Source organism: Melanaphis sacchari, unplaced genomic scaffold (genome assembly GCF_002803265.2).
Source record: "Melanaphis sacchari strain LSU unplaced genomic scaffold, SCAv2.0 Contig0_pilon_pilon, whole genome shotgun sequence".
In the NCBI taxonomy this organism is placed as follows: Eukaryota; Metazoa; Arthropoda; class Insecta; order Hemiptera; family Aphididae; genus Melanaphis; species Melanaphis sacchari.
Genome location: NW_020270366.1, coordinates 613,758 through 755,257, shown reverse-complemented (window position 1 = coordinate 755,257; position 141,500 = coordinate 613,758). Strand labels below are relative to the sequence as shown.

The window sequence follows — 141,500 nt, the reverse complement described above, 5'->3', positions numbered from 1 at the left end:
ATCTATAATTGATAATTTCAAACATTCCAAAACTGACAAAAACTAACAGAAAAAAGTATTTGTATAGTATTCGAATATATTTTTTTTTATTTTTATTTAATTCTCATTTATTCAAATATGTATTCCGAATACAAAATGTAAATATTCTTTACAAAACTGTATACTAAGTACTAAATAATGTTATAATAATATAATGTAATACTATACTACTCATAATTCATAAATCATAATAAATACTCAATATTCATTATTATTTATAATTAAATACTAATTTTAGGAAAGCCAGGTATAAATTATTTTAAAATATTAAGTATAGTTAACTATAAGCTAATCGCATTTGAAAAATTTAATTTATAGCAAAATTATTTTAATAACAATCGTTGATAGAATAATGCAAATAATTGTGTTTGTAATTTCACAATTAAATAATTACCACAGAACTAAAGAAACTAAATAAATGTACCTTCTAAATAATGAACATTTACTATTTATAGATTAATTTTTTTTTTAGATTATCATTTTAATTTATTTATTGTATCTTAAACTCGGATGGAGTGCTATTGTTGGATCTGCTTGTTGTATAGTGATTATGATACCTTTACAATTTTTTATCGGTAAAAAGATGTCAAGTAACTCAAAAGAAATATCGGTAAATAAATGTTATGATGCTTATAATTAATTATTTTTTAAATATTTTATAATTTTATTATAGAACTTGTCAGATAAACGTCTGCAATTAACAAATGAAGTATTACAAGGTATTCGGCTGGTAAAATTGTGTGGATGGGAAAATGAATTTGTTGATCGTATTACGGATGCTCGTAATAATGAGTTGGATCTCTTAGATAAGGACTCGATTTATTGGGGATCAATGAGTACATAAAACTATTAATTTTTTTTTCTTATTGAAGCGTAATTATTTAAATAACTGTTATGATTTTTTCAGCTTTTTTAACGCACGCATCATCGGTTTTAGTATCGTTGTTTTGTTTAGGTCTATATTGCTTACAAAACGGAACGCAATTAGACTCTGGTGCGATATTTTCAAGTCTTGCATTGTCAAATCAGTTAACAGTTCCTTTGTTTATTTTCCCTATAACAGTACCGATTATTATTGCAGCTATTGTAAGTTAAATATACTTGAAGAATAATTATTGAATTATTTTGAAATGATCAAACTTTTATTCTGATATAGGTGAGCACAAAAAGAATCGAAGAATTTATGTCACTTCCGGAAATAACACCCAATATAAAACATTTAAAAACAAGCCCAAATAAAAACAATAAGCGCAAACAATCGGTATATATACTTATAAATTCTAATTAAAATGTAATTTAATTTAAAATAAATTTTTATCTCAGACGAATGTGTCATGGACTAAATCTGATATGAGTATTTCAAAATCTTTAATAGAAAATAATATTTCCGAAGAGAACGAAAATACTAAACAAAATATGGAAACAGAAGTGTGTGTTTCTATAAAAGATGCAACATTTGCTTGGCCCAATTCAAAAATTCCAGTACTGACAGTTGATAATTTAAAAATTGAAGAAGGTAAATTTTTCTATATAAATAGAATACATAAACTATACCATACTATAAAGTTTTATAGATGTATTGTCATTTATCCAATATATATAATATTGTACTAATGTGTGTAGGTAAACTAACAATAATCACTGGAAAAGTCGGAAGTGGAAAGACATCGATGTTACTCGCTTTACTCGGAGAAATGAATTGTTTATTTGGAGAAATAGATTTTAAACGAGGAACTACAGTAGCATACGTATCACAACAAACGTGGTTGTTAAATGCATCGGTTTTAGAAAATATTGTCTTTGGAGATAAATATAACAAATCGAGATTTAAAAGAGTAATAGATGCTTGTGCTTTGGGTCCAGATATTGAAATATTGCCGGATAAAGAGAGAACAATAATTGGTGATCGAGGAATAGCTTTGAGTGGTGGTCAACAACAACGAGTTGCAATTGCTAGGGCTCTGTATTCAAAGGCCAATATTATTTTGATGGTAAGAAAAACATATAATAATTGTTTTCAACATTAATATTGCATTTTTGTTATTAATTTAAATAGGATAATCCTTTGTCTGCATTAGATAGCGATGTTAGCCAGCATGTACTCTTTAACGGAATAAAAAAATCAACTTTAAATCAAATTAAAACAGTTATTATGACTACGAGTTTCGCAAGTGATCTTTCATTTGCTGATACGGTAATAATTCAAGTAATTTAATTAATAAAAAAGACTAATTTTTAAAAATATCATGCGTAAAATTATTTTTCAAATATAATAAAAATGTTGGGCAGTGGGTTAAAAAATTATTTTAATTTATAGAAATACATGTAGAATGCAAACATCTAAGTTAGACGAGTTGGTATTTGTATTTTATAATCTTTATAAAATTATTCTCAGAATTTTAAACAATTTAGCCTTAATATACTTAAAATATATATAATATAAAAATTATTTGACTTAAGATTAAATAACAGTTATTTTATTTTAGATAGTACTTGTGGAAGCAGGTAAAATTGAGTTTTTTGGTAGTTTAGCTGATCTTGAAACAAGAGGTGTTCAAAATATGATTGTAAAAATGGAGAATCAAGATCATGGTCGACGAACAGCTTCTGAACGCTGGAAGTTATTCAAATTAGTTAGTAAAATAGGTCATCAACTTCATCGAAATTGGCCAACAATTGAAAGCCAAAAAAAGGTAAATTTAAAGTTATAACTATTATAACAATAATATTAAAAAGTATATATATTTTCAATACTTTTTTTTCTGACCGATTTAGTGTTACAGTTGTTAAATATTTATTAATAAATAATGTTTACTATTTAATATGGATCAATTTTTTTTCCCCACTGTTATGTAGTTGTTAATGTAAAGACAATAACACAGATTAAATCAATGTTTTAACGTCATAATTTTTATAGTTATCAACTAAAAGCTATTTAATAATAATAATAATAATAAAAAGTTATAATTTATAGTATTTAATACTGGTAATACTTATTTAAGCTGCCCCAGGTCCCTAGCAACTAATGGCGCATAATCCAATTTCACATTATACCTAGGTTATCCATGATAGTAACCATAATATATAGCACATGTTATGTCCAATTTCATAATTCTGATTTTCCAAAAAGCTCATTCCTATCTGGAATGCAATAACCTCTTTCCTCTAAGCAATATGTATCCTGACTAATTACTCCTTCATTCCATTAACTGTGATTAATATAAGCGTTACTTAAAGTTTTGATAAATTTTATTTTTTTCTATAATTTCCTATCAACTGTTATTACTATATTTATTATTTAGTATTAATTTTTTTATAATTTTAATTTATCTACTATGCATATTTTTATTTTAAATTTATTTTGTTTATTAACCTCTTGTAATTTAAGTATATCATATATTGTTACAAATCAAGGTTTTGTCGGTTTAATTCAAATTAATAAAATATATTTTTTATTATAATTACATTACCATATTAACCAAAAATTTACCCACAAAATCTAGCAGATTTTCATAGCAATTCATTCAAAATCTAAAAATATATAAGTAAAAAAAAAAAAACGCTGCGCTATTAGTATTGTAGTGCCACTTAGATACAAATCTATTTTATGAATTTAAGTTATAATTGAAACTTAAAATTAATATAAAATATAACCTTAACTTAAGATTTTAAAAATATTTATATATTTTTGGTTTTTTACAGTTAAAAAAGAATTTTGGAGCATTATATGGTTCTAGATACCTTACTCATGATCTTTTACTTCCAACTGATGAATGTGGAGATGGAGATTCTATAATTGAAAGAAATCATTGGCAAACTTCAAATAAAAAAAGAGAAAGATCAGCTACTATTGCAGATATACAATTGCCAAGACGTAAACCATTTGTCGACGAAATTTTAGTGAATCAACCAGCCATAAGTTTTCATTCGAGTATTAAATATCGAAACTATCCACAAGAAAAACAAGTACAAAAAAGTTTGAGACGTCAAGTCTTATCATCAGTAAGGTAAGACAAACAATTATTAAACTATATATTTAAATCCATGTGACTATGTATAAGTATCTAGCAACATCTAGGTATTGGTAAATAATATTATCTTATTTTGTTCCTATATATATATCGAACTATATTGAAGAATACCTTATTCTCCCAATCGATCAAACAAAATTACACAGCATAGTATCAAACGAAAATTAAAGTATGTTCAAAATTGAGTATTTATTTATTTAATTTAAAATACTAAAAAAAATCTTTACAGACAAGATGATGATTTAACTGAGGAAGCAATTATGCTGAAAAAAGTTCCTTCTAATGTATCTGATATAAGCGACGATAATACATCAGGTATGGAGTAAAATATTTATACTAATGAATTGTAAATTCCTATATATTATAATTTATATATTTTATTTTAAGATTTAAAAAATGAACGAAGTCGATTTGAAGATGAATTTATTTATAAATCAGTTTCATTGAAAACGTATTTTAAATATATATCATGGAGCGGATGGTCTACTTATATTAGTTATATAATACTCACAATTTCTTGGCAAACATCAAGAGTTATCATTGATTTTTGGCTAAGTTATTGGTCTAATATAGATTTTCGTTCAGAAACACAAGTGGGTACATTTTATCAATATATAAGCTATTGTAATATTTACCTATTTAACTAAATTATTTACAATGAAATATATTTCAGGCATTTTGGGACTTGATTGTCTACAGTCTTTTATGCATGATTTCTATAGTTTTATCCGCCCTCTCAAATACATTAGGTCAATATGGTGCATTAAAAGCCAGAAAACTTGTTCATCACCGCATGCTTAATAATATAATTTTATGTCCGCTGTCGTTTTTTGATTCGACGCCGATTGGAAGAATAGATAACTGTTTTTCTAATGACTTGGTTATTATTGACAAGGTTTGTATTATATAAAATAAACATGCATTATAAATTATAATGAATAAGCATCAAGTGATTCAAACGTTGAAATCTTTAAAATATTTTGTTTAGAAAATTGGTACATCTATGCAACGTTTAGTACATTTTGTATTTTTGTGTTTGTGTGGAATCATCGTGAATGCTATCATAACACCATGGTTTCTAATAATCGTTGTACCCATATGCCTCGTTTATTATACAGTTCAAAAATTTTATCGATGTTCTTCAAGGTACCTACTTAAATATGTTACATACTATATATTATAATACAATACATAATTAAAATTAAATATTAAAAATATTTAAAAAAATATTAATTTTTTTAGAGACTTACAAAAGTTGGAAGGTAACTTAAGATCACCAATGATAACTCACTGCAACGAAACAATTTCTGGGCTAGATACAATTAGAGCTTTTGGAAAACAAACTTGGTTTATGTCCGAGATGATTAATAGAATAGATAATCACACGAAAGTATTTTTAATAATTAGTTCTTCGAATCGCTGGTTGGGTATAGCATTAGTAAGTACTAAGTAGCTATATCAATTCAGAGCTTGAAACTGTATGTACTTATTTACTCGTACATAGGTACTTAAAATCTAATATACGATCTAAACCATGATATCCGAATTAAAAGAAAATATTTTCTTTATCATATATTTATAAAATATGTATTTATGTCTTTAAATTAATTTAATTTACACAACGTACATTACCACACGACAAAGACAAATTATAATTAGTAAATTTGCTATTATTAAAATTAGATAACCACTTAGAAATTGCATTTCATGGCCATGTCCGCTTAGATGAGTAATAAGTAAATTATTGAATTACAGCAACATTTGTTTTCTTTTTATACCAAAAATTAAATGTTTATGACTTTTTGAATGTCTTTTAATTTAAAATTTTTAAAATATTTAATTTAGTTTTTTAAATTAAGTATAAATTTAACCTTTAAGTTTAACTTTTACTAAACATATATTTTGATTTTTATTTAAACTTTTTAATATTATTCATATTATTGCATATTTCAGTACTATTTATTTTATTAATTCTTAGCACATTATAAAGTCCGAGTTCTATTTATTATATATATATATATATATGTATAGATTATTATAGGTATATTATACCTACATATAATGTACAATTATTGTAAAATTAAATAAAACATATGCTTTTATAGTATTCATTATTCAAACATATATATAGATAGGTAATATATAATAAACTGACTTTGTAATATTATTATATTTAGGATTACTTAGGTGGAGCAATAGTTTTTGTAGCAACTATGGTGGCTTTAATAACAACTACGTTTTTTTCTTCTGCTATTTCATCAGCAATGGTTGGATTAGCTATTAATTATACGCTGCTGGTTCCTGTGTATTTAAATTGGGTTGTCAAGTTTTTTGCGGACTTAGAAACTTATATGAGCGCTGTAGAGAGAACCGAGGAATTTTCAACTATTCCAATCGAAAATTATAGAAGCGAAAGTAAACTTATAAGCTATATTTGATACCTACCTGTTTATCAACTATTTTATATACGAATAGGTACCTTTATTTAATGATTAATTTTTACAGCTATAATTACAAGAGCTTGGCCGTCTAAAGGGTACATAGTTTTAGATAAGGTTTCGGTAAAATATAATGAAAATCTAGATCCAGTTATTAGTAACGTGAGCTTAAATATTCCACCTGGACAAAAAGTAAAACCTTATTGAAAACACTATTTTAGTATTTTAATTATTTTAAAATTCAAGGTTGGAATTTGTGGTCGAACTGGCAGTGGTAAATCATCTTTAGTGATGAGCATTTTGAATATGGTTCCAATTAGAGATGGAGCAATAATGATTGATGGGGTTGATATCAATAACGTTCCTTTGCAGAGCTTGAGATCCCGGATATCTGTAATACCGCAGGATGTTAAAATGTTTGGTGGAACGATAAGGCAAAATTTAGATTTAAAAAACGAATACTCAGATAATGAGATTTGGAGCAGTTTAAGAATGGCTCAAATGGAAGATACAGTCAAATTACAATTAGGAGGACTTGGTAAACTATACAAATGAATACTTAACCAATCAATATACTGAATAGCTAGATACTTATAATAATTTTAATTCTGGACATGTGGTATATCGGTGTAAATAAATACAAAAAAAAATATAATTTAAATAATCTATTAAAACTATCATGTTATTATTAAAACAGGCTTTAAAAATACAATTAAAAATTAAAATACACATTCAGGTTTTATCAAGTTACCCATAATTTGTATCCATAAAATGCTATGGATACCGCCGTATATCCCATAGACCAATCAATGACAAGCTAATACCTACCATTAATTATAAAAAATATGAATACCTACTATAATATTTATAAATTAGATCAATCATAATACAACTGCCGCGCTATTATGTAATTTTGTAGCTTTTTTATAGTTGCGATATTAAACATAAGAAATAAAAAATGTCCCAATTTAATGAAATAATTATCGACTGAATGACACCCGTGAAAAAACTACTTGATATTTTCTCCGCTTTATTCTTTTGATATAATTTTTTTTAACGTTCGTCTATAATATATTTATGTTTTTGATAGGTATTCTAGCGTTCAGAATTTAAAGTCTTGATTACAAATATAATATAATATACTTAAAAATTATATGATTAAAAGAAAAATGATTAACGAGGTTGCTATAGTAACATAATAATTATATAATATTATAATTATTATGTATATGAAGGATAAATCTAGGAATTGTAACACAAAATCAGTCAGAAAAAATTAGTACCCAGTCCAATAACATATCTGTATTTAAAATTATGAAAAAAAAATAGTTTGTAAATTCAAATTTTTAATAAGTAATTTAAAATTTAGTAAAATTCTTAAACAAAAAAAATTATAAATGTGAATCGTACTTACTTACATATGCACCTATATATTAATTATTTACGTATTATTTTTTTTTTTTTAATAGAAGGTGTAGTGAATAATTCAGGTGATAATTTAAGCAATGGACAAAAACAATTATTATGTTTGGCAAGAGCTATTTTACAAGACAATGTTTGTCTAATAATGGACGAACCAACCAGTTCTGTGGACGATGAAACCGAAAACAAATTATTAGAAGCGATAAAAATATCATTCAATGGCCGAACAGTCATTACAATTGCTGTAATTACAATATTTATATTTTACTCATTTATTAAGCTATAGTAACGATATATTAACGTATCATTATGTTTTCTTATAATTTAGCATAGATTATCTACAATTGTAGACTATGATCGAGTACTTATTTTAGAGGGAGGCAAGATTATCGAAGATACTACACCATCGTGTATCAAATCTTTTCCAGAATGTCTTTGAATTAGAAATATTGTTTTGTGAAGATGCACACTTGAAAATATGATCAAATTAATTTCGCATGTACCTTAAAATAAAATGATAATTCAACAAAATAATACTTTTAATCCAATTTATCCAATTTGATAAGTTAATTATCTACTTTTTTTATTATAATATATAGGTACAGAATAAATAAATAATAAAACTGGACTAAGAATTAAACTTTTTCTGATAAATTAAAAAATATACGAACATAAACAACGTATCTAGTTATCTCATCTCCATATTATAGGTATGTATTTTTAAATAGAATCTGAGTCTCTCTAATCTTTATGTTATATCATTTAATTGGATGTTCTTTTCGCTCAAAAATGAATAATCTTAATTTTCCTGTTTTTAAATCTACAATAAGATAAATAGAAATTTCTATAGTTCACTATAATTTATATGCATTAATAATGAAAAAAAAACATAGAAATGTATAAGTACATATATTATATACTTAATCTCTGTTTAGTAGAACATCTGGTAGGATATTCCAATGATCTTTTTAAAACATGTGTATTTATAAGTATAGTGTGTATGTTGTAATATGTGTAGTGCTTAGTGTACTGACAGATTTTTTCATTTTGTAAAATGTTAAGTATTAAAATATGTAAAATTACTGTAAATATAAACGATATGTGGTATATATATACACATAATATACAACTTATACTAACGATTTTTTTTAAAGTCAGCAAAGATTATTGTCAAAGAATAATATTATACATGGACACATCAGACATGATAATGATGTGTATGTTAAGCATAAATAAAAAATGCAATTAACCCAGTAACGTACAAAGGAAATTTCAAAAACAAGCATTGTACACAAGGTACTATACAAATTATAACCAATAATAAAACATACAGATTTTAGATTATGTTCACGGTAGAAACTTCGAGATAGAAAATATAATGATAAGTAAAAGAAAATGTAAAAATCGGACCATTCGGACCATTACATTCATAATAATTAATAACTATGTGAGTACGTGATACTCTCAAAAGTTTTCTCGTGCAGCTCTACAGAGTTCGTAGTTTCTTACATATAGCACTATGTTGATGTATATAATACATATAAACCATGTTGCGAACAATTAATTGGCGTAATGGAATGAAAGTACAAAGGAGTTGTTATTTTTATTAATTCCGAAATGTTGTAAAAAAAAAATAAACCAAGGTAGAAATGTTCAAAATACAAAGAAAAAATAGTACACGTTTTTAAAATTAATAATAATAATTGGATCTCAAAAACAATGATTAATGACCAATGTATTCACCTGGAAGTTTGAAATATTATCAATAAATATTTTTAACATAATATTGTGTAAGTACTGATGTCGTTTTAGGACGTAAAATAATAACGACTATCTCTACGGGCTGTGGCGCGGTCGGAAGTATCGAGAACCGGAGATAACCACATAAAAAATTAAAAACGCGTGCCACGGCGGTGGTTATGGCGATAGGGCGTGCGCTGTGCTGGACGCGAGTACGTCCGATTTAGCGATAAACAATGTTATTTTTATTTTTTGTCAACTCTTTAACTACATCGAAATCGTCTCCGACCACATGTCCGCTGGTCCGTTCAATCCGTCGTAAAGTCTTTTCGTCGTTCGGACGTTTCGCGATTGCCGGGTATAGACCCTCGAAATCGCGTTATTACGACACACACACACACACGAGTGTCTGTGACCGTAAAATCGTGCGCCCACGTACGACGTACCGCGTCGCGGTACCCGCTAAATGCTGTTAGTTAATATCAATAAATAACAATGATTTAACGATAGGTAATGCGGCAATTGGCGTTGACCGTGTCGCGTATTCGGTGCATAACGCGTGTAGGCGTATGGCGCGTTAAAGCGCCACGCAAACGACTGTTACGTACAAGTCTGAAATCATAACGAAATAGGTAACGAATTATTCGTATTTCGTGTTCACGCCGTCGCAGTCCCTAAAATTGTGCGTAGTACGACACACTTTGTGTAGTACGAAATTTAAAAGTGTGTTATTCTAATTAAACATTTATAATAATATTATGTCATTTAAAAAAAATATTTTAATGGTTTTTTTCCAAACCACATTTTAATTATTATCTACATTCTACACAGATACACCGTAAGCAATATGTTGTGTTGTTACGTCTTATACTCTTATTATAGTTATTATTATTTATTGTTATTGGGAATAAGTTATATTTATTATTATTTATTAGTTGTAGTAAATGTGCAGTATATACACGGAATATATTCTGTGGTATATATAAAAACAAAAATAGTTACTAGCTCTTTCTAGTTTCTTACGGAGTTTAGTTGTTATTTTATAGTAATAGTTTTATTGCTACGTATTTCCACAATGGATAAATTTTTAATAAAATTGAACGCTAAGTTAGGTTACTACTTACTACCTTATTTTATTCAAATATAGTTATTTTATTAAATTTTTTTTTTTTTTTTGAAGTTCCTTCCTTAATTATAAAGCCATTGCTTTATTACTAAAAGGGTAAAATATAATATTTAATAATAATATATTAATGATATATTAGAGTAAATTAATATATCAATTAATTAATAATAATTTAATTTTCACAGTCATTAAATAATATATTTATACATATTGTTATTTAATTTATATTAAAGAATACCATAAGCATTGGTACTAGTTTATAGAGCATTAATTTAGATTTTACCTATTTGGCACTATCTGTGACACGTGTGTAGTACGAAAATTTGAATATTTTAGGGACTGCGTCGTCGTTCGGTTCACAATTTTGAGAGTTCAACAAGTTACGTTGCGCCCGGTATTATCGCCGCCGTCAGTCGGGACGCTTTGTCCGTTTCGACAGTGCGGCCACCGCCACGACGATCGTCACCGCCCGATCGTTGGGGCACGGTCTCGCAGAAGAATAACGTTACGAATGTTACGATAATAATATCTTGGTATTCGTGTGGAACACCGTGCGTCAGCTGCGTCTCGTCTGGTCAGGTTGGATCAAAGAGTAATAATAACGTAATATTACTCCCGTGGATCAGATGGTCTGATAGTATCCGCCCCCCGCCCAATCGACGACGCTCGATTCCCGTGATTAGATAATCGTGAGTGTTGCATATGTGCGCACCGTGTGATCGTGGCTGTGTGTGTGTGTGTATTCGTGTACGTGTGTGTATGTGGGTGTGATTGTGTGTCTGTAGTGTGCGCGTGCGTTTGTGTCCCTCATACTAAATTACTACAACAATAATAATAATATTATGTGCAAACGTGCAATTGTCATTAAATACTGAATAACAACATTGATCATAATGCAGTTTTGCAGCCAGCACTGAACGTTGAAGACTCTTACCGGTCGAGTTACGAGTTAGTACTGTTAGTAGTTAGTGCTGTTTTAGTCGTCGGTGTTCCTGTATTGCTCGGCGGTGTCGTCTGTGGTGTTTCGTAAATGTCTGTAATAATAATATTATATTAGAGTACGACAACAGTAGTAGTGCCGAAAAACGATAGAACTATTCGGAAGTCGCAAAATGACTACGGTTCCATTACGCGATTGATCTTGTGCGGTTCACACGTTTTATTTGCCGTGGTTTCGGTTCTAAGGCTCCTCCTCTCAAAAATACCGAAGCACAAACAATATTATGTCGTCGTTAACACACGGATTGCTGGTCGTGTTGTGCTTAGGCCGCACCATGGCGTACATCGAAAGTAAGTTAAAACTGTCTAAGAAAACATTTTTAAAAGTCGCTATACTCACGGTATTTAAATGTCGTTGGTCTAAGAATAATTGATTCTTGTCTTAGTCCACTCGAATTTTTATCGTCTGATGACCAAATTGATCTATCGTTGCTCATCTTTTTTTATATAATGTTAATGTAATTATGTAAATATATATTGTTGAAATTTCTACAATACTTGTAAGATTGTTGGGACATACCATGTTTAATTATAGAGATATATAAGTATCATACAATAACAAGTTATTAAATATTTATTCTTTTATTATTCATTGTATACTTATTATTTTACGTGTTGCTGATGACTCACCGAGGAATTATAGTTTTATTACTGATAGGCATTAGAGTTGAGTATTATTTTTACATTTACAGTTATAGCTCTATTAAAGAATGAATTTTGAAAAACAATTACTAATAGTCAATAATATTAAAGTCATAACAAATCATGATTTATTAAAGACCTATTAAGTCTATTCTGAATGCTGTTTATATTTTATTTAGATATTTAACTAAAATATTTTTATTTTAATAAATAAAAAATTACAAATCAATGTAATTTTTACCCTTCAAAAACTAGTTTTTAATGTAAAAAAATTATTTACATGAATTTATAAATAACCAACCTACATATTGAACACATTTTTCAATTTTTTTTTTTGTCATTTCTCTTCTCATGAAAATAATTTACTGATCTGATCAAATTATTTTTATCTTATTACATTTTAAATAAACTTATTAAAACTTAATATGATGAACAAAATTATTTCAATTCAAAACATAACATAATCACTAATTTTTTATTTTTTAATGAACCTATATGAAAAATGTGTTTGTGTTATTGTTATGTATAATGAATAGGTACCTACTATATTGTATATTTTATACTTCATATTATTTTCATCAATCATGTGATAGACCTCCTATCGACCTGGACCTAATTATTTCTAGTGATTCCCTCAGAATTTTTATTCGAGGAGTAGAGAAGCTTACTCATTTCCTTACTATCATTCACATAAGTATCTAAATAATAACCACTATTTTTTTTATCAATCATCATTTATTATTGTAATTTAGTTATGACAAAATAATAATATAATATAATTTAACATAAAAAATATTCTTTGAGAGAGAACTCAAGCCCCAAATCCCTCCCCTGAATAAACCACTAATTATTATCCTTGAATAATTTTTTAATATAAAATTCAATGTACTATTTTTTCTCCAATGTTAGGTTAAGAACAATAGTATTTAGTAAATAAAAACTACCTATAAAGTAAAATAATCGGATATTGAATTTTTAAGTGTGATTATTAAATCAAAATCAATTAGAGTGAGACTGGTAAATTAATGTAATGTACAGAAAAAACTTATCATATAAAGATACCTTGAAAGATACATAATTTTAAATTTGAATGTTGGAATGGAACACATAAACATTAAGATTGAAATAGTCACAATAACAGAAGTAGTCTCATATATTAGGAAAGTACATTTTGTTAGTTTGTTCTTTTTATCAATTAGATATCAATGCTTAAAATCTGCTTATGAAAAAACTTTAATACAATTATGGTTTTTATATATTTGAATTCACTAAGTACTTAATTTAAAGTGCCTATTATTAATTTAAAAAATAGAATTGTTTCATTATAAACTTTATGTATTGTACATTTTAAAACTAATCAGTTATCAGTGAGGTTTCAATAATTGTTAATAAAATGTCAATAATTAAATTTAAAATAGGTATATGTCATAAGTTAATTAATGTTCATACAAATCATAAATAGAAACTACTCTTAGTTAGAAATTCTTGTCAGACTTAAAATAATTAAGTATAAATTCTGGAGACATGATTATTCACAATTTAAAAAAATGCTTTCATCCAGATTTTTTTTAAGACCTTAATTTATGTATTTGTTTAACAAAAAAAAATAATTAAACTACTTTTGTCTTGTTTGTAGAAATCTTGGAAAACGATAGTGTTTGTTCGATGAGTTTCCTTTCAAATAATTTAAACTTGTCTGGTCGAGAAGATCAATCAGCTATGGTGATCAAAGATAACCAATATTTTCAAAAGTGGACTGGCAAGCATGAATTCAACTGTAAATTTACAGTCACTTCCTCTCTTGGATTAGGTGTTTTTGCTGTTATACAGCATTTGTCTTTTAGACGTAATGCTCAAGGACAATGTATTGACTATGTTCAAGTATGTATTTTCTTTTGTTGTTTATACTTATATTAAATCCTTTTTTAATAACTTTGATTTTTATAGTTTCGTCATGCTGAAAAAACTGTAAGTGTTCTAGACTTAAACTTTAAAATTAAGTCGTCAGATCCCTGGAGTGAGAAAATTTGTGGAAAATTGAATGCATTTGAAGCCAATGTTGATAATGAATCTTATCAAGGTAGTGACGGTAATGATGATAGAGAAATCAAAAATTCATTCATTGATCATAAGGGTATGATTGAAGTTAAAATATTTCTTGGCAATAGATCTATAGATTCCAATGAAGAATTAAAGTTTGAGATTGTATTTACAGCATTTCAAGGTATGATATTTTTAATTTAATGCTTTGCTAAGTAGGTATAGAAATTTTAAAAATTCCTGTATTTTTATTTTTGAAAACATTATATTAAATTGCCTTATTTTATTGTAGAATGCAAATATGACAATGGTCACTGGAGAAGTTGTGGAAGAAAAACTTGTATTTTCAAAGACTTTTTTAATGATGGAAAACTTAACTGTCCATACAAAAGCTGTAAAGATGAAAGTGGTTGTCGTCCAATAGTCTCAGTACTAAACAATAACTATATGAGCACATCAACTTTAGCGACCAAAGTTGTGTCTGCAACGGTTGCCTGCCTGGTTACCATGATTTTAGTTTTTATTGCGTTCCTATGGATATTCAGACACTGCGGAACTGCATTATGTTGTATGGGAAATCCTAATAGCCATCCACATTCTTCTGAAATGCAGCCAGTTCCACGCTTAGAGACAATGGCAATTATAGCTACAGCTCCACCTGATTTTATGGCAGCTAGTGGTACTGAAGTAAGAACAGCCGACAAAGATCTACCACCTTCATACGAGTCATTGTTCCCAAGCAAATAGTAACCGATCAATATTTTATGAAGTTAAATAATTTCTTCATCTATCTCATGTAGTTTATAAGGTGGATTTTATACTTTTATTTAACACTTCTATCTGAACAAATTTATCATTATTATTATTATTATTATTATTATTTTTTTTTTTATTAATTTTATTTGGAGAGAAATAAGTAAGACATTTTAAGTTAAGTACGCCAACCATGTTCGATTGTACCAGTGATTTTATAATTTTCAAAACAAAATTGTTTTATTCTTAATTCAACTATTCGACTACTTTAAAGAAAAAAAACATTTAGAAAATGCTAACATTTTGATTTATTTATATTATTGTTTATGGTTTAGTGTAACACAATGTTTTATTATTTTCTCAAGATGTTAATAAAAAAAAAAAACATTGTGACCTACACTTGGTTTGATCTATTAATAGTAAAAACTATCATCAATATTATACTAGTATTTTTTTTGTTACACAATTTTGTTATAATATATATAGTATTTTTTTTTATTTTTTTTATGATTTTGTATTAAAAATAAATAACCATTTATCATTTGAAGTATCTCCTACAACAAGTATACATATTTTAACCTAAAAAAAAAACTAAATATTGTAGACATACAAGACTGAATATTTCATATATTTCAAATTGATTATTGGAAACTATAGTTTCTATGTATGTATTTTGAATATTACATCATAACTTCACAGATTTAACCAAATTAGAAAAAAATAATAATGCCTTATTATCATCAATGCCTTACTATAAAACTCAAAATTTTTAATATAAGTCAATTTATATAATATTCAGATTTGTGTATTGTACTACTAATGTATACTATATATGTGTATTTATTGTTATCAGCTAAAACAGTATTTAAAATCATTTTAGTTTCTAAACTTACGCACAGCATGGTATATTTTTGAAAATCTTTTATACCTTGTACAATTGACTGAGCATCTGACAGACAACTTTATTTTGATTCTAAATTATTTCTGTTAAATCAAAGTGTAACATTTATAAACATTAATATTCATTTTTCAGTGAACAAAAATACTTCATACTACATTTTTCTAGTGATATTCAGTGTTTTAGTATTTGGTCCATCAATATAGACTGCCACTTAGCTTTCTAAATAATTTTTTTGTTAAACAACTATTATATTTTTTCCTTTAAAAAAAAAAAAAAATATTTCAATTGAATATTGTGAGATCTTATGTGATGATCTTTATATTGTAATATAAAGTATATTATAAGTGTACTATGTGATTTACATTTTACTTAACACTAATAGTAAGTGCAATACCACATCACTTTACTATAAATGTGTACCAATACTTTGAATGGTTGAACGATAAGTCAAATATGCATAATGTCTAATATTGTAAGACATATTATTGTTACATTATTTATTATACATTATTTTTACTCAATAAGACATTAAGTATAACTCAACTAATTTGACAAAGTATTCTTAAAGAACAACTTTTTTGTATTAGCACAACTATTTTATTATTGGCTAAACTTAAGTAAAACCAACTTAGATGTTCTTATTTTCCTTATGTTTATTTTTGTATTTAAGTACCAAAGACAAAATATATTGCTTGTACCTTAATAATGTTAGATACTTTGGTATTTATAAGAAATAATTACATTTTTATGTATATGTAATACATTATATATCTATAAACTATATGTCAATATACATTAAAATATATTCATGATTGTAAGACATTGTATATAAAATTAATATTATACATTTATATTTGAAGTATTATTTACTACACTTCAATACTGTAAATTGATACTGTGATAAAAAAGTATATTTATATCTAATATATACAATTTGTTATTGAGAACATTAATGTGTTTTTATTTTTTTCCTATATTAATTTATATTAATCAAAAATGTACTATACACTGTTAAAACACTAAATAACTAAATAATAGAAAATTTATCAAAATCTATTAAATAACAACACATAAAATAATACAAAAAAATTATCTGAACTGTATGAAAATTCAAAAATGATGTAGGTAGTCAATATGTATAGGTACCTACAACTCATTAGCTATTCAATAGTTAATATAGACCAAAATGAATTTATTATAAATTGACATTGTCTTTTTTTCAATTTGATAGATTGAAAATAAAGAGCTACTGTATGATTTCTGAGACAGATAATTAATGCATACACAATAGTCAGTTATAATTTTGCCTATTTGACTACCATGGCTGGAGCCCTTTAATATTTTTCAATATTGGGTGCCCGTAGCCAAATCACGGAATAGATGAAATTTCGTCTATTCTGTGGCCAAATAAGAAAATATTATATACTTGTGAGTCGTATAAACTATAAATGGTACATTTCAAAATATTTTTTAATTAATAACAATATTGATTTATTCAACACATTTTACATAACACATTATATACCATCATATGTTTAAGCAGTAAAAAATCTATTTTCACGAAATGAGTTTACATTTAACGAGATATTTTTATTAGTTAGGTAGATATTAATTGTTATCAAATTAAAATAAAATACTCATCGTAACTTCTATAGTTCCATATTTTATGACTGTATGAACAGCAAAACCATTACTCTTGTAGAAAAATAATTTAATAGATATAATAGCATATTATTATGATAGTACAAATTTAAAGCAGCCACAATTCATAACGTACCTATAAAATATATCTTTGATAGTCTGTACTCAGTAGCCAATAATTGTTGGCTGTTGTGTTAATTCCATTTATTAATATGTACATAGTACCTGCAGGTCATTTCTTATTAGTTATATTTTCTGTTCGATAATGGAAAACACAACATTTTATATGATATAAATAAAATACTAATTACTTATAATAATAATAGCGTATTTCTTTCAATACCTTTTAATTATAGTTATGCATTTATTACTGCATATAATATTATGTTCCAATATCCCTTGGAATTATCCATGAGAACATACGACGGGTCTGTCTCCTACACAGAGCCGTAGAGAGAAAAGTTCAGGTCCGGGAGGAAAATGCTTACGGGCCCTTATTAGTGGTGGTTTCAGGAGCCACGGTCACCCTCCTTCCCGCAACCTCTCACAAGACCAAATAAATTTCAAATATTTATACTTTTTCTATTTCAAGTAACAAAGTAAAAGCACAAATTTGTAAACAATATTAGTTTTTTTAATTAAATTGCTTTTTAAATAGTTTTACATCTTTTATATGTATTCATACATTACATAATATTATTAGTTATCTTTTTTCAGGCCCTTTAAAACGTTCGGGCCCGGGAGGAATCCTACCTTTCCTCCCCCCCCCTAACGACAGGCCTGCAGTCCTACACGATACACGGCCCGTAAACATTGATTGTACAACTGCAGCTATATTACTGTGGAACCTCGATAACTCGAACTTCTATAAGTCAAATTTTCAATAACTCGAATTTTTTTTTCGCCTCCAACCGATTCGAGTTATCGAGGTTCCACTGTATATTATTATTGTTATTTGTCATTCTCTAGTGCTCTTATTGTTGTTATCTAGATTCCTACCTATCTTTATTTCGGGTGTTGACTAGTGATATTTAAAATATTTAAGTATGAAGCGGTTTTTGACTGGAACATCTGTAATAAGTGGGAGAGATATAAAGATTTTAATGGACATATTTAGTAAGCAGAAATATTTATATTATTATTACAATACGTTATACCAAGGGTTATACCTATTGCTTACAAAATTTAGTCTCCGTGAGTTGGGTGAGTATGACCCCATATTCCCTCCCCTCGTAGATACGCTACTGATAATTGGTATTTAATCTAGTGGTTCCCCTTATCTTGGGAAGTTTCTGGTTAATCCTCTGCATGCCTGCATAGTTTTTGCATGATATAAAAAATACAAAAATATAATTATCTATTTTTTTTATCTAGATAAATTCCATTTATCTATTATCTATTATCTAGATACCTACTTTAGTAATTTTTATCTACTATCTTTATCTAGATAATATTTAAGTTATCTAATCCCAACACTGGTTATTTTACTTTTAGTATTGTACCTACTAATTTTTCTGAAAATGTTGCATTTATAATATTATTGAATTATTATAATAATGTATTATAATTTATAATTGTATATTAAACTACTTTATATTATATCAAGTTGTATAGGTAACACAACATTTTATAACATATTTCTCTAAATACCGTAAAACGGTAAAAATAAATTTATAGAACCTATAAATAAATAATATTTTAAAATAAATCAAAAATATTATTGCGAACCCAAAGTAAAATTCATGATAATGTGATGAGATAGGTACATCAAAGTTTAAGTTTCTGCGAATGTTTTTTAATTGTAACAAAATAATGAATATCGTTATTTATCGTTTAAATAAGTAATTTTGTCCAAATTAGAATTTAAATTGTTCATACAGAAGAAACGCCTTTATACTTTATTTTTTAGATTTTATGGTTTCAGTATGAACTATTTTTGTGTAATTTATTGTGTAAATCAGGGGCGGCCAAACGTTCGATCGTGTTAGAATTTATTTTTAGGCTACGCACATAAAAATAAATCATAGTGGTATAGTTAACAACATAATTGTCCATAAATTTTATCTGAATATTTTTATCTTTTATTTTGGTTTCGTATATTAAATGTTTATCGTTCACGTAGACTAAGATCGAGGCTGAAAAAAATTTGGCTGCTCCTAGCGTAAATAAAAGTTTGTTTCACCGTAAATGTAATCTTATTATTTGACAAATTATTCTATAAAATGGATTTTGGAATGTAATAAATAGGTAATAATGCGATATGCATATGTGTATTACATTTTAAGTAAACCTATTTGTGTTATCTTTATGTATAATGAATACCTACTATATTGCTATATAAATATAATATAATTTATAGGTAGGTACACACAATGTGCATGTTAAGACATATATGGTACCTACCTATCTATTTATCTAACTGTTATGATTAATATTCAAAAATGATTCATATAGAGAGTGTATAAAATAAATCATAATGAACTGTTTTTGGTATCTAATATCTATATTTGCAAATCTGTTTATGTAGAACATCGCGTGAGTTACTATTCACACAGATACCAGTGGTAGGTATGTGGTAATATTTGAAGTTTGGTAAGCACCAATAAAAATTCTATTTATCGATTGTTCAATATCAAAAAATCCGTTTCTAAAAGTATTTTTATAATCTCTTAAAGTGTATACGAAGGAATTGATAATAATTTTGAAAATGATTAGCTAAGGTTTGGAGAGAAGCGGAGGCAACTTCCTACAAGTGTTCGAACTATTATAATAATTGCTTACAGGTATTATACATACATAAGTACTTAAAGTACTTAAATTTTTCGATAGTGGATTAACAATTGAGATTTTTTTTTTACGTAGTTATGAATAATAAGATATAAGAAGTATCCCAATTTGGCCGTTTGTATTATTACAATTCCAAACAAACTCATTATAGGTTAGTAAACTTGTAAAATGACATACCTACTCTTTAAAGTATAGGCAGCAGTACATATTGCAATAATTATTATTATCTTATAAATCATATAAATTATATAGTCATTAAAGACTTAGGGCTAAGTACTCATTAAGAAATGGATTGAAAACGTAACCAAATGCCGTTTTTTGCTACCATCATAGGTGTTCCATTTTGTAGCTTAAGCGGAACTTCTGTTTTTTCACACGGCAAAACTCGAAACGTTGTCAATATTTGTGATAGAGCCATTTTCATTTCCAGTTCAGCAAATCGTTTTCCTATTAAACGATTTTTATATAAATATTTGTAAATAATATGGTATACATAGCAAATTTAAAATCATTATTAAACACTACTCTTGAGTCTTAATAATAAAATATATACCTATGCAAAATCGCGGTCCATCGCCAAACGGTAGGTAAGTACCGGATTGTCGTTTTGCTTTTTCTTCCGGTGAAAACCTTTGCGGGTCAAAGGTTAACGGATCGGGGTAATACTTTGGATCACGGTGAATACTGTTAAAAGGAATCATGATCTTGGTTCCTTTTTCGATTACCAACGAGTCGCCAGGTACATGATATGTCTTCACAGCTTCTCTAAACAGTGCGTTTGTTGCTGAGTACATACGTTCCGTTTCTAAAACGCACAATAAACGGTAACAGTTTTTGTATATTGATATTTATTATAATGTATTATATATTATTTTTATATATTATACCCATTAGAACCTACATTACCTTTACATTTTTATATAATGGTAAAACGAGAACTAAAATTGGAGAAAATCAAATTTGGGTGTCCGTTGATAAAACGTATGATGTATAAGGACGATGTGTGGCAAATGTTGTTATTGGAATTCTTAAGTCGGAGTAAGTTGATCATTCATTAATCATTTCTACTATTGAAAAAAAAAACAAATCATAATACTATTTGTAAGGTTCTCATTAAAGCAATGAGAATTTTATAGTCTGAAGATATTGAGTACAATTACGTCTTACAAATTTTATTTGCACAGCTCTTTAGAAACCTATAATGAAGGCCGGTTCAGTTCGTAAAAATCTATAAACCAAAATGATACACACCACTTGTAGTCCACACTCGCCTTAAAAACCATTTAAGAAGATTTAATTTTGAACATTATCTCAGCAGGGCGCAAACCAATTAGTACTATTTTAAAAGTAAAGGGTGCAGCCGAACACTCTGATCCTCTTCTCAAATGACGCCCTCGGAGTAAACCGGACTTAAGCTTAAGTTTATTGATTAGGTATGTTATTTTTACGCAGAGGTTTATGAGCCTAGGTATCTATGATGGTATTATTTTAAGTATTGGAATAGACACTTAATAATGTGTAACAATTTATATGTATTGGTGGATTAATTAATTTTCCCATCAATATTTCTAATTATAAATGTATATACCGAGTGGTTATTAATAATTTCGTTGGCTATCTAGCATATACTTTTTTTTTATCTATTGTTAGATATAGGTACGTAACGCACAGGTTATGTAGCGTCGGTAATTTTATTGAGTATAATGATGGTATTATATTTTTTTTAATTCCGTTAACTGAATTATTCGAATTAATTACTGAGACTTAATTTTTTTTTTGGCTGTACAGACTTTGCTGTTATTTCTGCAAAGTTTTTTACATGGAAGTTGCAACTTATCGAAGAATTTGAGATGATTTGAGAAATGTTTTTTTTTAATTGATAGCATTATAACAAAATTTTTCTTGAAAAAAGAAAGCATTTGGGAGTGCTAGTTAGTGTTGGTTGCTTATTGAAAGCTAATTATTTTTCATTAAACAATAATTGATAGAGTTTTGCAAATTTCATCACGATGTTTTTGGCGGAATGTTATTCATTACGAATAAAGACTGTTAATATTCATGTTTTGTTTTAATTAGATAAACAATTTATCATTCTTATTACATGAAAGCTTATTAATATCAATTTTTTTTATAAAATTATTATTTTAATAGGTACCTAGTAATCCTAGAATACTTATGTCAGGTCACATTATAAAATAAATTTACGACATGTAGGTTTGCAATATTGTAATTTTTTTTTTTAAATACCTATACTTGAAACAAAAAATAAATACGAAAATTGCCTACAACTTATAATATTTATTAAGTTCGTAATATAAAAATAAATTAAATCCAATCATTTGAGAAATAAACATATATAGTAAGATATCTACATGAATAATCTACATGAATAATTTGCTTGAGCATAAAATGATTTATCAAGTAATATTCTGATATTATTTACCTGCTAAAACCATATCGGTGTAATGGAGATCCACCAAAAAATCATTATTTATTTGTCCATGTTGTTTCGATATTGAAATAATTTCGTCACGCAATTTGTCCTGGACGTATTGGTTCAGCGCTAATTCATACAAACAGAAACTCAACACTGAAGACACGGGTTCAAAACCACCAAAAAACATCTGGATCGCATTCGCAATAATGTGCTGTTCAGTAAATCCATCTAAAATAATATTGATCAAAACTCTATTCTAATATATTAAAATTAGAGACACACGTAATTTCATCTAGTAGATAATATTTAATCACAGTGATTCGATAAATCACAAAAATAATATTATTCATTAGATATTTTAGATCTGGGTAATATTAATATAGATACAAAATATAATTAACCGGATTTCAGTATTTAATGAAATTCTAGGTACTAAAATATATTGATAATCTATTATGATTTTCGTGTAATACAGAAAATCTATCAGATCAACAGAACTCAGAAGTGATTAACTTTACCTTTATCGGTTGAGCCAAGAACCAACTCTTTTCTCGCTTCTATTAAGGTCTGTGCGACGTCATTTCTGATTATACCGTTTTCCTCCCTGTACTTGATGACCTCGTTAAATGCTGAATTAAAAAATGCAGTAGCTTCGGGTGAAAACTCGGCGATCCTCAACATTTTTAATATTTTCGGTGACACCGTTTCGGCCAACAAAGTCCGGAAATTCATTTTCAGTATTTTCTGGGCGTACAACCGGAAATCGGAATCTTCGTTCTTGATAGAGTCCAATTTCAACCCAAAAGCGCACGTACCAGTGACATCTGTTGCGTACTTGCCCATGGTCTCCTTGACTTCGATCTGATCGTTTTCTTTCATTTTAGCTTTAATAAATTGTATCAGCTCATCACTGCACGCTGCTATCTGGTTGTGGGTGAGCTTCAGCTTGCCTGACGTGAAACCCGGGCTCAGTTTCTGTCTCATCACTTTCCACTTAGGCCCCTCCATGAAGAATAACCCATTGGCAATTAAATTAAATTCCGTGTCCTTGTGGAAACCTCGGTCTGGGAAGTACGAGAAATCCTTAATCAATATATTATTGATCAATTCTGGATCTCTGATCATCAAAAACGGCGTCTTCATTTGATAGAAACCGCAGTATTTTTCGCCGGAAAACCGTTTATAAATTCTGTCAAAAGTAGTGAAGTGGTGTTCGATCAAAGTGATCATCTTCACTGTGTTGCCCACTAGCGGCCACGGTCGGTCGTGGGGTACGTTCAACTCTATCCACTTGCGGTACGTGTTGGTCGAATAATAGTAAGCAAACGCCGCGAGGACGGCGATTGCAGTAATAACGGGTATGTCGAACAAAATTCTGATTAAACACGAAATCATAGCGACTAATACTAAACTTAAATTTCAATACTCTTTTAATATTTACGTGTGATAATATCGCTATGATTCAATTTATTTTACTCGGAATCGACTCCGCGCGAGAACTGCTTGTGTAATATAATACTCGTCAAATATAATTCCGAGTTTACCGTCCACGAGTAGACTTTATAAAGCATCTATCCGTAATTGTGTGTGCTTTTTATCTACGCTACACTTTCGAGTAGAAATTTGGTCGTGGAGGGAGTACAGAAAACTACAATATGCGCAGTTAAATCTCGTTCAAATTGTCAAGGCCATCAAGATATTTGGTGTATAACATCATACGCCTACACTTGACTTGGTACGTGGGTATATAATATATATACAATGGATTCCGCTTAATGTGGACACGTTGGAACCAGCCCTGTTTGCCCACATTAAGCGGTTGCCCATAAAAACTGAAATTAGTAATAAAAAAAAAAATTATAATAAAAAAATATATTTGCATTATCATATAATTGAAAACAATTTTAAATAATTACTAGGTATATAAATAAAACTAAATACATATAATATGTTAAATAAAATTAATCTTTGGATGTAGAAGGTATACAAAACGTTGTCATTTTTCGTTGTCTAAGCTGTTGAGTATGGATCTGGTTGACAAAATGGGCACACGCTTCAAGTTTATCAGACGGACTATTTTCGTTTCCCTCTTGCACGAAGAACTTCTGCAAGAAATCAATGCACTTTTTCGTCTCTCTTTGGCGAAATTTGTTTGTTTGAATGGTAATGATTTTTTATTACTTTCGATAAACACAATCTCATAGATACGACGAAACCCGATTAAATTAGTCGTTTTTAAATACTTATGTAGTTATGTGTATATTCTAACGCTATGATAAAAAAAAATTGCCCACATAAACCGAATCGAACGTCCATATTACGCGGTTTTATTTAACATTGTTAATATACATTTGTATTGGGACCAGACATGTTTGCCCACAATAAGCGGATGCCCATGTTAACCGGTGGTCACATTAAGTGGAATCCACTGTAGGTATATATATATATGTACACAGAGCTGGATTAAGAGGGGCTAAACGGGCTATAACCCAACGTCCTCCCAAAAAAATGTTACGGGCTTGCAGCTTTACTATAATCATAGATATACAATTAAAAATTTTTTAATTTAACATAATTTAACTTTAGAAAATTACCGTAGACAGTCATTTGATAACGCCGAAAATATGTCCATAAAATATGAAGGGTTACAAGTTCATATTAAAAAAAAATACATTTGCACATTTGTTCCTAGTACAGATCATTCGGTTAATTTAATTTGTGTTAGTGCTATTGAATCACATCAAAAAGCAATAAGTTGTTTTTCATACTTGCAAAAACTATATGATATTTTTCGTTTTCACCTCGAAGATGGATCGTTTTAACTAAGAATTTGAGTCCAAATGTTAATCAAAAACTATTTAGTCTTAAAAGTTTGAGTTAAACTAGGTGGTGTTGTCATTTTGAATCTGTGAGAGCATTTAAAACATATAAATAATAATATTGAAGAAAAATTTGATATAAATAGTGAAGCAAAATCAATAATGAAAATTGTTTTAAATTTGATATGGATTTTATGTGTGTCTTGTAGCAAACTATTTTAGAATAATTTAATAAAGTTAGTGAAAAGATACAGAAACCTGGGTTGTCTGGTTGTGACCTAATTTGTTCTTTTCGACAATTTATATTGCACGAGAGAAATAACTATGAAAAGTATTTTAACACTAGATAATTTTACTCAAACTGTAAGTACAAATATTATAGGAAACTATAAAAACGTTGGTAAAAGCAAACAATGCATGTGATGTGAAAATCAAACTATTTTGTGTAGGAAAAAAAAGTTTGAAGTCAATACTTTCCTTGTTATTATAGATAAATTGATTTTTGAACTTGACAGAAGATTAAATTCTTATAATCTTCATCTTTCTCATTTCAAATTTTTAGTTAACTTTAAAATTGACAATGAATCGGACATTGATTCATTTAATAACTGTATTCAGTTTTACCATAACGATTTCGATGATAACTTGAAAACAGAAATATATAATTTTTATTATTACCTATAGGCTATATTAAAATAGTTTCTTCAAATATTTACGATTGTGGTGCTATAACAAAACTTCTTTATGAACGAAAGCTTATTGATGTTTTTCCAAATGTTTATATTGCATTGAGGTTATAGTGGTTATACCTGACAATACCTACCGTTGACAAATTGTGAAGCAGAACGTTCATTTTTAAAGTCGGCTCTAATTAAAAATCGACTAAGATCAACACAGATTGAAGATAAATTGAACACATTAACAACAATTATGTCAATTGAAAATGACATATTTAAAAGTCTCTCATTTTGTGACATTTTAGATACCTTTGCATCTAGTAAATTTACAAAAAAATATTTTAAATAATCATTTGTTTGTATTTTTATGTTATTACCATATATTTTATATTTTAACACTTACCTAATTACATTTTATTTTTTAATAAATTATTATAACAACTATGTAATGTAAATTTTTTGTCTGAGAAAAATTATTTTTCTTATTTAACTAATTAATAAAAATTGATATATTATTATAAAAATACTTTTTTTGTAAAATCAGGGCCCCCAAAAATAAATTAGCCCAAGACCACTAATTTCATTAATCCATTTCATTTGTATATATATCTATATAAATATATATAAAGATATTACACTAGTTTGGTATAAAATCTATTAAGGAATACTGGCAAAAAATAGTTTTAGAATTAGAATTTTCTCCTAAAAAAACCTCCAAAAAAATATATACATGATATAATATGCTCACATATTACGTATAGACAAAAGGCATACAATAAATTGAACTTCAATCTAAAAGTGACAATTAACAAAGTGGTCAGTGACACATCTCAAGTAGTTTAGTTTCAACTTTTAAATCTGAGTCCACCACCTATGAATCCTTTAGAACCATGGTGATGATCGTAATAGCAGAAGATATATTAATATTATGAGAAGTATAACATAATCTCATAAAATACAGCTTCCAAATCTGGCAGGCTACATGTATTATGCATTTTCTTTAAATTTAAACATTATATTAAAATTTATTATAAGATTTTTAGTAACTTTAATTTTTTCACTTTTTTAACTGTAATAACTGATTTCAAATATCAATATCTGTTAAAAGACTTACATTGATAAAAATTAAAATAATTGAGTGTACACAATTTTAAAAAAAATAAAAATTGAAAAAAAATTTTTAATAAAAAAAAAAAAAAAAAAAAAAAAAAAAAAATATTTATAAAAATGATAAAATACAATGGAAATAATATTAAAATACAATAAATATTCACAATTTTATACGACAATATTCATAATTATGTTTAAGCCGATGAAAAGAAACGATTACTTCCTTTTATCACCTGTCCTGTGCGTATAATGATAATGTTAAGAAAAAATTTGAAATTAAAATAAATTAAAAACTATAATACCATAATAATAAACTTCAATTATTGAACAAGTAGATAACAAATGATTTTTTTTTGTTTGCTCTTAGTATTTACATAAAGAACATAATCTCAAGTGGCCAACAATCATAATAATAATAAAATATTATGAATATTAACACATTCTCATACTTACACTTTTATAAACTGATAAAGTAATAACTGCCTATTCAGACAAAGGTTTTTACTTTAACTAATTATTTTTGTATCCACCAACAATGTCCATTTAACTGTCATGTTACTTAAAGATTATTTTATAAATAGATTATAAAAAATTAAAAAGGATATCTTTTATGGCGTGATTCAGTTCGTTCAGACCATTCTTTCGGATGAGGAGATTTTTCCTGTAAATAGATTAAAAAATCATGTTAATAATATATATTTTTTTTTAATTATAATTGATTTAGTAAAGATTTAAAATACTAACTCTACTAGATCGATGTTTATCACCCACCACATCATCATGACGAATATCAGCTGATGATTTCACATCTATTAGTAAAACAAATTTATAATTAATAATATGTCAGAAACATATTTTTTTATTTTTTTTTTTGAACACATACTCAACATAGGAAATGCACATTCAGTAGAACCAAATTTGTGTTATTACCTTTAAAGTGAATGAGTCTTATGATAAAAGTTAAAACTAAAAATATTATCTTAAAAACCTCAAAGTCTATTAGTAGTTATAAGTGCAGTAAAGCGTCAATTATCCGGTCAACCAATTATTATTCACACTACAAAATTTTTGAGAAAAAAAATGTACTTACATTTTTTATTTTAAGTTTTAAATTTAAATTATTTATCATTTTAATAAAACATACATATTTATTTTATCATATTATACTTATATTACATACATACAGTACATTAGTTTTATTTCTAATTGCATAAAAAAATTTTAATTCAAAATTATTTTATATTTTTAATCATTAATTACCTGTACCCCTCAGTCAAAACTATTGCGGATAATTGACGCACCACTTTAAGTTATAACCTTAAAAAATATTACAATTTTAATATTAAAATATCACTGAAAACTTAAAATGTGCCCTACATAATATTATTTTTTTTAAGTTTGATAATAGCACTCTAATATTAAAGCTAACAACATAAAATTGGTTCTGTTGAACATAAATTGACTCTGTCACATATTAGTTAGAAAGAGAAAACATAATACTAAAATAAAATAATAAATTCAAAATTTTAATATTAACATACGTTTCTCGTCTTCTTTGCGTCTCTTTAATTCAGGTGTAGTTTCATCACGTCGTTCATGCTAAAATAAAAAAATTATTTCACTTTATATCACAATACTTATGGTCTTTTTAATTAAATTAAACATACTCGTTTACGGCTTAGTTTACGATCTTTACGAGTTTCTTTCAGTGAAGTTGAATCAGTAGATTGTGATTTTTTAATCTTCTTATCTTTTTTCTCAATCAAAGACGATCCATTTGTCTCAGATTTAATGTCGGGATTATGCTTCATGAGTTGCTGTGAGTTAAAAGGATAACAAAAATGCAAACCAAAAATAACAAAATATAAAAAATATACCAAATTACCAAAGTATATAAGCTATAGATAACAATTTCTTTTCTTTTATTCTCCAAAAACAAGAAAACAACCAAAATGTTATTTATTTAAAGGGATTGAATAACAATATTTAATTTACTAATGTGGATGATAAATAAGAGTAAATCAAAGACAAGGTCGTTCTTCAATCTTCATCGAAAGTAGGCATTCAGCTACAACAGCTATACATTGTTCCATTGTGTTTGAATGAACCAATTTCAATACATATTCGAAAATTTCAGTAACAATTGTAGAAACGACAAATTATTGAGGAAACATCATTCAGGTGGCATTCAAAACACCATAAATTAAAGCTGCTTGAGCAATTTGTTTGAGAGATGAGACTACTTATTATTTGTTTTGTGAATATCAAGAGGAATGGAATTGTGATTATGTTGGCTCCATACTTCAGTTCTTACCTTCGTAATTGGACTGGTGTCCATTTTTTTTCTTTTTATATCTGAAATAAAATAAAAAAATTTAAATTTAGTATAATATAACTTAATTTATATAGTAAAAGTCAATTTTAATGATCTAAGTAAATACATTATACACAAATTACAAATAAAACTTATATCCATAATTTTAAGTTTATAAGAATATAGAAACTTTATTTTAAAACTATACCTACAGTATAATAATGATTAATTAACTCGGAGACCCTTATGAATTTGTCTAAATTACAATAAAAAATTTGCATTTTAAAAGGATAATTTAAAATCTTCTAAGTAAAAGAATATGTCAACATAATGAACATTCAATTTTAAAATGTATACAAATTTTCATTAAATTTTTTCTCTTAGTAATGAAATTTACATAATCATTAGAATAAATATTAATAAATACTACAAAAAATATTTAAGTATCATAAGTAAGCAAATAAAAATTCAAAATTAAAACATTAATAAAATGTTTCCAATATTCATTTTATTTATTGGATATAAGCATTAATCCAAATTAAATAACGATTTATAAAATTTAACATATTAAAATTAAATGGACCAACTATCAGTTAAAATGTTTAAGATACCGTTTGATATATTATACTATTTAACAATAAATTTAGTTTAAATGTATAATTTTAAGGTAGCTAGTGCAACCAAAAAAAAAATATAATTAATTCAAATTTTTTAAATTATTTTTATTATTAAAATCTCTTACCTTTTTCTTCAGCAGCGTGAGAACCATTACTTGCCGCATCTACAACACAAACAGACATTTGTGCTAAATTAATCCTCGGGATCTGAACTTTATTATGACTATTGGCAGACTGACCACCTGTACCAGCAGTAAGTACTTGTGTCTTAGTTCCATCATTCTAATTAATAAAATAAACAACAAAAAATCATAAACTATACTATAAATATATTGAGTTCTAAAATAGTAAAAATTATAAACTTGCATAAGAATCTTTAACTCTGTCAATATTATCATCTCTTTGTCGTTTATCTCTTTTCTTCTCATTTGATTCATCAGATTTTTCTTCCTTTAATATGTCGGTGATATTCTCTTGTACTATAGCTTTTTCACTAAAGAAATATTAAAATATTAAGATAACAATTTTAAATGAGTTTAGGATTTTAAGACTCACTTGACTTTTTCAGCATTTAAGATTTTGATAGGCCGTTTGTCTGTTTTTACTTTGTTATCAATAACCTTCTTCTCAGCTTCAACCCATTCTATAATATGAATATATAACTAAGAATAAAATACAAAAAATTAAAAATTAATAAATTTTGTATTTACCTGTTGATGATGTTCCATTAATAACTTTAATAACAGGCAGTGGTGGAGTTTTGGCTTCAGGAACTGTATCTTCATCTTTTTTCTTAATAGATTGATTATTTTTTGTAACATCAGACTTATTATCAACAATGTTTTTTATTTGACTTACCTATTAAAATGTATTACATTTTAATAAACAATTCATATAAGTTGAAAAAATAATTATACCTTTTCGTGAACTAGATGGAAATCACTATCCTTGAGAAACTGACTAGCTCTACCTTTGAGTAGTCCACAATAAGACGTTGCTAAAGTATAGAGATCTTGTCGTTTATCTTTTTCATCCTCTCTAACCTTTTCTACCTTTTTTTCAATTAATGTGGCTAATTTTGCCAGAACAGGAAAATGATTTACAATTTTAATGAGAATAATCAATGAGTTACGAATTTGTACATAATCCTTAGACTCTAAACAAACCATCATGGCCTAATAAACAAAATAAATATTTTATATATTTACATTTTAAAAAAAATTCTTCATTTGATTCAACTTACTTTAGTAATCTTGTAATGCCATTTATGACAAACATGCCTGAAGTTTTCATATCCTACATGATCATTACTAGATTGAACCAATTGATCGCTATTCTTACACTTAGTCACAAAGCCAGGATAAGTAGCACATTCTTTTTCAAATATATCTTTGGTTGAATGCCAACGAGTAACATTCTTTAACATTTCATTAAGAAATATACCATAACGATGTGCTTCATTTTCTGTGCATAGTGTAACTGAATATGTTATATCACAAAATAACTAAAATAAATATGAAAATATTACTTGAATAGTTTATATTATTTTAAGTTTTAAATACTCAATATTTACTTACTCTATCATAGCATAAAAGAGTAGAAAAATTAGCAGTTTTCAATGAGTGTAATGTTTGAACAAATTTAGCACAATACATAGCATCTGAATGAGTAAAAATACATCGGGGAAATAAACACAACTGTAAAAACTGTGTAATAGTCTCATTTTTAGCTGCTTTAGCTGAACGAGATAAAAACCAGGAATCTTTTTCCTGAAAATGCATTAACATATGTTTTAGAAAAAAATAAATAAATAATAGTAAACAAATTTTTTACTTGATTCAACATAAAGAATATTTTTTCAACATGCTCTTGTTGTTTTTTTTTTTCATCATTCAATTTAGCAATGGTAATTCCTAATCGTTCTTGTTCCTTTTTTACTTTAGTACTCTATAACAATGTATTATAATTTAATAGGTTATATTTAAATTTACACTTACTAATGACCCTTAACAACAAACTATTCATTAAAAAATAAATATATTTTTTTATACTTTTAAATATAAAATTATTGTTTCAGGTTCTCTTCATAATATGATAGCTGATGCAATAATCCTATAAACATTCCTAACTTTAGTAATACTCATAAGTATTTAATAGGACAAGTGGTAATGGACTTTAATATAAACAAAAATAGTTAATTATTAATACATAATATTATAATGTTTCTTATAACAGCATACTAGACAATAAAACTAGTTTCCAAACCTCTAATTAAACAAAATACTTTTTAATTAACGTTAAAATATATAATATATACAATTTGAATAAGACTCACTGCTTGTTTTGAATCTCCCATAGCTGAAGACTGAGCTTTAAGTTTATTTATTTCTCGTTTGTAGGCTTCATTTGGAACACATAAATCATATAAAGTCAATGACCAAAATGTAACTAAAAATCCAGGTGATACATCTTCCCATACTTTTTCAGGATGGAGTGGAACAACAGATTTAACAATAGATGACATCACTTCTTTATGAGCTTCTGCATATTTTGTTTGCCTAATAGCTAATGATTTTTTGGCATTGGGATCAGCTTTGCGTAAAGTATCAAAACGAGTCTATAATACATAATAAATAAATAACTAAATTTTTAAATTAAAGAAAAAATAAATAATACTTACATTAATGGAATGATTAAACATAGGCCTAGCTAAAAAAAATGCTACATCCATATGAACATGATGTTGATCAAGCAAATCGTGTACAGATGGCAAATGATTAATATATTCCTCCATTGAAAATGTAGATCCCAAAAATGTACCATATTGAACCAATGTGTCTTGACACTATAAAGGTAATTTTATTATTTTTATTACATATTTAGAAACTTATACACATAAAAGATAGCACACTAGACTTAATATTACAATTAAGTATGTAATATATTACTAAAAAATAATATGTCAGTAATAGTTTTATAGTGGGGGAGGGAATTAAATATATTAATTAATCATATTTCCACTCTTACAACACCACTATTTAATAATTATAAACACATTTTAGTTAACATCTTATATTAATAAGACTCCCACTTTATAGACAAATGTATAAATAATTTATAAGCTTAGTTAATAATTATCATACTTGATCATAGAGCTGTCCAGCAAGTTTGATATGAATAGATTCATGTTCTTTATAAATAACACTATGCCTTTGTTGAGCAATTAACAAACATAAAGCAACAGCCAAATTATTATCTAATAATGATTCTTTCAGTCTAATAGAAGATTTCTTTGTATTTCTAATCTGATTGTAGTAACCAGCCTAAAATAGTAAAATATGAATTAAGTTTTAGTTAAAAACATAAAAAACAATTTATGTTTTCTTACCTCAGTTTTCAAATAATCACCACCTGACATAGCTTCAATTTGATCAGGAGTTATTTGTTCCATAACTTCAACACCAGCCATTCTCAACACAATTTCTTTAAGTATGAGAAGATCCAAACTGCAGAAATTTAGATTTATAAGTGAATAATTTTAATAATCACCAGATCTGTATTTATACCTATTTTCTGTTTTTAACTGATTTGCTACATATTGAAGAATTCCTGTAAGTTCTACAGGATGCTTTTTAAAAATGGCACCACAAAATGATGCTGTACTTTGAAGCCATACTGAAATGGAAGTACCATCATGTTTCACTCGATCTTGGCCACTTTTACCTAATGTTTCCACAATGCAATAGCCAAGAACATCAAATGATAAACTTGTCATGTATTTTAAGCATTCAACCACAATGCTGGCCAAATTATCGAATACTTGAATTTGTCCTAATATCTAAAAACAATGATAACATTTAACATCAACTTTAGTTCAACAACAATAAATATTATCTAAAAAGTATTAAATTTAGTATTTACATAATCAAATAAGTAGCCAGGTGCATAATGTGATATTTTCCCAATAACACGACTAGATGGTTTGGTATTATCTTTGCAGAGACGTTTCATTACAGATCTAGCTTTTTTCTGTACATCAACTTTTTTTGTTAATAATTTTGGATGATATTTATGTGTATCATTTTTCCAACTATTATAAAGCGCATACCTATTTTAAATAAATAAATAAATAAAAATACATACATATACCAAATACTATAACTAATAATTATTAATTTAAAAAAAGTACAATTTCAAATTAATTTTACAAATTGCTAGTACCTGCAGTGGTAAGGATAAAGTTGCAATAAAGTCCACAAATGCTCTGAAATGCTACTACCTTCTGCTAAAGAAAGAGTAGGCAATAAGACACGATCCAATAAAGACAAAGTGTCAAAATAAAAACCGGTTTCAGATGGAATATAATCTTTATTTTTTATTCCTTCCTAAATTATAGTTAAATAAAATTTAATATATTTACCTGTTTTAAATCTTTATTAATATTTTAATAATAATTATAAAATTTATAAACACTTACATTAGTTAATGCTTCTCTAACAATTCTAACAATTTTAAACATAAGAACAGGATCACGGTGTAGTCCAGGACCTAATGTTATTAGCATAGGTAAAACTACATCATGAAATTCTTCTAGTGTATTAACTTGGTTAAGAGAACGTGAATTTAGTTGAATATCAGTTGAATATTTTACAGCTTTTGAATGAAGATTAAAAACCCTAAAATATATTAAACGACAGTTAACAACAAGTAAATTGTATATAAAATAATAACACTTACTGATTATAAACAGGTTTAATGACTTGATTTATAAGAGAGCAAAGTGCATCACCAATAGGAGGATACTCTACAGCATAATATTCTGGAAATCTTTTAATTAATACTTGAGCAGTATTCCAATCCCCAATTTCTAACATAGCTTCACACAAACAAAATTTTTGATTTTCTTCAGGCTAAAATTGTAAAACTAAAATATATAACACACAGATAATAATTTAAAAAAATTGAAACATACTTTAGGCTGAATATTATCATCAACAGTTTCAGATTCTGGTGCTTTTGTTACAATCATACTAGAAGCTTTCCTCAAATAATCTTGTCCATTTTTTATATCATTTTCCCAATTGGTTTTAATATCTTTATCATCTGGAGTTAACTAAAAAAAAAAAAAAAATTAGTGACATACAACTAAAACATATTATAATATAACCATAGTTCAATTTACCCAAGGATAAATGTTATCCAGTCCAATTAAATTGAATTGTATCAAAAAAGCAATCAATCTGTAAGATGAGCGAGTTAAATTATTCACTTGTCGTAATTTAAATGCCAATACTTCAGTAAGTCTTTGTGAATCAGGCATATAATCACGTAGTAATGGAATAAAAAAATGTTCGGCTTTATTATCTGTATGGTGTTCAAATGAATCTAAAATGATATCTAACACACGATTCGGATCCAAGTTGAAACAACCAATTAATGATTTAATAATTTCAATCATGACTTTAGGATCCATATTATCAGAATTTAATTCTGTAATTAGTTTAGAGTAGCCTTCAGATTCTTCACGAAATAAATTATATTTTCGCTGTTTATAGCTAAAAATTAAAAGTAGTAAATGAGTTTATAGATACTAGACAGATTTAATTAGAAAAAATAACAACTTACAAAAGTTTAGTTTTGATTTTAATAAATTTTGTAGAAAAAATATTATTTAATAACTTAATGTCTTTTAATGAGTCAATTTCTAACCGTTCCTTAAGTAATTTGTCAGTCAATAACTAAAAAAAAGAAAAATGTTTTATTGAATTAGTTATTAAAAATTAATTAAAAATTGGTATTAACCTTTTGTGATTCCTTGACAAAACTTCCAAAATGTTCTCTTTCTGGTCCTCCATTATCTGAAAGGGCTGTTTCAGTATCTAAGTAATTAAAGACATCCATTACTACAGAAGCTATTTCTGCATTGGAACACTGAAAAATGTAATGCAAATTATCAATAACAAATTCAATTCATACAAAATATTCTTAAATATAATATTACCAAGCTAAAATTTATAAATAAAATATATAAATGCATTGACAAAATTGAATTATGACAGACAAATACATATAATTAATGATTAATTTTGGAGGGAGAATAAAAGAAAATTTTATATAAGTTAAACAAATGTTATACTTACTAAATCACTTAAAATAGATAAACCTAAATTTGTTTTAATTTTTCCTTTAATACATGCTATTAATAATGAAAGAATAGCTTTGGCCAAATCTGAAAATAATAGATTACAACATTAATAATAAAAAAATGAATGAGTTTAAAATTATATTAACATGTAATCTGCACCTAAACAGATTATTAAACAGAAAACCCGGATGTTAATATTTATTTTGAATAATATAATACAAAAGTAAATTTGAATATAAAACTAAATTTAAAATACTTTGTTTATAAACATACCAGTAGGATTGCCATTAGAGGTAAATGTTAATGAAAATTCTGATTTAGAATTTTTAATAAATTCATGACATTTTGACAAACTAAAACAGAGTAAAAATTAAAATAAAATCAATTTCGAAACTACTAATTTTTATAAACATAAAAAAAATTACATACAATTCAGTTTTTTCGGTTATACCCCAACCTTCAAACTTGTCCATCTTTATGTGTTTAAATTTAAATTTTGAACAAAACGAAGTATCTAGAACGGAAACATTTCAATATTCACCATTTAAATTAAAATATTAAGTATAAATTATCGAAATGAATTAAAATTCAAAACGTATAAGAAATAATAAAAAATTACAATTTTATCATTTATAGTAAAATAAAGATAAAACAATGAAGTGCAAAGAAAACAAACCTTGTGCTAATAATCGTGGCGGAAAAAAACAAAACAGTGGTTTTTACTTTAAAACACACGCGGTTGATAATCAATTCAAAGAGGTTGTAATTTAAAGTGATTTTTAAGTACGATGTATAAAAAAGATAATAGTATCTTATAACTTTAATAGTTTGTATTTTTAAATTAATTTTACGGTCAAAAGCGTCAAGACACAGTACTATAGTCAAAGTGGATAAAATTATTAAAATTTATCTTAAATCTATCAACAGCCGAAGTTACTGTTTTTTTTTTATTTTTATGTAGTAAGCCACGCACCTATATAGCATAAATATATTTATTTTTTTTTATCAATGTTGACGCTATATCAATATCAAAATTGTTGATTTATTCGTTGTGAGCTTAAAGTTGTCTCAATTAATTAATTTTAATTTTATCAAAACTCTGATAAATTTTATATTGAAAATAAATGTGCACAAGTGTTATTCCTTGTGGTATGTTTTATCGCCCTATCTCAATTTTATTTGTTAATGGTTTACCTTTTTTTGTGAATTTCGTGATACCAATGTGATTAAATGTATAAAAAATGTTATATTATTATGCATTAATTATTGTTAATTTTTCTATATAAAATGTATTACAAAATACAAAGAGAATGTACTAATTTATATTGTCTTAAATATTATATTATGATATCGTTACCAAGTAATCAAAGTACAATTATTTAAAAAAAAAAAAATATTTCCCCATAGCTAGGGTTGCCAGATTTTAAAATCACCAAACCGGGACATCAATCGTACTCGCATGTATTGTCTCCGTCTTACACACGTACTACATAATACATTTTCATTCGCCATTTTCAATAGTGTACTTTTAGTTTTGATATTAAAATGAATTGACCTATTATCAAATGTTTATAGAAGAACATTATCTGTGTTTTCTCGTTGGTTTTTTACGGTAGGTATTTTATTTTTTAAGTGAGTTATAAGTATGAAACATATAAATACATAAAAAATGATCATAATTCATTTAAAAATTAAAATATCGTGAAAAAACTAACGAGGGAACACAGATAATATTCTTGCCTAAAAGTTTGATTCACTCTAATATCAAAACTAAAAGTACACTATTGAAACTGATGAACAAAAATTGACCATGTCGTACGTGCGTAAGACGGAAACAACACAAGGGGTTGCGACGTCCTCTTAAAACCGGGACAAAATTAATGACCTGCCGGGACACCGGGACGAACGGCAAGCCTACCCATAACTGATCATTTGGAACCGCCCAAGAAAGATTATCATCATTCTATATTACTTACATCTGCAATACGCTCTTCTCATTGACAAAAAGTTTACTTTTTTTGTATTCCAACTAGTAGTTTATATAAAAGTAGTATTTGAATTCCAGTTGAGTAGTAATAACTACTCAATGCGACAATGCCCCAATGTAACAATAGTGTAATCCAACGAATAATAATTATTGTAAAATATTCTTCAAGAAATTCGCTATTTGCGCATTGTCTGTAGAAGTGGTGATTGAAATAAAGGTACTTAGAACCTCTTGAAAGAATTATACTACATAAAATGAGTATTATGACTATATTATAGTGATATTACTGATATTGGACTAAATTTAATCCGTCGGAAATTCAGTATTTTATATTTTGAATAATCATATTAAATATTAAAAAACCCATTTATTTTTACATAATATACACTATGTTTAAATGTACCTATTTTCAAATATATTGTATTAATTATTTGTACATCAATGGAAATGTTTTTTCCCTTCTCATTATTTAGATTGTAAGTTATAAATTATAATTTTTAAACAAATCGTACATTACATAATTCTAACGTTCATCAATAACGAGAGGAAAAAGAATTTCCAAATTATTGTTTATAATACAGCTGTATACATCATTACATCAGTGTAATAATAACCTACATTTTAGTGAAAAAAACGATGTCGTTTTTTTTATACTTTAATTCAACATTAGACACATTTTTATTACCTATTATATATGAATACAACTTAAATAACCCTCATCAATTTTGTATAATTTTTTTTTTCATACAAGTTACAGTTAATGGTTGTCATTTGTTTTTAAACATTATTCATAATCTTCTATTATGCAATGCATAAATCATTAAATCAATACTAAGAACCTGTAGTATATATATATATATTTTACGAAAAAGTTTAAAAAAACCATAATCAAACAAAAATAATTTTTCATAATATAATGTTAAACATATACTCCCATCTGTCCGAAATTATGGTTAATTAAATCAAGCAATCTCTAAGTCTGTATAACTTATACAATTTTCGTTGGAAAATGTGTGCGTAGATATTTATTATTATTATGTTCTTTGCGATTTTGTTTATATTGTTTATAGGTACTAATTATTAATCAATAACATTTTAAAGTAACTATTTTTAGTAGTTTAACATACCTAATCAAAAATAAAATTATAGTTTTAATTTTAAATTGCAATCCTCCAAACACAGTTTCATACAGTTTCATTTTTAATGTTCAATCAATTGCATTGCCCTACTAGAAAATTATTCAAACAAAATATAATTTTTTGAAAAATTTTTAAAAAGTGCTAACTACAATAGGTTATTATTTATAAATAAAGACATTGTATCTATTTATTTCCAATATTTGACAAAAAAAATAAATAATTTCTCCCTTTGTAGACACGATATATTGTTTTAGCCCGTTTAACAACTTACGTTTTATCAAAACAAACTTTGATCCTTCTTGATCCACTTCTAATTTATCAATTTGAAATAAACAAATTTTAGATTTTGGAACAAGGATCCTTAATTTAAGAAAGTATTGGAAGAATTGGCTAGTAAAATTAGTGTTATTAATAGACAGTGGAACAAATACGTCATATTTTCGGTTTTAATCCAATTTGATAATATACAACACACTTATCAGACTAAGATAAGGTTAGGTTAATTATCAATGGTTAAATACTTGATCTTGAGTAATAATACTGAAAATTTTTCTTTTTCTCTGCAATTTTATGTCACAGTATATTATATTTTAGTTAAGTAGTATTACTCATCAAATAAAATCATAGTATATAGTATTTTGTATTATAAATGTGTTTAAAGTCTAAGGTATCTGCTAATATTATTTTATATTTAATTTTTGTACTCTTAATAGCCTACATTTTTTTTGTATTGTTTACTTAGGACAATGAACAATGTCGATTCAGTTGGTCCTCCAGATCCAGTATCGAATCTGAGACCAATTAAATATCATATACCAAAACACGAGGCTCTAGTCGAACGCAAATTGCGGCTTAAGCGAATTGAAGTAGCAAAATGGAATCATGAATTTTGGACTAACCATAATCTGAGATTTATAAAAGAAAGGGAAGCATATAAAAAATGTTTATCCGACAAGGGCATTTCAACAGCCACGGCCGATCAAATGTCTGAATTTTATAAAGATTTTTTAGACAGAAATTGGAAAACACATATGACTTATAACTTTGAATGGTATAAAAAAAATATTTCAATTGTACGTTTAATGATGAATAGAAATATATTCAAAGCAATTCAGTGGATTAAGATGTTTAAATTTTAATTATATATTAGAATGCGTTTTATAAAATCATTTGTAAGTCAAGTACCTACTTAAGTTTGTCTAATAAATTATTTTACTTATTCAATAACTGTATTTATACATTTGTTATTATAGGGCATAAACCGCTATTCTACTTTCATTCTTCATATTCTTTTTGTGTTATTATTGTATAACATTTACCTTTCACTTACAATACTTAAAGCAAGTTCCTTATCAAAAGATTGTGGTGATGAGAAATCAAACACTTCTTATTTTCATCTTACACTGTCTAATGGCCGATGGGATAGTAGACGTATGGTTAAGACATTTGACAATGTGATAATAGCAGAACAAAAACCAAGCGGAATGGTTTGTTTAGCTACGCAATGTTCAGTAGATAGATTGTATTCTATTGTAGAACTAGCAAAAAATTGGAATGGATCAATATCGATTGCAATTTATGTAGCTGGTGAAGAATTATATTATGTACAAGATTATGTAAGATTTTTACGACGATGTTATCGATCAATTCGTCAAACAGTTACTTTTCATCTTGCCCTACCTGCAAATCAATTTCCTCAATCTGTTCAGTCAGGTTTTACAACAGATCAGTTACCATGTCACCAGGATCCAATGACTGTATTATCAAATTTAATGAAGCTATTACCAGAAACTCTTAAACGATGGAGAATTCGCATGCCTTACCCTCAAAATCATATGAGAAATCTAGCTCGCTTAAATTGTCAAACTCATTATGCGTTTGTTACAGATATTGATATTATTCCTAGTATTGATTCAGCAATTTTACTTAACACATTTTTGTCAGAAAGACCAAAATGTTTAAAATGTGTATATGTTTTACCTACATATGAGGTTCATAAAACAGCAATCCCGCCAAAAAATATTACAGAGTTAATAAAATTAAAATCTACTGGGCTTGCAAGATATTTCCACATGGAAGTCTTTAAATTAAACCAAATGCCAACCAACTTTTTGATGTATGTATTTAATATATATTTAGCTTACCTAACCATAGTAAATAATTTATTCATTATAATGTTCAGTTCTCAATCCCGTAGTAACCTATAATATATTTGTATACTTGATATTTTATTTATATACTTAAATTTAGTATTTATTAACAAAATAAATAAAGTTTACTAATTCTTTATACTCATCTTTAACTACTGTAGAACTTCTTTGTGGTTTATGAAATCATGGTTCAATTTGCCTTACCTAATTATTTTATTTTTAGGTTTGAAAAAAGTTCAAAAAAATATAATGGTATACACATAAGTCATAAAGTACCCAAGTATCAATTATATTATGAACCATTTTATGTATCATTAAACAACGTTCCAAGTTATGACGAACGGTTCATTGGATACGGTTACACACGGAACTCACAGGTTAACTTTTAAAAACATACATTTTTATATTTACTAATGCTGTGCTTATTTATTTTCAGGTGTACGAGATGTTTGCAGCTAAATATCAATTTGAAGTACTTGCTAATATTTTTACCTTTCAGCATAATTTTGCAACACAGAAAAAGAAATCAAACTATCGAGAAATTCAGTATGCAGAAAATTTAGCATTATTCACAAAATTTAAAAAAGAAATAGCTGCACGATATTTACTAAGCCATTATTTATGAATCAAAAAATTATTTTGTTATATTTTTCTAATTTTACTCGCAATATGTTTGGCATTTGTATGAATTTGTTATTTGAAATTTAATAAGTACGTAATGTGCTGATCAAAGATAATTTAAATTCAGATAAAAATATGTTATATTTCAACATTTTTAATTAATGTTTTTCTAAATAGTATTAAAAAATATTTATTATTTATTGCACATTTAGAATTTTAAACAAATAAATAATACAATGTTTATGTAAATAATATAAGATTTATATATTATAATATCAATTTTTGGAGACCGATAACAATACTAAATCCATTAGTATCATTTTTATCTGGTATTGCACAAACACTTTTAATATATGTAACAAAAAATGAAAATAAATAAATCCTTAAATAAAAAAAATATGCAATTATTAAGTGTGCATTGTTGTGTATAAAACAGTAAATTTTAAAATAAAAACTATTAAAATGTATACAGCATTTTTATTATTTGAAAAAATCGTATAAAACTCAGGTAACGTCTAAGTATTTATGTACAACATTCACGCAACTGGTTTGCAACTATTGTTTATAATTTTATAAATAATATAATAAAAATAATAATAATTAAAAAATCTAGGAAAACAATAATTGTTCGCTTAAAAGTTACACTATTAAATGCATACTGATATACTTATTTAATATAAATATTGTTTTTGTATTTTTTTTTTGTTTTTTTCAAACTTAATACTAAATTCACTCTAAAACAAATCTTTTATTTACACAATATTTACAAAAGATCATTTTTTAATGAGTAAAGAAAACTTTTTTAAAATAATTTTTATGTAACATAAGTTTAAGTAGAACATAATTAGTCCGAATAAACTTGTCACTTTAAGTACTGTTTATTTTTGTTATATTGGAAGACAGTATGTCGATAGTCAATTGATGGAAAATTAAAAAAAACTATTTTGTATGTACAAACAGTTAATACACTATTGGTATTAAACTAAAGTTTTAGATACACCACAATTATGATTAATATGTACAAAAATTACAATGTCAACAAAATTAATCTTCTGTGTGTAGTCAGCTAGAATGACACAAATCAAATAGAAGCTGGGAGATCGTTCTTGACGATTCAACATTACTCAGTGCTATATTTGACAAATGCGCTTCATATCGTTTTAAATGCCTAGAAATAACAAAGCATAAATTAGATGTCATAAAAATGTATTAAGTAAATTGAATTTCATTTTTATACAAACCATCTTCCAGTTGAAGAATAAATGACTAGGTTCCTTAAAATAAGTGCTGATGTTAGACGTATGCTCTTGGTTACAGGACCTTCATTATCATCCTACATAAAACATACATTTCATAAATGATATTATTATCATCATAGACTATAATATACAACTAAATAAAGAAGCTGAATAAAATTTATAACTACATTTAGCTGTGATAAAAAATAAATTAAACAAAAATTATTTATGGTTTAATATTTAGTTACTGTTAAAATATTTTCTTAAATTTAAGATTAAATATCTTAGTTAATACTTTCTAAATATTTTTAAATATAATTTGAAAAATTATATATGATCAGTTATTTATTTATTTTTTTTTTTGTAAAAATATAAATCATAAACATTACAATTTAAAGAGTTTATTTTTAAAATTTAACTAGTTATTACATTTTGAAATGTTTGAAATATTGAACTAAAAATACTTTATTTTTAGTTTAGACTTTTAGAGTAACGCGCCAATAATTAGCCTAAATTTAAATATATAAATTAATGATTCTAAAATGATTCATAATAAATGTATAACCAATTGACATTTATAAGCTACTTAGTTTTAATAACATAAAAATAATAATAATTTTTAAAGCTAAACTGTAGTAATGTATAAATAGAAAGAAAATTGATCTATATATTAGGTATATTTATTAATATAATATTTTGTTTTTACCCTTACATTTTAATATTAATTTTTATTAACATATATTATTCATTATTGTAAATTATGAGTATTGAATAACATGATAATAAATATATTATATATGTTACAAGCAATCATTTGGGCAAAACCGCCAAAACCATATACTGACTTTTATCGTAAGGACAAAACCGTAGAGTTTTAAATACGTTCGCTAATATTATAAACAAATTTAATAATTATAAAATAAGTATTATTGTACAAATATAATTAAATAAACTTAATTAATATATTTAAACCTCACTTGAGTCAAACTGTAGCGTTTTAAATTGTGTGTAGTTCTAATATGTGTAGCAACAAATAAACAAAAATATTATTTTTTTATTATTATATTCAATTATATCTGTACAATATTTTTTATTAATTATTTATTTTAACATTATAGAGAACCTAATATTATTATATGTTTATTTTTATACGAGTACTTAATATCATTATATTTTTATTATTATTTAAGTGTATTTAATTATATCTGTACAATATTTTATGATTATTATTTTTTTGTATTTAATATTAGTGGTTATTTAAAACGCTACAGTTTGACTCAAGTGAGGTTTAAATATATTAATTTTATATATTTGTACAATAATACTTATTTTATAATTATTAAATTTGTTTATAATATTAGTGAACGTATTTAAAACTCTACGGTTTTGTCCTTACGATGAAAGTCAGTATATGGTTTTGGCGGTTTTGCCCAAATGATGTTGGTCATACCTAGGTTTGCCCGGTCAAAAGCCGAAATATGACATTTTGCCCAAGGATTGTGGGCAATTCGCGTTTTGCCCGTAACATATACATAATACCAATACAAATCAATGTATTAATATATTATTTTGTACACAATGATACATAAAATTAATAAGAATTTCTATTTCGCAAACATATCTAAAGTGCTAGTATAATTAAAGTGCTTAATATATAATATAGTGTAATAATATGTTTTTAAAGCTGTTTTAAACTAAATTTCATCCAACAAAAATAATCATATATAAAATAGCATTAATTAACCTATAAGTGGCTAGAATGTTATTCATATATTGCTCTGCAATAATGTTATATTAACAATTCATGAGGAAATTATTGAAGTTATCATTAATACAATTTACAAGCATTGTAAAGGTTGATTATTAAAATATATAAAATCAAAATACTATATGAAATAACTAATTTAAAGAACAATTACAAAAATTTTAACTTTTCTATGTAGTAAGCTTTAATAATAGAAAGAATTTATATAATATATATTAAATTAATGATTCCTGAGTTAGAACATTATTTGTATTTTCTCATAGTTTAATTATTATTCAAGTTATGAAAAACCAATATTTATGAACCATGATGCACGACATTTATTTTAATACCTATTCACCCATAATTCCTTAGTACAATATATTATAATAGATATATATCAACTAAGTGTTATATAACCTCTTTCACTACACAACTGTCAAGTACCTATATAAGATCTAACAATTTAAAACTTTCATAACTTGTTTAAAAAAATAATAATAATGTTAATTTATAATATTAATTCAATTCAATGATTAAGCTTACTACACAAAATTAAAACTGATGAATACATATTTGCTAAATTGTAACATTAAAAGGTAGAGATAAAACATGTAGAAATAGTGTTCTTTTAAAATAGTTCAAATATTAAATTCAGTTCCAATATTTTGTTTTTATGTAATATATAATATTATCTATAGTATTTTTTTCACATTAAATTAAATTTTAATGTTACAAAATAATATTATATCTAATAATGCTTATTATTTAACACTCAAAAATAAAACCAACACCGTTTTTAAATTCAAGACTAAATTAAATCTTATTATTAGTTATAACTGCAATTAAATACCTATTTGTATTTTAAATCTAACAAATATTTATTTATTTTTTTTAAATAAATATATATTATAAAAATACATAAGCTGAAGTAATTGAAAAATATGAAATTTGATTTAATAATCAAATTGTTTAACTTGTCAAAAAAATTAAAAGAAACTAATTATTCAAAATATTGAAAAATATAGTCGAACTAAAGATTAAATTGATCTTTAACTAATAAAATAATATTATTAAATAAATAAAATTATTTGATAAACTTCAAGAATCAACTTTACAAGCACAGACGAAATCACTAGCAATAAATATAAACTCTCTTGAAACATGCATATGAATAAATTCTATAATAATTTACTTTAAATCAGTATTATACAACCAAAATTTTAAAAAGGCACACACTCAAACAGAATTTACCTGATCGACATTTCCAGCCGATTGATTATTGCCAGCCGCACTCACTAGTCTTTGCTATGTTTCAAGAATACATAAAATAAATTAATTTTCTGATTCTAGAATAATTCTATTTTATTTTTAACATAAAATGTAAGAAATTAAATTTGATATGTTTCTTAAAAATTTAAAATGCAAAACCTTTAGCATAGTTTAAATTTTTAATATAATTTAACTAATCCTCATACAGAGATAATAGTATAAAATACTTAATAATATAGTTAAAATTTGAAAATCTTACCTGTAGTTCTTTGGGATTAACAAATTCTAATGCGTGCCTTTTAATAGCATTAAAAGCAGCATTAGGTGCATAACCAGGATGAGGTGTTGGTGGTGCTGGAGCTGGAATTTCACTACGCCCACTTTGAGACAACTGTCTTCTTCGAACTGCCATCATTCTCAATACCTTTAGAAAAATAATTAACCATATAATATTTTAAATTGTAATAAATATTTTTTAAAACTTACATCAGGATTACAGTGCCTATCAAATAAATGAGTCATCAATGAAAATCGCTTGCGTTTCATAGCATCACATCGTTCCCATAAACATTGCATTTCTTGTATACCATTAGAAGGACAATGAGACTCGCATGCATGCATGTAAACCTCATTGGCAGATTTAAAATTACGCATACACCCTCTCCACTCACATAAAAACTGTCCTTGATGATTGGTAGTGGTATGAACCTCTCCAGTTACCTTTACTGGGGTTGTAGTGCGTATCCTAGTTTGAACGGACGGTGTAGGCATAGAGGCAGATACAATATGAGGTACAGTCTTTATGACCTTAATTTGCTGTTTATTTGCGTTAGAAGTGACAGGCGTTACAGGTCTAGTCACCATAGTTGTGGTTTGCTTTATAGTTGGTGTTGTTGGAATTCGTTGTACAATTACTTTAGATTGGTTCGATGGTGAAGAAGTTTGAACAAAATTAGTTTGACTTAAAGTCATAGTATTGGATGATTGATTATTACTTCCAGTAGGCTGTTGAAGAATTATAATTGTTTTGGCTCCTGAACCTTGTGGTGTAGTTTGGGCTACAAGAACAGTTTGAGCTTGACCTTGTACTAAAGCAGATTGAGGTTGTGCCAATACATATTGTGGCCCACCGGTGCTACCTTGATGAACCATTGTTACAATACCTCTTTGATTATTTGATGGCCATTGAGTGTTTGAAGACGATACAATGATTTGCCCAGGGGTTTGGAAAATTTGCTGAGTTGTGGGTTGAGTATTAACTTGAATTTGCTGTTGAGGAGCAGTTGTTTTTGGCAGTTCATCATCTAAACCATCAATATCTTCTAGAACATCAGCTGCTAAAGCAGCATAAAGATTGGCAGCAGTTGAAGAAGCTTTCATATTACTTTCATCAACCTCCATGTTTTCTTCATCATTACTACTGCTGTTACCATTGAGATGTGGTTTCTTAGGTGCTTGATCACAAGGAATGTCCTTATCAGCTGACCGTTTTCCTCCAACAATCACTTTAACTAATTGTTGTCCACCAACCTTTTCTTCTCCTGTTTCCTGTTTAATTTTAATACAAGTAGCTGTAGATTTATCTTTTGCTTCTACGCATGCACCATTTAATTCCAATCCATTATCCCCAACTTGTATTGATCCAAATAAAAATGGTGCATCTTTTTTCTCAATTTCTTTATCTAATAGCCCAGATAACATTACACTCTTCGAGGCTATGTCATTTACTTCTGATACCTCTGGAGTTCCATTTAAAAGAGATTCCTTTTTTGGCTCCAATAAAATCGTTTCACTTTGATCTATCAGAAAAAAAAATTAAATTTATAGAATATAAGTTAAATTGCAATAAAAAAATAAAAATTAATTAAGCAATATACCTTTATCATTAAGTTTATTCAAGTTATTGGCCAACATTTTATTACTAGAAGCAATTGTTGTAATTACAGACTGTTGTTGTTCTGATTTAGACACCGTTACACTTGTATCGTTTTTACATACCTCCTGTAATAATTAAGAATTATTATTATTTATAATTCATAAGACTAATTAATAGCCAATCACTTACATCTGAAGTAGTAGTTCTGATACCATTGATCCTGGCAGTTTGCTTAGGTACTATTGATGATGCTGAAGCAAATGTAGTAGTAGTAGAACTATTTTGCTGTTGTAATATTTTCTGTTGTTGCTGACGTTGGGCCACCTATTTGCAAAATTAAATAACACTCAATTGTAATAATAAAATACTATTAAAATATGATTGAAATTCAAAAAGCCAATTGGTTAAATTTAATTTTGATTCATAATGGAAGAGATTTTTATTTAAAAATAGGAATTTTAAAAAAGGATAAATATTTTGAAATAGATAATAAAAAAAAAATATAAAAACATTAAAATGAAGTTATACTTGATACCTGTTGATTAATTTTAATCAAAAATGTCAAATAAATTTAAACATAATAAAATGGTAGATAGCCAATTATAAAATAGTTTATTATTTATGAAATTAAAGATTTGTTAGTAATAAAAAATGATAACATACAAAAACTACTAGAACTCGAAAAATTATTTTATTTAAATGTAAGAATTGTTATTGTTAAATACTAAATAATAACATCAAAGAAAAAAAAGCTTGATTGTATCTGTTAGTGAACAAATATTAAATTTAATTAATTATATATTATTATTCATCTACTTTTTAAACACATTTAGCTGTAAGAAAAAATATTAGTGGCACATCATTAATTTAACCATGCTAACAAACCTTATTTCCACCTTCAGTTCACAGAATGAAATTATTTGAATAAACAACTATATTCAACATTTATAATAACTAAAAAAAGTTAAATAATCCAAGAAATCCAAGAAAATTAAAATGTCCCCGTAATGGTTTATGGTATTAAATTTACAAGAATTAATTAAATAATAATACTTTTATTACTTAATGTTTTTATTTGTTAACTTTAAATACAACTTACCTCAGTAATTACTGATGAATTACAATTTTGAGAAGAAGCATATAACGTGCATGACTCATTATTACTAAGTTTAATGGTCGCAGAAGGCACATTCAATTTTGGTTCGCATACCTTGCTAGCTAATAATGTTTTAATTAAAGATGTATTGCTATTAGATAATAATGTTCCTTCAGATTGAGATACAGTAGCAGATGCAACTGTAGTGATGACAGATGTTTCATTTGTAGTATTTGTGGATGATACAGGATTTTGTATAGTCTAAAAATATAATAATAAAATAATATAAACTAAAGTAACCAACATTTTCTTTTCTTTAGACATTAAAATTTGGTTCACCTAAGTTAAAATTAAATAATATTTGTTTAAAATTATTTTAAATATCGTGAATCACTAATAATAATTTCAACTATTAACTAATCATTTTAAATTGTATCAAATTTTTCTCATGTATACAAAGCTAAATTTATATTTAAAAAAGAAAAATAATATGATCATTAATTATTGATAAATATTAAAGATATCTAATATATATTTTATACAATTATTTTTTATTAATAACTATAAATAAAATGTAATGATTACCTTTCCTAAGATTTCACGTTTAATTAAAGGAGAATTCTGTTGGACATTAGTAGTTGGTGCACTGAGTTGTGCTTTAAGGATAGGTGAGGTAGGAATGGACGATGGTGTTACAGATGTAGATTGTGTCACAACCATTGGTGTGTTGATTGGGAATGACAATGGTTTTGATCGAACCTGAATTCCTTCGTAAGCAATGATTTGAGTAGGCGGGTCCATGGCTATTCCACCCTGGCTTTGTGCAAGCTTTACACTTTTTGGTCCAACACCAGGTCCAAACACAGCTCTAAAATAAAATTTTAAATAATTTTTTATATTAATAAATATAAAGTAGTCATAACTTACTTGACACAACGCGGAAAATGAAGTGGAGCAATAACTCCTCTTCTTCCAGCTCTAGCACAAGCAGTCATGTACAATTTATATAATTCAGCCTGATCAATTCCTCGTCCAGGAGTAGGGCACACTTCAAGCACAGCACGGATCCAGTTTAATGCAAATTGTTCATTCTCTTGTTGGATCATATTGGCTGGTTGAGGAACAGTAGAAGTTTGGTTTGTAGACACCACAGCAGAATTGGTTGTAACAGTCATAGTAACTAAATAACAAACAATGGTTTAAATGCAATAATTAAAAATAAAATAAAATAATATTATATACCTGGAACCATAATTTTAGGGCTAGCAACTGATTGCACGGGAGATGGTGGTGGTCCAGTTGGTGTAACAGATGTAAAAGTATTTAAAGTTGTAGACATAACAGGTACTGCACTTGGAGCATTAGGTAAAATAACGGGGTTAGCAACTGCTGGTGTGGGTAATGGAAGTACATTCTGAGAGGTAAAAGTTGAAATGAGATGTTGGGATGCATTAGAAGGTGGAGGAACACTAGGGGCTGCCATCATATGAGTCTTTGGTGCTGATTCTGCAGAAAATGTTGTCGTTGAAGGGGTTGTAACAGTCTCAATAACTCTCATCAATATACATGCTTTGGGACCATATGTCTGTGCCTATAATATGTATACCAAATAATGTATAAATGTATGTTTTAATAGATGTACATTAAATTATAAAATTTACCTCAACAGTAATTAAAGACACCAGAGTATCAATAACCCCATGTACATGAACAATTGCATTACAAGCACGTTCGCCAAGTGAGCTCAATGAGTAAAGACATTCCAATGTTTGTATCAATAACATAATATCATGCAAAGATAACATGTTACAAATTTTATCGTATACCTAAAAAACACAATATGTATGTTTAATATATTTTTGTTTTGATTAACTTTGTATTTTGTTAATACCTTTTGATTAATATTTTTTAATAAAAATTCTTCATTTGATTCTTTAGAGCCCATTCTATTTAAAGCCTCAACCGCACTTAATATGATAGAACGGTCATTGGATTCAGTAATATTTTTACAGACAATATTTAAAGTAGCATGCTGTAATGAACCGACATCAAGAGGTACTACAGGACCAATATTACCCAACATCTCAAAACCAATTTGATGTAAACAATTCCATCTCGTTGCACAGCATAACAAAACAAATCTTAAAAATGTTAAATCTTGACCCATAACTTTCATATTTTCTTCAAAAAATGTCAAATTTCTGAGTATTAATGCCACTTGGTATACTCGTTGACCATATGGGTCATCTGTACCAAGGGGTCTTTTGAGTCCAAACAATTCATCATCAGATGGATCAAAATTTAATTTTACTTTATTATTTCTAAAATCATCATCATCATCACTACAAGAACTTGACTCATCATCTTTTCGTGGTATAGTTTTAGGGGTTCGAGCAGAAAATCGACTTTCGTCTGTCAAGTACATTAGTTCTTGTTCATCAAGAACTTCCTTCCAAAATGATTTTATTGACCATTTTCGTACTTTTCGATAATAATCATCCCAATACTTGCGTGAAGCAGCTATAAAACATTGAAAATATTATAAGTATTTAGTAAATTTATTTTAACTATATTTTTATACACTGATCTTACAATGAGTAAATACACCAGCATGAGCCAATAGATGATGAAGAATTTGAGGGCATTTTGATAACTTAATTGCGTGCTTGTTTTCATTAGATAACAGTATGCAAACATTAATTGCTAGGTCTTGCTCATTAGGTAAAGGTGATAGCAATGATAAAGACAGTTTTTCATAATCACTTGCTTTGTAGAGATTGGTTGATAAACCATGAAATGCTCTTACAGGTTCTAAAAAGAAATTATTAATATTAGGAATTTATCTTTATTAATTAATATATATATATACCATTAACAGCATGCTGATGATGATTATAAACTAAAGGAACAGAATGTAATGCTCTAGCAGACCATTTTTTATGTCTACTATCTTCATCATCATCACCAGCAATTGATCCAGTTTCTCCCAAAAAGTTAATTTTTTCATAACGATCTAAATACCTGTTAATACAATTTAAAATAACTATACTTTCAAGTTTGCATAAATTGTACAAACATACTTATTATTAATTTATTTAACAGAATGTTTAATAATAATTTCTATTTTTACTTAATTTCTACTTTACCTTAAGTAAATTTGTTTTAATGCAACTTCAGCATTAATACAAGATGACAGCAGATCAAAATTTTCCAAAAGATTTTTCCAGTCATTTCTTTGGTTAACCTAATAAAACAACAAATTATCAATTTTTTTTTTAATGAAATATTATAATACCAATAATAAAACTAAAAGTAAACATTTAAAAAAACAAGTGTCATTATAAAATGTAATAGATGTTGAATTTTTTTTTAGTACATTATGAACTCGATTATTTTTCTTAAAACCAGGGATGTATTTGAGAAGATGAGAGTATTCAATAAAAGATATACATAGAACAAATTAGTTTTACCACTCATGTTCTCATGTACATGGGTAAAATATGCTATTGCAATATACATATAAGAGTACAACACATTGATGTGATGCTGATAAATTACACTTAATAATCAAAAATAAATAAACAATAATACAGTTAAAAAAATGCTAAAAAATAAAATATTATCTAAACGAAAAACGTACTGTTATCGACCTTTAAACGACGTTTTATAGAGTAAATTAAATCGAAAGTCGCTACTTACAATCTTATTGACACGAAGATAATGTGCGGCAGTCTACATACATAGATACTAACATAAACAAAATTTGAATAACATAACTAACAGCTTTTGGTACGTTCTTCACTAGTCATAGTGGCATTGAAACCCCCCCTAAGGACCGCGTCGTAACACCGATCGACGGAAACTCGGAATCCTGGCCCGGGCGTGTTATAATATAAATAATAAAAAAAAAAAAACCCGGGAAATCGGGAAAAACGATAAGATAATGTGCGCGGGCGAGAGAGGCGCGCACACGCTGGTCAGAAGTGCCCCCCTCCATGTTACGGGTGCATGTACCTAGAAATGTATAGAGTAATGTCGTCGGCATGTTGTGCGATTCGCGGAGATGCTTAACGACGACGCCAACGATGACTACTACACTATGATGACGGAACCACGTGGCGTCTGCCGGGGGTATCCCTCCAGCTGATCGGGTAACGGTGACGTCACACACAAACACACACACACACACACACGCACACAGTGGAGAGGCCAACACGACTCTACAACTACAACAGCCCCACCACCAGTGTTTTTATCAATGGCCCCTTGTGCGTCAAGATCAAGTGCATGTCCATGAAACCGTCCTCACGATGCACAACGAGGTGCGTTTTAGACAAGCCCTCCCCCACCCCTACGGAGTGCAAAACATATCGACGCGATTTGGTGCTGTTGCACCACTTGCCCCGAAATCACTACAATAATATGTATAACAAAATGAAATATTATAACATACTACTTATCATGCGAGTAACCGTGTTAAATATCGAACCGGTAAATGCACAACCGATGACTCTCGTAGTCTCATAGGATGACCCGATTTCTAATCAATCCATACCACAATACTTTGTTTACAAAACATTCATCATGATTTTTGTCGACGTCTAACTATTATTAAAAACCATTCACCTTTTGACGTATTTTTGGATCACAAAATGATAAAATACTATTTAAGTACATTCGTATAGTAGGCTAGTCAGTACGCGCGAATATCCTACACGTATAGTACATATCATAATTATAATATATAGGTAGTTGATGAGTTAAACATAACAGCTAATAAGTAATGGTATAAATAATAATAGTACCTAATAAACTTAATTTTAGAATTGTATGTATTAAATTGCACATTCAGTCATTCAAATATTAAATTAACAATATTATCAGTTTGTTCAAAATATATCAGTACAATAAACTTTATACAATAATTAAATAAGTAGATACATTAACACAAGAAATTTAATTTAATTTTTATTTATATAACTAAAGATGTTTATATAATTTGTTTAAAAAATTGCAAAATGAAGTTATATACTCGTAATACCAGATACGAGCTTAGCTCAGTTGGTATACATATCAGATTTTAATATTATTATTGTAATTATTCTAAATTATGCTGAATAAAAAAAAATATAAAAATATTATACTTTGTAAATATATTCAAATAATATTAACTGTAGATTATTTTTTACACGAATCTAAGAATACATTAAACAGATATTTTAGTTTAATTTTATGGACAGTCAATATTTCAATATTAAATAGGTTATTAATAATAAATTATTATAAATTATCATATAATCATACTTAAAAGCAAAACTAAAAAAAAAAAATTAAAATAAATATTAAAAAACATGTAATTTATGCTATAATGTTCTGATTAATATTTTTCTAATAATAATTTAAGTATAATACAAGTAAGCCTAATTATTCAATAAACGAATTACGTACATCGAAACAATATTGAATCTTGAATAAAATGTTAGATATATGTACCTATCTATATATGTATATATTAAATAAATTTATAAAGTGTAATGTAATGGTAAAAGAAATTAGGAGGTAGGTGATAGGAACATTCAAAAAGTCAAACAGTCCTTAATTAGTAATCTACCTAATTATAATGATTTTATACTTTTGAAAGGTAAACCTAATATAAGTTTAAGTTACAAAAAGTTCAGTTCATTTAAAATGTTATATTTAAAAAAATTGTATTATGGAAGGATTTACCTGAAAAGTAAGAAGCACGATTTATGCAGAAAAGACACTCTTTTATTATACCAAAATAATTAATTGCACAGTAAAGACTAAAATAAATTATCCACTCTCCTTTTATAGTCTATCCAAATACATGCATAGCGTTTAAGAACTACCGTGGAAAAATGTTGAAATAACATATTATATCGTATATATACAAAATCCATCGAAAAACTGTAATACCTACCCTTGTACACAGTAAACAAACAGTATAACCTGTCTATAAAGTATACGTCAACAATAAAAAAACGTATGCAATTGACGAGACTTAAGATATTACACCCGCATGTGTTGTCTGTCTTACAAGCATACCTATTATAACATAGCTAATATAAGTTCAATAGAACAGATAAGTTTTTAGCTTTAATATTAAAGTTAATGATATATTATAAAACTTAGAGATAAAAAACATTATCTGTTATTATTATACATGAATATGAGCATTTTTATATTTTAATGTTACACACGATTGTAACCTTGCTTAAAATTTGATTAAAGGTCAATTTATTTTAATATTAATGTAAATTGGTTCTAGTGGTTCTACTGAACGCAAATTTGCCATGTACATTTGAAAGAAGACAACACACGCGGGTGGCGTTTAGAAGATTTGGTGTTTTTTGGGAACTATTCCATCTTATTCAGTTTTAATTTAAATATCGATAAATAATAACAAACAATAGAAATTTGTTCGTAAATTATATTTATCATCAACAGTAACAAAATATTATTTAATATATTACATTCATGCACAGAAACTTTAATAAAATTATACTACTTTGAAATAATTATGAATTTTATTTTTAATTGCATAAATTGACATTAATTTCTTTGTACAGTTAATTCAGTTTGTATTATAATATTGAACCGTTAATGAATCGTAGTAATTCCATCGGAGAATAGTTACAGGGATATTTTAAACAGATTCTCTTAATATTGATATACATGTTACGTGGAAGATGACATTTAAAATAAATTCTATAAAAAATAAACAGTAATAACTATAGGCAATAGAATATAACCTAAGTAAACAGTATTTCAATAATGGGTAAAAGATAATTTTAATTTACTATAACTAGCACTCTTAATTATTAATTTTTAACTTACTCAAATGATATAGAACTATGTATTCATAATTCAAACAACTACCAATACTAAAATAAAAAATGGCGAACATTAAAAATTATCTCATTTCATTAACATTCAAATACGATTATTTTTTTCATAAAAGGAAGTTATGCAGTAAAAATGAATAATCAATTTAAAATCACACCAATGCTACTAACGCGCACTATCCACAAAACTCGTGAACTTATTCAAATTATACTTCTATAAAAATACTGTATCTATATTACATATTCTCTCAATCAATATGATTCGTAATGATTCGACTTCAAAAAGTAAAATGTATCTTTAAATTTTAATAATATTTGTAAATCGCAATCGAACGAAGAAAAAAGTAATTTTGCTACATTATTTTTAACCGAAAAATAATATTACAAATAAAAAAATTAAAATGTACTATGAATTACACTGTGTCATTCCAGTATTCGTGTAGGTACAACACAAATAATTACTACAATAATTGTATAATCATTACTCAAGTAATATCTATTAATTTGTGGCTTATTTATAACTCCTGGTACGTAACCTATAATAAAAATACACGAATAATTTTAGATCCTAAAAAAATTACAATATTGCATTTAATTTGTGTACCTATCTACAAAAGATGTTAATAAATGATAACTATTATAAACACGTGTAACACATAAAAATATGAAAAATATTTTTATACTTAATGTAAATGCGATATTTACAATTTAACAATTACAGGTGCATTTTTATTAAATATTAAAACAAAAACAAAAATGTTTATTTATGTGGTTAAGAATAGATTAATATGGATACTTATGCAAATTAAAAATTCAACAATTCATAAAAGACGAAGATAAAACGTTTACATGTATTTGTTAAATGATTGATACATACATCTTCTACAAATAGGAATACACAATATAATACTAATATAGTACTCGACTGGCATATAGTATTTATGTCAATCAAAAACAATGAATAATTAATATATAATAAAAATAACTCAGGTTTAACTGAACAAAACTATAGTAATTAAATAACCAAGCTAAGAACAAATTAAGACTTGTTTAATACATATTTTCAATGACACCAAATAAATTTAATTATTTTTAAATTCATTATATTTTAATAATAGTAAATAAATACATGTGAGGTGTTTTGCTATAAACATACTGTAAAATATTCGATATGATTCTAACAGACCGTTATAATTGGTCAAAAATAAATTAAGTATATACTATATAGATAGCCTCTATATAAAGATTTTATTAAATTTAAACATAATAATTTGTTGGCATTCGCATTAAACCATAACATAAGGTTTCTTTCCAATTTTTAATATGTTCTTTGTTTTGTACAACATGTCATTTTAAGACGAACATTTATTTAGAAAAATACAAAGTAACTAGCATGAGAGACTGAGTTATTGATTTCACTTTACAGAAATCCCAAGCGGTCTACTAACACTCGTATTAACTACGTGTGTGCAAACACTTGTTTTATTATGAGATGCAAAAGTTGCTTATTGAAGTTTCTAACGAAATTTCTTATCCGTACTAATACTAAGACACCGTTTGACGTTTGATTAAAAATAAAACTAGGCCGTTCACAAATTATAAGATAGTATACATGTGGGTCCTCACAGATTTTATGAAAAAGGATTCAAGTAGTTTTTTGGGTCTGGGCGGTGAAGAGAAAAAATGTATAAGTAACACCGTCTGCACTAACACGAGTTCGAATAGTACTGGAAAGCCAGATGTTTGTGTTTGGATAGATTGCAGTAGTGCCAAAGCCATATTATATGTGTGAATGAATAAAATGTTATGCTTGAATACGAAGCATGTATATATAATACAATAATAAAATTAACCATGTATGTAATGCGATGTAGACAAGAAACGTTAATAATCATAATACATTCTACGTATACAATAATAATAATTGAACATTTTAACCGAGCTGCAGTATGGATCACATTGGGGCGCTTACTAAACGTAGGCATACATATTTTATTATTGAAACGACAAGTTGGTAATGGTCGTAAACTCGTAACGCATATTCTAATACAATGCTCTGACCATTATTTTCTGAACTTAAGAGGAATACAAAATACATAACATTTCGAAATCCATGTCAACTTAAAATAATACCTATATAGGCTTAATACTTAAAAGTAGGCAACTGATATTAATGATATACAAGGTGTATCAAGAATATATAACAATTTTATATTATTTAAGTGTTAGATCATGACGAATAACGGTGCACCTTATTTAAAGTCTCATACATAATAATAGAGTTATCAATTGTGTTCATGAGAACGATTTTTATATTAAAATTGTTTGTGAATGTGTGACGAGAACGAGGAGACGAAAATTTAAAAACGGAGAAACAGTAACAGTTCGTCTTTGGTGTTCGATTAATTAAAAAATTTATTTCAATAATCGGACAGACAGCGAGGACACGAGAAGAATACAGATTGTAATAAAACATCACGTCGATATAAATGAAAATCGTTCAGGGAAACTGCTAGTGTAGGGAGTTCGAGACGGTAATAATATAGACGATGCGCCCCGATGGCCAACAATCACGGAGTGGCGGGAGCGGGACCGAGGGGCGCAGTGTTGATGCGGTTCGCGGATAAAAATATACATAAACGGGGGGGGGGGAAGGCGAATACAAAATATCTTAATAATTTTGTATTTCAAAAAATAAACGTCTTATTAACTACCGCCGATACAGCTCGCTAGGCCATTGTAAATTTCACAAACACCACAATCGCGCGCGAAGAATGTGCGATATTCGACGCGTCGTTATTACGGGGAAAGGGAGGGAGCTTCATCGGTACTCTGCGTGTATTGTGTGTGCTGTGAATATCGTATATTGTAATGTGCGTGTGTGGGTTTATGCGAACGATGGCCGACCGGAAGCGGTTCGACGACCGGCGGAGACACGGGCGGCGGCATATAATATTTTAGTTGGATATTATTATTATTAAATAGGTGCGGAGAACACCATCGCAGTCGACGCAACCGAATAGAGCGCAGCGGCGGCGTCGGTCGTTGATGACTGGTGTGTGTGTATGTGTGCGAGCTATGTATGAGCGAGGTGGGGTTGAGCAGACGCAGCGGTCGAAAGCAGGATTTCTGTGAACGGTGGCAACGGCAACGACGACGACGGCGGCGGCGGCGGCGGCGATTAGTGGGGGGAGAACGGTTGCGGCGCACAATCGTTGACAGTCGCGCAACGTTGCCGCATCGTGCGCGCCCCCGGATCCGTTCAATAGCGCCACGATGCCACGAAACGAGCGAACGCGGGCACCGGGCCCCATTCCCTCCACCCGTCATCGTCACAAACACAACAAACGCAATAACATTATATTACACTATACATACATAATAAATAAATATATATATATAAAACAGTATGATATACACTTCGTGTGGTACGGCAAACGGATATCTACGTGCGCTCATCCGTTTGTATACAATGCCGAGCACCGCCGTGCCCACGGGCCATACACACAATATAATACACGACATAGCGATAGTACAGCGTGTACGATATAATATGATATAAAATATTATTATTGACGATTTGATCGAACGTCGTCCGTACGACTTAAATTATTAATACATTTTTGTCGACTAGTTGAATGGCAGTGACAACAGGAGGACCCACTCGAATGCACCGGTTGTGGTGAGACCATCCCGGGGATTTCGACGATCGTCCCGTAAGGTGGTCTCGGGCGCGCTCGCGGCGGAAACCGCGCCGTGGGCGACCGGGCGGCATTTGGGAACCGGAAAATCTCTCGGCACGGCGGTGGCGGTGTTGCCGCCGATAAATAATCCAGGTCTGCATCTAGGTCAGGACCGCGCCACGGTGGTCACGCGCCGCCGACACTAGTGTGGATCGCGGTGGACGGTCGGAGGGGGGGAACGTAGGCCGCGGCACCCGTGTGGCAGTAAGTCACCGGCGACAGTGATAGCGACGAGTACACACCACGGTGGGTACATGGTAGGGCGGCGGCGGCGGCTGCGTCGCGTGATAAGCGTTCCGGCGTGTCTGCTTTTAGATCCCCGAGATCGACCGCGCCGACCGATCGTGTTCGCGTGCACTCAACACGAGACCCGAGCTCTAGGACGTGCACATAACAAACACCTCGCGTAAATCGACTGCTCCGCCGCCCGGACGGATATCGGGTTTTCACAAGAGACGCTAGACCTTATGTCAGACCGGCCCAATAACACCGCACAACACCCCCCAACAGCTTTCTGATATTTTTCTTGTACCCCCCTCGCGGAGATAGACAGTATATTTATCGTATCTATATAATATTACAATCGTTACTCTATTATGTGTGAAAATATTCGTTTTGAGGAGATCAGATTTTGTCGTTTCTATTAGGGAAGACATCCATTTCTTGATCATTATCAAAACCGTTCCAAGAGTCTTGAATTGACTAAGTTGTACTCGGTCACGATTAACCGAATACAGACAGACGACTTGGTTTTCGAAAATTAAGAAAATATATTTTTTGGTTTTAAGAATCGATAACTAAAATTTAAAACAACGAATTCTAAAAGAGGACTTTTCCTTTGATCTAGCTCTTGAGAATTCCTAAACTAACGTTGTTATAGCTTACCATTTACCTACCTGGGCGAATTTTATTCAATTAAAACTTACATTCCAATTAAAAACACTATAGATTTTTAAAAAAATTAGATAAACTCACCTTAACCCATCCTCCTTGTGCGGTGACCAGAACATATAGTAGATATAAATCAATATCTTTTCCGTCTATTTTTGGCGAGACACGACTTGGTGTTCTGAAAAACAAAATATATTATTTTCTTTTATAAACTTGTTGTAATTAATAAAATTAATACAAATGATAAAATATTTAAATTGCCGTCTATTAACACAGTACTTATGCCCAAAATCAATCATATTATGTTATTTAACAAAACTTTGTGATATAAAGGATAGATAACAAAACGTGTTCTGAATTCAGCAATCAATCACAACATCTAATATGATACCGACAAAATACATTGTTGTTTACAATTTTCATTAATCTTTGAATAGTTTAATTAAAAAAACATAAAAAAACAGCTGATGAATGTGAATATTATAATAATTATATATAAATTATTAACAAAAGATAATATGGTAAGATACACGATTCTAAGAATGGAAAGTATACTATTTGCATACCTATTATTTCTAACGGTTTAAACTATAATTTTGGAATAAAACATAACTAAGATGACATAATATTATACATTTTCAATTGTAAATAAATAGATATGACGTTTACACACTTAAGGTTTTGTATAAAAATAATTATAACACTAAGATTATTTAAATTATGAACAGGAACTTTTTAATTTTCATACGATTTCTAATTACTATAAACATTAACCACCGTTCGTCTTCCTACTGCTATAAAATTACGATTTATGAATTTTAATTACAAAAAAATGTTCTTAATATAGTTTGTCGTACATTTCTTTTCAAATAAAACTTCTAGAACTTGTAGATAAAAAAATTGATTTTATTTTAACAATTAGTAAACATCGCTTATTGTGATTGCGATTTGGGATTATACCAACTACGTTGTAGGTTTTGTACTTATTGAAATTATATTTCATTAAAAATATAAAGAGAGGCAAAAAACAACTCAAATTTTATTGAATAAATATGAGTATATCTAACAAAGAGGGAAAGTAATAGATTTCTAAGAACAATATTATGACAATACAGCAATATAGTCAGCTCTTTAGAAAGTTTTTTCATTTTTCACAACCGTGAATGTATTAAATTGTGTACAAGGTGTAAGCCTTTGATGGTAAGTAGACGAAAAAGTTCGTCCAATTCTCGTTATCGCTGTACACAAAAAGTACAATATTATAATAGATAACCAATAAAATCAAACACAATCAATGATATCACTGTTGGTCGTTTCATAGAACTGTAATTATAATTTAATTTTTATTAAAAATAAGTGGTACCTATAAATATACCATATACGATAACTGTTCCGACCAAACGATTACGACTTTTGAAGAATTTTTAAAAACCATTTGATCTAAGCGAGAACATTAAAATACAATCATAACGGCGTTTAAAACTGAAACTACTTGTTTTCAAGAAATGTTTAATAAGTAATAATCGACGACCAACGAGTAACGAGTATTATTTGTAAAATTCGAAACAAGGGCAGATTGGTGGTGACGCCGCATCAATAAAGATTATAAAACCGTTCTCACGGTATGAAGTTTTTTTACTTTTTATTAATTAACTCAATATAAGCGTCTCTTCCAACAGCCACAAAAAATTATAATAATTTTAATAATTCGAGTAGTAACTAATATCATTGTTAATACGTTTAACTATTGATGATGGATAATAAAATAGCCGGGAATTCTCCCCACCACCATCACACATAAACACAATATTTCTAAATAAACTCAGAGTATATATACTACAGTAAACATCGGAACGACGTCACAAAGCTCGAAAACGCAAAAATCTCTTAGGACAACTGTTAGGCATCAACGGTCATGCTTTAGAGAAACAAGTAACGCGCTTTGGAGCACTTGAAGCAAGCGCCCTTGTATTGGGCGCAGGGAATCGTAAGCGTCCGCTTAAACATTTTGGAGGGAAACATGGACGTCACGGCGGCCCGCGCGAGGGTGGGTAACGGTGTGCCGAAGTCGACAAAAACCCGCGGACGACTCGAAGCGGACCCAGCGAAGGGTCGGTAAACCTGATGGACTCGGACATACAGGAGACGAGCGTTTCGAGTGGCCGCTGCGGCGGTGGAGGTGCACTTACCCTCTGGTGTCGTGGAAGTGTTGCAGGTCCCTGAGGAAGCTGGCCTTTTCTCTCGCGTAGTTAGCCGGATCTTTGTTCAGGATGCTGGCCATGCCTGCTGGATCTGTCCGGAGCGTGTGCGGCGGAGTTACGTCGGCGGCGGGCCACGCGTGTCGCGCACGGAGCGCAGTGCTAGGACCCGGGGAGCGCGCGCGCTGGCTGCTTGTCAGCGCTGATCGTCCGCGAACATATTTTCACGTCGTCGTCGGCGGCCCGTGCATCGTTATCACCGGCGGCGGCCGTTATCTAAGCCGCGGCGGATCTATGACGGACGCGCTTACCCCGCGCTGCTACTCGCACGTACTCAACGGAGGCGGCGGCGGCGTCGCCGTCGTCGTCGTCGTCGGCAGCAGCAGGAGTGACGGTGGCGGCAATAGCACCACAGTCCAGTCAGCGGCGCGCGTCCCGTATCTTGTCGCCCGGCGTCCGGACCACCAGCACACTACGCGGACGTCGTCGGAACGCGAAAAAAACGGCCGCGGGATTTGTACAATTTTACTGACACACGCGATAGACACTGCGGCGCGAAGACACAAGCGACACACACAAAATGGCGACAACCGATCAGCGGTCGCATACGCGTTGGGAAGAGTGGAGAGAGAGAAAAAAAATAAAACTAAAACGAAATAAAAACAAAATAAATAACGTGCAACGTCGGCGGCGGCGGCGGCGTGTTTCGCCCGTGCGTTTCGGTGAGCGGTTGTCGTTCGGGGCCGGCCCGGCGCAGGCGAGCGCGGTGGCGACGGGCAGCGACAAGAAGGAAAAGGAGAAAAAACAAAAAAAAACAAACCGATCGGCCAGCGGAAAACCGGGGAAAAAGTCGAATATTTATTCACTAGGCGATCCGGTAGAGCAGACCGTTCGTCATAGCACACAGTGTGTTCACGTCGGTCGGGTCGCTCCCACCACCCCACCAACAAAACATCGTCCAAACATCAAAACCTGGTCGCGCGCGCACGCACCTCGTGCGCGCGCCACAGCGCAGACCCATTTACAGTGGTACCAACGATTTATGGCCGCCGACGCCGTGAACCGTCGTACGACATAATATTATTATTATTATTATTATTATTATTACATGTGTGTAATGTATACATACTACATATTATTGTCTTGTCTACGTACTAAATAGTAAATACTATTACAAAAATCGAAATATAATATTGAGTAATTCGCTTTTTTTTTATAAATCATAATACTGACTTTACAGCTCTGATCGTACTTCAACGACTTCCAAATTCCAATCGTCGTTAAATTATTATAACTGAATAGTGAATTGTATAGATTAGAATTCCCTCGGTTTTTCGTCTTTATCAGTGAAACGCATTGACCGAAAATGAATTTTCGAATAATTAACGATATATTGCGCGTGGGGTGTGTGTATGTGTGTACGTAACCATGTGTTAGTGCGCGTCTCGCACTCTCGCGTCTAAACATGGTTCAGACAAAATTCAATTTCTAACGTTTATTCAGTTTATTAATGTACAGCGCGTGTTACACGCTTATGACATATATACGTTCATTGATTTATCAGATTCATGTTGAAAATTTGTTAGCTTTAAAATTTGCTCATCAACTGAATTTTAGAACTTAAATTTTTATATTCCACTACCACAGTCCTGCTCAAAATTATCTTCAACCACTGTCCGTAAATATTGTCATTTTCCCTTCCAAAATATCAGAACGTAGTAACCATAACGTCGACCAGCCGATAATTAAATTACGTTTTTACTCTCTACAAAGTTATTAATAAGTTAGCCGCTAGTCAGTTGAAAAATTTAAACGTAGATATTATGTACTAAAATAAGAGTTAATATGAGATGAGTAATCAATTTCAAGCAAATAGCTGGCGAACTTAAGAAATTTTTACAGAACTCTATCTGATTGAAAGGAAATAGTTTCGACACTAAAAGCCCATAGAACCAAACACCAAACCATAATCTGATATTAACCTGATGCTCTCATTTCTGATAAATGTATAAGACTAATTTTTTATGAAGTTTTAAGTATAAATTTAATTCTAAATTGTATATATATTTGTTATTTTTTTAATGTTATTCTTTAGAAAAAAACTGCGTGCTGCTTGACATTTTCTCCAGTGCATGATAAAACACAAATCATAATATATTTGTTTTAAATTATGACTGAAAAAATTATCCTCTAAGTTGCTATAGTAATGCAATTCATTGGTTGTTAAGGACAAAAAGAAAATTTGATTATAAAATAAAAAATTGTATCCAAATTTTGTGTTTCCGTTATTAATTTTTTTTTGTTTTGTTTTTATAATAATGAAATTATATTATTTATTGGTTGCTTAAATAAAAATATTGTATCTACTATCCAACTCAAAAACATACTCGTGTACATAAAACCTAAACCATGGGCGTAGGTAGGAAATATTTTCGGAGGTTTTGGTTTGGGTCTATATCAATATCATAAAACATTAAAATTAAACATGAATTATTTGTTCAGTTTTATCTTTAATTTCGGGGGGTGTTAGAATACCCCCCTTACCTACGCACATAACCTAAACTATGTTAAAAATCAAGCAATTTACTTTATTATTTAATACCATATAGTAGTGTGAATGAGGTATACAGAGTATACCAATTGCATACCACCTGTAGCTTAGGAGCAGATTCTTTATTTAAACTACATCATGTAAACAGTTCTAAATTAATAATTTTAAAGAGAAGAAATTGCAAAATTTCAAGTTCATATTACATTACCTTTCACATTACTTTACACGTGTAAACATGTTACTTATTTTTAAACCGAATTTGTAGCTCTAATTAAGGCGATTGAACTACATACAATGAAAAACAATACAATTTATTTACTATTAATAGGTAGAAATCTCGATTTCAAAAATACTTAATAATAATATTAAACAGTGGTGTTGTTGTGATAACACGTGTAATTCTTATATTCAATTAAACTCTGATAATGATATAATCAAAAAAGTTATTGAACATAATCATGTTGACGAAAACAAAATATTAAGACGTCAAATCATGAGTAATAAATTAAAACAAAAAGTTTTTGACGATATTTTTAAGAAACCAAATAAAATAATTAATCGTGAATTTCCTGTAATATATGATGTAGATACGTTAACTACATATGATTTACAATTAATCAGAAAAAAATATGAATTATACGTCTATATGCATGATAGTGTACAACCAATCAAAATTTTTATCTTATCCTATATTTAAAAAAGCTGTTGAACTATTGAGTGTCAATAGTATTTGTTAGTGACGCTTAGTGATATCTTAATTTATAATTGTTAAATGCAATATGCATTAAGAAATAAAAATTTTCTTTAAAACGTATCACATAGGTATAAAAAAAAATTGACTGTGAACCAATGTCCATTTACCTCTTGACCTGCATGGTTACATAAGTCATAATAGAATGCACAGTCTGCGAAATAAAATTTTAATTTGGTTTCACTACTATAAATTGTTATTTATAATCTATATTAATATATTACGAATATATGTTATTAATTATTAAATAATTTAAATATCTACATCTATGTATATACAATACACATAAATAAATATTTTTTTTTTTGTTCTCTAAAGACTCAAAAACTATATTAAACTGTTTTCAATAAAAGTCCTTATTATTTTAGTTAGCAAAAAGCTCTCAATTATTTGTATATTTTCAGCTTATATCAGTGTTTAAATATAACTATCAATTGACATTGATAAAGTTATTATATTTTAGTTTTTATATAAAAATAGGTAGGTAAGTAGGTACCACTTTGCTGTACATTAGGTGTCGAGTGAGTCACTAGGTATTATAAATGTGTTCAATTTAAATTCAACAATTTAATATTATAGTTTACGAAAAATTATTCTTAATGGAAGTCTTAATGGTCTATCAGAGTATCAGTCCATATCACCAAACGATATGTTTATTTGATATAGGTAATCATTTATTTTACTTTTAGTATTATGATAGGTTGATAAATTTTTTCCTGAAAATATTGCATTTATTATATTATTATTAAAATGATATATATTTATACCATATTATATGATACAAAATATAATAACATCTCTGCAAATACCGTAAAACAGTAAAAATAAATTTATAGTACCTACCTATATTAATCAATAATATTTTGAGATAAATCAAAAATTTTACGTATAGTAAATACCTACATAAAAGCGAATTACATTAGATTTATAATTTTATATTATTATCTTAATTACTTAATTATTTTTATTTTATAAAATAAATAATGATATGAACATCTTACTATTTTATTAATATCTATATTTAGTTTATATGTATTAATTCTTGCGAACAATACAATTTTCTTATTGTATTATTTTTAACTGTTATGCTATCATAGTTTTTATTAAAATTATTTAAAAAAAATAAAACTAAAATTTGTAAAATTTTAAGTTTCAGCAATGAAGTACCTAATGTTTTTAAATTATAACAAAATAATTAACATATTATAATTTATTATTTGAACTTAAAATTTCTATAAATAATAATTGTTTTTACATATTTTTGAGATTTTATGGTTCCAATATAAACTAGCTAATAATGAGATATCTTGTATTAAATTTTTTAAATTTAAATATAAAAAGAAAAATTTTTATGAATTTTTAACTTCTAAATAGTTTTCAATTTTTCGACAAATTTCTTGACAGTTTTAACTTTAAATGCATATCAAAAAAAAAAAAAAAAAAATCCACTATCATGTATTTTTAATATTTTTATACAGATATAAGAATAACTTTTGTGGGAATCTTGTATCAAATTTTCAAGAATTTTGACTGACACAGTGAATAATTTTTATCGACATTTATAAACTAAAACCAAAAAAATTGAAAATATTTGATAATAATAATATAAATATCTTGTGAAAATTTAAAATATCTACGTTTAATTATTGTTGAGTTACATAAAAAAAAAAAAACAAAATCAATTTTTCAAAAATTGGAATTGCATAAAAACTTCTATTTTCTAACTTAACTTTTGGTTTTTTTTTTTAAATTGAAAAATAAGTACTGGGAATTTTTAAGTTTTATCTCTTTAAAGTACAAACTAGATTCAATTTTATATCCAAAATCACCCCCATTTTTGAAAATCGAAGCATTTTTTTCGACAAATTATCGTGTACGGTGTACTCGGGTATATATATATATAAAAACACATAATTACAAAATTAATACATTAATAATATTTATAATATTATATTTATTAAATTTAATTAGAACAAGATCGTGCGTGTAATTAAATATTGTGAAATCATAATATAATTATAATAATACCTATACAGATATATAAACTCACAAGAAAAATTATTAGACACTTATTATATTATAACTATGCTTTTAAGTTAAATTAAAATCTAAAAACATGTTATGATAAATATCATTTCAATATTATAAATACAGCTGCTATCGTTAATTAATTATTTAAACTATTATGATAACCTTGTGGATGGATATTGGATATAATATTATAGTCGTAGAATATTTTTGTTTTTAATTGCCTATGAATCATTTAAACGGCAACCAACCTTGCACAGCTTCAAATAAATTGTTTCCAGACCCCAAATCTGAATCCGAATCCATACCTACATTTTAATTAAAAAAAAAAGATTTAAAAATATTAAAACACATATTAAATATAATGTTACTATACACATAGTGATCTTTAATTATTTAGTTTTCAAAATCTGATTTTTGGAACTTTTTAATATACTTAAAAGATCATATTTTCAAATTTTTAAGATATGCTGTACTAGACAATAGGTACTGAAGGAATATCCAATGTAGATACAAGCTTCTGATCGTTAAATAAAAACCACTCTTTTCTTCTGTAAATTATTTGGCAGATATTTTTTCTGAAAATTGTATCGTATCTAAATCAAAATTTGAATGGATAATTGTTGAGTTACTTAATTTAGTATTCTAAAAATAATAAGTTCACGATGTAATAGATTTGAGAGATATGCGGAGGTTATGGAGATCTAAATGTTTTAATAATTTATATTAATCTCTAAATATTTTTTATTTTTAAAAGTGATCCTAGCATAATAGATACTAGATCTAATATTACACCTATTTAAAATTTTTAAGAATTATTAGCCGTAGAATAAATATTTTTATAACTATAAAACTACTTGTTCGAATTTTTAATTAGGTACATCAACATATTCAAAAAAAATTATCTACTTAATAATATACAGTAAAAGGTTAAGGGTTCTCATTTAAAAAAACAAAACTTTAAATTTATTTAGGACACTAATTCAGACAAAATATTTAAAAATGTTATAACTTAAGTTTAATTATACTTAAAAATTCAAAATAATTAAGCTTAAATGAATTCATTATTAAAGAAAAATGAGGGTGAGCATGCTTTGTGAATCATAGTATGTATATACTATAATATGTATTATGAATATTTCAATTACAATCTATGAAAATAAATGTATCGTTTTATGGAAATGTATAAATATTTTAACTACCTACGTAGGTAATGTTAAAAGGATTAGTCAGTTACAACTTACTTCTTACAATATATCTTACTATCTGTACAATCATAGTTTTTGTAAAATATTGCAATTTTATTTTTTCTTCATAAATATAATTGAAATTGCTTGCCTACAGATATCAATTTTAATACCTATAAAAGTGAAATATAAAAATGCTAGCCCGAACACTGAAACTATTTATTATCCTTACTTTTTACCCTAAAATATTATGGCTTACACAATTTTATTTTTTATTTGTCATCTCATAGTAACAATTTTATTTAGGTAGGTACTCATATGTGTATACTGTATACATAAAAAACACTTATTTTTTATCTTATTAATACTAATACGTAAATGCAATTATTAGTCAGCTATTACCTACGTCCTTATAGATTATTCCCATTAATTATATTTTAATTGTTAACTTTCAACACAGTTTAAGCCACAGTAAAAATATTATATATTATATAATTTTATAATATACTATACACAGAAATTTAGGTTGAAACTTTTTATAACTGTAAAACCTGAGTTATACGTACATATTATTTATATTTGATGGAGGATCACTATAGGAAGTAGATACCTTTATATTTTAAATTAATAATAATTCATTTTTATTATTTTTAATTAGATTCAAAAAATGATTCTAAACCTTAAGGTAACATTGTAACAGTCCAGGTTCTGTTAGATCTGCGGTTGTTAATATTTATTCCGTAATTTTACAATCATTATTTTTAAAAGTATCTTTTAGATTATAATTTTTATTTGTTAATTTTATGTTCAATATATTTAAATGCTATTAATAAAACCGTCTAACTTAATTTTAACACCCCTTATAGTTGACTAGTTTCTGCAAAATATTAAAAATTAAGAATCTTTTTTTTACCAATTATTTTCATTTATCTTTATTACTTTATTATCACATCAATGATTATTAAAACAAAAACTACATAGTATAAAAGTCTATGACACTTATTTTATACTTATAAAATCTTATAAGAGGAGTGAGGATGTTCTACGTTTATACTCGCATGAAAAAAGTAAACTATGCATGCGTGTTGTGTACTTGTGTTAGTCATTAACATTCCAAATTCCAAATTCAGAATAATTCGTATTACGCTGTTATTTTTGTATTGAAGCAAATAAATTGATCTATTATCAAATTAAGTCTCTCTTTTAAATCATTATAACTGAAGCGTGTATTCTCCAAGGAATATTAATATGCCCCTCATACTCTTTAACCAGTTTAACTTATACGTTGTTGTTCAGTGATTCAGCCTAAAATTTTATTCTTGTAACTACCATAGAAAACCTTTCTGACGATTAGACTTCTATGCCATATACCTTGATTACCAAGATCTTGAACGAGCGCAAAATATAGTTAATGTAATTAGATCTTATTTTGCTTAGGTACATTAAATGAGTAATTTAAGTTATACCTAACTAAAAATATGCACTGGAGTCACACTTTCTATTATAGAGTTAATAATATTCGGATAATACTCTTCACCCTTTATACTATATAACTACTAACTGATAACTACTGCAACATAAGATACTCGTTACTTAAAAGTGATGCATGTCTCACATAGATACAGCTGCTCATATTATAAATACTAAAATGAAGCAACTAAATAATATCCAGAAGTAGACGATTTCGTTATCTTTCTAACATTCAATATCTAAACTCGTCAACTTAAATAATAAATTATTTATTTGTTTTTATTTTTAAACTAGTGAGGTATTTTTTAATATAGATATGCAATAATATAGTTATATAAAAGATCCTCTTCAACTATTATGTATCTATACATTATACGTCTATTCATGTTTGGGCGTCAAAAACATCGAATATTAACAAGCTCTATACATTTCAATCCTAAACCTTTAGAAAAATTTTAAAAGCTCCCTTATTCTAGATATCAAATCATACCCTCACACAAATACCTCAATATTCCTATCCAATGTAATAGTAATATACATTAGTGTATGTATATAGTATAGTTACCATAAGTTTATATTCCTATCATATATATATAGATGAATACCTACCATGAATAATAAATCATAAATAATAATAATAATCATGTACTGGAACGTGCAAGTGTAACATATAAGATCCTTTATACTTTATAGTACCATAGTACACAATACACGATTCACAGTAGCACACATGAACATTATACATTTTACATATTGTACAATATGTAGAATGTATGTTGTATCTTCTGAAATATATTTGCTTAATGACTTATAAATTATTTTATTGTAATTTAATTTTTGGTAATAACGTACGATGTCAATTAATTAAATTCAAAATTAAAATAACCTATACAACCTTAATATATTGAACACCAGCTACTAAGTAGAACTTGAACATTGTTAATGGACCTAATAATAACTAATTGATGTTATCCACAGTAACGTTTATTCAACATTTTTAATATGGTTTTAATTACACTTTTAACCTATACATAATACAATGCATAAGTCTTATAAATAAATATTCCAATAGATATTATTTATTATTTGTTAAAGGCAAATAGTAAAACATAACAATTATCTTATAATTGAAATATATTTTGTTGTGTTGAAGTCTATCATAAACTATTGATGAATTTACACTAAAAAAACTAGCAAACATTTTTTTGGCAAATAATATATATATAATTATAAATTACCTACATATTATATTAAGACTATACTCGTATAACATTGTTTTTACTTAAATAGTTTATTTATTTGTTTTTAAATAATTCAAATTTTTAACTTTATAAGTAAATCAAAAAACACTTAACAGTGAAAAATACTTCACCATTTATTTCTAATTCAGATAATGCTTGTAAAATGTACTATAATTTTAATCGATAGATGAAGAAGATTGCTGTCTCTTACTTTTGCAATTGTACATCTTTTGAATCTTTTGAATATCCTTTCTGCTTAAGCCTTCTCTCTGACCCATTGTCACTCCTCGTGTCTAAATATTGTTAAGAAAACTCGGTCAATAATTTATATTATTATTATAAAATGTACAAATAATATATTTTGTATTAAAAAGGGATAAATCATTTTATCATCAACATAAATGTATTTAAAATAAATTAAAACTTTATCATTTTTATCCTTTATAGCTGTATAACCATTTATTATATACATAAAAAATATTTAGAAAATATACCTTTGGATCGATGGTTGCTTGACCATTTTTTGAAAAAGCATTGGCCGAATAGTGCATTACACTGCGGTAGTCATAGCCTATACCTTGGTTGTCAATCATCGAACTTTGGGCTTTTTCAAAATTATTCTCCCTTCCTGAAAATACATGAAAGTTAAAAAAAAATTGGTTTAATCGCCATAACTTCAAATTATGAATTAAATTGCATTCTCACCTGATTGAATATTGTTATAGTTGACGGTAACGTATTTATCTCTATCAGGTCTGTTCTGTTCATGCATGAATCCAGCGGCGTGAAGCATTTCGTGCATTACTGTACCTTTTTTAGATAAACATCCAGGACTTTGTAGATTCACCTATACAAGTATGATATCGATAAATTAAATTAGTAAAACATAGTATTATTTTATTATGTGCAATAGTGTATATAAATAACAAATGATTAATACTTCTTGTCTTCCTCCGATTTTCCCTACTGATGACCAACATCCTGTATTGCCATTAGTGAAGTAAATGTAATCAGTGTCATAAGAAGTTCTAGGAGTGAATTTTAGGCATGTAAGTTTTTTGTATTCATCAATTGAACTCAATATCATCTGTCTATCACTAGACCCTAAGTTGAATCATATAATACACATAAATAATTTAATACAATGAAATTACTTATATTTTTGTAATGTAGGTATACACTAGTATACTACATATTAAACATGATAGTATATGGTACATGTTGAAGTATCTAAATCGTAAAAAAAGGTTTTCCAGAGTTGTTGATTTTCACTAGGTTATAAAAAAGGTTGAGTTTAAAATCAAATTATCAAAAAGTAAAAACTTTATATTTATATTTATTTATTTATTTACTTTTTTTTTTTTTGAAATACAAACTGGTTAAATCCAGTTCAAATATTTTAAACTCAATATCAAACAAACAAAAATTTAAGTAAATAATATTAAAAATAGTTTTAAAAAAACTGTATATAAAGCTTGGATGTATAGTTTTTTCGGTAAACAATAAAATAGCTAAAATACAAGGCATAAGCATTTCGTTGCATTAAAAATTGCATCAAATGTTTTTTAATATATTTTGGCCATGCATAAATTAGTATATTAAGTATAGTCGGTCAGAAATTTAACAATGTGTTGCACTTATATTTTTCTTGGACAGTTCTAGAATTATAATGAAGTATCCACTTCATATATTTGTGAAATAAAGAAATTTAAGGAACAATCGATATTGTTAACATCCTGTTGTACTTGTTTAATGTGCCTCCGAAATAATTTAAATTTATTGTATAAATACTGTTGTGTATTTGCATTCTGTCATATTATTATTTTAAAATATATTTATTTTAACTACTTCAGAAAAAATAAAATTTCTTAGTAGTTATACAATAATTAGTAACTACGTGACACGTTAATTTTGAATAATGAAATCAATGTTTATAGATAACTATATAGATACTTACTGTAATAATGTCTATTACATAAGTATATCATAATATAAATAATTATGGCATTATTACAAAAAGTCATTTGCTAATTTCATTTTAATGTAATATAATTTATAATAGTCATGTATTATATTAATTTTATTGAATACTACATAATTATTATTAATGTATTAATATAGATATTTATTAGTATTTATGTAATTTATATCGCTATTACCGAAAGACGGACTGATTTCATAGGGGATGATGCCTTTGGGCCATCTAGATGATACAGCTTTTAATCCATTCCTAGAATTTCCAATCGGGTGTAATATGTCACCCTCAGCGTACTCGCCCATTTCTTCAGGGTTTAATGGACTGGTTTCTTTCCACTTCGACACTGCTTCACCTGACTTAACATCCGGAGTTCCAAAAATTGCTGCGCCTAAATGCATTAGACCATTATACAAGTCTGATTCGCTGCTGTTGTCCACTTCATTTTCTTCCTCTTCTTCAGCTCGCAAATTAACGGGCTGCGCCAGCGCCAGTGGCAAACAAACCGCTACGAACCACAAAAACACTTTCATATCCTTTTTTTTCAAATAGACTAGAAAAAATAATGTTTATCTTGTTTCGCAACGACTTTAACACTACGATGGTCAATGCGTAGGGTTAGTGTTTTTATATAATGTAGAACAGAGTTAATTAGCTTAGATAATATTCACTGTGTCGATTAAGAAAACAAGTCACTGTGCTCAATGTCCCGTAATTTTTTTTTTTTAGTTTACTTAAAATTCGTACGGAAATTGAGGTGATAACGTGACAAGACGACAAGATATTTTTCGACGAAGCGTATGCCACTTAGCAAATCGTTTAGACCGTTTAGAGGTTTATAATAAAGATCCCTTTATTAAGATAAAAGTTCGTTTAATTAGGACGTTTTCATGTTCGGTGTTAATTCGGTGTTACAAATTTACAATACAAGTGCATAATTATAAACATATAATGTAACAGAAACGGAAATAATTCTAAGAATATAGTGTTATAGTGTTTTAAATGAGGTATCTACCTCATATCTATTTACACGGACTACGTGATACAATACAACGACACGAATCATAAAATTTGTAGGTATACCTATATCAATACCTTTTTAATTAATTCAAGAAATCGCAGTGGCCGATGCCTTTAAGTTTTAACTTTTAAGTATTAACTTATTACCTATAGTAAGATTAGAATTAAAAATAAATGTACTCAATTACTAAATGTAGAACAAATGAAATAGCTTTTTGTAACAACGTACCTACTAATATAATAAAAAATGAAGTAAACAATAATAAAAGAACTATTCTAATATAACATAAAAGTCTACATAAATAAATAAATCTTAGATATATTTATTGTTTACAGTACAGTACTAATATTTTTTTAATAAATATTTTAATATTTTGTATTATTTAACATAATTTTTGTATAAGAACAAAAATGATAACATCAATCAATTCATGAAATACAAAATAATTGTATAGTTTTTTTTTGTTTTTTTTTTTCGTATGGCGCCCATGTCCGGGAGTAGGCCCGAAGGCCTATAGTTCGGACGCCATTGTATAGTTAATGGTTGTCAGTTGGTACACAATTTAGAAATATGCATATTTTTATTTGAAACAAATCTAAAAAAATCAATTAAATATCAGTAGACAATTAAAATAACATAAGTTTATATAAAGTACCTACGTCCTACTTAATACATATTATATCATGTTTATCATGAAAACAAATATTACTCAATGAGAGTTGCATGAAACTGGAATACATAAACATATTATATCGGGGTTAAAATGATTTTGGTAAAGCACTATATAACATTAAGCCTCAATATCTAAACTTAACATAATTCTGACATTAATTTAACCTTTTATTAAAACAAAAAAACTATATATTATAATATAATAAAATTATGTATTATCTTTACTATTTGGAATTGAAAATTAAAAATAGAACAAGCCAAATGTATGTATAATGATTATAATTTGGATGACTTATAGTTTTGGAGAAGATATTACTATCATGAGTTTCGCTATTAGTTTTTATCATTACGACATAAGTAGAAATGTAGAAATTATTTTTTTATACTTAATAATAATTCATTAAATTTTAATTCTTAAAAATCAAGATTTGAAAGTTTAATACAAAGTACCTCGCTGTTAGATCCTTAGGAGTTCTTTTTGAAACTTAAAAGACCTAAAAAAAAATATATATATATTATCATATTTTTTATATATTGATATACTTTGATATTTAAATTAAGAATAACGATTTCAGTTATTTTGTTGTAATTTAAATGTATTATTCATAGAGGTTTGAAACTTTTACAGAGTTATATCGTTTCAGTAGCGTAGCCAGAGGGGAGGCTAAATGAGCTGCAGCTACCTTCCCCAAAATATTAAAAAAATTTAAAAATAATTTTAATTTTTAATGGTCTATGAAAGTTGTTACAAAAGTTTTAAATTGTATTTTACTGATTTTAAATTGTAATCTTTATTATGTTAACATTTAATATTTGTTCACTGACAAAAATTTTCTACTTCACTAGTATTTATATTTTACAGCTAACTATATCCGTGTTAGTGGTTATTTAATGCGTATAAAATTATGCATCGATCGTTATAGAATAAAATATTGACGTTCTGTGATTTTTTTTCATTGTTACTTATTTAAAGTATTTAAAGTATACAAGAACATTATTAATTCAATATACGATAAGGGTTATAGAAACCAAAATCTAAAATAAAACTTCGACATCTGCATATTACACTTATGGAAGATTCTAGGTAAACCACCGATGTTTAGAAATTGATCGACCCCTCCCCTTTCCCCCGAATAAAAATCCTGGATACCCCACTGCATCGTTTTACGGTATGTCGATATTGACTCAGTGGCGTAATTATAATTTTATTCTGGTAGGGATAGGTACATAATTTGTTGGATAGACATAAAGTGGGGGATTTTCCTCCACATTCCCCTTACTAAATTTTTTTTTTCTAAACATAATTCTATATACAGTTACATAATATTACATAATGATTTTATAAACAAAAAATTGTATAAACTTAAATCCAATTCTGAGGTTTTTTAGCCAGTTCATTTATTATTTTCTCGATAACAATTTATATGTGTTTATGGATAGCTAACTTAGTTAATCCATTAAATCCACAAATAATTTATTATTGATTAACTATCATTAAAATATGATGACAAGCATTGTATGATAATGCAAAAAATGTTGTGTTTCTTTTTAATCATAGTTACATGTCAGTACTTATATCATCACAATTACGTATTGAAAAAACAGGATACACGTCAATTTATCGTAAAAAATTGACCGCGCGACAATTGACTGCTAACAATTGATCGCAAGTCAATTAATCGCAATTACAATTTACCGCACAACAATTGATCGAAAAATAACATTTTCAGTAATAACTTTTAATTTGAATACATATTTAATTTGAATAAATTTGGTACAACTCTGGTTACATGACGTATGGTTAAAAATATATTTTTTCATCTTAGATTAAAAATGTTTAAAAAATGTTGTTAGGTATATAAAAATGAAACAAATTAAATTTACAATTTAAAATTATAATATGCAATATTTTTATATATAAATAGATAAAATTTGTACATTTAATTGAATATAAAAAATAATAATAATAAATCATAAAGGTAGGTATATAATAATTAAAAACACTAAAATATATTAAACTTAAAATTGAAAATTATATGCAATGCCACGAAGAAAATCTTTGTATTATTATTATAATTGGTACAAATTTTTTTTATTGCAGCTTCTCTATCTCGGTAAATTTTGTTTCGAGGAGGCTCCATTGCCCCCTATATATTGTTCAATTTTGAATCTGTTAATGCTCTCTTCTTTTTTTAATACTTTTATAAATCGCCAAATTGAAGGATGCATACCATTTATAAGTGATGTGAAACAATTGTGCTACCCTTCTATAGCATTATTTGTGGTAGCTAAATCTTGCATTAAATAGACATGATCGTTAACGATCGAATAATGTTACGAAAAAATACTATTCGCTTTAAAATAACTCTGAAATTACCTACAGGTATATAACTATGTTTGCGATCAATTATAATTTTAAATTGTAAGTTTAATTTGTTTCATTTTTATATAGGTACCTAACAACATTTTTTTAAACATTTTTAATCTAAGATGAAAAAATATATTTTTAATCATACATGTAACCAGAGTTTTGCCAAATTTATTCAGATGAAATATGTACCATGTACCAATTCAAATTAAAAATTATTACTGAAAATGTTATTTTTCGATCAATTGCCGTGCGGTAAATTGCTATTGCGATCAATTGTCGTGCAGTCAGCTGCTTACGATAAATTGACGGTACACCAAAAAAACACTTGTTTGCTGTGTTGCGTATGCATATTATGGTATATCGTGAAAGATACTACATTGATAATATGATAGATACAATTTGAGAACCACGCTAAGAACGGATTGGATTATGACCACGATTTAAGATAATATATAAATCGTAATTATTACATAATATGGATAATCTTATAATCAGAAAATCGTATACTATCTAAGTCGATGTAATAAACATTGAAAAAATAAAACCCTTAGGGGATCTATCCCCATCACTACACCTACAATAATTGACTCAAAAGTTAATACTAATATTATATGATATAAATATATATACAATTATAAATTATAATAAATAATAACGTAATTTAATATACCTGAATTTTTTCTGCTAAAATGTATTCAACATACTGTATTAAAAACAGTTAAATAATTAATAAATAACAATATATCTGCTCAGAATCGTAAATGGAATGATTTATCATTTATATCATATCTCTGCAGATGGAATATCCATTATACTGTACTGTACTATACTCTGCTCGACATATACAGTACAATACAGTGGTATTAGGTACCTAGACATCCGCATTTTTATTAATTGAGTTTCTAATTTCAATACTATTTTTCATTTTGCAATTTTGTTTATAGACTATAGTTCTATATAGATTACATATATTAAAACCTGTTATAATTTAACCTATACCGATATTAAATTTTAAGTAAAATGTTATTATTAATTACTTGGAATTAATAATTTTAATAATAATTTGTAAATAGATTTAAGAATATTTTAATATAACTATTGTACAAAAATATAAATCTATCAAATAATAATCATAATAATAATTACATATTATTATAATTCTGAATAACTGGTAAATTAAAGATGTTAGCACACTATTATTTTGTTTCCTTCTTTCAACGACGCATTATATAGGTATTAATTGTTTATTTGCGCTCAGATGACCTAAATTTTGTTAGCTTTAATATTAAAGTGAATTGATTTATTATCAGATTATAGTTAAGAACAATATTTATGTTTTTATGATTTTTTTAATTTTAATGGGAGTTTCGAATATGTTAAGAGATAGTTTAAAAATAATCATATCATAAGCTTTAAAATTTAAATAAGTTAAATATAGTTAATGTTTTTGACTTACATTGCATAATAGCTCTCCATAATACCAAGAATAAAAATATTATATAAATTATAATATGTTTTGCTGAATTCAAATTTGCTACATTTGTCAGGAATAGTAAATAATACACTAGCGAGTAGCGGTTCGAAATTATCATACATTAAAAAGTTAACACGAATTTATTACTGCACGGGCACCTAAGTTCGGACTCTGATTCTTGGTGTTAGGCAATCGAAATTCTAAGGAAAATTTTCGACAGGCTAGTTCTACAGTCAACTAGAGCAGCGGTTCCTAACCTGGAGTATGTGAGATGATCTCAAGGGATACGTAAAAAAAATTGACTAATGGCAGAAAATGTAAAATTTATTTTTTTTTAAACAATTAATTTTGAAAATATTTAATATAATAATATATGTTATCAAAAATAAAAATTTGTGTCACAAATTAAAACTTATCTGTCAACTTATCTAATAGGTATGAAGTATAGAATGTAACAGAATTTTTCGTTACTTTTATTTTAAAAGTATAAATATGTGAAAAAGTTAAAAAATTATAATGAGGAGTAGGTACCTACAATTTAGCAAAATATTAAATTTGGGATTACGAACAATACGAACAAAATAAAAAGGTTGGAGAGTCAGGAGCCGCCGCTGTGTTAGAACAGGAGGATTGTGGAACTGTTGAAGATCACAATATCGTTGTCATCATCAACTTGTTAAATTCAATTCAGAAATACATTCTAATACTAATGAGGGACGGCGCGTACGCAGTCCCAGCTAACAAAAATTCTGCGCCCGAGGTATCCACATTAGGGATACTCGCAGGGGTCAACCAATTCAATGTGCAATGAATTGGCCTCGCCCTGAAGGAACCGCCTAATTGATCACGGTTAACCTCCACGCCAGGTAAGTATGCTCGACTTTTGATATTAGAGCCTTTATATACTGTACAACGGCCTCTCAAAAACGGTACACGCTCGTTGAATTCTTATAATTTTATCAATTATCCGATAATGACGTTAATCCGCAATTAGTCTAGGGTGTTTAAAAACGTTTTGGTAAGCCATAGAAATGTTTGTGAAGCTTTTTAGACACTGCTATGTGCCTCAAAGGTTCGGTAAGTGCTAGTCGCAAACGTCGGTCGATAGGTGGCGCTTCCTATGAGTGAAACTCTGCGGAAGCATTTTTGTTGTTTGTCTTTTCAGCATCTTATGTAGTATGTACCTACTTCAGTAGCTCGATAAGTCAACTTTGGTTCATCAGGAGTACCGTTGATCGAGAATATACCCAAGTACCTAACTAAGAGAATGGTTTAAAGTATTTTAAAGCTCAATCACAAATTAAGATGTATTTTCATAAAAGGGTGCAAGTTAGTTTTGTAATGTTGGTGCTTGGTACCAATGATTTAGCACCCGGATACATGTCTACTGTACTTTTATGAAATTACTAGAAAAGTTGTTAATAAAAACTGAATTTCAGTGTCTAATTATTAGACATCATATGTATGTGATATATCTTATAAAATGTAAAATATTTGTAATCATCTTTCCATAGTTATTTTATCCACTATTATGTAAAGATTCTTACAAGTCTCTCATCTCGGAACAGTTTTTATATAATTATTATTCATTATTGTGCATAATACATATTATATTGTTCAATGAAAAACAGTCTTATACTTTTTTAATACTTACCTTCGCTTCACTTGGGCTGACATGAGTGACATAGATTTTTGTATAATTAAATAATATAATATTTTTGATTCACAAATTAATTATCATATTGTTTTGAAAACCAAGGTTTTAGAATTAAGATGGTTATTTTATCATAGAATAATGCATATACATTCAATATAATAGTATTTAAGTTAGGTAACAATAATTGATTTTATAATTTATAATAAAAAAAATTTACACAATGCTTATAAAGTTACTATTATCTATTATAGGATAGTTAATTAAATTGCACTTGCGCCGTGCTAAAGTTTGTAAAATGCAGAATAATAGTAAAAAACCATATGCAATGTAAGTAGTACTTTAACAAAACAATTTAATCTGTCGTGCATAAAATATTAAAGTACGTTATTACTTATTAAACGGTTATTGAAAAACAAAATTTAATACATTCAATTTATTGTGATAAAAATGATTTTTCCATGATTTCTAAGTAGTAATTAAAAAAGTAATATCAAAATAAGTTCGATGGTAATCTATTCTGTGGTTATGGGTAAAATTAGGAAGTTGTTCGACCTAATACGTAATTACTAATTATTATAACTTATATAAGGTTTATGGGTAATTTCTTATCAGTAGTTGAAAACGAAAAGTTCTTATCACTATATCTTTGAGTTTGAACTCTTCGTTTTTCAATGTCAAATCTTTTACAAAATCAATATTCAGTTAGGACTTAGAACTGATTTTAATTTCGTTTATTCATAACGTGTGTACATAGTTGAATTATTTAATTTTAAAATTTCTGTTGAATCACTGACGTTAATATTTAACCGGAATGGCAACTTCATTGTTTCGTACCGCCCTTAAAGGAGGATTACATAAAAATTATCTTAGAAAAACTTTACGTACTTCATTCAATCTAGAAAATATACTATGTATTCATACATCATCGTTTTTGAATGGTAACAATACTTTCATTCAACCTTATTATCAAATTTTTATTCAACTTAATATAATGTAAAATGTTTGGTAAAACTTATCAATTATTATATCATTTACTTAGTAAAGGGTCAAGAAATTAACATGCCATCTTTGTCCCCGACCATGACTGAAGGCAACATAGTCAAATGGTTAAAGAACGAAGGAGACAAAATATCCGCAGGTGATGTACTTTGTGAAATTCAAACTGATAAGGCTGTTATGGCTTTTGAAACCGAAGAAGAAGGAGTATTAGCTAAAATATTGGTAAGTTGTTATTGAAGTATTATTAATATAATTATGCAGCATTTATATGTAGTAGTTATTTTTCTTTATAGGTTCCTGAAGATGCAAAAGAAATTAAAGTTGGTTCTTTAATAGCACTCATGGTAGCCGAAGGAGAAGATTGGAAAAGTGTTGAAATACCTGATGCCAAAAGTGTTGCACCTGCTGCTTCTGATGCTCAGGAAGAATCCGAAGAATCAGAACAATCTACTGGAGGAAATAGTACGATCATATATATACATATATACATTTAAAATAAATGTTAATACTTTATTTTTCTTGTTTTTGTTTTTTAGCTCCAGGAATTGAATTAACCATGCCATCACTCTCACCAACTATGTCTGAAGGTACAATTATTAAATGGCATAAGCAACCAGGAGATAAAGTTTCAGCAGGAGATGTCTTATGTGATATTCAAACAGACAAAGCAGTTATGTCATTTGAAACTGAAGAAGAAGGAACATTAGCCAAAATTTTGGTATATAAAAATAATATTTATTTCATTGAAAATCTATTATTAGTTATGAATCATATTTAAGTTAGGTGACGATAGTAAAGACGTGAAAGTTGGTGATCTAATTGCACTAATGGTTGCTGAAGGAGAGGATTGGAAAGATGTTCAAGTGCCTGGAAAGAAAAAAACTAAATCATCAGTAGCAAAAGAAGACATTCAGAAACCTAAAGTTGAATCTCAGACATCATCGGAACCTATTACTAGACATTCATAGTAAATATTGAATACTGTTACTAATTTAACTTGAACTTGGTCTTAACATTATTGTTAAATTGTAGCGATGGTTATAGTCCAGCTGTGAGGTCACTTCTAGAATTATATGCTATTGATGGTTCTAAAATTAAAGGAACTGGAAAACAAGGAAAACTCTTAAAAGGAGATGTTTTAAAGCATGTGACTGAAAAACAATTGTCTATCAAACCTCCTAGAACAGGTTAATACTTTAATTTTACTAAAATGTACCATGTATATTAAGTATTAAATTTGTTTATAGTACCCTTGCCAGGTGAAACATCCTCATTTAAATCTGTCGCACCGACAACCATATCAAGACCCACTAAAGGACCTAGTTATATTGACATTCCATTAACTGGCATGAGATTAACAATTGCTAAACGATTAACTGAATCTAAAGTAAACATATCGTTTAACAATGTGTAACAAATTGTGTAACTGAACGAATGTTTGATATTTTTAGACAATGATTCCTCATGCCTATGCTACAGCCGAGAGCAATATTGATTCACTTTTGGGACTTCGTAAGCAATTAAAATTATCCGGTATTAATGTTTCTGTAAATGATTTTATCATTAAAGCAGTTGCTATTGCTCTAAAACAGTGTCCTCTTGTCAATTGCCACTTTGTCAATGATAAAGTAATTGATTGAAATTACTATTTATCAAAATGTATATTTTATTTACAATGGTACTTTACTATTATTTGTAGGTAGTTTTACAGCAAACATCTGATATTTCTGTAGCAGTTGCTACTGAATCTGGTTTGATAACTCCTATTGTAACTAATGCAGATGGTAAAGCATTAGATGAGATTTCTGCCGAAATTAAAGAATTGGCAGGACGTGCACGGATTGGTAAACTGCAGCTTCATGAATTCCAAGGAGGCAGTTTTACGTATGTTAATGATTAAAAAATGCGTAATACACTATATTAATATTTATCTAATTTGCTTCTTTTTTTTTTTTTTATAGAATATCTAACCTTGGAATGTTTGATATATCTGAATTTAGCGCTATTATAAATCCTCCACAGTGTGGTATATTAGCTATTGGAAGTGGACGACCTGTTATTGGTAATTAATTATTTAATTATATTTAAATAATGGTATATTTATCATTGCATTATGTTATAGCATTAAATGGTAAACCACAAACAATTATGACAGCCACATTATCATATGACTCACGTGCTATAAGTGAATCTGCTGCATCAGATTTCTTAGAAACTCTGCAAGGTTTATTACAAACGCCAGCATCACTTCTTTTGACGTCAACAGCCACCAAAAAGCGTGCTTCAAATTAAGTGAATCAAAATTTCCCAGTTAAATGTTTTTGTTAAGTTTTTTTTTTTTTTTTGGCTCAAGCTCTAATATTTGTTATATTATAATAAGATCTATATAATATAAATGAAACAAAATATAGCTTTAATTTTTTTTTGTAGTATAAAAATTATTTGCATTAATATTCATTAGTTGTATGATACACATTTAAGAATAATATGATGATTATATTATTCATACAATTATAATTAAACATAAATGGTTGAACTTAAACATATTAAACATATTAAGCTGGTGCAGGAGGCGGTGGTGGTGGAATACTTGGTTTCCAGTTCATCGGCATCATATTGTTAGGTTGTATTGGTGGAGGTGGTGGCATCGGTGGTCCACCTGGACCCATTGACATTGGAGGTGGCGGTGGGGGCATCATGTGGCCTTGCATATGTGATGGTAAACCAGGATGTGAAGGTGGTAATGGTGGTGGCATTTGTCCTTGTTGTGTTGGGGGTGGAGGAGGTGGTGGCACAAATCCACCATGAAATCCTGGAGGTGCAAAATTGTTGAAACTTGGTGGTGGTGGTGGTGGCGGTTGGTATGAAGGAGGTTGAGGGGGTGTCTGTTGATTTTGCCAAGGCATAATTCGAGGTGGTGGCGCCATTTGATGTTGAGCCATCATGGACATGGGTACTTGCATAGGAGGTTGCATAATAGGTGGTGGAGGTACTGGCATTTGATGCATCATTGGCATTTGAGTTGGCGGTGCATCAGCAAACAGTTGATGGGGACGGTCAGCTTGACTAAGTGGATTTTGAGCTGCCAATAGTCTTTCAGCAGCTGATCCGTGTCGTTCCCCTTTAACATCTTTTTTGAATGCATATGAAATAGACACAGCTCTGTTACATAAATGTTGACCATTCATAGCTTCTATTGCAGCGTCAGATGCTTCAAAACTAGCATAATTTATGAATGCAAATCCTTTTGAATTGCCTGTATCAGGATCTCTCATTATCTAAATCAAAAACAATTTAAATTTCAAGTGAATATCAATCAACAAATTAATTCTATACTTCATAGTTCTTATTCATTCATTTATATAAAAAGATCCATTTATTTAATGTAAAAGTATTTTTTTTTAAACGATTGAAAATATCCAAAAAATTAAGTTTTTGGTTTTTCATAATGTATAATAATTTTTATCTACCTTTGAAATGTATGTACATGTTTTGTACAGTTTGTGAATAATTTTTCATATCATGTATAAAAACTTGAGTGAAAATAAATGAGCAAAATCACACACAAAAATTTGTAAAATCATAGGATATTCATCAAAAAGTTCAACGATTTAAATTAAAACATTTACTCATAATTATTATGTCAATTCAGTTAAGGTCAAAGTGTAGTTTTAGAGCTATGGTTAAGAGGTCAAAATTACTTAAAACATTTGGTATTGGAAAATTAATTTGTTATTTAAAAAAATGCAAGTTGTATTGTGTATCCACACACTATATTAAAGTTTAAAAATCATCAAAAAATATGTATTTAGGTATATCTTATCTCCTTCTAAAAACTCCATATCAATCTGAGGTTACTGTATTAAAATACTTTGTGTTACATTTAAAAGGAAACATACTGTATATTTATATAAATAAATATATATGTATGTGTGTCACTATGAGTGTTTCTGCAATGAATTTACTCAACATCAATTGTGTAAACAAAAAAAAAAAAATTACTAATATTTATATAAGTTATATGGTTTATGAGTAGGCTAATGTTAAAATGTTATATGTAATTTCAAAATTGTGTGACTTATGTAAAGTCGCATAACCGTTCAATAAATAAAAAATTCTGTATAATGTACATGCTAATAATTAATAAAAACTAAAAGATAGATATGATAATTAATAACTGATAACATTAACACATAAGTTTATGATCCATTTAACATAGAAAGTTTATGAATTCTTGTACAAGTCAATTTCTAGGTAGATTTGTACAAAATGACTAGTTAAAAATTAAACAAACATTGATAAAATATATGAAAAATATTTCATGATAAATAATTATAAATGAATAGATTAATAATCAATTAACTAACCTTTGGTGTTTGAAGAATTACACCAAAAGCAGAGAAAGTGTCATACAACAATTTCTCATCGACTTCTGAATCCAAATTTCCAATGAATACATTGGCACCAACATCGAGGTTCTTTTGATGAGCAGAAGCCTGGTATTAAAAAATAACAAATAATTAAAATATATTTAATTTATGGCACATAAGTATATATTTACAAGTTTATTTTACCTTGTTAACACGTATCGGTTTTCCATACAATTTTATCATGTTCATTATTTTAATTGCATAATCTGCATCATCTTCAGCAAGAAATTCAACAAAACCATAACCTTGATGTGACTGTGTCACTCGATCTTTTGGCATATGAACATTAACTAAAATAAATTATCAATTAATTTCAAAAATTATTAAATAGATATTTACACATTGTTACTTACCCACTGGACCTGCTTGAACAAACAACTCCCACATGAGAGTATCTGAGACTTTTTCATCAAGACCACCAACATAAATTGTTGCATCTGTAAAATATAATAGTTATAGTTTATAATGAAACACTTCTAGAACATTTGGTTCTATGTTTATATAAACGATAACAATAAATAGGTATGTAAATATTTTTAAGTATTATAATCTGTATCGAGTATCAACCATTTTATGCATACTTAGTGATTCGAATAAATTAGATATTGGTAAAACAATATGGTCTTTTGGTGCAGATCAAATAATAATACAACAAATTATGACAGTGTCAAGTATTCAATATGTGGTCATTTTTGGAAACACCATTTAATGTTCATAATACTATTTCTACATGTTATTGTAATACATGGTTCATATTATTGTAATACGAAGAACGCGGATGTTAAAGTTACCTTGATTTCTTTCTGCTATAGGTCCCGCGGCCATCGTTTAACTTCAATATAGCATGCGACGACCGGCAAAATTATAAAAGCTCAAACGTTATCGAACATACAAAACTGAAAACAGATAAAATGAGCCTTAAATTTATAGTTTATAATGTTGCTACTATATTCAGTGCCACCGTCTGCTACATCAGTATTGTATTGTTTATTGATAATAATATGATAACAGTTCCTATAGTCCACATTATAGAGAAATGATATCGAACAGCGTAGCCAACTTAGCTCCTAGGACAAAAATCTATATTCCATATTATAATCACAAAAAACCGCATTGTAGATAAATAGATATAATTCAAATTCACAATTTAAAGTTTAAACTTACTCAATGGTTTAAACTGTTCAAAGTATGGAAAAGAATAGATAATTAAATTGATAGATTTAAATGTTTATCTCGTTGGTGGCAATTTAGTATAAAGATAAACACATATTTATATCATCATTCATCTATTCTGTGCTGAGAGCCTAAAACGAGTAAAATCGCTGTTTCATTAAACTGTAAATTAATTGCTTTTATAGCTTAGTCACTAAGCTAGAAATTTATAGAAATACATAGAAAAATAGAAAAATAACTATACATGGAATAAATAATAAATATATTTGGTGTTAAAAAAAGAAATTTACAATTTTTATTTGTAAATTATTATTTTAATAAATTTATGTTATTAATCAAATGAAAATTCGATAAATTACTTTTATGGTTAATTGGCTAAATAATTATTGTTTCATAATCTTCCAATTTGATATATAATGTATAATAGTATAATGTTAAATTGTAATCCCCTTCCATCTCATGGACATAACTAAAATTTTGTCCCCCCTTGAGAATTTTTCTATGGGCGCCTTTGGCTTAGTGGCTGAAAGTATAAAACACCTCAACCCTCTAAAAAAAAAAATAATTGTTTTAATTTCATTTTAGATGTTTTATATTTTAAATGATTATAAGTATTGAAAAAATACATTTTTAACACGCTTACCCAAAAGTTGTTTTCAATACCGGATGAAGCGTTAGAAAGTTCATCTGTTTCGAGTCATTGAAAAATTGGTATTCAAATTAAAAACAAATAACCATTAGGTAAATATGAACGTATTTACATGCTGATAAAGTTTATTTAATATACCTAAATTGTAGCTTTAAAATTGTAGACGGGACATCTTCGTGCTTTTCTATAAAATAGTTACCTAAGGCGAATCTAGTTGCCGATAACGACATGGACAATTCATTATAATTTTTTTAGTATCAATGGAGATTGAAAGTATTTTCGAAGATTACAGAAACGTGATAAAAAGTGATATGTATGGTTCGTCCAAGAAGGACAGAATACTATTGAATGAAATCACAGTTAAATTATTTTATTACATATTTTACCATACTGTTCATAATACCACTTCGATTATTGTTTCCATATACTCATTAGTGATTTACAATTAACACTAGTAATATTTTCGTAACTTTTAATTATAATTTTCATACTGTATATAATTTGTTGATAAAATATAGGTAAATTAAGTAAATTAATTACATTTCAATGTATATACATAGGTAAGTAACCTATGTTGACGTAGCCGAGATTTTAAAATGAGAGGAGGGGGCCAAAGCCAAAATATAAGGTACCAAAACAAAAATACTTTGAACTACTCTCAATAAGACATCGAAATAACTTCGAAATACAAATATTATCAACTTATCTATGTTATGTATTTAACAAACGTTTAAAATAAACTACATAAATATGTAAATACGTTGATACAGCCAAAAGAGGAGGAATGCCCCCCCCATGACTATGCTACTATATGTGGTTATGTGTAATATGTATATAATTTAAAGAAATACGTGATTTTTCAAGAGAATGATTTTAAAATTTAAAATTATATTTGTTATTCCAAAATTTTTGTAGATACCTACACGTTATGAATACTTGAAATTTATTTTAGTGTTTTACATTTTGCATAAAAATACAAATTTAATGTGCACCATTCCTGAAGCTAACTAAAAAAACCATGTTTTTAACTTTTTTCTATAATTTCTATACAATAATGAAGTGTATAACCAGTAACAATATTTAGTGAAATAATTATTTAAAATTTGTGGAACCAAAAGAATTACTTGATTTCATCTGATTAAATAATTATTTACACTATATTTTTACATGTTATTAAAGAGAACGCGATAATAATATGTTTTTATTTTAATCAATTATGGTTGATTGTATTTGTTCACAAAAAATAATATAAATGTTACTTAATAAATTACAAATAGTAGTTATTTTAGTTATTTTTTTAAGATTATTTTGGAAGGTTTCATGGAAATTAGTTTATGGTTATATACAGTGGCGTAACTACATGGTTGCATAGGTGTGTATTGCACCGGGGCCCGGGGCCCGGGGCCTAGACGCTCCAAAAGGGGGCCCTAGAATTTTAATATTTTGTTTAAAATATATTAAAATTTTATATTTTGTTAATAATTTTAAACTATTTTATAATAAATATACTACGATAAAACCATAAACTTTTATATTACGAAGAGTATAAAAATACATATTATTATATCATTTATTTCATGTATAAGTATAATTTAATTAATTATGATATATTTTATGAATTATAAATATTATAATACATAATATAATTATACATTTTATATATACGTATAATTGTCTAATTTTATTCATATAATGATTTTTAGGGGCCATAAAATAATATTGCACATGGGCTAGAATTTTATAGTTACGCCACTGGTTATATAATATATATGATCAAAAAGTTTTGTATATTTTTGATTCCGACAAAAAATTACATCAATGATACATTAAAAGTTATTTTATTAAAAAAAAAAAAAACATATAAAATAAAATAAAATAGAAAATTTGCAAATACGTATTGTAAAATTAACTAAAAATGTATAGTTGCACCTAATCCAGGAAACTAAAAATATAACATTGCAGTAGGAACAACAAATCAAAAATATTTATTAATGATCAACGTAAAAAATATACATTCAAATAGCCAATAGATTGAACTATAATTCAATATTTGTTTTGAACAATAATTTTAATTACTCTGAAAGATTAATTACTGATTGATTACATATATTGGATTAAGACTTACCTAATATAAAAATATAGGAAATTTAAAGTACAAGATAATATTTCAAATATAATGCAAAAGCTTAAAATGTTTCATTGAACAATTTACATTAATATTTTAGTCAGTACATCATTGTATCAATATAGTTCTTTTATTTTCATTTCTACATGCCATTCTTTTACATGTTTGGATTGAAGATTATTTATGATATTTCTAAAAATAAAAATCCATATTATTCCGTAAATTGTACATATGATAGTTTCTATATAAAAACCATCGATATAAACTTCACAGGTTCCACCAAACAAACTGCACATTTCCTATAGATATATAGACGAATAATTAAACTTAACAATATTTGCTTGATTTATTTATTTTACTGTTTTACCTTCTGATTATTTGACAAACAAATTTGTCTAGGACCGTTTGAACATCGTTTAAAAGATAGAAATTCAATAAGCCATAAAGATCCAGTTTTGCTCCACGCATCTCCTAAATTAGATATAGTTGCCAACAGAGTCATATTTGTACCTCCGATTTTTGGATCACTTATGCTTGCATAAAATGCCATTGATGTTAATTTCATAACATTCACACTCAACTAAAATGAAAATAAACGTGGTATCTATGACTTAATGAGTTAACAAAAACAGTAGAACAGTTAAACATTTGTTAAAAATTCAGTGAAATAAGACATCTATTCATATGTTTGACACGGGGTATAAACAGCTATAAAAGAACAAAAATATAAATTTGTAAAAAAATTAAAAACAAAAATAATTAAATCAATATTAGTAGTCGAAAATCAGAATATTAAAAATATGATTATATTCATTATAATATGAAAACCATACAGCTATAAAGTTAAGTATTATTGAAACTATGAGATACATTTTTAAATATTTTAATTGTGTACCTATTCAATTATTAGGTATTTAATTAACTATCGGAAAAGGATAAAAACTATCAAACGATTAATAGACAACCATAAACTAAAAATTTTAAAGTGAATATATTTATTACCTGTTGTAAACTATACATTAACACTAAAAATATTCTGTACGTCATAAGTAATGATCCAGTCTGAACCAAAAAATAAGGTGTTAAGCTTGCGATAAGTGTTAAAATTACACCGAATAATAATCTAAAAAATAATATAAAGTGTTAAACATACAAATTATGTAGTAAAAATAATAAAATTATGGTGATAATTTTACCGGTAGGGTATAGTATTGAAATAATTTATTAATGGTTTTTCTTTCGATGTAAATTTTGCAACAAAAAATGGTAAGCATAAATTTAAAGGTATAATTAACAAATCCATAGAATTAATTTCGTCTTTGGTGATTCCACAATTTATAAGTTTCAATTTAAACGCGGCATCGACTGAACAAAAACTCATCTAAATTAATTTAAATGTTGTAGATATAAGTATACTGTTTAATATTTTAGTAAAAAATACACTTACTTTAATAGTAAATAATATAATTGCAAACTTTTTGATACTTGGTAATTTCATTATACTGAAAAGTAACATATACGTTTTGACAATGCTAAGATTAACGGCATTAAATTCTGTTAAACAATCTTTTTCATATTTAAGTATGGCTACCAACGTGGTAACGACTATATAAATAATTCCCCAAAAATAAAAATATCCTAAACAAAATATTATTATTAAAAAAAAATACATTTATATTTTATGTAAGTGTATAATAAAATTATTTAATATAGAGTAAAATAATATATGTATATATAGGTTAAAGATAGATGTATTGAAATTCGGAGCGTATAATATAAATTATACTCACAAATTTATTTATAAGAAAATGTGTAAGAGTGAATGGCTAATAATTATATTATTTTATAATTTGTTTTAAATTCTAAGGTTACCCGTGACTCGCCACACTATTATCTTTACTCGAGAACTATATAATGTATTAATATAAAATAATTATAAACTTAGCTACACTTATAGCTATTATGTAATTATATCACTTATTACTAAAAAATAAAAATAAAATCATTGATACATTATATGGATGATACTTGAATAATTTATTATGTACCTACATTATTTTTGTTAATGATGTGTGGTTTGCGAATTAAAAACTAAAAAAGTATATTTTGTAACTAATTTTCTGGTGCAGCAAGAAGTTTTTTTGAATTTACATTTTAGGAAAGTATGACGTACACTCAAAACATTATTATTATATACCTAGGTTACCTTGTAAAGTAATAACTGCACCGTTTGGTAGAAACGATTTCGATATCAATAAAACCGACAAATTATAACCCAAAAATATTCCGAAGATTTGTCCAGCATTATTACACATTGAAGCGTAACTAATATTTTGCCTACAACATAATGAATTAATAATATTTAATACTCATTTATTAATAAACAACTTTTATTTTTTTTCCAATAATGATAAATACAAACTTTTTTAACATGGTTAATGCCCAACCATCTACAACAATATCTTGAGTGGCAGCAAGGAAATTTAAAATAAAAAATATTAATGTTAAAGCATTAATATTTAGTTTATTTTCATTATTTAACCATTCGTTTATATAATAACCCGTAATGAAGAAAAATATGCCTATAAAATAATCAAAACACATGATTAAAAATGTTTAGGTACCATTTCAATTGTACCTATTTTGTTTTGACTTTTTAAATGATATGTTATTTCAAAAATTTATTTATACCTAAGAAATACTGAACTGGAATTAACCATGATTTTCGACGGCCTAATTTTCGTAAAAACAAAGAATCAACTAATGGCGCCCACAAAAGCTTCAAACTGAATGGCCATATTGCCAAACTAAATTTAGCCTATATAAATAGTATAAAATATGTTATTATTATTTTATCTTTTAAGTTGTAAGATTTTTTTTTAGTAAATCATCTATTATTTTACTTACTTGTTCTTTAAATGATGATCGATGCATGTTTTGTATAATAATAGGTATTGCTAAGGATAAACCTAATGGTACTCCTTGTAAGGTATACAACACCAATAGTACAAAAATATTACGCTTATCTCCTTTCGAATCCGTTTTAATGGGAGTGTCATGTTTTTCGATTAAAGATTCAATATGAGTAGTCTCAATCATCTTCAATTATGTTTCACAACTGTCAGTTGTTATGTATAAGTATCTGAAATAACAGTAAAAAAATTAAAACCTAATGCATTGTTATTAAAACTATGAAATCTCAATTTATATTAATTAACACTTATATTTTATTTATATATATTATATATATATTATAGACTATAGTATAGAATATGGTATAAAATGTATAATTAATAAAAGATGCATCAGTAACACAAAACTTTAATATGTAGGTTATATTATATTGTATTATACATTAGTTTAGTTCAGTATTAGTCGGTTTAAGTATATTCTCAAACATCTTACTAATTTATTAGCACTGGTAAGTTGTAATTTCAAAATAGTGTCAAGCCGAATAGCAAAGCCATTATTATAATATAATCAGTGAATAAAAGAATGTTTTAAATCATCCGCAACACTAAAGTTTCCTTTTGAAACAAATTGTGTTAAAATATACATAAATATGTACTAAAAACATGATAAAAATATTTATAAAAATTATTACCAATAATTCCCTAACTATCATTTAATGAAATTAAAGCATCTTTTAATTTTAAAGTAAATTAAGTGAGAAAACCTGAGCCACTTTTTATGTATAGCTAAATCATTTTTCTTAGACTTACTTCAAATAATATAATATTTTTAATAAATATTAAATATACTTCTTCAAGATATCAAAGACAAAAATCACTGATTATATAAAGTTAAAATTATCAGCGCGTGATATAACGGAGGAGTATCTAATTACTTTCATTTAATACATCATAAAGCATGTATTTTTCGTGTTTATAGTTAAAACATACAATAACATTATGCTTTATATACCAACTAAAAATATACAAAATAAAAAAATATATAATAGGTATCAAAGTAGAGTTATGTTTTAATTAATAAGAAAATATGTATAACACGAGTATTTTAGATCTACCATATTAAAAGAGGATTGTTTGAATTTTCAATATATGTTTATATAACGTTAATTAAAAAAATATACAAATAACTCCTAATCTAACCTTAACATAACTTTGCAATTGAATTTTTAGTTTTTTAATAAAACAAAATTTATTTAAGAATTGAAAACAAATATAATAGATACAAATTTCAATAAACAATTTTAGACTATTTGGAAAAAAAAGAAAGATGCCAATTCGAAATTCTCAAGTGAAAAATATATAATATTTTTATTTTACTATATTAAACATATTAATCGAAAAAAATATATATAATATTATATAGCCACGAAGTTTTTTGGAGACACTTTAAAACGATATAACGTTAAAAACTACGAGCACAACACTAATTAAACACTCTAGAGCCTTGAAAAATATGTTAACCAAAATGTTGTTAACAAATTTCCTTCGATAACTCTATTAATCTTATCATAACAACGCCAAATATTTATTATTAAAATTATTATATTTTGCATAGTTGTTAAGGTATGTAAAATCATTTACCACACGTTTAATCAGTGGGTATTACTAGATTTATCAATTTTTGTCCTATTGCCGTACCATGAACATTAATAGGTATAAATAGATATGTAATTCTAGACTTATTGAGTGTATTCAGCAGATTTGCACAATTCTTATTTTCTTTCCTATAATTTCACAAACTTCCATGATTGATTTTCGCTCCCTCTATATTAATTTTATATATATTTTTACTCATAATTTTATTAAAATAAATGACCAACTTGGTAACTGTGGTTAATTTAGCAATTTATTTCACCGTTATAAAAGAGTAAGATACGTGTTGAATATCTCACCCAATAATAAATTTCAAACTAAATTATATGTATCTAGTCATATAGAATGAAATTACTCACCAAAAAAGTAAATAGATTAATTAATATGAGTTGATTTTACATCTTTCCATAAACGTCCATATACTGAAATATAATAAATGGTTAATATCGATTTGGAGTTATGACAAACAATTCATTTTCATTTCATATAAAATATATCTATTATTTACCAATATTACAATCAAAATCACATTAATTTTTCAATCAATTACGGCTTTATCTGTTATATAAAAACTGTTTAATTTATTTTATGTACGGCTGACTATCACTTCCTACAAGATCTATAAAAATATGTAGAATATATAAAATTAGTAAACAAAATTTTCAATACTAACTAGATAATAAATAAAAAACGTATTTGTACACATGAAAATATATATAATAATTAACAACTATCATATTTTAATAATTTATATTATGTATAAAGTCCGATTAAAAAAAACAATGATGGGTTTTATTTTATTAAGTGTAAATGAAAAACGATTCTAAACAAATGAAATGAATAGGTAAGATTCTATTTCTAAAGATGATTTCTCTTGTATTATATTTAAAATTCATACTATTTTAAGCAATAATAGTTATTGAAAATTTCATTCTGTGTATAGAAAATAATAAAATACATAATGCTAAAAGTTTAAATCATTTGTACGCAAAAAAAAAAATAATTAAAAAAAAATGATTATATTTTGTTAAAATATCTAATTTTATCAAAATTTTAATTTCAAAATAAATGCATTTAAAAAAAATATAACTATATTTATATGTTTTCAATATTTTTAAATTGCTGTTATAACAAAAGCGACCTTCACAAATTGATATTACATTTTAAGCATTATAAAATAATAACAATATAATTTTACATTTTACTACAACGTAGTTTACAAATGTTGTACATTTTCATGTTTTTTTTTTTATCATTTAAAACTTTACCGGGCGCAACACGATTGTGCACTTTTTACCTTTTTATATTTGAAAAAATTTAACACGATTACGCACAAAATTAATTAAATTTTATATTGTTGGCTTCAATAGTTATAGTTTAAAATCTGAACTAGCTACTAGGTGTTTGGTCAAAACAATTTTTTGCATTTGGATTTTTACCCTCAAAGATATAGAAGATGCTTTTGCTTATTTAATTGAAAATGGCCCAACTGATAATTTTAAATTCACTAATTATATACTGAACAATTGTATGTCATCTGATGCAGCATTTCTACTAATATTATGGGCAACTGAATCTTTAACAGATGCAAGAAATTAAAATTAATTAGATAAAAGATTCACAACCGTGTTGTATTTTTTTCAAATATAAAAAGGTAAGAAGTACGCATTCGTGTTGCACCAGTTAAACTAACTCATGAGGAATTTTGAATTATTTTTTTCAATCTTTTTTTTATCAAAAAACAAAACGTGAAGTACCTATCAACATAAATTAAAGAAGTAGAAAATATTAAATGCAATCTATTTATAGTTCAAAAAGAGCCACGTTTATCCTAGGACTTCATTATCCTTATTATTTAAAAAATGCATATAATTTCCTACCTAAGACTTTAACTAGTTCTTTTTGAAACCACCCTCAGTACTGAAAACTAAAATAAATGTCTCCATAAGGAAACAATAATCACGTGATAATAAACAAAAAAACTATCCACCACCGATCAGAATCTTAAGAATGTACATTTGTAAATAATTATATTTTTAGATTGAAATCAATAAAATCTAAAAAAACAATGTATGTCTTTTTTATGTCCAAGGGTACACTTTTTATATTCATAGAAGAAAAAAAATGCTTCGATTTTAAATTGGATTATGTTGTTTGTAGAAGATCGAATCTAGTTAATCTAAATAATATGTACAATATTTATATATTTTTTTAGTTTATTGTAATTCAAAAAATATTAACTTAAAATAATTGAAAATTTTTCTGAATGTTTATATTAAAATTTATTGTAAAATTTTTAAAATATTTTAACTTTTTTTGAGCTATTTATAAACATTTTATGATATTTTTATAAGCAATTAAAGTTCAATTTTTTTTTTTTTACGAAATACATTAGAAACACGAAAATGTGCGACTTATTTTAAAGATAAAAATGTTTTAAACAAAAAATTTGAAAATGCAATAGGTACAATGATTCTCATAAGTACTTCATAATGAAACTAAAAATCTAAAACTTAAAAGATATTTAAACACAATTTTTTTTTTTTTAAGACACAAAGTTAAAATTTTGATGAAATGAGATATCTAAACACAAAACAATTTAAGTTATTTAGCTGTATCTATTTCAAATATATTATTTATTGGAGCTTCAAGTTGTTATATATAATATTATTAATAATTATTATATTTTATAAATCCTATGACTTTTCAAAATATTTAGATTAATGTTATGCTATTGCGTTTTTTTATACATTTGCACTCTGTTTTATTGTAAGTTGGTATTAACTCAAAAGTTAATAAAAATATTATATAATATAAATATATATACTAATGGTTAATTATACTATTATAAAAATTAATAATTTAATAAATGCTATGTTTTAAATTAAAAGCAAAATATTAATTTCTAATAGCAATATTATAGCGATATCATATTTCATGAAATATACTCAGAAATATAAACAAATATATACTTAAGCAGGGCTCATAACTTATAGCTCTAAATATTATTATTATTAGCGCAATAATATTTTCTTAAAAAAATTCATATTAACACTGAAATATGCATGAATACTAAAATATGCTAAAAATACTAAAAATTATCTTGTTAAAAAAAAAATAGTAATAAAAATTAAGTTTTTTATGATATTTTAAAGATATATTTATCTTTAAAGTTTCATTAATTATTAAATGTTTATATATAAGTTTTCAAAATGAAATTATTTGCGGTTATTACTGGGTAAAGTCTTGTACATTGAGAAATATCGCTCGATGTCTACTGACGTGATTGGTGACGAGAAAACTTGTTGAGAAATCTGCAGAAAGTCGGAAACCAGATATAAGTTCCATGTTCATATTATTACCCGATAACACATTTGAAATATTTTTTTTTAATTTTAATAACAACATTTTTGTTCACGACGTTGTTAAATTTTTTCGAAATAGCTTTTTAATTGGCCCTTGAAGAGTTTCAAATTCTTTTTCCAAAATTTTCAAATATATTTATAGTTTTAGTTACCTAATGATTAGGGTTCGGATTTGAAGGCATTATAATCAATAAAAAAAGCATAAGAAAGGTAGAATATAACTTACACAAATTAAAAGGTAATGAAAAACCCTTCAATATCAACAAATACCGCAGAAATAAAAAAAAAAAAACAGAAGCACACAAAAACGAGATTGTTAATGAAAAGATCAGGGACAGTTTCGAAAAAATAGTAAACTTCATCCAAAAGCAATTTTCTACAAACTCTGAATAAAATTTTATCCTTAAACCAACCCTTTTCCCTTTAAAGAAAGGAATAATAAATTAATTAATAAAAAAAAAAAAGAAGATATGTTATAACGATTTTCATTTTTGTATTGCAAACAACACTTATTATGTCTATGTTTAAGTTAGTTATATACTTCCATACTATAAAATTTTTTAACCACCTCCATAAATACGTATATATTAATTTATTGTAAAACAAAACATAGGTCTATGATTAAATTATCTCTATACCTTTATGTAAAAAAAAAAACAACTCATAAATAAGTACATATTAATCTGATGTAAACAACACATATTATGAAATGTCTATGTTTAAGTTATTTCTATACCTTTAATCTTTATATTATATAAGAAAAAAAAAATATTATATTATGGAAATTTTAAAATTATCAAAAATATAAAACACTATAATATTATATACTCTTAAAAATGAGGGCATTTTTTTTAAAAAACGATGGGGACTGTCGTATATGTAAACGGTCGTCAATTGTGTTTTTTTGATATAGGTAGAAATAATTTTTGCGACAGAGGAAGACTGTCGCCGAACGGACATAGTGTTTTTTTGAATTATTGTTTTCATTGTTTAATATAAAGTGTTTCCGACCAAATTAGTATATGTTTTGATTGAGTAGCCACGCAATTCTGTCGTACTCTTTGAATCCGATCTGAAACCGGTTAATTTGTGGTCGTTGGGGGTTGAAAGTCTAAACAAATAAGATAGCAATATCGACTTTTGAGAGCCATCTGAAACCGGTTAATTTGTGGTCTTTTGGTGACTCAGTTGTTGGTAGAGGTATATCATCAAAAGGTGGGTATATGACAATCGATATTACTAAAATTGTCCTCTACTTCCTTACACGTAATATGGACCATTTAAAAATAAAATTATTTCAATAAATTAGTAGCTTTTATCATATAGCTAGCATGTCGCAGAGCTCTCCTCTCGCCCCGTACCGATTCTAAGAAGAACAGGTAAACATGATATTAATATTCAAGACTATTTAAACCGTACTTACTTCTTATAATTAAGAAAAAATGTGTTTTGAAGGCTAACGTATTGAAACAAACTCAAAAAGTTAAAATAGCATTTAAACTTCAAAACATGAAAAAATAAGCAATATAAAATTTCGTACACAGCTTCTTGATTTTCCAAAAAAAATTATAACTCACGTGGACATCTCCACGGCACCTCAAATAAAAAAAAAAAACAACATAGGTACAACATACAACTGCTAGAAATTATGAGCTCTGCTTATGAGTATTTGCTCAGAACCGTATTTCATAAAAAATGATTAATCATTGAATTTGAATTAAATACATTACAGTTTAATGAAGATATACTCGACCTGGGCAACCACCTATTGATTTGCTCACTCGACATTTTTTAAGCTGACTTAGTTACATGCAAATATACAAAGAATGTTAGTTGTCACCCAACCAATTTAAAAGTGGTAAACAATATATAAACTAATTCTGTTAAAAAATATTAAATGAAAGTGAATTTTTTTTGATAAAATACCATTACTCTGCGAAATTACAAAAAATTTGCACATTCACACATATCATAAAGCAGTCTGTAATAAGTGCGAGCGTCAGTTATCGTCAATTGTTAATTCCTAGATTTTTAAATTTTTATTAACATTCACAACTTCAATATAAAAAGCTTAGTACTAGACACTAGCAATTACACAAATTGCCTCTAAAAAAAAAAAAAACGACACCACAGCACTTAACACCTTAACTTGCTCTTCTCCTTTTTTAAAAATTTAAAAACTAATTTTTATGTTTGTTATTATTTATTAACTTATGAATTAGTAAAAATATGTCAATCCTAAACTTTGATGGTGGTTCTTCCCGTTTATAGAAACAAATTAGATTTTAATTGTACTTATGTGAAAGAGATCAAAACTCAAAAGAAAAAATGTCAAATTATTCACAAAATATTCAAGAAAAACGAATATTTTTACTGCCAATGCTACTCAATCTATTTCAAAAAATAATAATTATTCATCGTATTTCAAAAATGAATAATCGTTTGAAATATTCATCAATTATTTATATTAGTATTTACTTAATATAAAACACTACATTATTTTCATATTACCTATTTTTGCTTTTTTTGTGTTATTTAAAGTTGTTTGATTTATTCTAGTTTATTTTGAAATTATGCATTACCTATACAATTATTAAAATTGTTGTTTATTATTAAAGAAGCTTAAAAATTAAACTTAAGATCCCTTTTAAAGCTGTATTATAGAAACTTAAAAATCTCAAAAAGAAAAAGACGCATGCATAATTAAATTTTTAACCCTGGTGTAAATATATTAAAACTCTAATTTTGAATGTTGGATATTTAATACTTATTATATATTTGCGCAGTGTCTATGAATTTTGTGAAAATCAAAGGAAATAAACGATAAGACATCTATGTATCGTCAAGTATCCTAAATTATCCTATATATTTTTTATCTATTTTAATCTACTCGTTTTTCATGCTATAAATTGTAAAACTAACTCACTCAATTTGAAAAATGAATAAAGATTCAATTTTGGACAACATGCTGATGATATGTCAAACGATGTCTACCAATATCGATTAGAGAACAATATTTACAATCGGTTCGACGGAAATAAACGAATATAAATAACTGTAGCGTAAATATAAAGGTATAAAGTAGAAAAAAAGAAAATCCATTTTTACGTGGTAACAAAATGAAAATAAAATACTTAAACGTGATGAACAATAATACAACGCATGCCGGTTTATCAATCACTTAGATAATAAAATATGATAACACACAACAACAGACTGTTCAGATAAAAGCAGCTGAAGTAATTAGTCAATTTCTTCCAAGGGATATATATACTCTGTTCCAATATTCCAAATAAGATGACTTGTGCGCAAACGACCGAATTTACGTTCGGTTTGCATCGGAGTAGATCGCTTGCCATCGCCCGCGTTGCAAAATCAGTCATCGCGTCGTGCTGCTTAGGTGCTTAGTGCTTACTGCTTAATGCCTTAATCGAAGTGTTTGCGTAAATGCGCAATGAGTGCGGACCGTTAGCGGTCCACTGTGCGCGAACGCGAGTCATCTTATTTGAAACTCTAAGGATGCGAAAACCGATGTCAAAATTGATATATTGAGAATATTCCCCCAAAAGAAACGATAAATTAATATTGATATTTAATTTTTTTTTAAATTAAAATAGTTTAATTTTGATAATTTTTTCGAATAAAATTGTAATCGAGTCAAAATATTTTTTTTTATTTGATGGCTTTTTTTTGCTGTGATTAGATCCCTTCCATGGAAAATTTCTGGATCCTCCCCTGTCATCATCTAATCAAAATATCACTACCTATCAGAACAAAAATATCGAAATTTAAATATCGATGTAAAAATATGGACATTTCGATACAGTCGATATTTTTTTCGTATCCTTATTTGAAACAGAGTATATTATAGTATATAACCATAACCTACTGTACTGTGCGTGAAAAACAATTGATATTCGGATATTCCCGCTAAAAGTTTCATAACATGATCATGATGGGCCCGGTTTTAATGAAATAAAGGGGCGATATCAAATTTATTGAAATTTAATTGTACCTAATGATAAAGTTTCTCAAATTTATGCATCACTTATTAATCTATCACAAAAAATCGAAAAAATTTAAAGAGTATGAAATTAGAGTTAAATTAATATCAAAGATTACCGAGTACAATGTTGATACAACTGGCATAAATTGATATAAACTCATATACAAGTTTGAAGAATGTATCTTTAACATTAATTATCAATAAAAATAGTTTAACACTTAGGAAATTAAATTTTATTATTTAAATAACATTTTAAAAATTTTTTTGCATACTTACCTACCTAATTAATATATATTTTATAGTATAGGTAATTATAAGTGATAATTCAATTAGTGCAATATATTATTTTAGTTATCTAGAGAGGCAATTTTTCACAGACCTACACGCGGGAAACATGTAAATATGCCCTTGGGTGATACACTATAATAACTTAGGGAGCCCTTTTTAACTAAAAATATAATTATGTTAACATTTTTTTCTTTTCTGTTCTATAGTAGCCGCTTATCAAATACGATATTTTATGATCATGTAAATAAACGAAATTAACACCAGTCACCACTATGTTTGTTTGTTTACATTTTACACGAAGCTGTTATTGGGCAGTTATTTGCAGATTAGTATAGAAGTTAAGTTACTCTATAGAAATTTAAACCATGTAGAGTAGGTAATATAGGTACCAAACCGATAAGTATTATATATTTTACCAATACATTGCAATAGTGCTTTAAATATCCAATAGTCATGCTTAAATACTTGTATTACTATTTTTAAGTATATAAATAGGGATCTATGTAACTACTTTTTGAATGTAGATAATACAATTTTTTAGTATTGTACTAATATGGTTATACTATAAGCTACTTACACTACATAGTTATTCGAATTACGAAATTACAATAATTATATATAATTCTAATTCAACATATTCAAAAGTTAGGAAGTAGTGAAAGTACTGACTACTGAAGTACCTACATGAGTACCTAATAATGAATTACAAATAAAAATCTGAAGAGGTGAAAATGCAGAATCACGTAAATATTACGGAAAATTGAAAGCTACAAATAATTTAAGACAATACGGCATATACTATAATACATTAATTAAATAATTATTTGTTTCTACAAATTTTCAGAATTTATTAAATACAATCATTCAAAGAAAAATATCCCAACTAGCAACTACACTAATCTCTACCGCTTCACTGGAACATAAGTGAGTCATCTTCAGTTTACCGAGTATACCCATAGTAAAATATATATTTATTATTTATACTAAATACAGAAAATTCTGTAAGTTATGAATGTAACCTAGTGTGTCAATATGTTCAATAAATTATCATATAACAGTTTAAAGTGTTTAAACAATATCATACAGCAGTACCTAATGAATAATATTGAAAAAATATTTAATAATTAATAAGATATCTGCATAATATAAATACACTTAAACGTCTTTAAATGTTTTAATAATCAAAATATTAATAGACTTGGTAGTGATAGGGTTTACCTGATTGGTATTTAAGTATGTGTAAAATATCAGTAGTTGAAAAAGACTTATCCGAAAAAAAATTATTTAATCATAAGCAAATAGTTTTCGTTTAAATTTCGTAATCTTTTAAATTATAAGATTTTAACTAGATTCTTAATTTTTTTTTTTTTGTCTTATTATTATTATTATTATTGATGCGTAGCCATTTAGTGACATTATAAGATTTTAAATAAGTGCGTGTGCTAAAGTATTTCCAGTTCAATTTTATTAAAAATACAGTTTTTAACTTTTAAATAGTAAAAATTTTGGTGATTGAAAAGACATTTTACAATTTTATTAAAATATAAATGTAATTTTCATAACTACTATATAAATAAATATAATATTAAAAAAAAAATAAATACAATTTGGTTTTTTTTTTAATGTATTTTAAATGTTATCATATAATTACTATTTACCCTGCATAATATACGTACGTATATTTCATATATACACGATGCACTAAAACAAAATGTCTTAAAACTTTAATTACTTTTATACTTATTTATTAAATAAACATAAAATGTTTTAAAAGTACTATAAAAATAAGTGAACTTATTCTATCATTAATCACTTTAATATAAATCAATCAATATAAATGCTTAGATACCTATTAACTATTTTAAAAAATGGTTAATTATGTATATAAATTTATAATTGCTCTAATTTTAAGAAAAAAATCTACTTACAGTCTAGATGTTTGATAAATAATTTGTTGTTATTTCATAGTCTTAACTGGGTTTTTTTTAAATAAAATTCAGTGTCACTTTTATAATTAATTTAATATCAAATCGTTTCAAACAAAGCTAACGTGCCACAACAATTTTGATATTAAATTATAAATTATGAGAAATCTACGTTGTCAATGATCGTTTCACTTTAATATGATACGGAACGAATGACGACTGTAGATAGGTATGACAAATAAACTCTGAACGAAGCACCAATTAGAAAATTGATATACACATTAAATATTTATAATATATTTTCTAGTAAAAAATTATTATCTCTGTTATTCTTGTATATTATAATTTATTATTTATAAGTTATTATAACTGAGATTATGTTGCTCGGTCATAAGACTTAAATGATCGATTAATTGCCCAGTTAAAATAGAAATAATATCACGAATTAGTTTATAGCTTACTAAAATAATTTTGTTTATGTAAATAATTATTATAATGTTACGTCAATTTATTATTTATAATAATCAAACAACTAGTAATGATAGAGTTAATTTTAATTACCCTCATTTTGTATGAACACTAATTGTTTTATACAATACGATTCATGTACGATATCATATTATTATACCATAAATGTATAAAAATTAAATTGGAATATTATATCTTGTATAAATAGTAAGTTTTAATGATGAACCCATAGGTACTTACTACACGAGGTTTTCCAGAAAAACGGGAAAATTTGAAAGTAATGTTGGCAGAACTAATTATAAAATATAAATGGGCCATGTTATTTTTTAACACAAAAACTTAACTGCCGTTTAGTAATTATAGACCAATGGGCTGGTTTACAACGTGCAGTTGTTCTTAACATATTTTACAATGATGGATAAGTACACTATAACAAGGCTGTAAGGCTGTACCCAGAACAAATTTTTGGAGGGGGGATAGATTGACGTATATGTAGATTGTAGACAAATGGGCACCACTTTAAAGACATTAATTTTATAACATGCAATTTTTTATCATTGTAGCTTTTAATGACATATGTTAAGGTAATAAGGTATATAGTTTTTTTTTTCAATAAAAAATAAATAAGTAAATATGTACATTTTTTTGCTTTTTAATAAATTATTTCATATTTTCCTGAAGATCTTGTATAATATATTCCTATACTGACTATACTAACCTACACCAGTAGGTACTTACACTTTGTTAGGTTTTTAATAAACAATACTCCTAGATTTACAAGTATTTCCAGTATCTATTGGGTATTTGGTCACTAATCTACAGAGATGGATTTAGAAGTGAGAACAAGCCCCCACATCTGGAACGAACACCACGCACATTATATACATATAATTCCACATTAATATGTACAATTATTGGCGTTTGTATTAGCCTATGTAACTAATTTTCTTTTATAATCTTGCCTGGAAAATCATAATAATTTAAACTAACTACGTAGGTATTTAAAAAAGCTATTCTTAACTAAAATAATTTATATATCAATAAATATATTATATTCATTGATCTTAAATATTTCTATAGTGATTATAATTTTGTTTAAGAATAGTTTTTTTTATTCTCTGGAATTGACATATTTGTAAATTTGTTATTAATAAATTTACTATAACAATTATTTTAAGATCAACATAATATTTGAGTCAATATAATTTTTATTTACCACCAGAGTCCATGATATCGCTTTTGTACATAGGTAGCCAATTGTTGAATTGTAACACGTCTTATACAATGGCAATGCTATACGTGCATATTGTGTTTATAACGTACTCAAATCAATATTTATAATAATAATAATAAAAGTATACATTTGCTTAAAGATTAAATTCATATTATTAAATTAATAAATAATAAAATCACTTTATTGATTACACTGATTACCAGATGCAGATGTTTCCACTTTTTTTATTATTATTTAAATCTAAGATGCTTTGGCATTGTGGACTAAAATTATCAATGTAATGTCCCCACGGCTAGTTGGATAGGAATATGTAGATATTAATTGAAAAAAGATAACAATTATTTCAATACCATTTTTTTTATTTGATTAAGTTACGTTAGTATTATTGTATAGGTATTGTACTTCTATAGGTAGTTCTATACCAGTGGTCGGCAATAGGCGGCCCGCGGGCCAAACCCGGTCTGTGAAGGAAAAATAATTGGACCACAAAAAATATTTATTTTTTTAATAATTCCGGTTTTCCACACATAATATATATTTTATCTATTTTATGATGTATTTAGAGATTACGATGGTTTTTATCGTTTATTGCTATTTACAATAATAGTTGCGATAATACAACAATTATTAACTAATATCTGAGTTTTTAGTTTTTACTGGCCCTCGAAATTTTTTTTTTGATTTTCTGGACCTCCATAGAATTTAATTGCCGACCCCTGTTCTATACATTGTTTATACTTTATAGTCAGTAAGTAGGTTTTACTGGTTTTAGGTATATCGCGTAAAATTCTGCAAGTATTAGTATTAGCCATTAAGTATACGCTGCATTTGCACATGATTGTTTTATCCTCAAGTCTACAAATGTTCATCAGAATATCGAATAATTCAATTTTACATTTAAACATCTATCTAAAAAATATGTATTGAGAAAGGTTAATTTAATCGATTATAATATTACATATAAGTATATTATAATAATACTATATATACTATATTTGCTTCTAAGTAAAGGTACTTATATCAAGTTACTAATACTTATGCAGAAATGCAGAACACACGTAAATATAAAAAACAATAGCTAACAGATATTATGGGTTAAAGATCAAATTTAAATATTTAAAAAGTAAATATTTCAAGGACACTATTAACTTTATTATATTAATTTGTTTTTCATGAATTAGTGTACCTACCTAAGAAATTCACATAGATTCCTATACAATATAATATCACAAGTCACAACATGTGTTTTTGAAAGACTGGCAAGTTTAAGGTTGTGATTTACAATTTGCTGGAACAAGTGTTGTACATATACATACTTTAATAGAGCAGGTAAATATAATAGTAAATATATAGGTGTCTTTACATTGTATTATATTATGTACTAACTATGTAGACAGGTTTAATTATATTTTAATATAAATATTTTATTTATTTGTTGTTTAATAAGTGTTACATAGTTACTATGAATATATATTTTCTAATAAATTAAAAAAATTATTAAAATAAGATCAAGGAGATCTATAATATGAAAGATTCATACCTCATACTATCCTAGTAAATATTTCAATGCTATTTAGGTATACTTATAAATTCAAAAATTATATTTAAATAAAAGTATAATTATAAGATAAATACCGATATTATATTTCTACCAAAATAGCATATAGGCTGTATGTACATGTTAAATCATATTATACTTAAATGCCTATATATTGATTACATATACAAGATGTATCAGGAAAGTATTATAACTAAAGCAGAGGACTTGTGGTTCTAAAAAGGTCAATAAATATGTAGTCTAACACCCAAAATATCTATAAAGTATTAAATTAAAGACCAGTTTTGTTTTGTTTTTTTATACTGAATTTATTTGATTTAGTAACAGCTTATTACTTTACAATGATCAAGTGTAGATAATTGATCATATTTTATGTAGTAATCTACCTATAAATAAAATTATTTTAATTAGCAATTCCAAGGTGCTTCTATAAAGGGAAACTTGTGAAAAATTGTGTCTGATCAATAACCATATTACGGTAAAAATTAAAAATAAATTTAAATGCATTAATTTTTGTTGTATGGAGAAAATATTAGTAAAATTATTACTTTATTAAAATATATATCAAAAAGTATAAAATAGAAGAAATATACTATGAAAATAAAAAAAACCTCAAAATATGCATTGATATAAAATAAATTTACAAAGCAGTAAAAATGTATTGGCTTCTCACTCTGCTATTTTTATAATAGTACAAAACATATATCAAAATGCTACAAGTCCTCTCCCCTAATGATAAATTTACATATGAATGTTTCAGATCAATGTAATACAGGTGCTCCTGTAAATAATAATTATAATATTATTTCTTTAGCAGACAGTGCACCGTTTAGATTATGAAATTAATCAATAAATAAAATATATATTTTAGTTTTTTTTTTATATAACAAATAAATAATAAGTAATAATCAACAATTTCTTTTTTATTTATAACTGTGTATGCTTTTTAGCATCAACATGCCAATGCTTCAGGTCTTTAGATTGCAGATTACGTATTATTTTTGAAAAATATTGATACCATATTATTCCAAAAATTGTACATAGAACAGTTTCCAAATAAAATCCATCAATTGTAATTTCACACTTTCCATCTGATGTTTGACAAGCCTAAAACATCAACATATATTAAATATTTTTAATAAAAATGACCTATTTAATGATATAACATTAAAAATTCATATGTTATGATAAAATACCAAAAATAAATTTGAAACATAAATTAACATAATTTATAAAAATATTTTTTTTTCATTAAATGTTTTTGTGTTAAATTTTTAACTATAAAAAGTATGATATTATTAAAAATGAAGAAAAAGTTTGAATTTTTACTAACATTAATTTCTGTTTCAGTGGAACATGTGTTATTTTCATTAATTGAACATTGTTTGTACGTCAAAAAATCAGTCATCCATAATGCAGCAGTATTAGCCCAAGCACCTCCTAAGTTTGTTAATGTGTTTAACAAAGTCATATTAGTGCCACCAAATAATGGATCACTTATACGGGCAAAAAACGCCATCACAGCTACAAACATTGAGTACATAGTCAACTGTATACAAAAACAAAATTATTAATAAAAAACAATAAAAACTATAAATTAATACTACTACATACCTGATGTAGTAAAAATGAGCTCAATACTATTATATAATAGAATATTGAAACTTTACCATCTTGGTCAATAAAATATGGTGTAAAGTAAACAATAAATGCAATGACAATACCAATTAATAATCTAGATTAGATAATTTTTAATTAAATTATTTTATATATACATGTTTATTTTATGTTAAATAGTTTCACCTGTATGGTATAGATTTTAAATATACATTCATTGGTTTAGGTCCAGCTGTGTACTTTGTTATCAATACTGGTATAATAATTTGAAGTGGTATTGATAATAGCCCAATTAAAGCAATGTCGTCTTTAGGAATACCTTTATCAATGATTTTTAAACTAGAAACAACATCAATTGCACTAAACCCTATCTAAATATTTTATAGTTAATAAAAAAATAATAAATGTTTCATATGATATACAAAACTACCTATGCATCATATTTTTTAACAAAATTTTTTTAAATTAAATTTTAAACATTAAAATTAAATATAATATAAATAAATAACAAATCTATTGCATAATTTAAAATATAAATGAGCATTGGAATGGGAAACGCCCCATCCTTTTATAAATTTATTTCTTTAGTAATTTTATTATTATTATTATTTATTAACAAAATAGAAATAAGTTAAAATTTATAAAATATTTCAGAATACCAAATCATTTTAATTTAATAAATTATGTGTATAATTTTTCAATTCAAGTTGCAGGTATCATATCATACATTATGAAACAAATTTCTGTCAACCATAATATAAATTTAAATTTATGTAAAATAATTTATTTTAAGATTGCAAAAGAGTAGTTGAACATTAATTATGATTAAACATTTTTTTTTTTTTTTTTTGATATTTCTAATTTATACACTATACAGTATACACAATAGACAAGAAAAATTAATTGATAAAATGAAATATTAATTATTTTGTTTTGAAATTGTATTAAAATATTGTAAATAATTTTATTCTAAAATTATAATTTTTATTTTATTTTAATATTACTCAGAGATTACAATTTTAAGTAATGATTAAGCATGTACTGCATTTAAATAAATATTATAAAATCATATTGTAGATTAAATTATTATTTTTATGAGCAAAAATTAATAAATAGATAGTATACTACTTGTTCAATTAAAAATTAAAATTAATAATACATTATACAATAATTTTTATCTAGTTTTTTAATTTACCTTAGCAGTAAGTAATACTATTGATAAACTTTTAACGCTCGGTAATCTCATGATATCTCCAAGAAGTTTATATGTTTGATATAAATTTAAATCAAGGCTATCATGTTGAGTTGATTGTTTTTTTTCATGTTTAAATATAGCTATCAATGTTGTAGCAATCATAAATGTATAACCCCAAAAATATAAAAAACCTAAAAAAAGCAAATTGATAAATTAGTAAAAAGAAATGAAGATGTTCTGCATAAGTTATATCTAAATGTTTAATACAATAAAAAAACAGTAAAAATAGTAGATGAAATCCACTTAGCTTGTTTTTATGATAATAACTTATTATAATAATTTACAAGCTAATTATTTTAGTTTATAAAGTCATCATTTTATATTTTATAATAAATTAAGAATTGAGATGATTTGATGCATAGAAATTTTTCTATAAAAAAAAGGACAGTAGTTATTAGTAAGGCTTGGATTTTGTAGCAAATGCTTCTTTTAAGGTGAGTATGATAGAAAGATAATTTTTATAAATAAATACAATTTTAATCGTTCAGATTTAAATGAAGTAAACTTTTTTTTTGCTTTTTTCCAAAAAATCTACTTTTTATTGCTTTTTCCTCTATTTGAATCTTTTTTCTTGATTTTTTAATATTTTTCTTGAAAATTTAACTTATTCCTATATATATATTATACTTGGACTATATTTATATTACCAGAAATTATAAAACCAGTAAATAATGTATGACTGATAAAATAACTATGGTTATTGTGCCAAAATAGTTTTATCTACAATATCTATAGTTGTATTTACGATTCAAATGAATTAGTTTACAAGAAATATACACCGATTATATCAGTTGACATAGAAAGGTCTTTTTCTATGTATAAAAATATATTAACACTCAATAGAATGAGTTTTAATAAAAGTAACTTGACTAAATACATGGTTGTAAATTCCATTTTTAATATTTAATTTTATGTGTAATTGAAATTTGTTTTTTTAGAATTAAATTTAATAAAAGCTTATTTTGCTTTTTTTGGCTACTTTAAATGTTTTTTTAAGGATTTATTTTGCTACAAAATTCGAGCCCTACTTATTAGGATAAAACTTATAACGTTAAATCAAAAACAAAAAATAAATTTCATCTGATATTAAATCAACAATATTAATATGATTTTAACTTTGTAATATATTTTATAATTACCTTGTAATGTGATTAAACCTTCTGTACTTTCAGTATATCGTAGCCATTTATTGCAAAAAGTAGGTGATTCTAATGTTATAAACACTACATAGCCAAGAAAAGCACCTATTGTTTGTCCTACACTATTACATGTTGAAGCATATCCTACATTTTCTCTGTAATTATTGATTAAAATAATTTATTAAAAAAAAAAATAAATAAAAACTACGCAATCATGCAAGTACTAACTTTCTTAACATTGTTAATGCCCAGCCATCAACAGCAATATCTTGTGTAGCTGCTAAGAAGTTTAAACAAAAAAACATTAATGTCAAAAAAGTAGTGTTTGGATTTTCTGTAAGCACCAGCCAATCATTGATATTCATTGCCAAAAATAACAGAAAAAAACCTGAAACATTAAGTCAATCTAATATGTATAACGTACTAAGAGAAATTAAATCATCAGTTTCTTTTTTAGATATTTAAATTTATTGTATATATATAAAAAATATATTACAATAAAAAAAATAATCATAATATAAACTAAGTACATTATAGTTTATGTAAATATTATTTAATCATAAGATTTTAGTACTTCTAGTATGATTGTTGAAAAATTCAATAGTTTTAATCAAAACTTTAACTTGTTGTCATTTGGTCAATTTTAATTTTAATGCTATGGTAAAAAGGATCAAATTTACTTAAAAAAATTTGGTCTATCTGAATTTGGTATTCAAGACACCTGTTGCCATTTAAAAAAATGCAAGTTATATTGCGCACGCGCACACAAAAAGATCTAAAAATGTAAAAATCATCAAGAAATATGTATTTATATATTCTCTATCTCCTTCCGAAAACTGCATGTCAATCTGATGTCACTGGACAAAATTATTTAGTATTACATTTAAAAAAAAACACACTGTATATAAATTATTTAGTTATCAAGTCTAACCAATTATTAAAATTGAAAAGATAGTTATACAGTTTTTCTAGTTGAATATTGTAAAATATAAAAATTAACAAAATATTGGAAATTTTTGACTCGGGTACGATTATTGACAAGTCGAGAACAAGAGTAACAATATTTTGTGTATTCATATAAATTCACTTTTCCCCTTTATATATATATATAAGAAATAATTTTATTTATTAATACACATTATATTTATTTTTAAAATCTATTTTAATTTGTTTACATTTTGTTGATTATGATGATTATTAGAGTAATTATTTATTAACACTGTGAAATTGGATAAGCCCAAACATTTGCCACTGCAATAACCTTATAATCTTTATATAATAAACACTTCATACACAAATGTACCTCGTATTACATAACTTTACTAGAAAAATCGAGCAATGATTTGTATTTAACAAATTTATTAATATTTAAACTTACCAATTAAATATTGTACAGGAACAAGCCAGGTTTTTCTTCTACCAAACTTTGGCCAAAATATAGAATCAACAATAGGTGCCCATAATAATTTCAAACTAAATGGCCATGTAGAAAAGCTAAATTGGGCCTAAAATTTTATACAATTAATTAATAATATAAATAAAATATTGCATTATAAATGATTCCACCTGTTCTGTATAAGTTATGTGTTTTTTCTGCATTATTATTGGTATAGCTGCTGAAAGTCCGAGTGGTACTCCTTGTAGTGTGTACAAAAATAACAAAATTGTTATGTTAAGTCTATCGCCAATAGTACAAGGTACAGCTTTAGGTACATTTAAGTTATGTTTCTTTTGCTTCGGAATACAATTTTCTAGTTTATCTTCATAAGCCATAGCCTTTCTTGGTTTGACTTTACTCATTGTATGTGTTTAATGTTATTGATGAATAATACTTGAAAACTATAACAGAAATCTAAAATAAAACCACTACACAATAGAAGATTTTTGAATATTAATGAAATTACTAATAAATTACTGATTACTTGTACACCTAATGATATTTTTATACATGTAATACTGACTTAGGTAGGTAGGTTTAACTATACAGGTACATAGATGATGTCATCTAAAGAAGACCAATTACACACAATATTAATCAAAATTTTATTTTGCACATTCTTTTTATTTTACATTTACGTAATTATACTTTATAGTAATTAATTATTAGCACTTAGTGCTTAGCAGAGGTCAACTAATCATTAAATAATTAATTTATATTAATAATTGTAAAAATTTTAAATAAATAGTAATAAAAAAAAAAATTAATCCACGTACAAGAAAATGTATATTGTATATACCGGTTCGAACGCATGCGCAAATTGTAAAAACATTACTATTAAACAATATTGTAATTTGCTTATAGATATAAGGTAATTTTGAACAACATTGATAAAAATTAAAATCTGTTATCATTTTTTATTGAAGAATATTGATAATAATTGATGAATAATCTCATATTTTATATTTTTATAAGACTTTTTTTATTAATTTATACAATGTTCCGTTTTCTGTGAAACTTACTTGTTTAATGCTATTTATTTTTATTAGTGGTGTTTCATACAAATTGATCTGTCTTTTATAGTGACTATTAATATTAAAATGATTCAATTTCATTAATGTTGTGTTATATTTATTTACATGTTTTTCTTTATAGTTAAATTTTTCCAACAAAATATATAAAATGTCTTGTTATGTCCAATATTGTCAAGAATGTAGCATTGCTATTTCTAATGCTGAAACAAATACCGATGGAGTAACTTATTATCTCATCAAAGTGAATGTTGGCGATGTTACATGGACTGTTCAGAAACGATACAAAGAATTTTTGGAACTGCACAAAAAATTAGTAAACGAACATACTGTGACCAAAGACATTTTACCTGGAAAAAAAATAATTGGGAACAAAGAACCAAATTTTATTGAAAAACGTCGGGTTGGCTTGGAAATATATTTACAAACAGTTTTGTCATTTTTGCAAAAATCAATGCCTGAAGAACTATTAGAGTTTTTAGAATTCGACAAATATGATGTAATCTTAATTGTCAAAAAATTAGCTGCAGATTTTTTTCAAAACGGTGATGATTACCTTTTAAATGATAATGGTTTTAATTTTAATGTTTTATTGTTGTATGCAATTAGTGAAAGACTAAAATTACCTTGTCCGGATAGTGAAAATAACGAGTATAATTTCAGTCATGTGTTGGATTTTTGTTCAAAGTTTAAATACTTAGCAATTAAAGGAGGAGATCATTATGTTGGTACAAGTAACATAATTTATAATAAATTAAGTTTTGAGCTATCATCTTTTAAGAATGTGAATAAATTTGAATGTTATAATATTGCCTATAATATGATATATAATTTAAAGACATTACGAGATACAGTTCGTATAATCACAGTTTACAACTCAAAACTCAAAACTCCTGAAGATATTTTATTATGTGATAACGTTCATAAAGAATGGTCTTCTGACATGGATTCTAGTATGATTTGGAATAAAGTAAAAGTAGTTGATTTCAGTTGGAATGAAATATTAACATTAAAAAGTCTCACAGTTTTAACACCAAATGTTAAAACAATAAATTTAAATGGAAATTTATTGAATACTATTGAAGATATGTCATCTCTTACTTATCTCAGTCACTTATCACTATCAAGTAATAATATTACTGAAGTATCTGATCTTCATACAAAACTAGGAAATGTCATATGTTTAAATTTGTCTTCAAATAAAATATCTAATTTGGAACCATTTTCAAAATTATTTTCATTAGAAATGTTGGACTTAGGCTCAAACTTAGTTAATGACATAGATCAGTTAAAATATTTGAGTGAATTACAGAATATGAATTATTTAGTTTTGTCTGGAAATCCTGTGTCAACTGTAGTTGATTACAGAATTAAAGTACTAGGAATACTAAAAAAGAAAACTTCAGATTTTTGTTTAGATAATGAGAGACCCACTCAAAAAGAACTAGATACTGTAGCAATAATGCATGCATTAAAAGTTGCCAAAGAAGGTAAAACATTATTTGATAGATGATTTAGGTTATTCTAAAACATTATTTTTGTTCTTTGTTGTCGTTAAACTATAATTATTTTTATTTGTTATTTTATATTAATATTTATTATTTGGTTTTTGTCTTGTGATAATAATATACCTTTTGAATTGAATTATTTTTTATTTTGTTAATCATTTTTATGTTTTATATTATGTTTAAATTTAAACTGTATACATGCATAAAATATAAAATCTTTCAATTGTAAGATTTTGTGTTATATATAAAAAAAAAAAATCAAACTAATATAAATTAAATAATTACATGATTTTGTTACTATTTTTATTTTTTTTACTTATTAGTTTAAAAGAAATAATTAAGAAAATTGCACATATTGGTCATATTGTTTACTTGGTCAGCATTTACAAATATAATAATTATTAAATTATTTCAGTTATCAAGTAATAAAAGATAACTAAGAATCAATACCAAATATTAAATTATGCTCATTCTGATGAACACTACTTAAAATGTAATTATAAAATAATGAGATATTTTGTTTATTAACAATAATTTATAACATTTTTCTTTTGTTCTATGGTAGTTATTATTTATTATGATTGAAAAAAAAGTTGAATGTTTATCACGTGAAACGACGAGTTTAGTACCAGATATTTGTTCTAAAATATCACCATATTAATTTTTAATCTGATATTTTATTTATATTTTTAGTCTTAGTTTATATCTTATCAATTAGAATAATAATAATTCTCCATTATTTTTTTTAGATGATTATTTCGTATTTATTCAGCATGACATAGAATGTAATATGTGTTGTTTGCATTATCTGTAACAGGGCTAAGCTAAGTGACTAAATCTATTTTTAAATAGTAGAAGTTATTTCAATCCCCTATTAAAATCCCCCAGGGATATTCCAATATTAAATCTTTACATTACTAAAAAACCCTAGACAAAGGTTAAAATGGAAGTGGTATTATATAAACGTATAATATTAAGGGAATTAAATGTTGCTAATGAGCGACTCATAAATCAACTACTTTCTTGCTTATGTCTTAAAGTACACCTAACTGTATAAATTTATGGTGTATTATTCGTATAAAATATAAATTGCTTACTTCAAATAAAAATAAAATATTTATTATTTATTAAAATAATTAAATTATCTACGAACATAAAATGTTTTAATGCGTTTACTGTTTAATGTTTAATGTTTATGAAATATGAATTTAGAATTTAAACTGTTGTGTGATTACGTAACTATTATCAAATAGCTAAGCAGTGCCACCATTAACTAAATAAAACTGTATTTAAATACATTTTCGATAAGGTGATAAAATTATTTATTATCGGTTGGTAACAAATTTAACGTAGTTAAGTTTCAGCATTGGTTGTTATTGTTATTTGTTTTTCAGAATTTCGGATAACGGCTTTATGGCTCGTGTCTTTATACTTTATAGTTTACACTTTACAGACCATAATCGTAGTGACCATACCACCAGTTTATTGCTTACAATTGGCATTATTTATATATTAATTATTAAGTACAAATAGTAAATACTGTATAACAATAAGTTTTACGTTCATGGTTTAGTTAAGTCTTAACTCTTAAAAGTCGATTTATTTTGAAATATCCCTTGTGTGGAAGTAAGTGTACTATTAATATTAATCCTGTTAATGAATTAGATTTTGAAGAAAACAATAATTTAATATTTGACTTATTTTATAATTGTAATTTTATTTGATTGGTTGTACCTAATTATCTAACTTTTAATTTATGACAATGTCATGTTAAAATATTTAATTTTATTTATTATATATATATCTGTACAAACTCTGGTACAATTTTGGTGTAGTAGTATTATATTGTTTTTTGTGAATATTGCTTTTGTTTAGCTGATTTCTTAACTACCTAATCAGCTTTATTTATGTCAGTTTCCCATAATTGGTGTACTTGTCAAATATATGTGCATACATATACTTCAATAATTTTTTTTTTTGTACTATCCCTTTAATTTAACTATGTTTTGTTAATGGTAGTGTTTTGGTATGTACCACTATTACAGTATTGATATTTCATTAATACTTATGCATTATATTCCAGATACATTAGTTGGTCATCTTTTATTGATTCTATATCATTACCTAACCTAATCATGTATTTTTGTACCTTTTTACTATTATAATTTTATTAGGTTTATTGTAGAATTTGTGTCATTTTATTCATTAAAGGTACTATGGCCAGTTTCATAAATTAAGCATTTCCACATTTATTGAGACTTAAAATTCTATAAAATTAATAGTGTCTACAATAAATTTTAAAATTATTCATTAATTAACTGTTAAGATCTATGGATAGAATATTTTGTCTATTTAAGCTTGGCATCTTGCCCGTATATTAGAATTCCATTAACCTATTTTTAAGTATATTGGGTATGTATTTTTTGTGGTCTAAATGTTACATCTATTAGTTTTTGAATTTCTGATTAATTTGGTAAAAAGAGCCAATGTATTAAATGTATAGACCTCAAACATTCTATAGTTATGGCCATATAATAGTTTTTTCTGACAATTGTTTGTATATGTTTTGAAATGTTAAAAAACAGCGAGCATACAAATATTAAAACTTTTTAAATAATTCCATACCAAATTGACTATAATTTCAAGTAGACTTGGTTAGTTGTGTAAACCCAGCTTAACATTTTTTATGAGATTGGTGATTACTAATTTTTCAACTTCTAGGAGATGAAAATTACCATCTAGGAGAGAAATAGTGATAAAACCAAGCAAGTAATACTAAAAATGAATTTTCAAGTTTCGTGTTAAATGAAAAGAACCAAATATTTAAATTTTTTCGTGTTATTAATTAAGTTTTCAAGTAACTATGAATTTTTAAAAATAAATAAGAGGTAAACTAAGTTTTCCTGAAAAAAAAAACTGGCTTATGATATAGTTGATGGTCATTTCTTTTTAAGTACAATATAATATAGGTAATATACCAATTATTCATATAAGATAAAACATTCATTTTTTCATAAACTACCTATTTATAGTATTGAAAATATTTATTTTACGTAACTAAATTGTTATTAACAATTATTGAATTTAATTTTTACTATTTTTTCCTTTTTTGATTAACATTATATATTTTTATTTCAAATTTCAATGAAGAATATTCTTTAAAGTTTTTAAATAAAAATATATATATATTTTAGTTAATAATATGGTTATAATCTTAAATTTTTTTAAAGTTTAAATTGGTATAATAATAGACTAGCACTTGTAGGATATCTCTTTGCCATTTTATTTAGCTTATTTAAAATTGAAATATCTATAGGCTATAACTTTTAAACTGCTTGTCAAAATTTTATTTTCATGTATCAAAATACTCTATAACTACTTTAATTTGGTATAAGAAATTAAAATTGTATGTTTTCATTGAAAAAATGTATGTGATTAAAAAAACTTATTAAATAAATGTTATTTTTGATTATATTACAGAAATTAAATTTCATTAAAATTATGAGTCGAGCAGCAAAAGATACATCAATGGCTCGTAAGAAAAAGTTAGTTCGTCTAAGCAAATTATCTATTGGAGATGAAGAAAATTTTGAACCCCCGCAAAAATCATCTACTCCGTCTAAACTTTATAAAAATAATTCAAAAAGGATTTTAAAAGATAATAATAGCTTAAACATAAGTGTAATAAATAAAGAGGACAAAAATAAAACAATAAATACAGAATTTGATTGTCACCAATTCAAACCTATATTACCTGTTATAGAAGAAAATGTAAATTATGGTCGAGTTCCGGAACTATTTCATAGTGATCCAGAAGATGAACCTACTGTAACTGAAAATTTAACTGTCACTACTACAAATGATTCTGATGACAAATGGACAACTTTTTCTGATGTTTCTGAAGAAAGAAGCTGTACAAATGTTACAGATTTATTAGCTGAAATTGAAGCTGACATAGATGTCAGATTTAAAAAACCACCGAGAAGATCATATCCTGGAAAAAAAAGAAACAATAAAAGTTTGTATGAAGACAAAGAAGAAGAAGAAAAAATAGACGTAAAAATAACAAAAAAATACAGAAAACATAAACCAAAGAAAAAGGATCCTCAAGAAGAGGCATTTGTTCAATCAATGAATGAGCATTTTACAGATATTGAATCATTTAGTTTAGCTGTAGAATAGTTTAAAACTACATGTAAATATTTTCAATATTTAAGAATTACAAAAAATAATTATTGGAATTGATAAAGAAATAATCATCAAGAGGTGTTTTCTTAGAAGAAATCGAAGAATGTCATTTGTAGTATAATGGAAGCATGAACGGAATTTATAGATTTTCCAAAATTTGAAGAAATTTGTTATTATACATTATTATTATATTTATTATTAAAAGTTTTATGTTGTATAAGTGTTTTTCTAAATCTTTGTATTAAAGTCAATCGTATAATGTATCAAGTTGTCTTATTTAAGATTAACTATAATTAATTTGAAGCAAATAATTAATGTTTATTGCAATGATATGTACTATTATTAAGTCACTGTTTAATAAATTTATTTATTATAATAATGATATCATTTATTGTATTGTTAATTTAATTTAAAATCTGCAGAAAAATTTCAATTGCAAAAATTCTTACTAAACCTAACTGTACTATACTCATGTTGAAGGGAAGTAATTAATTATCTTACAAGTACTTTAAAATAAATTATACCTATTAAATTTATTGAGAACCATTTATAACTAATTTGAAGACTATATTATAGTTTTTATCCTCTATTATTATATTGATATGAATTTAAATAAAATTATTAATAAACTTTTTTATAGTAATTTAATAAAAACTTAAATCACCTAAATTTTCATATTTCTGTGTACCATCTACCTATTAAGAATTTGAGTTTCATTATAAACATGGAGGATTTTAGCAAAAAATATTAGTACCTATATTTAAAATTTTTGCCTTACTGTACAAATCTGAAATAGTTTAATTAGTCTACACAAACTAAGATAATAATATTTAATAAAGTTACTAAAAATTTTATAACTTACATTAATTTAATTCTAATAGAAGTATATTTTTAATTTATAAATAAGTATACCATTTAATCTATAAACACATGCGACACTATTCTAACGCACAGTTGTGTTTGATAACAAAATATAAATTATAAATACATTTTAGATTTCTTTAAATGAAGTAATAAATCATGAGTATATTGATTTTAGAATAGTTCATTTTCTTTAGTCTCAATTTCTACAACTTTGATTTAAGTTGCTGGTTGTAAAATGGATATTATTAGTGCTTACTTTTTTAAAAAGCCAAACATTTCAAAAAATATATAAAAAAAACAATAATTTCTCTTAGTAGGTATTCTAATTTGAAAATCAAGAACTGTAGATAATTTAATTTTTCACCAGATATTTTTTATTAACAATTTTTTTATGTGATATAGACATATTCACTAAACCACAAACTATCAATAACAATATTTGATATCTTCCCGTTCCTATAGTAATAATTATAAAATAAATATTATATACTATGATGTAAGCAATAACCAAAATGTATAAACATTTTTGTAAAGTTATAACAAGAAATTGAATACGAATTTTCACAAAATAATTAAATATAACGTAAAATTGTCCACGGATTCTCATAAGATACACACTATCTACAAATTATACGTATATCAACTCCGTGGAATTATTTATTATTAATATATTTATTATTTATACCAATTATTATAATTTATAACACATGATACATTAATACTGTCGGATAGCCTTTATGTTTAAGAAAAATTAAAGAATATTTAAAATCACAATTTAAAATGTAGTTAATTCCATTCCCTTTTTTGCCTGAAATATCTTCTACCAATCCAAAATTCAAATTCCAACAAGAAATATAATACGAATATCCTCCACTATAGAAATAAATAACAATTAACAATATAATACCATTAGGCACATTGATATTACAACCATCAAATCATCTTAAAATTCTAAATACTGAAATTCATACGGTTGTGTTTTCATACCTAACTACAAAAGTTTAGTTGAATTAATAGGTACCAATTCCGTGAGGTGAATTAAGCGATGTAAATTAATTGTCTTTTTATCGCCTTAATCACGCGTTTCATGTTTATTCACGTGCCTACATTTTATTCAGGTACCAAATACCTAATATTATAAACGTGAGTATATGATTATTTTTTAATCATTGCGTTGAAATAATTTAATAACTTAGTAGAAAAAAAAATATTTATTGTTAATATTTTACAGATTGTAATACATATCTATAAAAAAAATTTAAAACACATGATTCAATATTTCTCATAAGTTCTTGTTTAGAGTGACTAAATAATTTTTATGAATGATAATTAATAAACATTGTTTTTTTTTATATATTCTTAAATGTACATAGTAGGTATTATATCTAGTTCATATTTTAGTACTTTTTAGTATTATAAAATTCGAGTTTTGAAATTTAAGTAACTTTATATTTTTGTAAGCAATATAAGCTAACATTGGACAATACTAATAGTGTGTAATTAAATAACGGGACAACTCGTAAAGTCTTGAGCTTCTATTTGAGAATAGATTATTTTAATATTAATTATTGATATTCATTAAACATTTAGCCATTAAATTTTTTTTTTTAAAGGTCAATTTTCATCATGGTTATTGAATAATGATTGTCTTTTGTCTTATTGACTATGTCACTATTTACTATTTAGTCACTAGTTAGTAGTTACTATTCATTAAGTCAGTCCTTAAAAATCGTATGATTGGTATCAGAGTAGATCACTGTGTTTGGTTTGCATCATGAACTAAGATATACATATATATATATAGTTCATGGTTTGCATGTATGATTTGTTCAATGTTCCCGCTTTAATAAACATTCAAAAAGGCGACAGCTGATGCCTGGTTTATGGGCAAATTGGAGGTTATGTGTTAGCGACATGAATGATGTTGTAAACGTAATCGGGTAGTAAAATATATGCTGATAAACATATAATAAAACGGAAGAAAACGACTTTTGAAAAATTGAAGTTTGTTTACACTGTTGGACACACAATAGTTAATATTTTTATGGAAATTCATTAATCTAGGATCTGGTTATTAGTTTTGAACCGGTAGCAATGTAAAGACTAAACAGTTTTTAATTAATTTTACATTTTTATAATTCTATGAAGATGGAATAAGTTTGACCGATGAATATATGATTAGTACTGTGTGACTATTGACTATCTGAATGAGGTAATTACTTGTGTGCATATTATCATATTTTGTTCTTAGTCATGTGGCTATCGGCTGTCTTATTGGTTTTGATGTTCGATTTTAGTGTATTATATTCTCAGAAGTTAGTCAACTAAAAACACCATTATGTCCGAAAAAAAAGCTAAAAACAATGCCGATTGGAAAAAACGTGTTAAAGCCGAGTATTTTAGATTACTGCAGGCCAAAAAAACAAAGAAAGACGATGACAATGTATTGGCATGCATCAATAATCAGAAGAAGCTGTATGGTAAGTTAAAATGTTATATTTTTATTTTATTATTTTTATTTATGTTTTATTTGTATTACTCAGAAAAAAAAGCAGAAGAACTCAAACGATTGTTGTCGAGAAAAGCAGTTTGGGAATGTCGACCATACATAGAAACAGTATCCAGATCCAAACGGTCAGAAGTATCCAAAGTGGATGGTATTGGTGAAGAAACTATGAGTGTTCCAATTAAAATAATTAACGCTGTAGCACCTATACCTACTATGTATATCTGGGCACCGATTCAACAAAATTTCATGGTAATAATTGATAGACAATATATACCTAAACTTTCTTTCAATCTTCGAGTCATTATAATATTTTGTTAAATAACTTTATTGTTGATTTTTAATAGTTTATGCTAGAAGCTAATAATAATTTAAAAAAATTTGATATTGTTTTTTAATTATTTAATTGCAATTTAATGTCTTGTAGGTAGATGATGAAACTGTTCTACATAATATCCCCTACATGGGAGACGAGGTACTTGATCAAGATGGTTCTTTTATTGAAGAATTATTAAAAAATTATGATAATAAAGTTCATGATGATGATGCCGCAAACTTTCTAGATGACCAGGTGTTTGTTGACTTAGTCCATGCACTCATACCATTTCAGGTAAAATAAAATAAATCTATTTTGTAATTGAGATTTAATGTTAATAAACTTGTTTAGCAAGAAGAAGATAAAGAACAACAAAGTTTATTGACACCAAAAATGGTGTTAAAAAACAGTAAGGATGATAGGCCATTTCCTAGTATGGCTATATTTGAAGCTATGTCAGCTGCATTTCCTGATAAAGGTTCTCCTGAAGAATTCAAAGAAAAGTGAATATTATATTTACTAATTGATTATTTTGTGTAATATTTTAAAATTTTTAAATGACAGTTTAATTACAATTTTCAATGTGTAAAATAGATATTAATCATATACAATAGAAATAGAGATTACATAAACTTAACATATTTTCTAAACATAATTAATATGACATAAAATATCCTATATTATTACAATAGAGATAGAGACTAAATAATTAAACTTATATATCTAGTTATAGCCAATACAAACAAACAATTAGATTAATATAATAAGAAAAAATAAAATAAAAATATGAGTTAAATTAAAAGATATTTATATTTAATATTTAAAGATTTTTATGTCATTAATTTTATTTCTAACCAATAATAAAATATTGAAAAGTGAAAAAGCTATGTAAATATATCTATATCTGAATATTAATTTTTTTTAGGTATATTGAATTATCATCTTGTGTTGACCCTAATGCACAGCCATCTCAATGCACTCCAAACATTGATGGACCAAAGGCTGAATCTGTACCTAAAGAGCAAACTATACATTCATTTTTAAATTTGTTTTGTAGAAGATGTTACAAATATGATTGCTTTTTACACAGTATGTATATATTACTTCTTGTAAGTAACTATTATTTCTAATCATTAAACTCTTATTTGTTTATGTTTTAGAACTTAAAGAACACGATTCTGGTACTAATTTGCCAATTGGTCTTAAAGGACCTTTGTTAAAACCATTTTCATCTCACTGTAGTCAAGATTGTTATATGTTACTTGTAAGAAATTTATCATATTTAATACATTAAATAAGATTATAGACATACATTTTTTTGCCAGGATGGAATGAAAGAAAAATTAGCTGCTATTGCAGAAATTAAAGCTGAAAAGCAAAAACAAGCGGATAGAGATGAAGAAACAAATAGATCTGGGTCTACAACAATTTCTAGTAATACGAAAGAGTTGTCACCTCCGAATGAAAATAATGAAAAACCTGTAGGTTCTTCTGTTAAGTTGTCAAAAAAAGATAGTTCTGATTGGGGTAATGATGCTAGTTCTGAAGATAGCAGAGATAGCAGTAAAGGTAATGTATTAGTATAATAATGAATAATTTAAAATTATACATTTTATAATGGATAACGCTTAATTTCTTTTTTTCAACAGATGGGGAATTAGACATGGAAGATCCATTATCAACAAAAACATCTTTTTCTTTACTTCCACGCATGAGTACTGAAGATAAACAAGTGTGGACTGGATCAGATCAATCAATTTTCCGTGCACTTCGTCGTACATTCCTGAATAATTATTGTGTCATTGCTCAGATGATGTTAACAAAAAGTTGTCAGCAGGTTTATGAGTTTGCACAAAATGAAAATGATGAAGTTACTGTTGAAGAAGCAATTAGTGAACTAACTCCACCTAGAAAAAAAAAGAAAAAGTTACGTTTATGGCAAACACATTGTCGAAAAGTACAACTAAAGAGAGACTCTGCATCAAATCATTTATATAATTATACCCCATGTTCTCACCCACCAAATCAAGGATGTGATGCAACTTGTCCATGTGTAATGGCACAGAATTTCTGTGAAAAATTCTGCAAATGTAGTTCAGATTGTAAGTGTTCTAAGATTTCTTATATCATATTGTGTATTTAATGTAAATACTTTTTGTATTTTAGGTCAAAATCGTTTTCCGGGTTGTCGGTGTCGTGCTCAGTGTAACACAAAACAATGTCCTTGTTATTTAGCTGTTCGTGAATGTGATCCAGATTTATGTTTAACTTGTGGTGCTGATCAGTTTAATTTAGAAAATATAACATGTAAAAATGTCAGTGTTCAAAGAGGCCTCCGTAAGTTTACTTTAAAGTACAATGTATTAGAAGTATTTACATTTATAATAAATAATTGTGTTATATTTTAGGCAAACACTTATTAATGGCACCTTCAGATGTTGCTGGTTGGGGTATATTTTTGAAAGATTCAGCTCAAAAAAATGAATTTATATCTGAATATTGTGGAGAAATTATTACTCAAGATGAAGCTGATCGGCGTGGAAAAGTTTACGATAAATATATGTGTAGCTTTTTATTTAATTTAAATCATGGTATGTATTAAAATTAACTCATTGATGATGTTTTGCATAAATAACTTATATGTTATGGTTTATATAATAGATTTTGTTGTTGATGCTACACGAAAAGGCAATAAAATAAGATTTGCCAACCATTCAATTAATCCAAATTGTTATGCTAAAGTTATGATGGTTAATGGTGATCATCGAATTGGTATATTTGCCAAACGTCCTATACAACCTGGTGAAGAATTATTTTTTGACTACAGGTTATTAATTTATTTTCAAAAATTATTAAACATTTATATATTAATAATTTTGTACTAATATATATTTTGTTTTAGATATGGACCAACTGAGCAACTTAAATTTGTTGGAATTGAAAGAGAGATGGAATTCTTACCTTAAGTTTTCTAACATGATAGATTTTTATTGATTTTACTAATCAACAATTTCATGGCATGTATGTTATAAATACACAAACTATTTACAGTATTTAGTGCTATATAAGAATTACTTATAAATTGTAATACGTTAAAATTATTAAAATATGCAGATATAATTTAATTATACTGTACTTAGTTAATTTAAAAAAATAATTAAAAATTTATTCATGCTACATTAAAATAATTAATAATTTTCAACAGCTTGAATAGATCGTTATATTTTTTATAACAATTTTGTTTAATAACTACTTTATTCACGTATGTATTAGTTAATTATACAAACAATTCAAACTTTGCACCAATTAGTATTTTAATTATTTTGTTTTTAAAATTAATTTTATTATTATTCAAGTTTTCTTGCTGTTAAATGTTTTTAGATAACACTGTAAGTTATATAACTGGTTCTAATACTGTAATATTAAAAAAAATCTTATTTCATTGACTTTTTTTTAAATTGATAATTGTACCAACCAGAATTTAAATACTTAATATTACTTATTTAATTCAGTAAATTTATTGTACAATAAGTCATTTTATAACAATATAACATTGTAAACAATCACAATTAGAATTGTATAAGATTTCCATGACTTTATTTTACGTTTTCTAATTCATGGTTTTAATTTTTCTATAACTTAAGAAAATGTTGCTTAAAATAACTTAAAAATTTATATTCATTAATCATCATTATCAATTATGAAATAAAAAATTCAAAGATAATTCCCTAAAGTTGATGCAGAAGTCCTGCTAAATACACGATGTGTAATCTATGATGCATGTTTATTCACTTCTATCTTTGTTGATTAAACAATTTTAACTCTATTATCTGTATACTATAATCTGGTTTAAATTTCAAATATAGTAAGTAAACAGTGGCATATTTATTGGTGTGGGTGAGTTAGACACTTTTATATGTATAATATAAAAATATTAATTAATAATAATACAATTAATTTTTAACTTTTCTGATATCTTAATAAAATATATATAATTGCTTAATAAATCCTAAATATGTCACTGGAAGAAACTATTGACAATCTAGTCCCTAGATTTATGTTGAATATTAAAACTTAACACATATTATGTTTAAAATTTTGTTCATTAAATATATATAAAATAATTAAGTAATAGCAGTAGTATTAGTAATGTTATTGTTTTAAATATATGTTCATTGATTATTTTGTTGTATTATATAAAAAGACCTAATCTATTAGTTATATTAAGTCAATTTTTTTTTTTTAAACATTTTAATTATCTGGAATTACATGTTTTTTCATAATTTTTATTTTATCTTTTCTACTAATGCTGTGAAACTAATTTAATTTGTATATTCAATTAGATTCTTTTGATTTAAAATTTTAATGTTGATACAAATTGCAATAGAAAATGTTATTTAAAAAGTATTGAACAAATATAAGTAAAACCTTTGTTAATATTAAAATTTAAAATAACATTTATTTATTTTTTGCTTTTAAAAAAAAAGATTATAATATTATTTCATTGCCTCTCCAATTACTTTAAATTTATTTTATATTTTGTAGTTGGTTTTTATTACTTATCAACATTTTATACTTATATAAATCCATTTATTCTTATCAAAAATATATTATTAGAAAATTGTACACTGGCTTATATATTAAGGGGCTTATATTTTAATATAATGTGAAGATACTTTTTTGAAATTTAAAACTAAAGAATTTATATAGTATGATTTTGGGCTTGATAATTATGTCTAACATTCAGCTATAAACTATAATACTACATATGTAAATCAATCTATGATAATATCACAAATTAATGATGGTTAAGTTATAGTTGTAACAATACTAGAAATATATTATATTTCAATTATTAAAAAATATATTTATAAGATTAATTTTTGTAATAAATGTATTTAATTTTAATCATTTTTATTATTTTTAACAAGAATAAAATATTTTTAATACTTCAATTTAGAAAAATGTATTAAATTTAATTTTGAATTTTTGCTTAAAAAATATCAGAAATTCTATAGTAAGTTTATTTCATAAAATAGATCGCATTTTTTAAAATTAGTATTTGTTTTCTATTTTTATTTTATTTGTTCTTTAAATACATCTAAAATACTAAATGATTATAGTGGTTTGCTCAAAGTATTTTTCTATATATTAATACTTTTAAAGCATTTCTTGTACTCGAATATATTTGTCATGTCATGACTAGGTTTTGGGGTAAGTCTAATTCTGAAGGCAATGGAGATTATGATTCTCAAATGAAGGCACTTAAGCTGGATATTAATCTAGCTGAATAGTGTCTATAAATTGGTTAGCATCTATTTAATAAGACACAGAACTTTTCTGTTTATTATTTTTTACTATTTGGTAATTATAGTAGTATATGGATAATTTAAGTTTTAAAATAAATATATATTACATGGATAGTACCAAAATCACGTTAAGAAATATTTGGGCCTCACTCAACTTGTCAACACACTATCTACCACTTCATATTAAAATAATAAAATTATCATCATTACCTAATTGTTCTTTACATTGATATTATTAATACTTATATTACTTTTAAATTTGTTAAATTGGTAAATTAGTATATCCTAAATGAAATATAGCAAATACTGCCAATAAGGGAGGCATGACCCTCGTGTCCTTCCTGGGTTCGTCACTGTAATATGAAAATGTAATTAATTGTTTTCTTGGTTAAAATTTATTTTATGTATTCCTTACATTAATAATGACTGTAGAAAATGTAGAAAGGGCATTCACAGAACACAGAACTTAAATTTAAAATTATTTCAAAAACACTAAGGCCCAGATTGAACCGGCAAGCTACCGAGAAAATCTCGGTGGGCTTAATATATTCAGGTTATTGATTTCATGAATTCAAAAAAGTTGAAAATTTAAAAAAAAAGTAAATTTTACACTAAATTAATTGACTTTATACAGTTTAAAGAAATTATTTCTTTAATACATAGTAAGAAATCATATGATAGAAACAAATATTAATTGGAATAAAGTCCATACCTATTAGGTACCTACTAAAACAGTAACTTTTCCAATCACATAATTTTATTTTATTCATTCAATATATTTAATTAATGTTTAAAATCATAATATTTTATACTTACAAAGTTATGTTCATTAAAATTGCTTACTTATAAATATAAATCAAAAGTTGAAATAATATTCTTTGTATTACCTAAATTATCTATTGTATGTTATGAATAATTAGTATAGGTGACATTTTTAACTGACTTATCAAGTAAATTTAATATATTATTATATTATTTACTATATAGCTACATATATTATACATAATATTTATATTTAACAACGGTAAAAATAAATATGAGTGCCCTAATAAATAAATAATTTTTTTTTAGTACAAGATTATATGAATAATGATTTTACATACCTAATTAGATATAATAAATCATTTAAAAAAATAAATACAATTTGTACAAATTAATTAAATGAATTAAAAGTTCAAAAAAGTATATTACATAATAAAAAGAAACAAAAATGTATTATAAAATTAAAAAATAAATAATTTTTCAACCTCACAATAGTTTCATTAGAAGGTAATGTGTAAATATAAATAGAGAGGTGGGGGATACTGAATTAATTTATATTTTTTAAAACACAATTGGCATTTTTAATAGATGTGTTTATTTTATAAGAAGCAAAATGATTTTTGAAAATCAATTAATTTTAATATAACATGAGTAATATGATACATATTATAATTTCCTATGCCTTCATAAATGTCACTAATGATATCTACAGAAAAGTTTTCAACAACATGGAATAAATGAACTGTATTAAATATAGGTAAATTCTTCATAAATTCCTGTTAATTTACTATTTTTTTCTTTGCAATATCTCCATTATAGTTTCTTTTAATTCATAGAGATTCAATAATTTCATTTGGAAGAACTTGTGTTTCTTTTTTATTATTTTGACAAAATCTACACAAAATGAGTGGCCGAAAATGATTTAGAAAATTCAAGTGTAGTATTTATCCCCAAATTATCACCAATGATCAATCCTAGCATTCCTAGCTGAAAAAAAATTTTTAACTGTTTTAGATGGGAATTCGAGAAGTATTGCCATTTCTTTGCAAATGATTAATTTTTAAAAAAAAGTTCTGTCATTTCTTATTTGTTTAACACAAAATCTTTTATTGGATACGTTTGTAGACTAATTAATAATGAACCCTAAAGCCAGGATGATCGCACAAACGAACAACATTAAGTTTTCAAGTATGAAGTCTGTTTAAAATGCTGAGCCGTTATTACTTTCCATATTTAATAACGTTATTAACTCTCAACTAGGAAGTAGGAACTCTGCGTCATTTGTATAACATGCCCTAAAGTTGCATTCCGTTATAAATTACGAGTATACCGATTTACTAAAATGGGAAAAGGTTTGCGGTTAAATTATTGTCGAATCATAATAACACTACGCCGTGAACATTACGCCGCGTAGACATATTATAATATCTGTTTAAGTGTGGAAAAAAAGTGAATAAACGTCAAGTGGGCAAGTGTAAATGAAACGTTTAGCCGCTGGTCGTGATCGATTGTTTGGGGGGGGGGGAGGAGGGGCTGTCTTTTTGTCCTCCGCAAAGGAAGCGCTCGAGCGACGTCTCTTATTGTACCCACTGCAGCACGCGCTAAACGGGCGCGCGCGACGATTACGACCCGCAGCGGTGCAGGCACGACAATAACAGGTGCAAACCGACGACGAAATAGACGTTGTGCAGGACGGGACGCGACGCTCGGCCGGCGCCGGACGACCAGAACGGATAGTAAAAGTCTTCGGGCAGCCTGAACTCGTACGTGGGCGGTTCGGCGAACGTCCGGACGGGCGGCCGGGTCAGGTCCACGAACACCACGGTGACCCTGACCGGCACTTCGGCGACCGCCGGTCGATCGCCGCCAACGGCGACGGCCGACGCGCTGTAATTGGCCAGCACGCCCAGAACGGTGGCCTGCGGGCCGTCGAACGGGCCCACGTGCGAGTAAAACACCTGTATGTGCACGCCGTCCGTCACGGCCGGGCACGATTGGTGTTCGGGCAGCGGTGGCGACTGTTGTGCGGGCGGTTTGACGACGACCAACGGTATCCACCTGGACACGTCCGGGTCGCCCAGACTTGCCACTAGCGCGCCTTCGTAATTTCCGAGCACCGCCATCGTCTGCAACACACGCGACGACGTCGCGATGAGTAAAAAAAAAAAAAAAACAATAATGACGGCACGTCGTTTGTATATGAATAGTGACGATGAGACGTCGGCGGACTTAACAGTACAATAATCGTTTTTATCTCTCTCCCGTCCGGCACGGGGTTCAGCAGAAACGACCGGGTGTTGTTCGTTACCTAGGTATCGCGGGAGCGAAGAGACCTGTGATCAGGCCTCGAGTCCAGAGCGCATTATCTGTGTATCTGTGTCCTCGCGATGGCGGACCCACGATAATTCGTGATATACTTTGAGCGTTATAAATTATAATAGCTCAATTCACTCCGATATTAAAGTTAACAACACGAGGTTAGCTAGGTGTTTGTGCTGAACACAAATTTGTCTGTTTTTGTGCGGATCAGAGAGAAAACAAGTTTAGTACCTACGATTTAGGTTTATTATTATATTATTATTAAACACTGCATTGTGTATTTATATTTTACATTATATGGAAACCGATTGAACTTTTTTGATCGTAATCAGACCATACTTCTAGTTCTAAGTTTTTGAGTATATTATTTATTTTTTTGATATACTTAGTAAACCAGACTAGCTTGTTAATTATAATAATGATAATATAATTATTTTTTTAAGTAGGTATACGTATACAATAGATAAAAATGATATGCCATACTTCGTTTTGAATATCGTTACAAATGTCCACGATTGAAACGCCGCTACTGGGTGTGGTATGATCTTCAAGTTTCTTGTTTAATTGTAGACTCCGGTGTTGGACTCGAACGCGACACCGGACGTCGACGCTTTCCAAAAAGTTGACGGACTGTCGGGGTCCGGTAGAATGAACATCGCCGCACACACCGTACTCGTTTGGTTTCGGTAAGTTCATCGTCTTTGGGATTCGAAGTTTCACTACATCTTTGCTGCTGGTCATGGTTACCAACACCGGGCTCCCGGTAATGTAACCGGGTTTGCCACTCCGTTTGTACGACTCCTTCACTGATCGGACCGTAGCCCAAATGAAACGAACGCTGAATTTCTGGCCTAAGTAGATGGGACGGCCCGTATCCGGCACGTCTCGGTGATAAAAGTGTACGTCTACATGGCGGACGCCTCTAGATCCATTGTGCGTCACTAAGTACTCGACCGCATCGACTGCCCGACGACAAACACCGCTCGAGTAAACAGGATCGTAGTACGGAAGATGCAGATGGTCTTCGTCATTGGTACCTACCCCAACTTTCCCAATCTGACAGTCATACGACGATCCGTTCACCGAGACGCAGTGGTGGTGGGCTGTCGCTTGGATGGTTACCAAACCAAGTTTCTGCAAATATCAAATGTCTCACAATTATTATCGTTCTTTAATAATTAATCAATTAGATTGAAAAAAACAACTAATACACATTTTCAACGGTAGGTACTACGATATATTAATTTATACGTTTATATCATATCATACATTGAAATTTAGTTTTTAAAATAGGCTGTAAACTAAGAGGTATTTTTCATAAAACGGTTTCATTAACTTCCTTGAAATTAACCGTAATATAATAATACTCGTAAAGTCGTAAATATGATAATTAAATAAACAACAGAGACATTAATATAGAATCATTACCTCGGTCTTGTGAACGCTATTGTAAATGGGTTGTACCACTTTGAACAGCCCTTTTTCGTCATAGTAAAATTTGAAGCTTAACGATGAATAATTATTACAAATTTCCGTCAGATTAGATACGAACGTCTTGCAGTTTGTTTCCTTTGTTTTCAAATATTCAACGGGCTGTTCAACGGAGCACAGCGAATCGAGAGCGCTATTTTTCAATCCTGATAAAAGAAAAATTGTATTAACGTTATAAGTTAATTTTCTCCACTCATATACATTGGGAACTGTACTGACCGAATGGTTTTATTTCGGAATAATTTACATTAGAAACCATGTTGAACATCCATCGTAAAGACATGTAAGTAAGATCGTAGTTGTTGAATACAGAGGAATCCACTCTAAGTGTAAAAGTGTAAGGATGATGATGTCTGCTAATAGTTTTTTCATTACGCCAAGTAAACACGTCCCGTTTACGAAGAGAAGTTATGACTTGCGTTTCGGATTCAATGGTCTGTGAAATACGGTATCGAAACGTATAGCTTTACAATATATTAAATTTATAGACTAATATTATTTATATATAAATATATAATAATGTATAGACTTACGTCTCGTTCGGGATAGAAATAATCCGATGGTACGTTTTCAATCACTACGTAAAATAACAAAGAATCGAATAAGATCGATTCTTGCTTTATTAAAGTAGACTTGGGTTGATCGGTGCACAATGTGAACGTCTTTAAATCGTGATTGGTACAATCTGTGTCGCAACAACAGTTTATGTCGCAGCTGGCGTACTACAAAAATAGGTATAATATTATAACGTTCACACCTATATAATGGATTCTATAAGGAAATTACCCTAAATAGGAAGAAGATATAGTGGGTAGCTTTACAGATAGAGTTTTTAATTTAGTTTTTCACAGTAATATGTTATTAAAAAAAAAACGAAAATGTACTTACGATTAGATCACAGTGGCAATATTTATTGAGAACGAAATGTACGACGGCACCGTATTCGGATAAGTATTTCGGCGGTGAGACGCTAGTAAATTCCGTTATGGCAGTGGTGTTGGCGGTGGTGGTGGCGGCGGTGATGGTGATGGTAGCACTGGTAGTATTGGTGGTATTTATTACTAGAAAATTTGTTTCGGTTGTCTTTGCACTAGTTTTTTCAACGGGAGGTTTAACAATGACAGTCATATTTGAAGTGCTAGAAGTAGCGTTTTTAGAACCGTTAATCTTGTCGCTGCCAACTGATATGATGGTTCTGTCATCAACCAAGATCACGTCCTTGAGTGTCGATCCTTTGGAATCGCTTCCAGGGACATCATAATGAACTATTTGCGAGCTAATACCTTCGACAATGGTCGTTTTGAGTACATTTTTTGTCGTCGGCACCGTTGCAGCCGTCACCGTTGTTGGTTGCATCGAGCACGTTTTATTCGCTACACAGTCTTTGATAGCGGGCATGACGTTTTCTGCATACCCAATGCCGGCCGACAACAACGCTACGATCGTGAAAAAAGCCGATTGCCAACTTCCGGTCATCGTTTACAGCTCCACTCCGTACCGCCGAAAGTTCCGAGCAATTATGTTCAACCGGAAACGCACCGTTCCCAGTGATTCGGTGTGCAATCGGTACCGGTCTGTGCCGCAGTACACGAAATCCGGCGATTTCAATTGGGCGCCGCCACCGAGGAAGAATCGTCGGAACTCGTCCCTAAGATTACCTGCAAAGTCGTTATTGCTTATTAGTTATTATCCACGATCAATATTGATCTCAACATACGTGTACTAAAATGTATTTCGTGATGTTTATCGGGATAATCATAAACCAGATTTCAAACTATTAAAATGGTAATAGATTTGGTTTAATTTGGCCTTTGAGTATAAATAAGAACCAGCAATATAAAAGCAAAGTTTTTTTTTTAAAACTTTAAATATACTTAAATTACTACATTGCTTATAATTTCTGTTTATACAAAGTTCTAAATCATATAAACTTTATGATTTTAAACACGGATTGGATTCTATAAACTATAAAGTAAAACAATAATTTATCTCAAAACTAATAATATAACCTATTAAATTCGAAATCCGATTTTTATCGAATCTGGATCACAATCGGTTTGCAAATAATTAATCAACAGTCAGGTCTGCTCACTAGTATATAATATATAGGTACTAGGTACTCATATATTATTTCAAGTTCTTAATTTTCAATATGTTTCTAACTTTCTGTGAATGTTATAACTTATGAAATATGAATATAATCATATACTGACCGATTGGCCGCCAAGTGTGGCAATCTACTGTGTGCTTTCCGGGTGTAGTAGGCACGTAACAAAATCCGTATCCGTAGATTTCACAACGTCCGTAACTGTCGTAGTGGTAAACTTGCACGTGGAATTTAGGCCAGCCTAGGAACGGAAAACAATGTCAACGTTCACAGATAATATACGAGTATAATATTATTTTTAATTCATTATAAAATATAAATTACAAAGTATAATGTATATAATATATAATAATGAACGTAATTTTAACAAATATAAGGAGTACTCACTACTCAAATACATACTATATTAATATATTATTAAAATATGGTCGAATAAGTAAAAATATGACATACCTTGAATGCCTTTGGACGCGAAGTGAATGTCTATCGGGTGACACCACCAAGTGCGGCTATCATAAGCCGGCGAGTCCACTTGGGTTTGTCCTTCTTTGTGACCTGATATTATTTTCCAGTTAGTACCTGAAAATAATGAATAAATTATAATTACATTTATTATAGGTAATTAAAATCAACCGCTTTAATTAACAAATGACTCGAAACTTCCCAGTTACAGTATATTATATATTGTATAATAATTAATATTATATTACACATGTGTACGACGAAACACGTAATATGTATATTAAATAATTAATAAAATATAATAAATTTTAGTGATCATCATTAATGAATAGTGAATACAAACAATTATTACTGAAGAAAGACTAAATTTCGGCCCAACAAAAATGTATATTCTATGCTATAGGTATTTAATTTAAATTCTAGTTGAAAAATAATATTTTCTCTCAGTTCTCATTTGATATTTACATGTATATAGGTTGGTAAAAAAAAAAACTTGCTTAATGTTTATATAGAGTATACAATATATATATATATATATATTATGTGTGCATAATAAATCCATGCAAGTGCGCGTACGTTATTTTTGGAAAAGGTGATATAAATAATAATTATAAAACAATCTTAATGAAATAGCGTGAATACGTCATTTTAAGAAATTAACCTCACCGGCATGAACGCTCCATTTGCAAAATAAACTCTTGGAAGGAAACCGCTCGGCGCTACACAGTTGTCCGATGATGAAAAGCTCAGCCATAACGGTGCGTACGCGATCCGCTACTCGATGTCAGCTCCACTGAAGTCATCACGGTGTGTGCATGATTTTTCTTGTAGGTACAGTTGTTAATCAAAGATTGGAATTGAACAGAAATTGGGCGTTTATTAAATTGTATTAAGAAAACCCTAAAAAATATGACCATTTAAAATAGAAAATTATTATACGTTTATAGGTACTGTTAAACTTAGTAAAATTGCAATACTGTACTACCGCGATTATATCACTTAAATATAGGTACTGTACTACTGTATTATATGTTCATTAACATACGAGCAAAAATCAGCTATCATGTTGATCATTTAAAAAAAATATAAAATGTACTTCATATTGTTGTTGTTGTTGTTGTTATTTATTGTTGCCAGGCGACCGATTTAACCGCGACCCTTATCCATACTTCAAAATAAACGAACTGCAATATTGCATTAATGCAACAATAGAGATGAAATGTACTTAGGTAGTGCTGAAAATGATGTAAATATGTAATAGAGAAAGATATTTTTTTTCAGATAGGTACCGTAGAGGTAGACAAATCAGTAAACTTGATACATTGTTGTGTCATCACATAACCCTCAGGACTAACACGTAATCTGCCACCAAATTTATTCTTATTAGTCACCCAAAACCCAAACATAAAATGTATACACACCTATACAATTATGTATAATATAATTTTCATGTCAATTATTGATGATTTTTTACATAACATGAAAGCTACCTTTTTGCGAGTAATTAATATAAAAATAATTTTTTTTTAAATACATTTTTTGTTTCCTTTTTAATTATTAATATTGTATGTAACATGCTTTTCATAAATTGATATTTATAATAAAATTTACTTTAATAATTTTATTCGTATACACTATTTTTTATGAATATTTTTTGGGACATGCTTACGACACTGTTATTGATATAATATATATCACATAGTACCTCTACAGTCTACAGGTAAAATTTGATTATTATTTTTACCTCTAGTTATACTTTCGAGTTTATTATATTTTAATCACAATTATAGTACAAAAAATTAAACCTTAATTTGAATTCTTGATAATTAAACACTTAATTTAATCATTAATATCTAAGCTCTTTTTATAGATTAGACAACATTAGCAACAAGTCTCTTACGAACTAACTTCTATTGTACAAGTGCAGTTGTACTCATCGCATATTTGTTGTGAATCCACTCAATACCTGCAACACGTCTTCCCGAATTTGTATTTAGTTATTCTGATTCGTTTTCAGCTATTAATCATGGTAAGTTTAAATCTTAAAAATTGTGGTATTATCACTAACTTACTTGCATACGTAATCGTTAAAATATAGAAATAATTAATAAACAATCACCTGATAAGTTAATAAATAAATCAATAAACATTATTATAATAGAATAATTCAAAATTCTCAATTTTTATTTGATTTACCACAATAAATTTAAACATTGAAATGTTGGTCAACTTTATGTTACCTATGTTAATAATTACTTATCGATTTTAAATAAAATTAATTTGATATAATTTTTTTTTTTTATGTAGGTATATTTGTTTTCATTTGTTGCTTGACTGTAGTGTTTCATATAGGTACTATACATTGGTTACCTACGTAGGTATATAATACATTAATACTATAAGATAAGTTTAATCAATTGAGTTCAATGATTTTGAAAGATGTTCTGGTTAAGCATATTATGGTCAACCATGTTTTGAGAGTCAAAAATTGATGAGTCCCAGCCCCTAGGCTTATTTCATAAATTGATTTGATTTATAAATTTTTTACTCTATTTTTTTTCCTTCAATAAAATTATTTTTATTAATTATTAAGTCTAAATATATATACATACTCAGCTATTAAGATATTCTGTTTATATCTAATGATGACTTTATTAATTAGTTTGTCTTTTGATTTTATTTGTTATAATTATGTAGTTTTTAAATTTTCACTTGTTGAGAAATTGAAATTATATATGTAATTTTTTTTGTCATTTTTATCTATTTATTAGGTACTTATTTTTACTAAAATTTTATAATAAAAACATATAATAATAATGAATTTCGACATTGTAATTAAGGAATAACCCACAATTAAAAAAAAAAAGTATCCAACGTTAATATGAATGTAACTTTTGGCTAATGACTTATCTGTTGAAGTCTTTATTCCTGAAGCGTTGTATAGTCGTATAGCTTTACTTTTATGCTGACATTCTCTTAATATAATAATTAATTTCAAGTCCAAACATATTTGGGGCTTTTTGTTATCACAGCGGGTCATAATAACAAGATAAAAAGTTAACACATGCCTAACAGTGCCAAGTCCGCTTAGTTATAAAGACATAATAATATGTAGTGCCTTATCATAATTAGTGGACTTGGTACTGTTGCACATGCTCAAATTTTATATCACGTTATTATGGCTTCAAAAGTTCAAACTTTAAACTGTATAATATTCCTGTACTATATTGTAAATAATATGGTTAAATATGTGTTATTTAGATATTCCAGCTATGGTCTATTCCAGTTGTTTTTAACTTTTTTAACAATGTAGCACACTTCTTCTTCTACAAAATTTTTGCGGCACACCAATTCGTATAATACGTGAAGCATTTATTTTTATATATAATACATATATATATATAGCTGTTGTGCGCTTCGTTCAGTTACGTGTACTTCTGCCAGCATTATTACAGATTAACCATTTCATTTTAAATAAGCAAGGTAGAAGATCAAATTGTTCTTAAACTATCTACAGTATCTCAATTAAGTGATTACTTTTAATAAATTTAACATTTCACGCGAATACTAGTTTATCTTCTAATTAATTTCTGTTGCAAATCCTTTTATCTCTAGTAAATCATTTGTATTTTCTAATTCTTCCCAGTTAATTTTGTCTGTCCCAAATGTCTACAAACTTTGTCTCTGTTTACAAGTAGATAACATATTTCATTATTTTGACGGCTATTGTTGTGGTTGTGTCCTTAAATACATATCCAACAATTTTATCAAGAACACAAAATTCTTAATACATAATAGCCATGTAATAATATAAAAATATAAATACTTGTTTTATTATGTATATTACTTACTTCTCGTTGCAGAATTCTCCTTTCTTTATTTTTGAGTTAAATGATTTGGAAATCAAATACAGTTATTTTGGCAAATTTTATTAACATTTTCCACTTACAACTGCTGAATAGAAGTCAGTTTCATTGAAATATAAACTACATAAGATTGTATTGGAACTAGGTTTAAAATCTCCTTGAACAGCATACTATTTTAAGCCTCTCTTTATCTTTAAGAGGAACCTTAAATATTAAAATAATAGATAAATCTGTTTAAAAATATCAATGGTAAATAATAACACCATATAATAACTTATAACTTGTGAAATGACAAGTCTTTCTAACATCACTAGAGCTAGCACAATTAAAGGCACTACAAAATTCACCATTTAGTCTTAACTGCACAGTAGGTACACTATTTTAATTATTTTAAAACTTTGAGAACGCAGAAGGCGGAACAAAAGTCAAAACGTTAAACGAACAACGAATTTAAATGTATTGGTAATCAATTCATATAACTATGTGATAAGATTAACACGAAGAATTTCATATTGCTTATTTCACAACACGCTATCTCGGTTATGTTTACATTGGTCTTATGACTGGTGAGCATTCCGATTATCATATAGAGTTCAATGGAAGTATGCCGCGTGGGAAGTCTAATTGATGGTTAATTTTG

General features: G+C 27.0%; 17 protein-coding genes and 1 non-coding gene across 30 annotated transcripts in view; 8 read left to right on the top strand and 10 right to left on the bottom strand.

Moving 5' to 3' along the window:
- LOC112598107 (ATP-binding cassette sub-family C member Sur) overlaps nt 1-8,541 on the top strand; it is a 14,028-nt gene extending 5,487 nt beyond the window's left edge. Inside the window, exons 7-26 of the mRNA XM_025344463.1 lie at nt 512-649; nt 713-875; nt 947-1,125; nt 1,196-1,300; nt 1,363-1,555; nt 1,663-2,030; nt 2,096-2,233; nt 2,526-2,732; nt 3,742-4,046; nt 4,177-4,239; nt 4,300-4,385; nt 4,458-4,663; nt 4,744-4,965; nt 5,059-5,216; nt 5,313-5,508; nt 6,248-6,485; nt 6,576-6,700; nt 6,755-7,046; nt 7,978-8,174; nt 8,259-8,541. Of these exons, the coding sequence (XP_025200248.1) occupies nt 512-649; nt 713-875; nt 947-1,125; nt 1,196-1,300; nt 1,363-1,555; nt 1,663-2,030; nt 2,096-2,233; nt 2,526-2,732; nt 3,742-4,046; nt 4,177-4,239; nt 4,300-4,385; nt 4,458-4,663; nt 4,744-4,965; nt 5,059-5,216; nt 5,313-5,508; nt 6,248-6,485; nt 6,576-6,700; nt 6,755-7,046; nt 7,978-8,174; nt 8,259-8,369 (3,690 nt within the window). The 3' untranslated portion in view covers nt 8,370-8,541. The remainder of the gene's footprint in view (nt 1-511; nt 650-712; nt 876-946; nt 1,126-1,195; nt 1,301-1,362; nt 1,556-1,662; nt 2,031-2,095; nt 2,234-2,525; nt 2,733-3,741; nt 4,047-4,176; nt 4,240-4,299; nt 4,386-4,457; nt 4,664-4,743; nt 4,966-5,058; nt 5,217-5,312; nt 5,509-6,247; nt 6,486-6,575; nt 6,701-6,754; nt 7,047-7,977; nt 8,175-8,258) is intronic.
- A 3,023-nt stretch (nt 8,542-11,564) lies between these two features.
- On the top strand, nt 11,565-15,517 carry LOC112592080. Its single transcript, XM_025336056.1, has 4 exons — nt 11,565-12,086; nt 14,074-14,318; nt 14,385-14,661; nt 14,770-15,517. The coding sequence occupies exons 1-4, from the start codon at nt 12,020-12,022 to the stop codon at nt 15,222-15,224; spliced, it is 1,044 nt and encodes a 347-aa protein (XP_025191841.1). The 5' UTR covers nt 11,565-12,019; the 3' UTR covers nt 15,225-15,517.
- A 5,141-nt stretch (nt 15,518-20,658) lies between these two features.
- On the bottom strand, nt 20,659-24,609 carry LOC112601811 (probable cytochrome P450 6a13). Its single transcript, XM_025349640.1, has 4 exons — nt 23,515-24,609; nt 23,003-23,224; nt 21,113-21,364; nt 20,659-21,006 (listed from the first exon to the last, which is right to left on the bottom strand). The coding sequence occupies exons 1-4, from the start codon at nt 24,389-24,391 to the stop codon at nt 20,840-20,842; spliced, it is 1,518 nt and encodes a 505-aa protein (XP_025205425.1). The 5' UTR covers nt 24,392-24,609; the 3' UTR covers nt 20,659-20,839.
- A 3,118-nt stretch (nt 24,610-27,727) lies between these two features.
- Nucleotides 27,728-37,291, bottom strand: LOC112601668 (THO complex subunit 2). 2 transcript variants are annotated; one of them, XM_025349439.1, is made up of 30 exons: nt 37,108-37,291; nt 36,952-37,031; nt 36,674-36,762; nt 36,336-36,464; nt 36,159-36,271; nt 35,716-36,088; nt 35,506-35,646; nt 35,271-35,443; nt 35,011-35,209; nt 34,755-34,918; nt 34,455-34,641; nt 34,100-34,371; nt 33,922-34,039; nt 33,677-33,856; nt 33,214-33,378; nt 32,869-33,150; nt 32,367-32,480; nt 32,111-32,302; nt 31,777-32,037; nt 31,451-31,708; nt 31,244-31,391; nt 31,089-31,176; nt 30,900-31,026; nt 30,659-30,815; nt 29,917-29,957; nt 29,270-29,419; nt 29,144-29,201; nt 28,347-28,411; nt 28,208-28,263; nt 27,728-27,846 (listed from the first exon to the last, which is right to left on the bottom strand). In XM_025349439.1, the coding sequence occupies exons 1-30, from the start codon at nt 37,149-37,151 to the stop codon at nt 27,819-27,821; spliced, it is 4,452 nt and encodes a 1,483-aa protein (XP_025205224.1). In that variant the 5' UTR covers nt 37,152-37,291; the 3' UTR covers nt 27,728-27,818. The 2 variants fall into 2 exon arrangements, with proteins under 2 accessions (XP_025205224.1, XP_025205307.1); XM_025349522.1 differs by lacking the exons at nt 36,952-37,031; nt 37,108-37,291 and having other exon boundaries at nt 31,244-31,325; nt 36,674-36,707.
- Nucleotides 37,292-40,550: 3,259 nt separating this feature from the next.
- Nucleotides 40,551-40,943, top strand: LOC112598041 (APOPT family protein CG14806, mitochondrial). The gene has a single exon (XM_025344361.1). It carries the CDS (start codon nt 40,551-40,553, stop codon nt 40,941-40,943), a length of 393 nt encoding a protein of 130 aa, XP_025200146.1.
- Nucleotides 40,876-42,691, top strand: LOC112591871 (beta-1,4-glucuronyltransferase 1-like). The gene is made up of 4 exons (XM_025335807.1): nt 40,876-40,976; nt 41,058-41,920; nt 42,178-42,331; nt 42,391-42,691. Exons 1-4 carry the CDS (start codon nt 40,956-40,958, stop codon nt 42,577-42,579), a joined length of 1,227 nt encoding a protein of 408 aa, XP_025191592.1. The 5' UTR covers nt 40,876-40,955; the 3' UTR covers nt 42,580-42,691.
- Nucleotides 42,692-43,032: 341 nt separating this feature from the next.
- LOC112601325 (AT-rich interactive domain-containing protein 2) lies at nt 43,033-64,560 on the bottom strand. Of its 3 annotated transcripts, none has more exons than XM_025348881.1 (18): nt 63,491-64,560; nt 61,386-61,479; nt 52,948-53,045; nt 52,671-52,822; nt 52,394-52,612; nt 51,693-52,321; nt 51,463-51,627; nt 51,044-51,392; nt 50,729-50,981; nt 50,387-50,669; nt 49,805-50,062; nt 48,895-49,029; nt 48,707-48,830; nt 47,316-48,628; nt 47,089-47,253; nt 46,812-46,865; nt 43,817-43,908; nt 43,033-43,743 (listed from the first exon to the last, which is right to left on the bottom strand). In XM_025348881.1, the coding sequence occupies exons 1-18, from the start codon at nt 63,580-63,582 to the stop codon at nt 43,638-43,640; spliced, it is 4,581 nt and encodes a 1,526-aa protein (XP_025204666.1). In that variant the 5' UTR covers nt 63,583-64,560; the 3' UTR covers nt 43,033-43,637. The 3 variants fall into 3 exon arrangements, with proteins under 3 accessions (XP_025204666.1, XP_025204685.1, XP_025204676.1); XM_025348900.1 differs by having other exon boundaries at nt 49,916-50,062; XM_025348891.1 differs by lacking the exon at nt 46,812-46,865.
- Nucleotides 64,561-68,988: 4,428 nt separating this feature from the next.
- LOC112593971 (zinc metalloproteinase nas-13-like) lies at nt 68,989-75,289 on the bottom strand. Its single transcript, XM_025338560.1, has 6 exons — nt 74,887-75,289; nt 73,668-73,831; nt 73,433-73,574; nt 73,222-73,355; nt 72,939-73,020; nt 68,989-69,137 (listed from the first exon to the last, which is right to left on the bottom strand). Exons 1-6 carry the CDS (start codon nt 75,233-75,235, stop codon nt 69,061-69,063), a joined length of 948 nt encoding a protein of 315 aa, XP_025194345.1. The 5' UTR covers nt 75,236-75,289; the 3' UTR covers nt 68,989-69,060.
- A 5,662-nt stretch (nt 75,290-80,951) lies between these two features.
- LOC112601965 lies at nt 80,952-81,114 on the bottom strand. The gene has a single exon (XR_003115076.1). It is a non-coding gene; the product is annotated as a U1 spliceosomal RNA (small nuclear RNA).
- Nucleotides 81,115-82,544: 1,430 nt separating this feature from the next.
- LOC112592216 (dihydrolipoyllysine-residue acetyltransferase component 1 of pyruvate dehydrogenase complex, mitochondrial-like) lies at nt 82,545-85,276 on the top strand. Its single transcript, XM_025336232.1, has 11 exons — nt 82,545-82,835; nt 82,937-83,118; nt 83,190-83,358; nt 83,433-83,614; nt 83,676-83,863; nt 83,929-84,083; nt 84,144-84,283; nt 84,348-84,524; nt 84,596-84,780; nt 84,858-84,958; nt 85,019-85,276. Exons 1-11 carry the CDS (start codon nt 82,709-82,711, stop codon nt 85,186-85,188), a joined length of 1,776 nt encoding a protein of 591 aa, XP_025192017.1. The 5' UTR covers nt 82,545-82,708; the 3' UTR covers nt 85,189-85,276.
- Nucleotides 85,277-85,380: 104 nt separating this feature from the next.
- LOC112593278 (splicing factor 3B subunit 4) lies at nt 85,381-88,267 on the bottom strand. The gene is made up of 5 exons (XM_025337644.1): nt 88,118-88,267; nt 87,680-87,763; nt 87,471-87,616; nt 87,264-87,392; nt 85,381-86,174 (listed from the first exon to the last, which is right to left on the bottom strand). The coding sequence occupies exons 1-5, from the start codon at nt 88,149-88,151 to the stop codon at nt 85,452-85,454; spliced, it is 1,116 nt and encodes a 371-aa protein (XP_025193429.1). The 5' UTR covers nt 88,152-88,267; the 3' UTR covers nt 85,381-85,451.
- A 2,956-nt stretch (nt 88,268-91,223) lies between these two features.
- LOC112592342 (acetyl-coenzyme A transporter 1-like) lies at nt 91,224-105,456 on the bottom strand. 7 transcript variants are annotated; one of them, XM_025336375.1, is made up of 12 exons: nt 105,426-105,449; nt 96,347-96,457; nt 96,198-96,260; nt 94,181-94,415; nt 93,965-94,091; nt 93,696-93,855; nt 93,480-93,610; nt 92,721-92,911; nt 92,470-92,654; nt 92,276-92,396; nt 91,641-91,853; nt 91,225-91,572 (listed from the first exon to the last, which is right to left on the bottom strand). In XM_025336375.1, exons 4-12 carry the CDS (start codon nt 94,370-94,372, stop codon nt 91,390-91,392), a joined length of 1,503 nt encoding a protein of 500 aa, XP_025192160.1. In that variant the 5' UTR covers nt 94,373-94,415; nt 96,198-96,260; nt 96,347-96,457; nt 105,426-105,449; the 3' UTR covers nt 91,225-91,389. The 7 variants fall into 7 exon arrangements, with proteins under 7 accessions (XP_025192188.1, XP_025192160.1, XP_025192147.1 ...); XM_025336362.1 differs by lacking the exon at nt 105,426-105,449 and adding an exon at nt 102,130-102,324; XM_025336382.1 differs by lacking the exons at nt 96,347-96,457; nt 105,426-105,449 and adding an exon at nt 102,130-102,324.
- A 4,087-nt stretch (nt 105,457-109,543) lies between these two features.
- On the bottom strand, nt 109,544-114,885 carry LOC112604171 (acetyl-coenzyme A transporter 1-like). Of its 4 annotated transcripts, none has more exons than XM_025353107.1 (10): nt 114,598-114,885; nt 114,260-114,532; nt 114,072-114,198; nt 112,922-113,081; nt 112,694-112,848; nt 111,495-111,685; nt 110,486-110,670; nt 110,297-110,417; nt 110,016-110,231; nt 109,544-109,789 (listed from the first exon to the last, which is right to left on the bottom strand). In XM_025353107.1, the coding sequence occupies exons 2-10, from the start codon at nt 114,491-114,493 to the stop codon at nt 109,610-109,612; spliced, it is 1,569 nt and encodes a 522-aa protein (XP_025208892.1). In that variant the 5' UTR covers nt 114,494-114,532; nt 114,598-114,885; the 3' UTR covers nt 109,544-109,609. The 4 variants fall into 4 exon arrangements, with proteins under 4 accessions (XP_025208892.1, XP_025208874.1, XP_025208883.1 ...); XM_025353089.1 differs by having other exon boundaries at nt 114,609-114,885; XM_025353098.1 differs by having other exon boundaries at nt 114,616-114,885.
- Nucleotides 114,886-115,113: 228 nt separating this feature from the next.
- LOC112593607 (nischarin) lies at nt 115,114-116,715 on the top strand. Its single transcript, XM_025338094.1, has one exon. It carries the CDS (start codon nt 115,314-115,316, stop codon nt 116,673-116,675), a length of 1,362 nt encoding a protein of 453 aa, XP_025193879.1. The 5' UTR covers nt 115,114-115,313; the 3' UTR covers nt 116,676-116,715.
- A 1,329-nt stretch (nt 116,716-118,044) lies between these two features.
- Nucleotides 118,045-121,194, top strand: LOC112594157. Its single transcript, XM_025338816.1, has 2 exons — nt 118,045-118,296; nt 120,151-121,194. The coding sequence occupies exon 2, from the start codon at nt 120,172-120,174 to the stop codon at nt 120,850-120,852; it is 681 nt and encodes a 226-aa protein (XP_025194601.1). The 5' UTR covers nt 118,045-118,296; nt 120,151-120,171; the 3' UTR covers nt 120,853-121,194.
- Nucleotides 121,195-123,720: 2,526 nt separating this feature from the next.
- LOC112597054 (histone-lysine N-methyltransferase E(z)) lies at nt 123,721-127,537 on the top strand. The gene is made up of 13 exons (XM_025342963.1): nt 123,721-123,934; nt 124,020-124,202; nt 124,266-124,480; nt 124,656-124,838; nt 124,896-125,047; nt 125,470-125,633; nt 125,705-125,808; nt 125,870-126,113; nt 126,194-126,646; nt 126,711-126,881; nt 126,953-127,135; nt 127,206-127,371; nt 127,447-127,537. Exons 2-13 carry the CDS (start codon nt 124,061-124,063, stop codon nt 127,508-127,510), a joined length of 2,241 nt encoding a protein of 746 aa, XP_025198748.1. The 5' UTR covers nt 123,721-123,934; nt 124,020-124,060; the 3' UTR covers nt 127,511-127,537.
- Nucleotides 127,538-131,284: 3,747 nt separating this feature from the next.
- Nucleotides 131,285-135,901, bottom strand: LOC112598306 (tectonic-1-like). The gene is made up of 6 exons (XM_025344715.1): nt 135,314-135,901; nt 134,959-135,147; nt 134,645-134,861; nt 134,363-134,571; nt 133,418-134,068; nt 131,285-132,741 (listed from the first exon to the last, which is right to left on the bottom strand). Exons 1-6 carry the CDS (start codon nt 135,899-135,901, stop codon nt 132,238-132,240), a joined length of 2,358 nt encoding a protein of 785 aa, XP_025200500.1. The 3' UTR covers nt 131,285-132,237.
- Nucleotides 135,814-138,047, bottom strand: LOC112598315 (B9 domain-containing protein 2-like). The gene is made up of 5 exons (XM_025344727.1): nt 137,980-138,047; nt 137,661-137,894; nt 136,986-137,111; nt 136,639-136,773; nt 135,814-136,083 (listed from the first exon to the last, which is right to left on the bottom strand). The coding sequence occupies exons 2-5, from the start codon at nt 137,746-137,748 to the stop codon at nt 135,905-135,907; spliced, it is 528 nt and encodes a 175-aa protein (XP_025200512.1). The 5' UTR covers nt 137,749-137,894; nt 137,980-138,047; the 3' UTR covers nt 135,814-135,904.
- Between the last annotated feature and the right edge of the window lie 3,453 nt (nt 138,048-141,500).

Bases quoted from the DNA above. Each gene is read 5' to 3' on its own strand.
- LOC112592080 (XM_025336056.1), top strand. From the start codon at position 12,020: ATGTCGTCGTTAACACACGGATTGCTGGTCGTGTTGTGCTTAGGCCGC. The intron at 12,087-14,073 runs GTAAGTTAAAAC...TCTTGTTTGTAG, and splicing joins CACCATGGCGTACATCGAAA to AAATCTTGGAAAACGATAGT. The intron at 14,662-14,769 runs GTATGATATTTT...ATTTTATTGTAG, and splicing joins TGTATTTACAGCATTTCAAG to AATGCAAATATGACAATGGT.
- LOC112601811 (XM_025349640.1), bottom strand. From the start codon at position 24,391: ATGATTTCGTGTTTAATCAGAATTTTGTTCGACATACCCGTTATTACT. The intron at 21,365-23,002 runs GTAAATAATATC...TGTGCGTTTTAG, and splicing joins CACCGATATGGTTTTAGCAG to AAACGGAACGTATGTACTCA. The intron at 21,007-21,112 runs GTATATATTTTA...ATCGTTTAATAG, and splicing joins TGGACCGCGATTTTGCATAG to GAAAACGATTTGCTGAACTG.
- LOC112601668 (XM_025349439.1), bottom strand. From the start codon at position 37,151: ATGGACAAGTTTGAAGGTTGGGGTATAACCGAAAAAACTGAATT. The intron at 37,032-37,107 runs GTATGTAATTTT...ACTCTGTTTTAG, and splicing joins ATAACCGAAAAAACTGAATT to TTTGTCAAAATGTCATGAAT. The intron at 32,303-32,366 runs GTAAAAAATTTG...ATGCATTTTCAG, and splicing joins TATTCTTTATGTTGAATCAA to GAAAAAGATTCCTGGTTTTT.
- LOC112598041 (XM_025344361.1), top strand. From the start codon at position 40,551: ATGAACAATGTCGATTCAGTTGGTCCTCCAGATCCAGTATCGAATCTG.
- LOC112591871 (XM_025335807.1), top strand. From the start codon at position 40,956: ATGCGTTTTATAAAATCATTT. The intron at 41,921-42,177 runs GTATGTATTTAA...TTTTATTTTTAG, and splicing joins ATGCCAACCAACTTTTTGAT to GTTTGAAAAAAGTTCAAAAA. The intron at 42,332-42,390 runs GTTAACTTTTAA...ATTTATTTTCAG, and splicing joins GTTACACACGGAACTCACAG to GTGTACGAGATGTTTGCAGC.
- LOC112601325 (XM_025348881.1), bottom strand. From the start codon at position 63,582: ATGGCCAGCATCCTGAACAAAGATCCGGCTAACTACGCGAGAGAAAAG. The intron at 50,063-50,386 runs GTAATCATTACA...TTATATTTTTAG, and splicing joins AACGTGAAATCTTAGGAAAG to ACTATACAAAATCCTGTATC. The intron at 47,254-47,315 runs GTAAGTTTTAAA...ATTTTTCTAAAG, and splicing joins ATAGGCACTGTAATCCTGAT to GTATTGAGAATGATGGCAGT.
- LOC112593971 (XM_025338560.1), bottom strand. From the start codon at position 75,235: ATGAAAGTGTTTTTGTGGTTCGTAGCGGTTTGTTTGCCACTGGCGCTG. The intron at 73,021-73,221 runs GTATATTTTCTA...AACAATATTTAG, and splicing joins AAGCAACCATCGATCCAAAG to ACACGAGGAGTGACAATGGG. The intron at 69,138-72,938 runs GTAAGAGACAGC...ATTAAAATGTAG, and splicing joins AAAGATGTACAATTGCAAAA to GTATGGATTCGGATTCAGAT.
- LOC112592216 (XM_025336232.1), top strand. From the start codon at position 82,709: ATGGCAACTTCATTGTTTCGTACCGCCCTTAAAGGAGGATTACATAAA. The intron at 83,119-83,189 runs GTAAGTTGTTAT...TTTTCTTTATAG, and splicing joins GAGTATTAGCTAAAATATTG to GTTCCTGAAGATGCAAAAGA. The intron at 83,615-83,675 runs GTATATAAAAAT...ATCATATTTAAG, and splicing joins GAACATTAGCCAAAATTTTG to TTAGGTGACGATAGTAAAGA.
- LOC112593278 (XM_025337644.1), bottom strand. From the start codon at position 88,151: ATGGCCGCGGGACCTATAGCAGAAAGAAATCAAG. The intron at 87,764-88,117 runs GTAACTTTAACA...TATATTTTACAG, and splicing joins TATAGCAGAAAGAAATCAAG to ATGCAACAATTTATGTTGGT. The intron at 87,617-87,679 runs GTAAGTAACAAT...AATTTATTTTAG, and splicing joins TGTTCAAGCAGGTCCAGTGG to TTAATGTTCATATGCCAAAA.
- LOC112592342 (XM_025336388.1), bottom strand. From the start codon at position 94,372: ATGATTGAGACTACTCATATTGAATCTTTAATCGAAAAACATGACACT. The intron at 94,092-94,180 runs GTAAGTAAAATA...CTATTTATATAG, and splicing joins GATCATCATTTAAAGAACAA to GCTAAATTTAGTTTGGCAAT. The intron at 91,573-91,640 runs GTAAAACAGTAA...ATATATCTATAG, and splicing joins GTTTGTCAAATAATCAGAAG to GAAATGTGCAGTTTGTTTGG.
- LOC112604171 (XM_025353107.1), bottom strand. From the start codon at position 114,493: ATGAGTAAAGTCAAACCAAGAAAGGCTATGGCTTATGAAGATAAACTA. The intron at 113,082-114,071 runs GTAAGTTTAAAT...TTAATGTTTCAG, and splicing joins TCCTGTACAATATTTAATTG to GTTTTTTTCTGTTATTTTTG. The intron at 110,671-111,494 runs GTAAATTAAAAA...TAAAATATTTAG, and splicing joins TAGTATTACTTACTGCTAAG to ATAGGGTTTAGTGCAATTGA.
- LOC112593607 (XM_025338094.1), top strand. From the start codon at position 115,314: ATGTCTTGTTATGTCCAATATTGTCAAGAATGTAGCATTGCTATTTCT.
- LOC112594157 (XM_025338816.1), top strand. From the start codon at position 120,172: ATGAGTCGAGCAGCAAAAGATACATCAATGGCTCGTAAGAAAAAGTTA.
- LOC112597054 (XM_025342963.1), top strand. From the start codon at position 124,061: ATGTCCGAAAAAAAAGCTAAAAACAATGCCGATTGGAAAAAACGTGTT. The intron at 124,481-124,655 runs GTAATAATTGAT...AATGTCTTGTAG, and splicing joins CGATTCAACAAAATTTCATG to GTAGATGATGAAACTGTTCT. The intron at 126,882-126,952 runs GTAAGTTTACTT...GTTATATTTTAG, and splicing joins CAGTGTTCAAAGAGGCCTCC to GCAAACACTTATTAATGGCA.
- LOC112598306 (XM_025344715.1), bottom strand. From the start codon at position 135,901: ATGACCGGAAGTTGGCAATCGGCTTTTTTCACGATCGTAGCGTTGTTG. The intron at 134,862-134,958 runs GTAAGTCTATAC...CGTATTTCACAG, and splicing joins ATTTCTATCCCGAACGAGAC to ACCATTGAATCCGAAACGCA. The intron at 134,069-134,362 runs GTAATGATTCTA...TGATATTTGCAG, and splicing joins ATAGCGTTCACAAGACCGAG to AAACTTGGTTTGGTAACCAT.
- LOC112598315 (XM_025344727.1), bottom strand. From the start codon at position 137,748: ATGGCTGAGCTTTTCATCATCGGACAACTGTGTAGCGCCGAGCGGTTT. The intron at 137,112-137,660 runs GTGAGGTTAATT...CATTATTTTCAG, and splicing joins CAAATGGAGCGTTCATGCCG to GTACTAACTGGAAAATAATA. The intron at 136,084-136,638 runs GTCAGTATATGA...ACGACTTTGCAG, and splicing joins CCACACTTGGCGGCCAATCG to GTAATCTTAGGGACGAGTTC.